Source organism: Rhipicephalus microplus, chromosome 3 (assembly GCF_043290135.1).
Source record: "Rhipicephalus microplus isolate Deutch F79 chromosome 3, USDA_Rmic, whole genome shotgun sequence".
NCBI lineage: Eukaryota > Metazoa > Arthropoda > Arachnida > Ixodida > Ixodidae > Rhipicephalus > Rhipicephalus microplus.
In genome coordinates, this window is record NC_134702.1 from 145809614 (window position 1) to 145953792 (window position 144179).

The following is a 144179-nucleotide window of genomic DNA, read 5'->3' on the forward strand; positions in this document are numbered from 1 at the left end:
TGGCCCACAGCTAAGGCATCCTGGGTTAGTGCCTTTAGCCAAGTGACTAAATATACTACGTGACGGGAATGAACCTGACCGCAGCATCCGAAACACAGACGTCTGCGGTCTAGTGAGCTAGGAATGCGAGAGTGGGTGCCTCTGCCTTAATGTTCTTTATTAGGAAGTAACAAAAAAAACAAATCCTCGGCCCACACCATAAACAGATAGCAGGCACCTATGCCTTGACAGTTGGCAGTGAGAAGTAACTTCGTTGAAAGTTCCATGTGGATCCCCGAAGCTCCCTGTGAACCAACTTCCGAATTCACCCGCACCACCACGGCTCGTGATTTCTCGCGGATGGTTATGGCCGAGCTCCGAACATTTGCGCGAACCCCTTAGCCCATGTGCGCCAGGATCCATGTATTCGTTTGAAAGCCTCCTACACTACTCGGCCTGAGAATTACCGCAGCCCGACTTGTATAGTCACTCCAGAGGCAAACGTGCAGGCTCTCAATTTTCTCGCATTTCATTTGCGTGTCTCCTTACTTCTAGCTCTTTCCTTACCTGTTCAATTTCTCCTCCACCTTTGGATCTCTTTTCTCTTTGATCAATGGCGGCCGCAATTTCGGTGGAGGCCCAAATGCGTGAGGGCCATGTGCTTAGATTTAGGTGCACGTTAAAAAAGCCGCATGTGACCGGAAATTCTGGAGGCCTCCACAAAGACTTATCTCTTAAAAGGACTCACCAGTGCGAGAGCTCATAGAGAATGCATGTGTACTTTTTGAAGTTCCAGCTCGTCCTCTTTTGGTCAGATGCACACTGGGTTTTTAGCGCTGTATTAATTTTGAGTGTATGGAGGAAATGTTGCGGACAGATTTTCTACTCAGGCTTTTATTTTTTTACAAACCAGAGAAAGATATCCAGAAAAATTGTACTTTTCTAGTCCCGCTTTTTGTTGTCTTCTAAAGACGATAACTCAATTATTAAAATTGTTCCGCATCATTTCTTTACTTTTTCTTTCCTAATTTTGGTGCTATAATTTTCATGCATTTCAGTCCAGTAGTTCGTATTTTACAGGCTCAAAAAGTGTTGTGTGTGCTTTCTGTGTGCATTCAAAAAACGCGACAAATTCAACAGGCCCGGCGTGACTCCACCTGGTGCCCTCTATGCTCAGCGATACTACACCCTACCACCAACCACTCATGTGGATGTATTCGTGCGCTGCGGAGAAAAGAAATAAACGTATGGTCACCATAATAAACGCGCGGACTGCGCTTGAAAGAGCCTTTTTTTGTGTATGGGACAAGAAAGGCGGGGTAGGATTATAATGGTTTATTTCTTCTCGTTTTTGTACTTTCATGCCATCTGTCGAGCGTGCGCCACGCGACAATGAAGAGGAATGCTGTGTGTGCGCCCCAAACACAAAGCAGAGTTTGTATGAACACTTTCTCAAAGCAGGGTCACACTAGCAGGTTGTCAAAAAATGCTCGGTGTTCAGAGATGATTTTTATCATCTAAATAAAAAATAGTCCGAGTATTTACAGGCTAGTGTGAATAGTATGCGCTTGGTTCAATTTGTCCCTGAAGTGCCTTTCATTTTCAAAATCTTGGCTCAAGTTGTGGGACAACCTATATGCAGGGTGTCCCACGTAACTTTAGCCAGAGTTTAAAAATATGCCGGAACACGTAAATACGACGCGACGAAATGCATGTTGCTCATTGTTGATTGGAGTGGACTATTTTTGTGTTCTGAAATATTGTCTGTTGGGTCTGTTTAATTAACTAACCTTTGAAGGAACCCACATGGATAAAGAATTTTATTGAGAAAGTTGTAGATCGGTTTGCAAAACGTCAGAATAGATAGTTTTGAACTTTATATCTGCTACGTATTAGTTTTTTTTTGCTAATTGCGAGTGTCTGCTGAATACAAAAAATAGCACGTGACAAACCAGCTCGCACGTCAGTGCGCACGAGTGGGTTTGTCACGTGGTATATTTTTGTATTTCGCGGGCATTTGTGATTAGCAGAAAAACACTAATACTTAACAGATATAAAGGTGAAAACTATCTATTTGGACGTTTTGCAAACTGATCTACAACTTTCTCAATGAAATTCTTTATCCACCCTCGTTTCTTCTAAAGTTAGTTGAACAGATCTAATTAAACGATATTTGAGAACACCAAAATAGTCTAACTCCAGTCAACAACGAGCAACATGTATTTGGTCACGTCGTAATTACGTGTTCCGGCATATTTTTAATCTCTGGGTAAAGTTACATGGGACACCTTGTATATGAAGTGTTACTATGAATCCGTTTTTGTTTGCATCGAATAAAGTTACGTTTTACGTGCACAAAGAGCAACGCACGTATCTCTCGTCTCTTCGAATTTCATTTGAAAGGTACTTTCTTGAAGTAGCCGTTTCATCTATTTGACGAATTTGTCTATATAGCAACGAAGCAGATCACGGGGTTTCAGAGATAAAACAATAGAAGCCGTGCCCGAAACGCACGTTATCTTTTTTTTAGAAAAGCTGCTTTTTACGGCACATTCAGTTGTTAATCACGGCGAGATGATTCCGCCTACAAACAATAACTCTAGTAAGTTGTAAATACGATTGTAGGATGCCGTTTCAATTGAAGGACGCCTTTAAACATAAAACATAACTGTTTATTAGCCTAGTAGCAGAGGCGTGGCTAGCGTGCCAACGCTGTGCTCGTACAGTTAGAATAACGATGATAACTTCCGAGCTTGGCAGCTTGGTTGTATAGCGACCAGTGGGGACGTAAGCCTCCAGTGGCGCTGTCCCTTATCGGAGGCGTGTTGCAGCAAGTGGCACATCTTCGGCACATCCTGGATACAGGAGTCAGGGAGCTTCATATACCTTACCTTCTTTCAGACTCACAGTTCATATCCGCCAAAGTGCATTGGAAAGGAACATGGAGGGCGACCTTTTGCAGGCTGCTCAAGAGGTGCTGAATTTCAACAATACGGCCTCCTTCAATGTCAGCGTCCCCTCTGGTATTCGGGTCCGTAGAGTACTCCTCGCGGGGTCTTGCTGCACTCATCGGTGAAGATGACAAGTAACATACTGACACTTCCGAGTCAATACTAGGGGCTTCGCCGTCTGCGCAACACTGGGCCATCTTAGGGCTTTGCTGGTTCTCCGTTGGCGACAATGAATCATCGTATGACTGGACGAGATCATCGTCACAGGGAGGAGATGAATCATCCAGAGTTTGCCTATTCTTGGCGTTCTCAATCGTGGTCGCTGGCCCATTACATTTCCCGTACTTGAAGTGTTTGGCTGGTATTTTCCGCTAGTTGTTCCACAGGGAACAACGTCGGTAACACGTGCTGCTGCCACACAGCACCATACGCACGAACAGGTCGCAAGATGACCACGATGAGGGACCTACGCCAACAGATGCCCTGCAGTGCTGGGCGCTGTCAGTTAATGTGGGGAGAAAGCTTGTTTTTCGACTGTTCACACCTCAGCTGTCCTATTCAAGCTGCCTTGAAAACCAGTTGGTTTGGTCGGGCGCTGCACCTGTTCTTGCGGGTGTCATGTCACGCGAGGCGTTCTAAGGAGATCCGCCTGATTGAGGGCTCCTTTCTTTCCTGTGAAGGGGCAGCGCATACTCAGCCTTGTGGGAGATGGGGAACAGGTGATAGTAGACGGGGTGACATTCGAAACGCCGAAAAACAAGAGGCCGAATTATTACCAGGCCGAATGTCAGAAAATGACGAAAAATATAAATGTAAAAAATTTTAAATGCTGAAAAATCGAAACGCTAAAACATCAAAACGCTGAAAATATCAGCCCCTCGCCATAGTAGAAGATAGTGTCTAGCCGTGATTGAGCATCTGCTGGCCTGCGCGTTTTGGCCCTTTTTTCTAATAGCCATGATTTCCCTTCCTATACGAGTCAAGCCTTCTTAACAAGAAAAATATATTCCCTTGTTCGTTCAATTTCATACAAATAAACTTTGTACAATGTCTCACGCGAAACATAGAACGTCCACAATGTCCCGATTGGGCACCGCAGCTGCCAAACATTCTTGGACAAGTGATGTTTCGTCCCTTCTGCGAAGCTTAATCGCCAAGAGAATATGGTTATTGGAAAAGAGGGTGACGGAACCTTAATAATGCCAATATACGTTATCTTCCACCATAGCTAGCTGATGGCATCTTCATGTGTCGGCATTTTAACGTGTCGGTGTTTTGAATTTTCGGGTATTTTAAATTTTCAGCATTTTGATTTTCCCGCATTTAAATTCTTCGTCGACCTGACGTTCGGCCTTCTAATAATTCGGCAGCTTGATTGTTGGCATTTCGATAGGGACGTTGGCAGACTACATCGTCCTGTTCTTGGCGAAGTACTTTTGAATAACGAAATGTTTCTGGTGGAACTGAGAACGAGGAAGAAAAGCGACAGAACACAGGACAGGGAATTAGACTCGCTACATTTATCCTAAGAGACAGGCTGGTCTAGTGGCTAAGGTACTCGGCTGCTGACCCGCATGGCGCGGGTTCAAATCCCGGCTGCGGCGGCTGCATTTCCGATGGAGGCGAAAATGTTGTAGGCCCGTGTGCTCAGATTTGGGTGCACGTTAAAGAACCCCAGGTGGTCAAAATTTCCGGAGCCCTCCACTACAGCGTCTCTCATAATCATGAAGTGGTTTTGGGACGTTAAACCCCACATATCAATCAATCAATCAATCCTAAGAGACAGGGTTAAGCTGTTTCCCATGAAATATATTTGCTATAAATCCTTGTCGCCTCTGCTGGCTGCCGTGCATTTCCATCAGCACTGCCCAAATAGAAAAAATAAATCACCGTACAACACATACTCGACATCTGCGTACACGCTTTTTGATAGCGCAACCTCTGTGATACAGAATAACGACAGCAGCCTAAATACGGGAGGGTAAGTACGAAGCCAACTAACATATATCAGATTTGCTTAGTTCATACAACAATAATGAAAACCAACGAATAATGAGCCACGGAAGATACAGAGGACGTAAATCGTACTGTTTTAACTGCGTTGTAGTGTGATACATACGTGAAAAAAAGGTATAATGTACGACAACCATGTCAAAAAGTTTTCCTTTCGTAGAAAACATCCAGACAAATGTTAAAATAAGTTTATGCATTTCTTCGGTCATCCAGTTTACTTTTTTAACATTTGAATCACGATGACTACAATACAGGGAAAGCTGTAAAATTCAACCCCATTCTACATTTCTTGGCTTCACCTGTTCGTTTTCAATGTAGTAACATTTTAAATAGGCATATATTATATACGGAAGTGGGGGAAAATTTGGTGCTTAATAATAAGACCAATTGTCACATTTAACATCACCATCAGGGATTATACCAACAAGTTAAATTGTGCAAGTTGGCTCCGCACCATACTGTAAATAGCCTATTTTTAGTAAAAAAAATGGAAGTCGAGTGCACTGTAGTAATTTCTCGGGCGTATCACCCAGTAGCTCGATTGATCAGCACAGTTGCAAACAAGAATGAACTGTGGTTATGTTCAGTGCCTCGTACAGATACCCATTTTCGCTGCACACTGAACTCTAAGGCACAGAGCTGAGCGTACTTCAGAAAGCCGTGCGAATCGCCAGCCATCTATTCGAGAGTAAACAAAACTTTACCGGTGGAATCAATCGCTTCATGTTTACAATACTGCAATGGCAGTTCAACAACAAGTACCACTCTCCCGTCAGGGTGATTTCGCAGAACGAAGGGTGTTCCGAGCACTAACCTCGTCCACCATGCATTCTGCATACCACAACTGAAGGCTCTGATCTTTGTCCGCATAGCCCGAAGCAGCAAATAGCACCTTCTTGCATCTTGTGTAAAGGGCTGCTGAAAATGTGCGACCTCCTCTCACAATAAGCAGCAGGCAGCTGTCAATGCACATAATTAGCATTATTGAAGCTACAGGTGTGATGTGAAAAAAAAAACGAGAGAAGCTGCGAAATCACTAGACCGTAAATAGTTTTGACCCAGCGGTAATATTTGCTACGGTTCAGGCATAAAAAACTTGGTCAGTGGTCACCGCGTTATCAAGTAGACCGGGAAAGTTTTCAGCAGCGCTACTTTCACACGTGTAGTGAAATTTCAGTGTCCTGGTGAGATTTAGACACCTAGAGCGTGCTCGAACTTTCCACTTTTTTATGGTATGTAAGTGCTCCCATCTATGAACACAAAAAAGTTCCAATCTGAGTTGCCTCTTAATTATATATGGTAGTCTTGAGACGTTGAACCCCAACAATTATTAGGGGGTGAAGCTCCTTAGCCCTGGGTCGTGTGTCCCCACGTGTGTATGTATGTAGTATTAGTAGTAGTAGCAGTCGTAGTAGTAGGTAGTCACCTCTCTTTCAGTCCTAGAAATGTCGGCTGAATGGCGGTGCCTGTATATGATGAGTATATGATGAAAAGATACGAGATGGCGGTGCTTGGAGTGTTCACTAGATTGACGGACGGACGCATGGACGGGTAGACAGATGAGCAGACGGACGGACGTGTGGACAGACAGACAGACGCATGGACGGACGCATGAACAGATGGACACACGGACGGACAGAACGATGGACGGACGCATGACAGATGCACGGACGGACGGGCGAGCAGACGGAATGACGGACGCTTCACACCACTGATCATCATTCACTCCGTGGATATGCTTCGATTTTTCTCATTATCCTTTCCTCCCTTTATTTTTCATTCTCCCTGTCTGTGTGCTCTCTTTTGCCCATTCGCGCTACTGCATCTCTCACCGCAGAAAATCGGCTCCGTGGTAGAGCGCGCCCCAGGTGCATGCGTTTTCAGAGCGTAGAAGACGAAGAACAGGACGAAAAGAGCGCGCCCGCACCAGACGAGATAATGCGTAGAACGCGTGCTCATGATGATGATGCATGTCGAGTTGAATCGAGGCTTTGCCAAACTGAAAGAGCATCGCCGCTGAAATTGCCTTTGGTGACTAAGAAAGCCGCCACCACGCAGAAACTGAAGAACGACGCAGGGTTAATTGACGCACCGGAAACGTGTACGGGCCTGGTGAATTGCTGTAAAACATGTGCCGGTGGCGTTTAGGGGAAAAGCTCGAGAACTTTTTTCCTCTCCCGTAGTGACAGCACGAGATCACTGCATGTGCTCACAGTGGTAGCATCGTCCGCCATTATTTTGCATTATATCTTCGCTTGATGACAGAGCTTAGAAGTAAGTTTCAGTACGAAGATTGTTTATGTATAGATAACGTTTTAAATCAGGCGTCTCTGTTCCTGCCTTAGATGCATCAAATTCAGGAATACGGCATCAATTTGATCTCGCGCAGGCCTAATTCGGTGAGTTGACAAGAATTTGCAGCAGAGATTCTTGTATGTATAGATAACGTTTTAAATTAGACGACTCTGTTCCTGCCTTATATGCGTCAAACTCAGGGACTTGGCATCTCGCGCAGGCCTAATTAGGCGAGATGGCAAGAATTCGCTGTAAAAGATTCTTGTATATATAGATAACGTTTTATACCAGGCGCCTCTGCTCCTGCCTTGGATGCATCAAATTCAGGGACTTGGCGTTAACTTGATCTCGCGCAGGCTTAACTAAGCGAGTCGGCAAAAATCAGTTATACTCCATGACCGTGTTATCAAATAGAATAAAGTTAATAAACCCGTAAAGATACACAGCATCTGTCTCTCTCGATTCTTAGGTTGTCTGTACACAGTGCAATGATCTCTGAGAACTCCAAAACGCGATGAAATCTCTACTGCAATGTCGCGAATGTAAACGAAGCACAACAATCGCAAGGGCTGTGCAAGAGACATGGCCAAGTCATAACGAAAATCGGCAGAGTGGTGTTCTAGAGCCGTTGCAAACCTTTTGGCGCAATTGTTACAAAATAGACATGCAGGGCATCTAATACGCCATAAATCATGGTAACTTGTAAGACGTATGATAGCACCCTCTTCGCCATTATTAGTCTCTGCGGAGAAGTGTGGTGGCCGTTACACATCTCTAAGGCATTGTCTCCACTTTTTTTCGCATGTGGCTGATGAGGATGAAGAATAGTGGCTGGGCGAATTTTAACGGTTTGGAAGCATTCATTAACCCACTCGTTTTGCAATTCAGTTTGTGTCACGCCCGGTTGTTATCCTACTTTTTTACCGCACCATATTATATATGTTGACATGATTCATTGTCCTGCATGAAGACTGTATATAGGGTCTTTAAAGCTTACACTATCTCAGCAACCACGCGATGCTGTCGGGGAGCCGTAGAGAAGTATGCTATATGAAGAGTGGCCGCTGGAGCTTTTTCGTGGCCCAGCAAGAAAGGAACTGACCAACCGCTAGATGGCGTACCTACGCTCGCTTTTACTCCTTTGTTAATATATATAATAGCCGCCTCGGAAGAACAATGAATAACCAAGTTTGGCATCAATTTTTCGCAAAGAAGTTTTATTCATTTATGCATTTTCCCGTACCCACTCTACATCATGTCCCACTGAAGACGTTTAGTTCCTCACAACAAAAATCAATAAAGTCTGACTAGAACGTACTGTCTTTCTGCATTCGTTTGTAATAAAGAGACACATTCTTGTGGTTTAGATGTACTGTACATGTATTTCCTTCAGGAAAGCATGGGTGTGTAACGTACTGGTAAACACCCTTGCTTTTGGAACATGAGGGTGCAGGTTCAAATCCCAGTGTCGGAAAGGAAACATTTCGTTGTTTTATTTATGCTGAAGACGTTATCGAGTCTGACCAGCCACTCGCGGCGCTGAAAGAAGCGCAGTAGCTTGACCACAGGGCCTACGGGGGTTAGCCTCTCTTTATTAATTAATTAATTAATTTATTTATTACAATACTGCCGCTCTGATCTTCAGACCTTAAGCGAGAGTGGGTACAAGTGAATACAAAAAAAGTTACAATAAACACATATGAAGCATTGCGGCGACAATAACAACAAAAGATGAAGAGTACAGCAAATTCATACAAGCAAAGCAACAAGATATGTAAATAACCAGTGAAAACATGAATACGTGACCATATGGAAGAAAAAGAGCGTCAGGGTTCATGGGAAACTATGTCAGAGCTATGTCCCATGGACTGAAGGGCATGTAGATAGGATGATAGCAACGGGCATTCTACCACAGCTGAGGGGAGGGAATTTCAATGTTTCTCTATGGGTGAACAATATTCTGCGGACGCACAATGAACGCACATACTTTCGCATAGTGTGGCGATGAACCTACGTGGCGTGCTACAACTAGAGCTCGGAACGAGTAGCTGCTACATAATCTACAGTGAATTCATGGTGTGCTTCACCTACAAGGACGCATGAACATCGGACAGAAAGTGCCCGTGATAAACGGAACCTTACGTTGACTCATGCGCTGCTTTAAATGCTATTATGACTTCTTTTAGTGGAAATTGGTGTAAGTTTTTAGGGGTGAAGTTCATTACGGTCAGAATCTCTCCCTCCGGCGCACCCAGTAGCGTCTCCCTTATCACACATTAGATAGCGCTGTCCCATAGAGATACATGTAGACTGCAGTTGGGCAACGATATACTAGACGGCGCTGTACGCATTATGACTCGTCATCGCCATTTCTCGCCTAGGTTCCTAGAAGGCTTTGTCCCTTAGAAATTTGCGCGATATGATGCTTGGGCGAATGGGCACTAGATGACGTTAGAGGTGCCGCTGCTCACTGATTGGCTGCTGCGAGGTGCTTCGCCAGAGCACCCGTTACCTCTCATTTTCGTTGATCGTCGCGTACGTGTGGGATCGCGAGCACTGCGGTGGGTGGACACCGCTGCGAAACGTAGGCACCGAGAAGTGGAGCCTGATGTGACGCGAGTTAAGGAAGCTACTGCGATACGGCTTCAGTGAAAAGCAAATCCGGGTTCGAGCCCCACTGTATCATTGGTACTAGGTTTTTTTTTGCTGATTTCACAAGATGTGGTTACCGACACCGGTAGTGGAAGCGGCAGCGGAAAGCTATGGTGCTGCGCGAGACCCGAGTCGTGATATAATAAGAGCTTTCGCTGTAAAAATTCCAGCATCTCCACAGAGTGGATGACGGTGAGGTAGGTGAAGTTCCGGATATTTCAGGTGATAACTTGAATACCACTGAGCTACACTGGTGCGTGGGACTTGTTCGCAAACTTGCCCTAGGCGGGCTTGATGTCGGGAAATGAATCGCACTATTATGAGCAAGAAAGCGCTTTAGAACAGGAGACGAACAATCAAGCGTCACACAATGCGAAAAGTGCAACGAGTTGATCGTCCGATGCTCCAACCCTCTACAAAAGCTTCTTCTCGAACATCTGTTATCTGTGGCCTATACCTCCTTCAGGCATAATTGCTCATCGTCGTCAGCCACTGCATGAACAATTGGCACAAAAATTCTCGAGGTAGTTTAGCGGATACTACGCTTCTCCGAAAAATGACGAAGGATAGCATAGCAAATTCCAGCCTACTACCCTAAAATTTGTATTATTAATGCCGTAGTGGGTACCCACTCAGCAAGTGTGCTTGCAGAAGTTACCCAATGAGTGTTTACAAAAATCTCGCAAAGGCCACTCTTCTAGGTTTCTCTGTGACTGTGCTGCACTCTCCACGCATGTCTGGCGTTTTTAGGGGCGAAGCTCCTTAGGGTGTGGGTCTGTCCTTCCTCCGTTGTTGCCGTACGTAGCCGCCGGAGGCACATATCCGCTCTAGAGCGGGTATGTACCACAGGGGACGCGAGATGGGAGATCGAAGTACTTGGAGTGTTCATTAGATCGACACACGGACGGGCACATGGATGGACGGACGGACAGACAGACTAGCAGAAAGACGGACAGATGGACAGAGCGCGGAGCGGGTATGTGCCACAGGGGATGCGAGAAGTAGGTACTTAGTGTGTTCTCTAAATGGACGTACGGATGGACGGACAGATGGACTCATGGACGGACGCATGAATGGACGCATGGATGGTCGCGCAGACGGACGGAAGTGTTCCGTCGCTCTGTTTTCTTTTTTTGTTAGAGAAGGTAAAATACTCGACTGCCATTCAGAAGTCCCGGATAAAAATCATATTCGATCCTGAATATCTCTTGTAATTCTACTTCTCGTATTTCGATGAATGGCGGGTACGGACAGCATCAGCAACGGCAGACAACTACGACACCTAAATTCGCTGTTGTGATCTCGTAATAGCTGTCGCTGGAAACGTGATGGCAATGCAAAAAGCCCCGTGGGACTCCCGATTGTGGGCGCTGACGCAGACAATTTTGTATTCACCAAAGCATGCATTGTGTATGTTTGGCAGTTTTGTATTCACCAAAGCATGCATTGTGTATGTTTGGAAGTTTACGTTTATTGCACAGAAATTAATGCATTACCATGTCCAATGCTTTAAGAAAATCTAAGAAAATACAGCTAGTTTGTTGCCCTTAAGGAAAGTCAGATACCACACCAAGATAAATTTCAACGAGTTGCATGGTGAATTTAGGCGCTTCTCTGAACCAATCTTGAACACTTGTTAAATTGTCGTTTTTAATTGTGTGCTTTGTTATTCTCGAAAAGTGAATGTATTACGTTACCTTGGACACTAAAGAGAATAGAAAAATTAATCTGTGATTTCCAATATCTTACTTTATCCCCCTTTGTGAAGTGGAACCACATGTGCTTAGATTTTCATTCAATAGGTGAAGACATAACAAAAAGAACTGTTTATATTCTATCTGCAGCCTCAGTGAAATCGTACAACACAACGTCTCAATATAAGCGCATGAACTCTGTTCATGTGAACTGCTTTTGTTTTAATAATTTGCTTTACTAGCTTTTTGATGCCTATAAGCTTAATAAAATGGAGGTAAGAGGAACAATTTTAAGGGCTCGTTTTCATTGTTAGACACACTATTGATGAGAACTGACAATGATGCTAAGGGAGAAGGGGGTGTTATCAGAAATAATTGTAATATAAATTTGAAGAAAAGTGGTTGAAAAGATAACTTGCCACCAGCGGGAACTGAACCTTGGAATAACGAGTCCGATATTGCATCACTGAGCTACGAAGTCGGCCATCCCCTGGCGGCTTTATAGGGCGTATACATGCATTTAAGCGTGGGAGTGTCCGTCAGCGCCGCCTGTTGCCATTACGGCGAATGTGGGACACTCTTTTTTAACCTGTTGAAGTCACGTAGCACGTGATCTTACTACACGCTGGCAGTTAACCAATAATTCCTCGCATACTACCTTAAAATATCTTGTCTGCCAGAACGACACGCTCGCCATGAATGAAGGAAAAAATGTAAATTCATTGCCTTTGTTCAACAAAGCAATTGTCAGCAGCTTCTATTTGGGCGTGTCGGAATATTTTTAAACTCCGACTAGAGATAGCTGGGAAACCTGTACATGAGAAGCATATGAGCAGCAGGTGGCCCATAGTTGGCACTAAACACTAGCTGTAGGGTTGTTGTTATCACCTGAGCTTGTACGCCTCAAGCAATGTTTAACTTGTAAGCAATCCTACATGCTCCAAAAGTTCTGAGAGAACTTCCAAAAGGCATTTCGGGCCAATGTAGTCTCTCGCTGTTGCGTTGCACCGTGAAACTCCAAACGAAGTCGCCAAATGCCGACTTCGTTCTTCACACAGGTACACAGTCACGACTCCACGCAAGGAAATAAACATACGAGCATGGGCCCAACAACCACGTCACGTTGAAGTAATGCTTGCGTACCTCTACTTCAACGCGCCGCCGCTATTGTTTCTTTAATGCCAGCACTCTAAAAGAAATTGAGGCGGTACTCTCAGTCCTTTTTTTTATTACTTTAATGCCCGGAAGTACAGAATGCACCGGTGTATACGTGGATATTTCCTAAATGGGCGAAAAAGAGAGTTCTTATAAATACGCAGAGCCCAGTATTTTTCGATCATCATCACAGTTATTCCTAGGTAAATATAATGTGGGAAAAAGTATCGAAAAAAATCTCGTAATTCTTGAAGCACGCCTAACGTGAAGCATAGTTATTTACACCGTAGGAAAAAAAGTATTAGCAGATCGATGAACGTTGGGGTCTCAGTAAAGCTTTGGCTTCGAGCTTCGGTGAGGGCCGACTACGATGGTCCTGGTCCATTGGCGCACCAAGGGCCTCGGCTAAAAATGGCCCACCTGGTCATTTGAAGATCCTGCGTCAAAGATAAGAAGAAAAGAAAGATCTCAGTTCTTTGTTGATGCTTCCGGAGAGAACACAGCATATCGCCACCTGTTTCACAGCATCTTTAAAGAACATACACAAGAAAGGCAAAATCATTACGATTGGTACTAAGTTGACGCAACTTGATTGAGAAGCCCTGTAATCTACGCACCCCGGGTTACAAGTCTAATTCAGTCCTCAGAATACATTTATTTTGGAACTGTTGCCTGTGCGGTATCTCTTGTTGCAGGTTATATATTATAAAGAATGTTACAACTATGCGCATGTCGGAAAGAAAATGACAACGATTTCACGTTGTTGCGATTGTTTTTTTTTTTGTCCGTGCAGTTGTAAAGAATTAGTCATTCAAACAATGAGTCAGGCATTGAATTAATGGCGTTGTAAAGTCATCTAGGCGAAAGTCAATCCAGTTGGTGAGCCCCAGCACGCGTACGGTTCCGCGCGCGAATGTGTCGGCTCTATACACAAAGGGAAGAACATTCCCGAAAGCTTAGAAGTTCACAGTGCTCAGAAATGTAAATATTTATAAGTACTCAAGCACAAGGGCATAATTTCAAATTACCGAAGTCACATCTCTCATCTTGTCTTCATTACGCACTGTGAATTCAACTCACACCCAATGCACAGGAGAGAAAAACGAGATGCTGAGACATAGAGAGAGAGAGAGAGAGGTTAATGATAGAGGAAGAGATAAAAAGGACGCTATTTTCTGCCTCCCGTCGCGGGGGCACGGCTCAGCGCCTTTAGGGATCGGGGAAGGGGAAGTAAAGATGATAGGAAGAAGAGAGGAGGGAAAGAAAAAGTGAATGGCATGGCAAGAGAACGTCTTGTCAGTACAGTCAGTAGTGCGAATGAAAAGAGTTCGTCTATAAGGCGGCGAGGTCCGCGCAAGCACAGAACTCGAGGAAGGCTCGAAGGGCTTTCGTCTTCGAGCGCGCGGGAAAAAGTATGTCTTCCATTGTTTCGGCAGGTAGTCCAAGCAGACGATAGCGGCTTACCAGTGTGCAACGCTCAGTGGCCAGGTCAGGGCAGGAGCAAACAATATGCTGCAGCGTTTCGTCATCACCGCACCTTCGGCACGCTGGCGATGAAGAGCGACCCGCGGAATACATGCGTGCCGCAGGCCAGACGCTGCCAGTACGCAGGCGAAGCAACAACCGCCGCTCGCATCTGTCCAGGTAGACAGTGCCGGCATTTCCTGCCCAGAGTGAAACCCCACTCAGAGGAAACGGTCTCTCCCCCCCCCCCCCCCCGCGCACTGCAGTCCTTTGACAAGAGGCTCAACCGCAAACGCGTGGCTTCTATTACCGCTACCTTACCCTTGCTATTGCTAGAAAAGGAAGTCGGCTAGCTAGGTGCAGGCGCAGATGTCGGTGTGCACGTGGGAACGTGCGCCAACAATAGCGCATCAGTTGTGTGAGTGCAATGAGAAGCAACTACTGTAGACGTACTACTTGTACACTTTGTAAATGAATGAGCAAAAGACAACATACGGGACACCATTCTTGTGAAGCGATAAAGACACTAAACTGTCACAGCATTCTGGGTGGTATTGTTTGCATGACACACGCTACGTACACTAATCCCATCTGATTCACTGTTATCGCGTCGGCTTCCGTTTCGCGCCAATCAAGCGACTAGGGCGATAATATACGGGGTTCAGCGTCCGCAAAGCGCGACATGATTGTGACAGACACGGTTGTGAAGAGCTACGGAAATTTTCTTCTTAACTAAGTAGACGCTCCTCTAGCACCACACCTCCCTCGAAATGCAACCGCCATAGCCGGGATACAAACCGCGACATCTTTCTCGGTGGCAGAGCACTGTATTCACTACACTACCGCGGCGGACCACGTGACTACGAGATCCACTTGGTTGGCCGATGCCCCCGGGCGTGCCATTGTTTTAAACGAGAAGTTCAGGACTCGACGACCACTTGGGTTGCTAGCAAGAATACAAAAGAATGGCGGTCATTTGCACCGGGCGTCGTCCAGCTTTGGAAACATGCGAAACGCGAGAAAAGCGGGAAAGAAAGAAAAGAAAGGGGAAGACTGCAAGGCGTGCGCTTATCTTCTCGCGTGAACTCTGCAAGGCCATCGCGGTACGCAAGCAGAGGGAATTCGAGTGTCTGGACTTCAAGGGCAGTCGCTTATGCCAAGAAGTGGGAGACTTCCAAATATAGTCGCGACCCAGACCATCGCGCGAAACGCGGTTGGGCAGCGCACACACGCTTTTTCTTGCAAAGTTACGCCTCCGTTTTGTGAACATCAACAGGGTGACCTTATTATCATCTGATTATTAACCAAAATCCCATCTGTTTATGTAGCTGCTGTTACTAACGTTGCCAAATGCAAACACATGCATGAACGCCATGCTATGCATCCCGTAAAAATCTTTCCGTCATACTTTCTTAGGGCCCTGCGAGTACAAATTATAAATTAAGAGTTTGGTCCATGAGTATTCACATAAATAAAAATATAAATCATAATATAGTTGAGAGAAGGACTGAAGACAACGTGCTTTGGAGACACTTACTAATGAAGAATGTTCAATTTCACAAAAGCGTGTCTATATTTACGATAGACACTTGCGAACCAACCACGCCCTCAGACACGTAATTATAGAAAATATGCCTCAGGCTCCGTTTCACTGCTAATAATCAACCTATTACTTCAAATTGTACGATAATATGGTTTGGAACAGCTCAATAATGCATATATTCTGGTATTGCTATTTATGGTGTTCATATCCATGGGCAGGGTTGGCAGTTTCCGTATTTCTTCCCCAGTTTTTGTGCCAATGCCTCCGAAGTCCCGTGAGCTTAAACTGCAAGTAGAAGGGACACTAAGCTGGAAAAAAAATGAATCGCTTTATTTGACGAAGTTTACTCAAAAAACTCCAACATCGTTATTTGGGCACACCTCAAACAACGACAAAGAGAATCAAGGTCGAAGTCTCGATTTCCAATTTCGCGCCAACATCTCCGCTTGATAGACATCTGCAATTTCAAAATGATTTTTGTTTTCATATTTCGGCAACAATTCGAAATAACTTTCCCAAACCTTGCTATGTTAAGCCTCTTGTCGTTTCAGATTTCAACGTAGTTAATATTCTTTTCCGATTATGAACGATGTAAGTTCATTGGACACCGTCAAATTCTACGATGGGATCACGGTTGGTGCTGGAATATTCAAGAAAGGCATTACCCCAGAACTTTCGCTTTAATCTTATCTAGCTTACCAAGCACTTTAGCGCCATAAGCGTGGTGGTTTTGGTAACTTACTAATACGAGAAAACTCAGTTTTCTTATAGTGGCACTATAAGTCTCGTTTTCACTGTTTCTGGGATTGGAATCACTGAGCATTTGATCAGACGAACTCAGCAGTGAAAAAAACCAGCTGATAGTTTGCGCTCTTTTCCTTCCCTCCTGTGTTCTTCCCATTACATGCGTAAGGAACGAAGGTAGGAAATGAAATGCAGGGGTGTTAACCAATGTATATAGGAGAACTATTACGCCACGCTACACAGGGGAAAGGAGTAGGAGTGTTTTAAAGATTAAGAAAGTGAGAAGAGAGAGCACGCAATGTCGGATTTTACAGTCACCATAGCACAGTAAGTTAAAAACTTCCCGTGCAATTCTGCTGCATTGAAAAAGTTGAAGCAAATGCGTAAAGGTTCTTATCACACATATTCACGAACTCATCCAGCAAGAAGTTCTTCCAAAATACTTGTGGGCTCTTTGTTCACTCCTTGTTCTGACAACGCAATGGTGGCCGCATGGATTACACTACAAATCAATACGTGCTGTTGTAGAAGTAGGGCGAAGAACGCCATGAAAACGCCCTTAAATGTGAAAGGTGACTGCTTCTGACCTTCTCACTTTACCTAACTGAGGCCACATAGACGAAGTGAATATCGATCGACGAGAGTCAGGCCGACGGGTCCGCGCAGCCCCGCAACGTGTAGAAGTCCACGCCATCGCGCGTAGCAGATCACGTTCGGAGGCGTCGCGCTCGAACACGCACCGCGGTGGTCCGATTTGAGCTGGGCGTTGTATGAACCAGGAGCAACGGCGCGGCTCTGTATTCGGTTTGTCACTCGGAGATACGTTTCGATGAACGGGCAGCTTTACAACTTGCACATATTGCCAGAAGTTAGCGAATTTATTTATAAATGAGAGTAGATATAAGATTTACGTACGCCGCCTTTGATATACTTCAAGGAGTACTGTCACAATTTTGAGGCGCTTCAGAAGGAACGTTTCTCGTTTGCATGGTATGCACTATCAACGCCCTCCATCCACGTACCGAAGTCATGATTTTAAGGTATTTCACTTCGATTTAATTGATTGATTTGTGGGGTTTAACGTCATAAAACCACCATATGATTGTCAGAGACGCCGTAGTGGAGGGCTACAGAAATTTCGGCCACCTGCGGTTCTTTAACGTGCACCCAAATCTGAGCACACGGGACTACAACACTTTCGCCTTCATCGGAAATGCAGTCGCCGCAGCCGAGATTCCATCCCGTGACCTGCGGGTCAGCAGCCGAGTACCTTACCCACTAGACCACCGCGGCGGGGCTATTTCACTTCCATAGTAAGGTTGTCGTCGACCAGCATCTGGAGGCACCACCGCAATAGACATTATCACAGCAAGTCAACGAAGTAAGCTGGATTTGCGAACTCAGCGTCTCGCACCCAGGCCAAATCGTAGAAAGAGTTGTCGGAGTAGCTGGTCGACTAATCACTCGCCATTGTTCACGTGAAGTACGTGCGACTGACAGCAAACGACAGGCGGAGTGGCGCCATGACGAAGCGGCAATGAAACGTAGGTGGCAATAAAATAAGAGAAATATAAAATTTGACCACACAAATCTTTTTTTCTGAACAAATCTACAAAGTTAAGACGCGTGCGAAAAGTATTCATGAATGGATGGATGGATGAACTTTATTTGGTCCTTCAAAACATGCTTTAGCACGTAAAGGGCCACTCCCACGTCGGAACAAAAAGGCCAAGTCTCTCTGTTGCGTCGCAGGCCCGGTGGATTGCCCATAGCTGTTGTTGAAGTCCGGAGCTTGCAATCGCACCCTCCCATTTGGACGGCGTGATGACTTCCCCACAGCGTAACGCGGGGCCCCGCTAGAGCATATGTTCCAAGTTAGCTATATCGTTGCAAAGGAACGTGTATTAGTTGGCTATATTTCGGGATAAATAACAAAAAAATGCTCGAAAACGACGAAGAGGCAGAAGAAACAGACAAAAGTCAGCGCTTTGTCCTGCATCTCTTCCTTGCTATTTTCGTGCTGTTGTTTATTGTGCAAATCGACGAAGGTCACATGAACGGCAGTAGATATTTTTAAAAGCAGATTGTTAGTCCAAATATGTTTCTCGAATCGTTCTATGGTGCCGCTTTTTAATAACTGATATCTCCTCCCTATTTCATCTGTTCAGTTTATGGAACTGTTTTTATGCTAGCAAGACACAGATACCGAAGTTTCGACGCTAACTGTACAAACTGCAGTGAGCTGGCTGCAACGTCTTCCCTATAACCTTCGACCACGGTAATGTTCACCGTCCATACCGATCAATCTGCTCTCATAATCAGGAACACATGCGGACTTACGACGTTAGTCTATAACGTAGTGTAAAGTACTTTCCCTCCTCGAGTTGAAGACGAACAGCGCGAAGCATAGACGACGGTAAGATGACGTGCGCTTATCAGTGCAGGTTCAAAGTGCACTTCAGGTTAGCTTGTCACGTAACTCGACGTCACTTGCTCGCTCACGAGTGGCAATTCACACGGCGATAAGATAAGGAGTAAGAAACACTCAAGCTCACGCACTTCAGCGTTGCACGGACTGCCCACTCCACATCTTATCGCTGCACATCCGTAAGCATATATGGAGCCTACATTTGCGAGAAAAAAAAACAGAAACAGCCAATATTCCAAGATCGTGTTGCTGTAACTCTATTACAGGAACTGACTTGCATACTCAGCAGCGGCAAGTAACTCGGATGCATTCCCTATAAAAGACACCGCTATTTGTACTTCTCTTGAACGACTGAACAATGGGCCACTTGAGTCGATGTACTTGACGTCGCGTATATCAATCCCCGCGGCAGCTCGTACAACATACCGGCAATACACTCAGCGCAATGATAGGCCCCTCGCTATCGCTATAGCTAAGCGGAAGCTCCTTCCCAAGTATGCGACTACCATGCGGGAGCCGCAGTTCGCCAACGTTCAGATCCACTGGCTTGAAAGTATAATGCAAGCCTGCAGCTGAAGCCGAATGATAGCTACACGCGCAATGATCGGTTATAGGAACTCCGTAAACTCTTACTCTCTGCGCTAGTCATCATTATCTTGGTGCAGGGCACCACTAAAGTATGGCAATACCACCGAATACCTGTAGAAGCACATAATATGTAAGGCGCACTTCATCTGCTGCACAATTCACCCTTCATATGCTGCACAATTCGCAGTGAGCGTTTACCTCACGACTTCATGTAAGCACCGCAAATAAGATGCTCGCGGTACACACGACACTGCGAGTGTTGCATACACGGCTGCAAGCTTAACTACGTCTTGTAGGGGAGGCCTACGCCGAGGGAGGCGCTGCAGAGCCTGGCGCTGTCAGTCAATGCGAAGAGAAAACTGGTTACTCGAGTGTTGACCCTTCCGCTATCCCCTTCAACCTGCTTTGAAAACGCGTCGCTTTGCTCGCACGCTGCACGCGTCCTGCACGTGTTTTTAAAGCTTTCGCGTCGCGCGCGGTTATGATGTATACGCTTCTCTCCGCGTTCAATAGGATCGCCGCAATTGAGGATTTTTTCGTGGCAGCAATTTGGTAAAAGGGCAGCGTCTGCCCAGCCATGTATCCGATGCGAAGGAAGTTTTAGCAGACGACGCCGTCCTCGTCAGAGCGAAGTGCGTTTCGCAAGTGAAAGACGACGCTGTTTACGACGTGAAGTTAGAGGTGGATACAAATTTCAGTACGTTCATAATTATATACCTGTTTTATTTGGTTTGCTGTGTGTACTATGCACTATGTTTGATACTGTATGCATGGGTCAGGCCGCTTCTCGTGCTTTAGGTTAAGCGGTTCTTGCGCTGACACTGCTATTAGTTGGGATACCTTAATTGACTAGCACCCACCCAAGTTATCGTGGGGTATATACACAGCACTTCAAAAATAAATCGTCGATTTGGGGCTTCTTTCTGACTCACAACGAAAATTTGCATCTATCTCGCGTGTCCTTCCTTGCATTATCACCGTTCTCATCACGTTTACTTCGAGTTCACGAACAGCGTGCGTACCATCACGATGAGCACCCAGCTTTCAGATAAAAAAAAACTATTATTATCTGCCGCACTACAGATATGCTCAATGATGATCATCGTACAATATCTGCATAAAAAAACTCCAACGTATGAACGTTGTTGTGAACGGCACGATCTGATTTCTACCACAACTTTATTTTGCTTAGGTGGAAGCGTCATTCTGTGAGGGCAGCCGGATCAGCACACAATTCTGTGGAGCAGGCTGTGCCACAAGGTATTGCTCAAGACGACCCAGCAATGCAAGATGAAGAGAACTCTGTTTTTCTCGATGTCTATGACTCGCTTTCAAGCGATTTAGAATCGCTAGAGACGCCAGCAATGCAATTACATTTGTCGCTGACGCGACGCTCCCGCTTGAGTGGACACGACCACGACAACTGTGAAAAAAAAAGAAAAAAAAATGCATTAGCTGTTGTTGCACGTCCCTTGGCAGATACAGTGAACTAGTTGTTACCGAGTGTGCAGGGGCAGCCCGAACAACACGGTGCATTTTTGATACGTGACCAAGATAAAATGCCTTTATAGCAATGCGCTCTTCCCCTGCAGATTAGACGCACAAAAAAGTTTCTCTGAAGGCTGGGTGCTCGTCATGATGGTACGCACGCTGTTCGTGAACTCAAAGTACCCGCGATGAGAACGGTGATAATGCCAGGAAGGACACGCGTGATAGATGTCAATTTTCGTTGTGGGTCAGAAAGAAGCCCCAAATAGACCATTTATTTTTGAAGTGCTGTGTATATACCACACGATAACTTGAGTGGGTGCTATTAAATTAAGGTATCCCAACTAATAGCAATCACAGCGCAAGAACCGCTTAACCTAAAGCACGAGAAGCGGCCTTACAAATACATCCAGTAACAAACATAGTGCATACTACACACAGTAAACCAAATAAAACAGGTATATAATTATGAACGTACAGAAAGTTTTATTCACATCTAACGTCGCAAACAGCGTCATCTTTCACTTGCGAAACGCACTTCGCTCTGACGAGGACGGCGTCGTCTGCTACAACTTGCTTCGCTGCCCTTTTACCAAATTGCTGCCACGAAAAAAAAATCCTCAATTGCGGCATCCTATTAAATGCGGACAGAGCGTATACATCATAACCGCGCGCCACGCGAGACTCTCAAAAACACGTGCAGAACACGTGCACCGTGCGAGCAAAGCAACGCATTTTCAAGCAAGTTGAATGGGACAGCGGTTAGGCCAACACTCGAGTAACCACGCATTTTTCTCCCCACATTGACTGACAGTGCCACGCTCTGCAGTGCCTCCCTCGGCGTGGGTCTCCCCTATACCTCCCTATTCCAGGAAAAGTATTCACGAGTAAAAAAAAGCACATATTCTGACAATAAAACCCTTCTTCCAAAAACTGAGGGCCAAGAGTATATATCGACTTTTCAAACAGCAAGTAAGCGTTCTTGTGACACTTTCAAGAAGTTGAAGAAAGCCGTCACCCAAGAAGCCAGCGTTGCATGCCTGCTGATGTATCTCGATAAAACCTGGAGACATACACATCGAAGTTCGAGTTCATTCGCCACTACGAGGGACATGCCTTGGCAAAAAAGAAGATTGACCATTTAGGTGATCGCCTCGACGAAATTGGCTAATTATTGTAGTTGGATAGTGAAGCCGCGTGTATTGATTTTCATGTCTAAAATGTTTGACTCAGAGTGGAATTCACATTTTTAATGAAAATACTTCTATACACATTTCGGAGAACCTAAAATAATTGTTTATAAGAAATGTTTATGCCTTACGAAAGCGTGCAACAGTAACATTCTCCTGCACATATCTAGGGCGTATATATAAGCGAGCCTGGGAAAATGTTGACACAGCCGGAACCATAGAGAAAGGAGGTAGTTGAACAGAGCCCGCTTTCGAATTATCCTGCAGTTCGCCTTGAGCTTTTCACATCAGTACTCAAGAGAGCAAACTAATAATACTGTCACCAAACGTGGGAGACCAAAGGCCCGGTCGGCGAAAGCTATGGAGAACTACCAATAAAGTTGTTACCAACCAAAACCGTCAATTCACTGCCAAGCGCGCAAATTGCGTACCAGCGATCCCGTTTTTTACACGTTGCACGCCGACTGCATAGCTCTCACGGCTGCATGAAGCCCAGCATACGAGCATTCGACAGCGTGAGCCCTCAGGACAGCTGTCGTTTATTTATAGGTTTCTACAGTTGGCCGTGTACGTCATGTCAAAGCCAACGCAACGGATTTCTGTGTTACTTGTCAGGCGCAGCTGCAGACAGATCCGACTTCAAATACTTCGAAGTACTTTTTCGCGGAAAGAATTCTGCGGCCTGGAAGCTATGGTGTTTATAAGCATAATACTTACGTTGAATCGAGAAAATATTTTTTCAAAGAATTAGGACCTGGTAAGTGTAGGCAGCTGTAACTCCGGCGCTCCTGGACACAGGACATCATTGTTCAGTCTCGAACCACCATTGCGAATAACCAAACAAGCAATTACGAAATCGGTTCATCACAATACATCGTACAACAAGCACAACAACAACAAAAAAACTCGTACAAGCTTGCCTCACTCGAAATTGAACGCGGAGATCGCTGACAAGTAGCGAAACTCCTTGAACAGCGACTGCCCAGCGAGCACAAGGCATAACAGAGAAGCGGGAACAACCTGGGAAGTGTATAGGGAGTAGTTGTCGAGTAGGAGCCTGGCTAATTCATAAAGCTAAGCTGAAGCTGAGGTGTTAATTTGTACGCATTGCATTGTTCCATCGCGTATATCTCACCGCAGGATCGGTTACAAAAGCTAGCGCGAATGCACGGCGACAAGAATAGAGATCATTGAAACACAAGCGCGCACTTCGATTATTTATTGCGTTTGCGTGTGATAATTCTGGCAAGGCACCTGCAGCAGTTGTGTGCAACTTCATCTCCCAAATTAGCATTCTGCTCAGCGGAGAACTGCGGAATATAATTGAACATTTGGGTATAAAATGATCACGTGCTGTCATGGCTTTGTCATTTTCAAGCGGTCCAATACGTTCTGAACAGTGATCGGGTTCAGGAAAGTGCAAAGACGTACGACAAGTCTAACAATGGAAAAAGCTAGAAAGGTGCCATAATGGCTGTAGTTCTCTTCCCCACACATATTTGGAGCAAACGTTTGCTTCGCAATTAAATTAACAAGTCTTGTGCCGCTAGCACAAGTTTTGTTTTTTGAGCGACACGATTGATTGACATGTGTGATTTAACATCCCAAAACTACAATATGGTTATGAAAGACGCCGTAGTGGAGGCCTCCGGAAATTTCTATCGCTTGGGGAAAGTTTGTTTTTCCAAGAATCAGCACGCAAAAGAGGAGAGTTCAGTCGATAATCGTAAGTATTCCCGGTTACAACGCTGGCGAAATGAGAATCGTCTGCATCTGGTGAAAAACGCTTCGCGATGGTGCTTGAATCCCCGTTCCAGAAATGCTATTAGATAGCATGACCTAAAGCATCAGACGCTAGTAAAAAAAAAAGAAACAGCACGCCGAACTTTGATTTGTCCACGCATGCACATAATATTCTGGAAAGTTGAAGCTTGCCTTCCAGCTTTCGCCAGGAACGGGTAGACACTCGCCTACATTGAAACACAGGACTGTTGCGAGCAGCTAAGGATATGCGACAACGAAGACAGACTTCTCCTCACAGAACGCCTCTCATGCTCCTGTCCCAAATGAGCATATCATGGAATATAATTCTTTACCTGTTCATGTTTCAGCACAAAGAACGTACTGACAACAGCACAACAGCATTAGTCAGAGAAAAGACTGAAGGAAAATTGTTGCAAGAGCACAAATAAAAAAACGGAAGAAAAAAAAAGTCTCCTCAATGACGAATTTTAAGGCTCAAGATGATGTTATTGACTACGGTGACAATGTATGACAATGTACGACCGAGTGTGAGAACAAGTTGCATGTATCACGCCCCTATGAACTGTTCCTTGAGACATAGCAAAAAACATTACTGAAAATATATAGGCGTACTCTCATTCATTATTCAGAAATACAACTGCGAACAGAATATAACAAGAAATATTTGTATTCTCCGCGATGGCTTAGCGGTTATGGTGTTAAATCGGCGACCCGCAGGTCACCAGATATTATCCCGACCACAGCGGCCGCATTTTTGTTGAAGGTGAAAATGCTTGAGGCCCGTATACTTATAGATGTAGGCGCATGTTAAAGATCTCATGGTGGTCGCAGTTTTAAAAGCAACCCTCCCCATATGGCGTCTCATGTTGTTTTGAGACGCCAACTCCAGATATTACGATTTAGAAAAATTTGTGGTTCCGTTGGTAGAACCATAGAAATATAGGGCTTGAATGGCCGAAATGTTCAATTTTAAACCGTATTTGATAGTTTCTTTTTTTGCTAGTGACTGCTTGTCTTCACCAATATAACGCGCAGAATCGGGACAGAAAGATACGCTTTCTGAGCAACTCCAGCGTACTGCCTGTCTGCGAAGATGAGTTCAGATATTCTGAAATACGATTTATTGAGTAATTAGTAAGTTGCTATTACCTTGGAAACGGCATAGACGCTAACGAGTGTTCATCTGCGACACGTAGTGATTGCGTGATTTTCATCTAAGAACACCTCTGGAGTCGCGACGTCAGCAAATGTACGTAACCGGCAAAAGAGAGATGTTAAACGTTTATTAGTATGCTTCCTATTATGCAAAGTTTGTGGCACCCTTCTCCAGAGCTTTACTTAACATAGCGGCTCGCCGGGCATGGTCAGGGTTGACATTTCGCATTCCAAGGCCAGATCCGAGAGTCGCGCCTCCCACGACCAATATGGCAACGGTCAAGTTTGCCAAACCTGGACGTCAGCGGTAGTTGTATGTGAGGTGTGTATAAGTGTTGGCGTTCCTCCGCACTATCCTGGAGCAGTCATCGGAATAAAACGTGGTGCACGAATAGCGTCTGTACACTGACGCTTGTGTATAATACTGCTGCACTAATTTTTTTCTTTTTGGAGTGAAACTTTTTAAATGCTTATGATGTCTATCCGGCTTCAATGATCAATTTGTCCGGTCGCCGTGCACAGTCGGAGCGCAGATGCAAAATGCAAGTGCGCAAAAGTGTCTGCCGATGTACACATCGCTCACATTCCTTCAAAATATCAAGCTACAGCACCATAAAAACACCCAAATTTAATCAACCATTAATCAAAGAATGTGACAAAGCAAAGGGTTTACAACAACGAAATAAATTGCTTTTTATCTGAACAAAATAGAAGGCCATGATTCATGATGCGATGTACGCTATACTTCGCCCCATCGTCAGCATTAATTTCATGAATCTGCCTTGGTCTTTTTTTTTTCTGTCGTTGAGTGTTGGCTCACACCAGCACGGACGGAGGTATTCCATTCTTTCGCAACTGCACACCTCGTGACAGAGTACACCTCCCATGCAACGCGTGTGCTGACGTCGGTACCACCAACCTCCGGGTACCGAGATCATTGCACGTACTGTTTCGATAGAGGACGGAATTCTCCATTTCTATTTCAGTAGTGTAGGATGCTATCCCTCTGCACAGATATCACGCATCGCATGACAATAGAAAAGCGCCTGAAGCTCAGGTATCGCACGCAACGAGAGAGTAACTGAGGCATTCCACTGGTCTGATTCGTTGGAAGAATCGGAAGACGCCGGCTCTTGTTCACTCACGATAGATCAGTAGCTTAAATAAAAAGAAAAGCTCAACTTATTCTCACGTGTTTTACTTTGGAATCCTATATGAACACCTCCTATGATATATATACACAATGCTATCGGCGGCTTTGACAGTAGAAAACATTGTCAAAAAGATTATATTACCTACAGTTTTCTATCTTTTGCAAAAGGTGTGAACGTATAGAATGAACTATAGCGGATGCTACACAAGTGATTCTTGTGTACTGATATTTTGAGATTTTTTAAACAGTCTTATTCCATACATTTGCATTACGCCTAGTTTTAATGTTTTACCTTCCAGTCCTATTTCATCATGATACATTATCTTTACATAAGTCGGCGAACTCTTCCATGAGTCTGCTCATTCGGACTCACTCAGAATCAAATCGAGCCGTGAGTCTGAATGATTCCAGGTGAGTAATATTTTCTAGAGTCTGAGTTCGAGTGAGTCCGGTTGAAGAAAATTTTCATTAGTGCGAGTCTGTGTGAGTCGGGCTCAGGGAAATTTTGGAGTGTCTGAGTCCTTGTGAGCCCAAAGCGCAAAGTATGTTTTTTGAGTGAATCTGAGTTCCACTTTCTTTTGCCGACCTATCGTCCTATACAGTTATTTTCAGTATCACTGTCCACCTCACCTATAGATTCACATTTATATTCACGTCTACTCACTGGTACTTCAAACCAATGTCGTTCAAAGACCATTTCAATATTTATTGGCTAGAGGAGTGAATTACGTTAAGGAAACTCTTAACTTCCCCCACCAACTATTCCAGAGAATTTCATGATTATTGTACCTCATACGTTAATCTCTTCCAAGAAAAATGGTCTTACTAACTTGGAAGCACTCAGAACTGGTTTTCGAAGGTGCGATGTCGAACAACAAGAAGAACATCGATTACGTAAAATATCGACGTTAAAGAGCACTGGAAGCACCATTTATTAGGCTCATTTTAGGCTGATAGATTCAAGAGTCCACTTACCAGGACTCACTCAAACACAGATCAAGCCGTGAGCCTGAGTTAGTCCAGGTGAGTAATGTTTTGGTGAGTTTGAGTGCGAGTGAGCTATAGTGGGGTTTAACATCCCAAAACCACCATATGACTATGAGAGACGCCGTAGTGGAGGGCTCCGGAAATTTCGACCACCTGGGGTTCTTTAACGTGCACCCTAATCTGAGAACACGGGCCTACAACATTTCCGCCTCCATCGGAAATGCAGCCGCCGCAGCCGGTATTCAATCCCGCGACCTGCGGGTCAGCAGCCGAGTACCCTAGCCGCTAGACCACCGCGGCGGGGCAGTCCGAGTGAGTCTGGTTGAAAAAAAAATCTTTCGTGAGTGTGAGTTCGAGTGAATCTGGCTCAGGAAAATTTTCTTGAGTCTGAGTTCGGCCAAATAGAACAGACGCTACAGCGAGCCATCGATACGGTTCAAAGATTCCTAGAGGGCACGGGCCTCACCTGCTCGGCTGAGAAATCGGAGCTACTGGTTTACAGACCTACGCGCAGAGGTCGAAAGCCCAAATACAGCGAACAAAGCGCAAATCACGCAGAGGAAGCGATACAGCTAACGACCTCGGAAGGCCACGTCATTCCCAAAGTAGACGTTATACGCGTGTTAGGCTTGTATATTGCAGCCAATGGCCACAATGGCGAAACTGTTCGCAGGTTGGAACACGCGGTAAATCAGACAATCCGACTTCTAAAACGAATTACGAACCGACATAGTGGTATGAAAGAAGGGAACACTATTAGACTTGTGCAAGCCTTTGTCCTCAGTAGAATCACGTACGTTGCCTCTTACTTGAATTGGCACGTCGCCGAGAAGATAAAATTAGATTGCTTAATCAGGAAAGTGTATAAGCAAGCTTTATGCTTACCCATGAACACAAGCACAGTGAAATTATTAGAACTAGGCTTGCACAACACGCTTGACGAATTAATAGAAGCGCACAACGTAGCACAGTATGAACGACTTTCTAAGACTAAAACGGGCAGGTACATCCTCGAAAAACTGGGAATCCACTATCACACGCAGCAAGGCGAAAAAGCCGACATAACCGTGATGGTGAGGGAAAAGATAGTGATTCCGCCGTTGCCCAAAAATATGCACCCGGAACATCACACCGGCCGAAGAAACCAGAGAGCGCAGGACTTGCAGAGAAAATTCGGAAATTGCAAGGAAGCGGTATTCGTGGACGCGGCCAGATACGCGCGAAGGTGTGGTTACGTGGCCGCGGTGGTCGACGGTAAAGGGACATGCATGACGAGCGTTACGGTGCAAACGCCACTGACCGAGACGGCCGAGGAGGTGGCCATAGCACTCGCGGTGGCGACCACTGAGGCCGAAGTGGTAATTAGTGACTCGCAAGCAGCGATACGCAACTATGCGAACGGTCGTGTCTCCCGAGAGGCGCTGCGAATCCTAATGACTAACGAAGACAAAATTCGGGAAAAAAATGACACTTTCGTCATATGGACCCCCGCACACACACAAACCCCGCTGGCCGGCAACGAGGCGGCGCACGCGGCGGCTCGAGCACTCACGAACCGAGCCGTTGCGAACGCCGACGCCACCTCGGGCGAAGTTCCACACGGGGGGGAGTGGGAGTGGGGGGACCGCATGACTAGTTACCACGAAATAACGCAGCACTATAAGCTAGAAAGGCGAAAGTACCCTCCGCCACACAACAGGTTAAATAAAAAACAGGCAGTTGCGTGGCGACAACTGCAAACATATACTTATCCGAATCCAGTTCTCTTTAGTCTCTGTTACCCTGATCTGTATTTAACAGAAAAATGCAAGGTTTGCGATGAAAGGGCAACACTTTCACATATACTATGGGAATGCTCGAGTTTAGATGAAAGCAACGATGAAAACCACGAAGAGGCAGTTTCGGACCGCAGGACACGCTGGGAGGGGGCTCTGCTCAGCTCCTCATTCGAACAACAACTGTGGGCCGTCCAGCGAGCCGAGGAAGCCGCCCGAGCCCAAGGGCTCGTGGCCGACGCCTAGGCCCGCCCCAAATCAACTTCGCTGGACTTCATAAATAAAGTTATTCTTCTTCTTCTTCTGAGTTCGAGTGAGTACAAAACTCAAAATATATTTCATGAGTTACTCTGTGTGAGCTCCGCAAGTTTGCCGACTTATGCATCATTATACATAGAATATCGTCAGTGATGAGTGCAACCTGTTGATTGTCTTACCTAAACTGCCAGCTCATGTGTGCAGTCCTGCTTAAATATGTTAGCAGGGCAACTTTACCTGGCAGGCATCTTTACTGGTCGTAACAGCTCTTTGTCTACCTAGTGCGTGCGTTCGATCAACCGGACACGAACTGTCCATTGCGAAAAAAAAATGAAAATAGGTCGCATGTCTGCGATTGTAAAAAAAAAATCCGAAGTAATAAAGTTTAGAAAAAAATTGACCCAGTGGGTGGAAATTATCGTCAATCGCTAAAAATTGCACTTAGTGCACAAGCAATTTCAGAAATATACGCACTCATTCGTCGACAGGACTCGAACTTACTCAAGATGCCTTATTATGTTCGAAATATGTTGTGGTTTTGTTTTTAAACGTGTTTATGGGCAGCGAGGTCACCTTTATGAAGAATTCTGTGTGGCTATACAGTGCATCGGTAAGCACAAATCCAGGGCACACGATTTTTTCTGTTTTGATACGTTCTCCACCACGCCTATTGCCGCATAATAGAATTGCACACTGTTTTTTTTTTTACATCGAAAGCGCCTAAAGATGTACTTTTTAGCAGACATCATAATATCAGAGCCAGAGTTGTGTGCCATGAAACTGAAACCTACCATTTCCGGCTTCGCTGCTGAAAGCTATGATATGTACCAGATGAAGTGTGTGTGAAAGGGGGGAGGGGCGTGCATGCGTACGTGCGCGAGCACGTGTTCAAATCCACTGCGTAAAATTGGATCACATGTGGGTGTTAATGCACATGCGACCACATGTGCGACAGAGAGGTCCGTAACCCCGCATGCAGGCGGCATTCAGATTAACGCGGCTGTGAGAAGGCCAATGACGAAAAAGAAAACTACAATATCTACATGCGAGCACCAACTGCAGCGAACTAGCACAACCTTACCACTCATAACAACTCGCACTTAACTGCTGCTCTGATTCTGTTCATCTCAGTGCATTAAATACACTGTACTTTTATAACAATTATATAAAGTACATCTGTGCGTTCAAAAACTAAAACAAGTACCGTGAAGCCACCCAGGAAGCAAGCATCCAGCTATGAATACGCCGTGCCGGTCGTTGACGCGGAGACCGCTGCGCCTCTGCAAACCGGTCGCGGTTGTTAATCATGCCAGATTACGCGTGCAAGACGGCGGTTCGAAGGGGGTGATAAAGCGTCCCAGCTTACGCCCTGCGACGACCGTCTCCAACCGCAGGTGGTTTCTAACTATTATGCGGTTCATGACCCCGCTGCTTAGGAGACTTTGCCTGACCTCGAAAGAACTCGCGTTTCCCTTCGAGGAGCGCTCTAGCGGAACGTCGCTTGAAAGGAGGAAAGAAATAAGCGGAAAGACAGGGAGGTTAGCAAGTTCCTATAGGCTGGCTGGCTACCCTGTGCTGGAAAAAGGGAGAAGGTGAATAAAAGATGATAGAAAAGAGATGCTACAAAGAGAAGGGGAGATGAAAAAGACAGAAGATAGCGAAAGAGGAGGAGCAAAATTAAAGAGAATACGGCACGAAAGTCTGTCTCTAAGACCAGTTGTCCACGAAAAACGTAATAAAGCTTTCGAAGCCTTTGGGGCTGAGGATGGACTTGGCCAATATCCCAGAACCCTTTGTTTCGACGAAGGCCAATCATCTAGAGTTTCGGTAAGTTCATTTCTTGGCGCGTTGAAATGGGCCCACTCACACAGAAGATGGGGGATTATTTCTTCGCAGCTGCAGTAATTGCATGTAGAGGAGCTGGTCATTCCAATAAGAAATTGATATGCGTTCGTGAATGCCACACCAAGCCACAGGCGGCTCAGGGGATCTCCTCAGCTCGAGATATTCTTGAGGAGAAGACGAAGCTTCAGAAAGAGATCCAAGTTATGCGGGTGAGCGTTTGCAAATCCCGTCGAGTTCCACTGTACTAGTGTTAGGTAACGTGCAAGCAAACGAAGTGATGTAGCTGCGTCGGGTCTTGAGAATGGGATGACTGTGTAACGCGTGCCTCTGGAACTACTTGGCTGGGGCCGTTGATGAAAGGCGATACCCAATGCAGATGAGCAGCGTATAAGTCGACGGTACGACTTATGCGTGTAGCGTGGTGACTATCTTTTATTTATTTATTGTGATTATATATATAGTGACTATATATTTATTCACATCGTTATGCTCAGTAAACGCATACTGAGCCTCCCCAGACGCCGAATAACCAACAAATGCTGAGCTCCGAGAGTTGCGTTAGCGAGATCTTGCCACGCTTTGGCCAAACTACAATGAATTATAAGCGCTCCCGGGCTACTGGGGCCGTTGATGAATGAACCAAAATTGCTCCTTTATATACTTCTGCCAACGTAAGTTTCCACAGATGGTGCTAGGTATTATTATTATTTGACTTCCATACACAGATACACAAAGACACAGAGGAAAGAGGGAGAGAGCAAGCTGGCAACTGCCACCTGGAGGGGCCCAAGGCCTGCTCACTCTTTCGGGAGGAGGGATAAAACAGAGGAAAACAAATATTAGAGGGGAGAAAGAGAAAAGAAGAAAAAGCGGAGAGAAAAAAATGACGAAGACTTAGACGAGTATGAATGAAAAAAAGTAGAGAGAGAGAGATAGATTGTCTATAAACGGATGGCCAGGTCCGTTTGGTAAGTAGCGTAAACAGGAATGAGTCATAGTATACAGCGGTTTCCAAGCATATGAAACAGAATTAAATATTAGCCTGTGATCGCCAACTAGCCCTTGTTTAGTTCCTAGGTGCGTAGTACCTACCCTCGATTGGTTGGAAGGTCCTGCCACGATTGCGTGCGTGCGCGCACGCACGCGTGTGTATGTGTGTTTTTGTGTGCAAGTTCAATAGATCTTGTGGGAAATACAGTCGAAAAAAAAAGTACGACAAACTCGCGAAACGCAAGCCTAGCTAATGCTTCGGCAGAAGCCCGTGCCTTCGTCAGAATAAAATGAGTCGAAGAAGTGGAAGACAAATGCGCGAAAGGTTAGTAAAGCCTGTGTTTCGCACGTTTGTCGCGCTTCTTTTTTTTCCCTACAATTCGCACAATCTTCTTTTACTCTGACGAAGGCAGGTCCTCCAGGCCGGAAACTTAGTAAATCTTGCGTTTCGTACGTTCATTATGATCTTTTTCGTCTGCATTTCCAACAAGCTCCATAGACCTTCCTCTTTATCTCTCTCTCTCTCTCTCACACACAGACACACACACACACACACACACACACACACACACACACACACACAGTCACGCAAACACACACACCAGACCACACACACACACATGCGCGCGCACGCGCACGTATTTTTCAAGCACTTTCATTGTTACCTTGCTATTATTTCGAATAGTATTAAATGATCCTGTTCATTTCAGTGCCGCAACCTCGCGAAATAAGGGTAAGGGTGAAACAAAGCATATGGCAGTGTGTTGTATAAGCCTCACGCTACGCAAGCTATAAGTGTCCGCATCGCACTTCGTCTTCACGTCGCGAGACATTTGAAAAGTGCGGTTTCTTCTTGAACGTTGTATACGTACGCATAGTGTCTTCGAAAGATTAGGTGAGCAACGAACGACGCTAGAGGGCTCCGTTTCGCGCCCGTGTAGCAACACGGGCCAACGCCATTTGCTATAGTCAAGACAAAGGCAAAAGCGGCTTCGAAGCGACAAGCGATTCGACCTTGGGATTAAGAGGATGGCTGGTTACGTACGGCCGTGTAATGCAATCACGCAGCCCGCTCAATACCGCAAAAAAAAAAAGAAACGTTTTGGCGGTGAAAACCCTCACTGTCAGTGTTGACATCCCTACAGAAAATACACATCGTCAGTTCTGTGAAATACACATGTTTATGAGAATTACTACACGTTTCGTTTCGTTGAACTGTACGCCATTATCTATGGGCGCCGCTTCGTGTATACCCAAGGTTGCGTCTGTGCTTAGCAAAGAAACAAAATTATTTTTTTTCAAGAAATAACGACGCATAAAAGATGAAGCTAGTTGGCGTACGCCTATACGTGAAAAGAACACTTTGCCTCGCTCTGTACGTCTCGCCTCTACGGCTACACCATTTAAGCCATCCGTCAACAAGTATTTTATTTTTTTCCTTTACAGCAAAGATGTGAGCATGTTTCGTAGCCAATCCCACAAGGAAGCACTAGTATTGTCAATCCAAGATAGTGGCCATGAGACAGAGCTTGCATGTCAACTAATTAAGTAGAACACCCTCAGAATATAATAATAATAATAATAATAATAATAATAATAATAATAATAATAATAATAATAATAATAATAATAATAATGAATAAACAAAAAAACCCTGAAAAAATAAAACAGAGCCACCGGAATCGTGATATGTTTTGCGTTTCATGTAACCTAAAGTTCCACCTTTCCAACATCACGGATGGCGTTAGTACAAGTAAAACCCAATCCTATCACATCAATTAAACGTTAATTTACTTTGCATAGTCCAATTGCAACGTCAGCCATATACTGACGAGGGCCGCAAGGTCAAGAGAATATGGCGGCACCACCACGGTTCTAATGTTTAGCGTAGTCGTAATGGCCCATGCAGGGACATTTCAGTGAAGGCCATAGAAGCGTTTAGAACTTGAGCCTTTCATGTGCTCGAGAATGAGCGAGCGCCCTTAACCGGCTGCGTGGTGTAAATAGGCGCCGGAAAGCCGGCATCCCGTAAATAGTAGGCGTCGCGAAATTTCCATCCGGGTGCGTCACGCCGACGGAAAACAATGAGGCTGATTTAGGAAACAAAGGAAAACAATTCTCCCGCTTCTTTTGTTAGCTTTTTTACGGAGCGGCAGGTGCGTGAAACGAGTGTGACCTTGCACCTACGCAAGCGTCGTCAGCCCACGGTTGGAGTGGTCGCCTTTGGAATGAAGGCGACGGGGCGAACAGCTGCGTCTGCGTACGGGGTCTTGCAAGACGATAAAGTGTGGTTGTGCGATACACATTCAACGGTGCCTCTGCGTTGTGGAAACGTGTGCTTACGTCGACTGTCTCTGATTACCGTCAACGTCAGGAAAATCTCTGAGGCACCATCTTAGGGTTTCCCATAGAATACTAAGGTAACTTTGCAAGAACGAAGAACGGTCGAGTCCGAAAAAATATATATTATATATATATATATATATATATATATATATATATATATATATATATATATATATATATATATATATATATATGCCCCGCCGCGGTGGTCTAGTGGCTAAGGTACTCGGCTTCTGACCCGCAGGTCGCGGGTTCAAATCCCGGCTGCGGCGGCTGCATTTCCGATGGAGGCGAAAATGCTGCAGGCCTGTGTGCTCAGAATTGGGTATATATATATATATATATATATATATATATATATATATATATATATAGGCAGGCACGGTGGTTGAGCGGCCGTAGCGTTGCATATAGTCCAGTAGATCCTCCGTGAGCGGTCACACCGTCGTAATAAACCACGTTGTGATTGCTCACGGAGGATCTACTTCACTATATATATATATATATATATATATATATATATATATATATATATATATATATATATATATATATATATATATATATATATATATATATAAGAATTTCAATGGTTGCGATGAATGGAGGCAGGCGTGCTTTCATCTGAGCACATTGTAAGCAAGAATAAGTCGAGATGGGTGTAAACGACTTGTCATCCAGTGCATTCCCCGACGGAGGTTCTATTAACACCGTCCGGAGGGAGCGAAAAGCATTACTCCCGAACAGGACGGAGCTTTTGGGTGGATTTAGGCGAGTTTTTATTTCACACATCAAAGAACTTTTTGAGGTCAATATGGACGTAAATTTTTACATCAACTGAAAGAAAAAAATCACGTTCGCAGCCTTCCCATGCGCAAGCGTAACTTCAATTTCGTTACCTTCGAAGCACACTTTATTGATCACAGTACAAAAGCATGCACACAACGTTCGCGTAATATTACAGTAGCATCTATGGATGGTTATACCACGAAGGACGCATATATGATTGGCAGGTTTCCATATCGCCAGAATGAGTGATCCTTCACTTCTTAACACGCGAGTGCAGATCAACAATTGCGAATCAATAAATACACAAGGCTGTACACAATACACGTGGCATTACGCAATAGTCAGACGGCACGTCTTTAAGACTCAAGAAAGCTTGTGAGCATTGAACCAAGTCTACCAGACAGCACCGCAAACTGCTCAAAACCAAACCGAGCTACTAAGTAGCGTCACCACAAAGAAAGCGGGGTAACTGCGCGACCGAAAAAAATAGATTGTAAAAATAAACAAAAACAAGACAAATAGCGAGAAAAGCCTGTACGCAGCACGTGAACCACATGGACCGGCGCCTCTAGTGCGTTCAGTTTTGGTTTCGCCGGATTCACGGTCTGAACGACTGTCACAAACGACTGCAATTTTCGTTTCACCCGCGCGCCCCATCGTCCAAGGAAGGGCGCTTCTGTGTGAGAAGACTCCATCCGGCGACTAACGACAGAGCAACGGCACCACCGCGTCTCACTTACACCTGTACCGAAAGGGGCACGCATATGTTCGAGGAAAAAGAACTGACCTTCAGGGCGGACGGGAGCACGCGCACGCCCCTGAAAAACTTTTGACTGCTTCGGAGTCAGCAGTTGACGTCCAGCAAGAAGCGCGGTCGTCGGTGTCGCGAGGCTCGCGTAGGCGACGAGCATGGAGTGACCCGCGCAGCGTATTGAGTCGTCGTCAACTAAGCTGGCGAGATCTTCAGCGACACCCCGTCAACTCCCCTACGTGTACCAAGAGCTGGCGTGGTCCGCTTGGGACTTTTTATAGCGACTTTTTAAACTGGTATTTTATTATAACCAGCTTTTCAATAATTGTAGTTGTTTGCGCTGCATCGCACGTAGCACTTACGGAGTGCCAGCATGACCCTTTTGCTCCGTAATTATTTTCCCGTATCTGTCGTTGATTTCCATCATTATGTTATTTTAATATTATTTCGCGTATTTGTGTTTTGTATGTACTGTTTTAGTGTCCTTTTGGTGCATAGTACGCTTTGTTGTTCTTTTCATCGCGTAGTTTTTTCCCTCTGTTATTTTTTCGTAATCTCCTGCCTATTGCCCTTGTTTTAAATAAATGCTTGCTTGTGTTTGAGTGCATCGGTCAGGGTCATACATCACCACACGTGCAACCCCACACGGGTCCACCGACCTGCAAATAAACTTGAGATGTGTCACTTCGAGGCCTTTCAGGCATCGCAGGCCCAAGCGTAAAGTAGAAGCCTGCGAGTCTGCCGCACGTCGATGTGAGATAGGCGGGGCCTCACTCGCAGTGTGTGACAACGACAATACATCTGTGGCACTGCGTACAATATTTTCGATTTTGAAAAACTAGGTTCGCAATAAATTACGACGTTGAAGAATTTAGCGTCCTAAACAATCAACCTAACATTGATAATAAATAAGGTAATTAATATGACTTGTTAAAACCATTACAGAAAGATATAAATAGTGCCAAAAACTTTTCGCTTCTGCCAGGAGGTCGTATATATATATATATATATATATATATATATATATATATATATATATATATATATATATATATATATATATATATATCTGTGTGTGTGTGTGTGTGTGTGTGTGTGTGTGTGTGTGTGTGTGTGTGTACTGGTGGGGTTACGGCTCCGAAGGGCTTCGGGGTTGCGCTTGTCGCTAATACCATCGATGCATAATTTTGACGAAGGGGAAATGAAACCATTGAATAAAACTCCCGATCTCGCCACACAGGAGCTAACTAAGTTCACCATTGAACACTGTAGAAAGACCCCGAACGCATTGACAGAGGAGGAGCAGGGTATAAGAAATAACTTTCCTTTTTCGGAGTGGGAAGCGAAAGAGCTCGCCATATTTGAGCACATAAAAAACGGAGGAAATAGAAAAACTTAAGAGAATGAAATTTGTGCGGGACAATGTCTCACCACAAGCTACGCCCACTGCTACCTACAAAAGACCAGGCCACCTCACGTTCAGAAAGATTTGCCGCCACATTCCAAAGAACCAAACGTCTTTAACCTTTCAGATAAAGAACTTAACAACGAAGAACTGAGTGTACTTTCACGCGTACTTACATTATGCCCTGGCAATGGAAAGTACGATGAATTCACGCTTCTAAAAGACCTAGACGACTTCGCACGTAATTTACGATTGGAGGAATATTTTTTCAATAAACACCAAAAGGACAACCCACTATTTCGTGGGGTAATCGGACGGTAATGGACCCCAGACGCCAAGAGATCGACATCTGGATCTATATATAGACGCGGTTCACAGAGATGTCATACGTGCGTACAAGATGCACAAACCAGGTATAAATAACCTATCAAGAAAGAAAAACAGAGGCACTACAAGCGTTGAGCAACCGCGAAGATCTCGCCATTAAACCAGCAGACAAAGGAGGCGCGATTGTGGTTCTGAATAAATCAGACTGCATCAAGGAAGGCAGGCGACAACTAAATGACAAACAATTCTGTAAACACCTCGACTCAGACCCTACCACCGAGCACAAAAAGATCATTGTAACAGCCCTAGAGGATTTATTTAAACTACAAAAGGCACTTACTACGGTACATTCGGCGCTTGGTCATTTTTACATGCTGCCGAAGATCCAAAGGGAGCGAAACCCTGGCAGACCCATTATATCAGGTACGGGAACGTCAACGGAACCCATTTCCAGTTATATTGACTCTTTAATGAAAAACATACCACCCACACATGAGTCCTTCTTGCGTGACACAGACCATTTCCTTCGGGAAATATCAGACGTGAAAATTCCAGAAGGTGCATTCCCCGTAACATTGGATGTTAATTCACTCTACACAAATATCCCACATGACGATGGAGTAAGGGCACTTGTTGAATTGTATGGCACCTGCAACCCTATCGCATATCCAAGCAAAAACGTAATTGAAATCTTAACGAGACTTGTACTCGAATTGAACAGCTTTGAGTTTAACAATGGATACTACCTTCAAATCAACGGCACGGCAACGGGTACAAGAATGGCCCCAAACTACGCTAACATATTCATGCACCATATAGAGTCCAATTTTCCTTCATCTTGTGTTATCAAACCTTTAATCTATAAACGGTACCTAGACGATATGTTCATGGTTTGGAAACATTCGGAAAACGAGCTGCTCAAATTCATACAGGCATTTAACCAAGTACACCCCAGTATTTATTTTACACACTCCTACTGCAACGCTGAATTAAGTTTTCTCGATGTACTTATTCGAATGAACGATGGTGCATTGGTAACTAGCGTATACAGAAAATCTAAGGACAGGCAACAATACCTGCACTTCAAAAGCTGCCACCCGCGACACTGCAAGACCAGCCTTCCCTATTCTCAAGCACACAGATTCCGACGAATCTGCTCCCGCACCGAGGACTTCCACAAAACAGCACACATATGCGCGAAGTACTCCTTCATCAAGAATAGCCGTCAGCTATCATTGATGACGCCATCAAAAAAGCGGAAAATATGGACCGCCAGACTCTTATACACAACCAAAAAGATGCCGACCAGTACCATAACAAAAATTTGCTATTAACTTTGACAAGCAACCCACCTAACATAAACAAGGTCCTAAGAAAAGTTTAACATATTGGAACAGAGCGTGCGACTATCCAAAACTTTCACTTCTCTTCCTTGTGTGGTATACAGGCGGCCGAAAAGTATAAGGGATCATTTGATAAATTCAAAAATAGGCGTGAAACCTCAAACAGGGTGTCGCCCTTGCGGAAGAAACAGATGCAAAGTATGCAAACACATGCAGACAACGACAGTGGCGGAAAGCACCCACTCGGATTTTAAGCGCAGGATTTGAGGTGCACTGGAATGTGACTCAGATGACGTCATAAACCTTCTGAAATGTGGGGTGTGTAACATGCAATACGTGGGCCAGACAGACACACCGTTTAGAATGAGATTCAACAACCATCGGGCACATGTACGTTCCCTGCCAGGCCTTCCACTTTCAAAACACAGTACAATAAAAGACCACAGCTTTGATGACATCAGAGTTACACAATAGAAAAGCAATTTTCCAATATTCAGAGAGCGGGAACAACGGGAATCTTACTTTATCTACAAATTCAACACGATGAAAAACGGAATAAATGAACACCCAGGCACTCTGTCTGCCGATAGTTATAGCACGATAACAAAACGACGACACAGAGACAAGAAGGACACGAAGGACACGAATTAGATTCGTGTCCTTCTTGTCTCTGTGTCATCGTTTTGTTCTCACGCTATAACTATCGTCATGCCATAGCAACTAGCCCAAGCTGCCACACTTCTAACTCTGTCTGCGTTACAATCACTAAAAGACACAAACGCCCCTCCTTAATCAGTACTCTGCCCCTAGCCTCTCATTACAACAATAATATTACCCCCTAACGAACCTTTTAGTGTATACATCTGACAATAGACAAACGGTTTGCCACTTCAAGCACAGCCAGAACGCACAGATAAACGGTCCCGGGTGTCGTACAAGTTCCACCGTTTTTCTTCTTTATTTTTTTTTCTCTTCTTTTTTCTTTCTTTTCTTTTTTCTTTTTCCTTGCCTTTTTTTTCCCTTCACCGACAGGAGCCATTGCATATAAAGAACATTATAGCGGAGCCACAATCACCGGCTCTTTCATATCTTCCAACGCCACCAACGTGCACTAGAAGCGCTTAAGCTTTCCCACCGATTTGTCGTAAACTACAGAAAAGGGCAAGTTGCCAGCGGATTGCACCGGAGGGTGAAATAGAGGACCGGTGGTCAAAATGTCTACTTGGGGGAAGGGTGGGCGCTCGGGAGGTACTGTTGACAAAGATGGCATAGCTCGTTTTTGTTCGCCTTTGTTGAGTTCCTGTTCCTTCCCGATCCCACCATGCCCCTCTTGCTTCTTTCTCCCCCTTTTTTTCTTTTTTTCTCTTCTTTTTGTTACTGTTAATATTTTTCTTCTGTCCCCTTCCCCCCTGTCTTGAGAAGCTATAAGAAGGCAGGAAAATGTGTAAATAGTATTATGCCTTGAAAAAGACGGGGTTCCCGTCGAAACGTCGGCTGCATAAACAAGTTGTTATGTGAATGCGCATCTACTTTTCTACTTGTAAACTTGCGGCAACCCAAGTTTTTCTTCTACACACACACAGACACACACACACAGACACACACACACACACACACACACACACACACACACACATATATATATATATATATATATATATATATATATATATATATATATATATATCCTCCGTGAGAAGTTACAACGTAGTTTATTTCTATAGACGTTTCTGCCAATAAATACTTAACCCCCTAATCACATATGCCGACGCCGACCTTGTTTAAAGTCACGATGTCTGGTATGTAAGCGATGCGCGAAACAGACAAGAAAACCAGCACACAATCCAAGTTTTCGATTAACATACGAGAAAACCTAACATGCAATTCCTCTAATGTGGTATACCTACTCGAATGAAACGTATGCAGTATGCAGTACATCGAACGAACAGAAACACTATTTAGCATTCGTTTCAATAATCACAGAACCCATGCGAAATCAGCCCCAAGTCTAGCTCTATCACAACATCTCAACCTTCCCGACCATGCATTACACAAACTATCAGTAACACTCTTAGAACCGGGATTTAAAACCGAGAACGTGAACAACAAGAGTCATACTTTATCCACCGATTTAACACCCTCTAAAGAGGAATAAATGGGAATCTGGGTACACCTGCAGCAATTAAAACATTACAGCTGTCGTCTGTTTCTGTTTCTACCTTACTAACCAATCAATTGTGCCAAGCATGAAATATCCAACAGCAACCCTGTGCCCATTCAGGAGGCCCCTACTGCGTAATCCAAGAGGGGGCCAGAATTGACATTGCACCCGCTTGCCAGCCTCTGTGTCAATGCGCAGCGCCCCTCTTTCAAGGACAAGACGTTCGCGTGGCAGTGAGTAGTAAAAGGCTTAAACTTTTTGAAAAAAAAGTATTTTTCTCCACTCCGAACCACCAGAGCTATGCGGCGTCATCTGGTCGGGAACAATGCATTCGTGGATGGATGGAAGGACATGCAGACCGCGGACATCTTAAAGTTATCGTCGGGGGAAAAAAGATAAAGGCGGATGAGGATGGTCGGGGGGGGGGGGGGGGGCTATCTCATGCTTTCGTTGATTTTTTTTTTCACATTTTCTCTTTTAAGATTGTACAAAGCTGAACACCAACAAACTGTACCCCATTTCTGATGAAGGCCAGATCCTGGTCGAAAAAAATAAACTACGTTGTAACTTTTAACGGAAAACATACTTGACTACTTGCAACGCTACGGCCACTACACCCCCATGCCTGCATTTATATATCAGTAAACGTATTGTGAATCCAGTGCGCAGTTGCTAACAGAGCTTCGCTCGAGGCTAGGTGAAATAGTCCTCGCTGTGGATTAGACGCCAGCAGTTGAACATCCAGCCGACCTTTGTGTACGCTCCCAGAGCAGGGGCAATCGTTCCTGCGAAGCAATAGCCCGCAATCTTGTCAACGGAACACGAGCAAGGTCAGTCCCGTGTTGAAGTGCGAAAACAGAGGTCACGTTTCTAAATACGGACGCAACGCGTGGTCTCGTTCGACTGCGTACGGCATCACGTGTCGCAGCACGCGCAAGCTGCACGTGACCCTGGGGAGCGCGCGTCAGCGGAAAACACCGCTAGTGATAAAAGCCCCAAAGATGGGCTGACCGGACAGAAGATTGCGAAACATACACGGCTTTCCAATATTCCTCGAGCATAGATAGCTTTGCTCCCTTATCAGTGGAATGTGCATACGATGCCGCGAGGGAGCCAGCAGGTCGTGCGGAAAACAGCGTGCCCCAAAGTAACGAGGATAAGCAGGATTTGGTTATTTTCGACAAAGCACAATTTTTGGCGAGCATCCCCGTATTACACGTTCTCACGGGGGTTAAATGCCTTTCTTTGTGTATAAGAAATGAGACAACAGATTTGAATAATAATAGGTAGGATTTAGCATCCCCAAACCACAAAATGATTATAAATGGTGTAACACGTCCTCAGGTACGTGCGAGACTCCAGAAAGCAGCGAATTCAATATCGGCGTACCTTAGAGAACAAGGCCTCGAGATTTCTCCTGAGAAATCGGCGCTGGTCGCGTTCACGCGGAAGGCAATGACGTCATATCCCATCGCCATCGATGGACACAGTGTCTGCTACGCCAGGACCCACAGGTTTTTGGGGGTCACGATCGATCGAAATCTCTGCTGGAGTCCCCATGTGGCCACTCTAAAGAAGCGCCTAACGGCCATCGCACAACTTTTCAAGTTCCTCGGAGGCAAAACGTGGGGCACATCAGTGCACGCGATGTTGCATTTGTACAAAACGCTGTTTCTGGGGTACCTGCGGTATAGCTTGCCGGTTCTGACGAACGCTTGCAAAAGCAGTATACGCACAATATAAAACGCCCAGGGCCAGGCACTCAGAGTTTGTCTTGGATTACCACGCTGTACATCAACAGCGGAAACCATCGCAATCGCCAAAGATCATCCGACCACAGTGCACATTACTTTGGAGGTGCTTAGAGCTCATATTAGACACCTTGCTCGCGCCCCTGCCCACCACCTAGCTTCGCTTCCAGAAGATCGACCGAGTGCCTCCTTCTGTAAGAGAGTATTGACTTTCCGTGAGTGCCTTCCAACAGTCTACACGCCTCCGGAACGGATACTAACACCTCCTTGGTGCTTGGACCGACCAAAACTGCGCTTGACAGTGCCGGGGATTCGCAAGAAGGCGGAGCTCTCGGCGCCAGCTTTAAAGCAGATGATTCTACTCATGCTACACGAAGAATACAAAGATCATGTCAAACTTTACACGGATGGCTCGACAACTGTTGGAGGATCTGCAGGAGCTGTGATCTTCCCAGCAAGAGCCGAAACCATCCAGTTCAGAACGTCACACAAGACGACATCGACAGCCGTGGAGCTCGCGGCACTCCGCAGCGCACTCCGCAGGATTGATCGAGAGACACCACAAAAATGGAGCATTTTGACTGATTCGAAACCAGCTCTCCAATGTCTACACAATGCTCTACGTCGTGGGCCTCAAGACCAATTGGCGCTCGAAATACGACAACTGTACCATCACCTAATAGACGAAGGACATGACATATCTTTTCAGTGGTTACCAGGCCATTGCGGCATCATCGGTAACGAGCATGCCGACGATGCAGCTAAGAATGCTCACGAAAATGGAGTGATGGAACCTATTCCACTATCAAGAAGCGACGCAGCAGCAAAGATTAATACGCTTGCGCAGGATGTCGCAAGGTCTATGCGGAATACGCCCGGTTTTCTCCACACCCGCCTTCACCGCCTGGACCCATGCCTACGACTTACTATTCCATCTGGCCTACCCCGATCCGAGACGACCCTTCTCTGCCGCATGTGGCTTGGGGTGTCTTTCACGAACGCCTTTGCCTGCCGCATCGGAATGAGAGACAGCGCTGCATGCGACCATTGCGACAATGACGAAACAATTGAACATATTTTATGTCAGTGCCCCCAGTACAGCTCTCAGCGACAGTCCCTCTCAGCAGTGTTTGCTCGCCTCGACGACCAGCCACTTTCTGAGCAGTCAATCTTGGAATGTCGGAAAGATCGAGCTTCACGCCAGAAAGCAACGAAGGCGCTGATGAAGTTTCTGCGAGCGACCCGCCTCGTTGAACGATTGTGACACTACTGTGTGTGTGTGTGTGTGTGTGTGTTTGTGCTTCTCTTCCTCCCTTTCCCATTTCTTTTTCTTACTTTTCTGTCTCCCCTTACCCCTTCCCCAGTGCAGGGTAGCAAACCGGATATGTTTTCTGGTTAACCTCCCTGCCTTTCCGCATTAAATTTTCTCTCTCTCTCTAAATGGCACCGCAGTGGAAGGATCCGCAAATTTTAACCACCTGTGGTTTAAATTTGTGCACATGGGCCTAAAGCGTTTTCACCTCGATCTAAAATGGGGCAGCCGTGTTCAGGTTTTGATCCCGCGCCCTGCGAATCAGCACTCAAGCACAATAGCTATACTAGACGACTGCTACGGGCGAGACAAAACATTTCCGTCGGGTATCCTCCTTTCGTACTATGATGATTCTGCGGGGCAATCAAGGCGCTTAGAAATGACCATCATATCATTTTAATCAACTTGTTTTGCATCGTATCACCATGCACAAACAAACAATCACTTCCGTGTCACAACGCTTCGAAAAAATGAGAAAGAAAACAGAAAACAAAAAGGTTCTGCAACTAATCATTCTGTTGCTAGACAGCACTTGTGTCGTACACTGCCTTTTGTTTTCGTATTCCTTTTAGATGCGGAGCATCTTATACTCGCGCCTTGTAGTGCGCCGTCCGCGTCGTCCGCGCCGTCCACACCGCTTCTCGAACATTCGACAGCTGACGCGCGCGCATGCGCCGTCGCGCCGTCGCCCACTCTTCCACCATCTGTGCATCCCTTCCTCCTCTACACACCGCGCGCACTTCACTCCTCCACCATCTGTGCACCCTTCCTCCTCCACACACCGCGTTCGACATCTACAATTCTCCTGATTCTCCAGTGGACGCGCATGTGGCGTCGCGCTTCGAGAACATTCAACAGCTGACAGTGCATGCGCCGTCGTGCTGTATATATACTCAAGGCCGGCGCTCGCTCGCTCAGTTGCCGCTCGTCGGTTGGTTTGTACGGCGCGTCGACGTCCAAGGTCGCGGTGAAATGAATTCAAACGAATCCACAAACACAATGATCGACGTCCCTTCGACCAGCGCCGCCCTTTCGCATACGTGTGTACGTGTTCACTCATTTAACACCCCCTCCTACAACCACGTTAACCAATTTAGCCATCGACCCAAGTAAGTCGCAATTTAACACCCCATTTCACAACTACGTTAACCAATTTAGCCATCGACCCAAGTAAGTCGCACTTTAACACCCCGTTAACCAATTATATGCTCCGCATCCTCCTCAGTGTTCCCCCGAGGGAAGCTGCGGGCAATTTTTTTTCTGCCTATCGTGATGTCATCTCGTTACTATAAGTGCATATATTCATTTCATACACTGCAAAACGCTGCAAACGATGCATCGGTTCATATGCTTCATTTTTCCGCACGAACCACAGTGTACTAGTTTTTTCTATGCGAAATGGTTTGCAGAAAACATTTATCGCTTGAAGCGCATGTGCAGCTCGAATATGTAAAGTTTCGTCGCCCATGCACGTGCTACTCGCAACCCTCTAAATTTCAAGGCTGCACCGCAACGCGATATTTTTTTTTAGAAAAGAGAAGACATCGTTGCAAAGACGTACCACACTGCTCATTAAATCAGGGGTAAGTAAATTAAATGCCTGTTGGCTTTCAGTGATTGAATAAATAAACTTCATTTAAAGTTCGGCAGTTTTCGCCGGGCGAGATGGGGGAAGAGGGCATTAACCCCAGTCCCTTCATACCCTCCATCGATTCTGATGGCGGTGCCTCAGGTGACCACTCGAAGATGTATGCCAATTCGAGTATCCTTCTTTCATACCTGCACAATAATTTTTTATATTGCGGGAACTATAGGAAGTCTCCATACCAATCCTGCGCAGCTGCCAGTGTATGCACAAAACGATGTAATAAGGAGAGAAAATATCAGAAGTGTGTCTTGAAAGGCCAGTTCGAAGGGCCGAGAGGAGACATCCTCTCCAGTAACTTTAGAGAGGCTCGCGCAATAATACGCATCCGCAAAAGCAGACAACGTCCACAACGTCCGTGACATATGTGTGTGACGACGGCATTCAGCTTTGTGAAACAGATACAAGGCGCCCCAGTAAGCACTCCATCACTGTCGGAGACCTCATTAGAGCCTTGGAACATAGAGGCCTGTTTATGAGACCGACTCAATGATCTCGGTATGCTGCTTCAAATATGTTCGAGAAAGACGTTCTTTCATTCAGTGAGCACATTTGTATTTTCTGTGTGCCATAACTCGGCAAAAAAAATGCGTTCCAAGTTTAATCACTTGTAGAAATTGCCACGCGCGTGGCAAGCAGCACGTGTGAGCTTGTGGTGGGTGCAGCGTGACTGTACCACCAATTATTGCTACAAGTAGAAGAAAGTGTGGCACACGCGTCGAGCGTACAGTAAACAGAGTATTCTAGGAAAAGCATGAACAACCAAGCAGACACAACAACGGAAAACTAGCTGCACAACGAATTCGTCACTGGCTGCGTCGGCAGTTTGGCTTTCTCTCCGTGCAAACACGTCCCGGAGAGTGGGGAAGAGAGGGCGCAATTGACATTTCCGGGGATAGAAGCGTGGGACGGGACCCGTGAAGGCTGCTGTCAAAAACGCAACACATGCCACACGATGCGTGAAGGCTCTTTTCACTACCGCTTCTTCCCGCCGTCAAACGCCCAACGGAGATCCGCGGACGCGTGCCAAGGAGAGAGCGCGCGCAGTGCATACAGGGGTCAAGACAAGCCAATCCAGTATGAGAGCACGAACGAGAATGGGCCAAAAAAAACGCGAAATCCCGCCCGATTGGTGTATTCAAAGAAAGGCTATCGTCATTTAAGAAGCTTCGCCATGTATGCAATAAAGAAACATTAGGTGATGGCGTGCGTCTCACAGCGGCCTGAAATAAGCCGCGCCTTTCCAGGGCTATATGTAGGACGTAAACTGTTCTTTGTGTGGTTTATTACAGTTATTTTTACATACTGCAACCTGAGTTAGGCTAGGGAATGGGTTTTCTTTACAAGGACAGTCAACAGAAAATCAACGCAGTACCACAAGGTAGAAATAATGAAAATAAGAAAACCAGAATATAGTTCTGCATATCCGCAGAGTGAATGATGGCGAGCGGCCGAACCACTGGGGATCATCGGGCGAACGTGAATCCCCGTACAGTGACCACTCTACATCACATAAAGAGTGAGAATGTTTGCGATCTTGGGGATCCTGTTATGAAATTACCAACCATCGCACACTTACAAACTGTGTCCGAAGCTGCGTTCGAAGAATTCACGCCTGAAGCAGGCATCAGTGCCATTCACGTCGGGTAGCGTAGGCTTCTTGCGTTTCATTTCAGCTTCCCGAGCTCATAACTCTGGGTTCGCTTGCCTTCGTTGCCGTGTCGCTTTGTGAGCTCTCAACTGCGGGTACGCTTGCGGACACTCTCGCGCCGCTTCGGTTTTGCGAGCCCTCAGTGTTGCAGTCAAGCTTCCTGACGTCATCTTCAAGCGTGAATTCGCCAAACGCAGCTTCGAACGGGTTCATGGCGAGGGACACCTACGTACCCATAGTCGGAGTGCGAGAGGAGACGAGCGGTAAAACCCCTTGATTTTAAAGAGCGGGCGCCGCAAGCACTTCTGGCGGTCGCCATTCATGGATGGATGAAGGGATGTATCCAGCTGTGCCCTTCAGATCGGGCGGCGGCTCACGCCACCTAGCCATAAAGTACAATCACTATAGTGTGGAAATATTGAATTTCACTCACGCCTTGATTTTAGCCACCAATCAGTTAGGCCCCTCCTGGTTATTTCGACCCATTTAAGATCTATTTTGCCTTCACTGTCCCTAAGTCCCAATGCTTTGAAATATTACGCGCCATTATGTTGAACTATAGGGTGGGGCCATTTACAGAACATTATCAAATGTTCAGCCGTTTCCTCTTACTCTCCACGCGCACTACATAACGTGTTCTTCTTTGGCTCGGTGCGTCTTCATCCGTAAACACCCGCTCTGGCCTCCAACAGCAGAGAACTACCCCGAGAATTATCGTAGACTATTCTTTTGCAATTTACTGCTTGAAAAATCAGTAGGTCTCCAATTATACTTTCGTAAGCATTTTAATCTTCCACATGTTCCTCTCTGTTTTCTTCACCTTCTTCTTAAGCAATGTTTCCTTTTGACTTGGTATTTTGCTGTTGTTTAGATACTTGCTTGACAATTTCCAAGTTCACTTACTCCTTTTAGTATCAACATTCTTCATGTACAAGTAGCTGAAAATATTCCTAGCCCAACGCTCCTCTTCCATTTTTATCAATCGCTCCTCAAGTTTTATCTTGCTGCTACCTTTCCTGCACTTGAACGATACTCACCATGTACCCCTTGATTTGGGTTATTCCCGTGTGCTCCCAAAGTAAGTCTATGTATGCCACGTTGCTGAATTCCCCATTTTGCTTGAACCTCTGGTCTCCTGCACAAGACCGCATTGCCGAACGTCGAACCCGAGGCAATGACACTTTCCTAATTCCTCTAACAAGGTTACACTTAGTGTATTTCTACAGTGCCCTATTTTTCATTACAGCTGCGTTCCTGTTACCCTTAGTCATAACGTCATAACGTATTTTCGTGCTTCTTTAGGTACTCAGCCCCATTGTTTATTCATACGCCCAAGTAATCGTATTTATCTACTATTTCCATAGCGTGACTTTTTGTATCTTATGCTCACTGCCTTCATTATAATATAACTTCAAATCTAACCTATTTCTCTCATTACAATAGATGTCGAATAATCTCTGAAGATCTTCCTTGTTGTCGGCTATTAATACTATATATTCTGCATACATAAATGCTCGCAATGACTGTTCAACATCTTTTCTTTGCTTCACAAAACAGAGGCTGAGTCCGAGTGGATTCCCCTCTAACTCGGCTTCCAGTCCCTGTAGATACAGCATGAATAACAAACGTTACAAGGAATATCCCTGTCGAAGCCCGCGTTACCTCTCTATAGGTTCTGATACCTGTTCTTCTCATTTTATGACTACGTTGTTACCTTTAGAGATATCCTTTAGAAGATTAGTTATTCCATTTCCACATCTAGCGTCTGCAGTATTGCCCACAAGTCTTTTTGAATCACACTAGCATAGCGTCCTCGATATCTAGAAATGCCAGCCACCGAGGCCTGTTTTCTTTTTAGGGGCGAAGCTCCTTATGGCGTGGCTTGTGCATCCTTCGTAGTACGTAACCACCAGTGGCACATACCCGAAATAGGTATAACATTTGACCTTCAAGGTGGTGCCGGGAAGAGATTTCTTCTGCGCGTTGTTTAACAATAAAAAATAGTGCTCAATGTACATGCCAATGGCTGCTATTGGGGAATGAGAAACAGGAGCATTTGGCTTTTAGTCAACGCGCACGCTGCGATCCTTATTAGCAGCCATTGGCTTGTACATTGAGCACTATCGGACAAGAAAGGGTTGCTACATTATACTCGCTGGGTGTAACCCCCTTAGTTTTAGAAAGGTTTTGCGAGCGTTGAGCCGCAGGGCCATGAATACAATGAACTAGTATATACCATGAATGAATTCGAGGTGGTTAAAGGGGGGAAGCAGATACGAAGCGCAAGCCGTAAGAAATTAAAAGCTGAATACGCCTGTCTCTCATTTCACATTAGCAGCCACTGGCATCTACGTTATACTCGCTGGGCGTAACCTCCTTGGTTTTCGAAAGGTTTAGCGAGCGTTTGGTCGCAGTGCCATGAATACAGTGAACTAGAATATACCATGAACTCGAGGTGGTTAAAGGTGGGAAATGGACCCAAAGCGCAAGCCGTAAGAAAGTGTACGTGTGCCACCTCTCGTTTAGTCCTTGGAATGTCCACTGAATGGCGGTGCTTCTATATGGGGAATGTATGATAAAAAGATGCGAGATGGTGGGACTTGGAGTGTTGAATAGATGGACGAACGGACACACAGACAGATGCATGGATAGACGCATGAACGGACGCAGGGGCGGATGCATGAACGAACGCAGGGACGGGCGCACGAACAGACGCATGAACGGTCACACAGACGGACGCATGGACGGACGAATGCTTCGCCCCACTCTCCATCATTCACTCCGTGGATATGCTGCCATTTTTTTTTTCACTTTCGCAAAAACAGGCTGCCCTCCAACGTCCTAAAGGCAACCCATCTTGTAGTTCTGATTCCAGCTGATCCCAGCCGCGCCCCCGACGGGCGCAACTGTAACTAGATGGCTGCGCCGACTGTACGCCGCAAGCAGGGCCCTACTTTGCATCGCCCCTTAAAATAGCGTAAAAGATCCGCCTGAGTGATGGCAAGAGGAAGAATTGGCACCCCCTATAAGGTTATTAGGGTGGGTGGAGCAGTTGAAGGTGACTTTCTTGTGCGCACACCAACTTGTTTTCGCCACTACAATGTCATCGCATTAACGTACGCACCGACCACCCCACGCAGCTCAAAAGTTTTCGGACCGTGGTACACACACGCAGCGTGTGTACCACGGTCCAAAAACCACATAGCGTGAACGGTAACATATTACCGACACTGCTAAAAGACTTTTCGAATCGATCACAAGAAGAGGCTCAACACCTAGTTTTCTCTCCGTGCATTATAGCCTCACTGCCAGCTCATTTAGACTACTCGCGAGCCCATGAAAATTCAACTCGACAGCATCCGCAGTCCCACACCCGTCCGTGTCAGGATAGAAATAAATTATAAGTACCACGTATGAACCCGCCTTTTTCGCTATTGCTCTTTCATACGCACCCCAGCAAAACGATCGAGCGTGATGAACAAGCAGCGCGTCACGAGTGACTCGAAGAGCACGCGCTGCCGTCGCCGTTTACTATCGGCATAGCGTGACCGAACTGGAGCACGACAGCTGTGGCGGGTGAGAAGTCCCGAGGCGCGCCGTTTCCGGGTTATACCATTTGGGCGTTGCAGGCGACGCGCCCGCCAATGATTGCAGTGAGCCCCGTATTCTGAGATGATCGCTTTTGCAGTTATCGTGTTTCAGCCCGCTGATTGGCTGGTTGAAAGTAGGCGCGCGAGTACAGTCGCTTCAGTCATTGGACACGCCACATCTCACGTCACGCGAAGTGGTCGATCGTCGGACATCTGCAATTATATGCAGGATGTCCCACATAACTTGAACCAGAAATTTGAAAATGAAAGACGATTCGGTGGCGGATTGAACCAAACGCGTACTACTCGCACTAGCCTGTAGGTACTCAGGCTATGTTTTATTTCTCCCCATACTAATTAATTAATTACCCATTTTTAGTTATGGGCTGGAAACCCAGAATATGAACACTGAGAGGTAGAGCGCATTCAGAAACCGCCAACTAAATTGTTTTCTGCATGATACTTAGAGCGCTGTTATTTTTTCCGCGTTGTAAAGAAAGCCTATTGCAGCACTATAACAGTGCGCTCGCGGTCCGTTACACAGCTTCTTTCCACGTTTCGCGGGCTTTCTTTAAAACGAGGAAAAAATAACAGTACGAGACGTATCTTATCGAAAACAATTTAGTTGGTGGTTTCTGGAAGTGCTCTACATCTAAGTGTTCATATTTTAAATTTCCAGCTCATAATTAAAATATAGGTAGCTAGGAATTCTTAAATAATTAGTATGGGGATGAATAACACATAGCCTGAGTACCTACAGACTAGTGCGAGCAGTACGCGTTTGGTTCGATTCACCTCCTAAGTGCCTTTCACTTTCAAATTCTTGGCTCAAGTTATGTGAGACACCCTGTATACGTCACGCAAAGCACCACTGTCGCCGAAAAGCACCGCCTCAGAAAACAGCCCTTTGAGACCTTATTTTTCTTTCAGAAGCGAGGGCACAGCGGAGCCTTCTGGAGATTTGCGAAGCAGCCATGATGGCTGGCACCTTTGTCTATTACTTTGATTGGCATACCATAAAGGGGCACTAAGGTGAAACAGTGAATCAGCTTCAACCGATATATTATAGCGTGAAAACTCTACAGTCGTCAAGTAACAATTAGTTTAATAATATATATTGGAAATTGATTTCAATATTTTTCCTGTTAACTTTCACTCTAAAATCTTCGATGGTGACACGACGGATATTAAACCGTTGTTTGTTTTGTGGTACTTTAGGCACATTCGCTCCACAGAATTTCACGTATCTTGGTACGTCGCGTCTGTGGATCCCTGAAATTGCGTTGTCCATAAAAATTACCTCACGACAACTGTTGCGGCGATTTAGAAATTGGCGTCACCACCTCCATCTTTTTTTTCGCGTTTTTTTTTTTTCATTTCGAAGCGTCTTCACGCAGCAAGCATGGCGTACTAGGTACCGCGATGGAGCTTACGAAACAAAAATACCGTTTTTGTCGCAGCTGTTCATTAAAGCCTATGAACACCTATTTCCTGGTCTTTTTTTTCTCGTTTAATTGATGTTTAACGAAAACGTCGGCCTGATTAGACAAATTTATTATTCATTCTGGGTAAATCAAGACACCACGTTTGCTGTTTTTACCATGTAAAATGTTTTCCGCGCCGTGTTATCACTAAACAAACATTTGCAACAGCGAATACCTCCTTAAACAATGTAAGAAGAACCACAAAAGTTTGCGGAACACGTGAGCGCCTGCCATACTGCCTGTCCCCAGCGATGTGCCATCTATTGTCGACCGCAGTGCTAGGCCGCAAACGGCTCTTGTGTTTATTCACTGACCTTTCCATTTTCTACTGCCGCGTAGCGCATTTTTTAGTTCGCAGCTTTCACGCAAAGCCCTTATCTGCTGTAGGAACGTGACATTTCTATTTTTATAGCAGGATAAACGCTATCGCAGCGTGCCTAGAATGGAGTTTTGTTGGCTAAGTATCACTTCGTGATAAAATTTGTGACTGATAACAGTTATACTCATAAACTTCTCTCGAGGCCGAAGCACGTATAGAAGCAGATGCCAAAAAGCGCCTCACGGTAACAAAAAGCGAAAGGTGAAAATTATTTGTACCAAGTCAGAAAGTAGACATTGTTTTAAGGGAATGAAACGTCTCGGGCACCGCGGTGCTTTCGATTGGCGCTTACAGAACGTAAATGTCGCGAAGACTTTTTGGGCCACGTGTTCGCGTGGTACATAAAACTTTAGTGCTCGACTGTGCCTACGTCACTCACTGTCCGTGCAGTGGTCATGTTTTCATCATTGCAGCAAATACAACATTGAACTATGATACCTGATGCAATTCAAAAATATATATTTCATAGACACACGAGTCCGAAAATGCGATGAAGAAAGTGACAGCGAAATTGATAATTACTGGCTCCAGCTGTCACTCAATTAGCTCCTAGTTCACAGGAACGTACACAGCCTTTAATGTGTGCCTGATTGACTACTTTATTTACTCAACGATTACAGCGGTGTATGGCGTATATAGGTTCACGGCTCCGCACAAAACTTTTATCGCTTAGTTATATTAATACAGGACCCTAATTGCCTCCGCCGCTTTCATAATGCGGCCGCCAGGACATAAAACGCACAACGCTGCGACCCCATGACTATCCAAAGCTTAAGGGCAATGAATTTCTCACATGCGGCTCGTTTTTTTTTTGTTCTTTTTTTTTGCGGATGACGTCCGAATGCAGCTTGTCTTCGGCGTATGACGTCTGTGCCTCGGACGACAAGAGAGGAACGGCGGATTGTTAAGTGACTGTTAAGAATTTGTGTCATAGCATGCAGCTTAGTTTCCTAGGGTCAGGTTTAGGGGCACATGAAACAGAGAAACAATGAGCGAAATGGCTCACGGTCCATGCAGACGATGTTGTAATATGCATTTTCTTTTTTTTTTCCTCAGGTTTTTTGCTGAAGCAGTGTTAATACAAAAAGGCCATTTTGCGACAAGACACTGAACCTGCTGATCACGCAGCCACTATGAAACTAGAAATTCAATCACCTTTCAGCATATTCTTTCCGTTTGAAGGGACGGCAACCGACCTTCATGATGAACAATGCACCAACTACTTCCAACGTAATAACACATTTTTCCCATCACGAAATGCTCCATTGCTAAAGAACTTGACCCCTTCCTGGTGCTCTGTGTTGTAGGGATGACCGAAATCTGACATAAGGAGCAGATTGTGCTAATGCAGGATTTTTAGGCGTAGTTTCAGCTGCATTATGGGGTATATTCAAATATGGAGGCCCCATTTTGATGCGGAGGCTCTAGCTGTTGCGTAGAGAGCAAAAAGCAAAAAAAAAAATCAGTGCATATATACAGAAGAGGGTCACCATTCTCGCGTATGCAACAAGCATACGCACTCCTACGGAATGCATGTGATATCATCGCTTATCCCTGAATCAAGGAAATGCCCAGTCCTGGCCTGTGGAGTTGCATAATGGGTTATACGGTCGAAGACCGGCGGCACGCACAATACACGCAGACGAGGAAACACTGCGAAATAGGTCCAGGCCGTAAACGTGCTTGAGAAGTGTAGCGATCGGGCTATGCCTTGACCCAGCGAGTCATTTGCCACGCCGGATTAGTGCAAAAAGGACAGTCTCGCCATGTCTGGACGGAGGAAGCAACAGAGGCCGGCCCCACGAGACGTCGCCTGCTGATTGACAGCGGCGCCAACGGGATGGAATGTCGCCAAAGAGGGTTTTGGAGCCGCCACTCTATCTCCCGCCTGGGCCAGTCACGCATCGTTGGCGCGTTAACCGGCAGACGACGACGGCGCTGGCCAAAGGGCTCTCCCCAGAGGAATCCACGAACCGGGCACCCCTCGAAAGAGCGGCGCTTCTTTAATCCATTGTCAAGTAGCCGATCGGCTGACTGCCTAAGCCCGCCAGGCATTGTCCCGGAGTACGAGACGTAGTGTCGCCAAGACGCCACCAAGAGGACAACAGGGACGGCGTCTTCCTGGGGGAGACCGTGGCGGCTGCCGCGGATCGCCCCGCTAATTGAGCGAACATAATCGGCGGACCCTCTGAAGTATGCGGCCAGGATCGTGGGCACTCTCGACTAAAGACTCACACACGACGAGGGAGAGCCTTGCTGGCGCCACCAAAGTGCAGTGTTCACGTGGACCTTGCATGCTCGCCCCCCCTCACCTGTGTGTGCGTGATTGGTGGTCGACTCGTAGAGGAGGAGCCCGACAGGGCATAAAACGACGCGGCAGAGTGCTGGACGTCGCTCTGAACTAAGTAAAGTTCAACCACCACGCTCGTGGTTTGTGAAACCACTAGTTCTTCTCTTCTCTTCTGTCATCTCGACAACTCCCTGTCAAGATGTAAATAAACCCGTTAAGTTTGCTCAAAGCTCTCCCCTAGTCCTTGGCTCGACGGAGCGACGGCGATCGGCCCCGCTACCCGCAGACTGCGGTCGCCGCGACTCGCAACAACTGGTTGGCAGCGGTGGAATGCCATCAGCAACCTTCCTTCCCATCCATAACAACTGGATGGCAAGCGGTTGGATGTGAGCCTGGAGGACGGAGAATGAACAACACGCCGAGATCATGGAGACTGGCAGCTGTGGACTGGTGAGTGCTGGCTTTGGTTTTTTGGTTGCCAGGCTGATAAGATAGAAGTGCAATCTTTTCGCTGGTAGAGGCTACCACAGAAGCAGTTGTTTACGGAACTTCTGGGTAGAGAGTGAGCTGCACCACACTAGTTCTCTGTCATGGATTGGAAGCGTTTGTTGAAGAGTCAGCTCCTGATTCTTGGGGAGGAGCTGGGAGCAGAAGTAGATGCGGGGATGAAGAAACACGCAATTGTTGGCGCTATCGAGGGCTTGAATCTGACCAGTGAAGAAATTAAAGAAACGTGGAACGAGATTCAACAACAGGAACAGGAGCGTCAGGAAAGGCGAGAGCAAGAGAGAGAGCAGTGGAAGGAAACCCTAAAGGTAAAACTGGAAGAGACAAGAAGATCAATACAGTGCCTTAGATGGTCTCAAGTAAATTCGAGGATCCATGTATTCGAAGAGGGCGAGGATATAGAGAGTTACCTAACCTCTTACGAGAATGTTTGCAGAGACCTAAGGCTCGACGAAGACTATTGGTCTATCGCCTTATTGAGTGTCTTTCCGTGCGACTCAATTGGTAGAATAGGGTACCTTTCCGAGGAGGAGTTCAATAATTACAATGTAGCTAAGGCAGCCTTACTGCGGTGCTTCGGCATTAGAGCTGACAGAAAGCAAATGGAGTACAAGCTCCCGAACGCTCCGTTGAAGAACGCGCGACGGTGTGCTGGTATTAAAACCAAGCCTGAGAGAGGTCCGCGTGTCTCTCATAGCACCAAGGTGAATAGTGAGAGCAAATGGGAGATAGAAAAACGGGAGCGAGGTGAAGAGTTCGAGCGAGCACTCAGCCTAGAGATTGAACTGTCAGAACAAAAAGTCGAGGCAACGCAGTGGAAGATTCAGCCATCCGCAAGTGTAGCGCACGAGAAGTGCGAGGTGCAGCCCAGAGCTTTAGAGAAGGCTAGCACGTGTGAACATAGCGGCGGATTCGAAGGCAAATCGAGTTTGAGTGCTGCGAATGAGGCTGCGCTGAGTAGAGAGGCCGACGAAGGCCAGAGCGAGTGCGACGAGGTGCTTTGCCAGTTAACTGTTAGCGAAACAGCTAGAATAGCTGTAGACAATCTGGCACAGACCTCAACTGTGTTTGTCGCGACGGTGGATCTTGCAAATGAGGTCGAAGTAGGCAAGAACACCGGAGAAAGCTCAGAAGCAGCGAGCGTAGAGAAGGGTATCAGTGCAGTTGCAGACAGCTCTCAGGAATGCGAGCAAGATTTTTCGAAGGGAAACAGCTGCATTGTTCGTAAGTGTGTTAACAAGTCCGCCGGTCTAGAGGGTGAGAATAAAGATGACCAGGTCAAAAATCATTTAGACCGCGCGACTGAGACAGCTGACGAAAGCTGTGAGAGGGTTCACGAGTGTGAGATGCGATCGGGAGGCTCGGAAGTGACACGCAAAAAGCAGCGCAGACGAAAGAGACGTCGCAAATCCGCGAGAAAGACGAACAGTACTACGCGTGTAAAAGAAGGCGCAAAACCTGTCAGCGTAGCAAATAAGAGCTTGGCAGCAGCGTCAAAATTACATTGCATGCGTCCGAGCGACCGGACGAAAAGCAAGAGGAAAGCGGCTTCGCGAATGGAATTGCGTGGAGAGCGCCGTTCTTTCCGTTCTATCCACAGAACGTTTCAGGGCGCACCTGAGTACAGCGTTAGCACAGGTGAATCGGCCAGACAGGGCGACAGAGCCAAGAAATCAAAGTGCCGAAACACTGTGGCAGGTGGTGCAGAGGCACCCTTGAGCGGTAAAACCATTGATAACTCAACCGGCAACGAATTCACCAGCGGTGCAGGACAGGTCGGTCGCAGACGTCGCCGGAAACGAGAGAGGCGTACGCGAGCGACAAAGCGAAGCGGTGAAAGAGGGGGCAATCAGCCGGGCGAGCGGCCCAAGAGTAGGTTACCAGCCAGTTCAAAGAAAGGTCCTTTGTGGCGTAAAGTAAGGTTCCAACGGCGGAAGGGTAGGCCCCAGCGCGCATCCCCGCGACGGAATGTACGCAGGAGATTTAAAGCTTTGCGGGAACGGGATTGTAGAAGGGGTCCTAGAGGAAAAGGAAAAGCCACAATAGCTAAGCACCACACGCGAGCTAGCCCAAAGAAAGCATGGCCACTCTGTCCCACGCATCGCTCCGGTCTCCTACGCCGAACTGATAGAAGACCGCCAAAATCGCAAATGAGGCGGAACGCTGCAGTTAAGCTTGTTGCTCGTGCACGTTGTCGTCTCGCGCGTTTTCAGAGTCGAAGACTACGACCGCCGCGTGTACGGCTGAAGGGGAAGCGACAGCTGTAGGAGGGAGAGTCGGACACAGGAGTTTATTTTGAAACATACTTGTTTGGTTATATTTGGTTTTAAAGTGGTGTTCCTGTGTCATCTCCACAGCTAGTTTGCTTGGACACTTTTTTCTTCCCTCTAGATTTTGTTTGCGTGTAACTTTGTCAAAATTTCGAGTTGAATTGTTCAGCGTTATGAGAAAGCAGTGGCCCGCATCAGTCAACTGACTGCGTGAAAGGAGTTTTCTTTAAGATACGAGCACGCAAGTCGCAAATGAAGATTTGGTACGCCCGCTAGTTTTGAAAGCGCGGTAGCGTAGTCGAGCGGCGCCGGAGTTTCTATGCTTCGTGCCCTTTAGTTAAGCGCGGCATCGCATGCCGTCTTCAATAGAGTAAATGAGCAATGTTTGGGAAGGTTTTAGAATAAAACCAAACAAAGCAATTTTCGAAATGCTCATGGGGAGAAACATTCGGTACAGGGGTTTTGGCGCAAAATTAACGCCTGTTTTGTTACGCACTCCTGACGTGTACCTCAAGTGTGATTGTTCCTTGCGTTTGTTTCTCGAGAATATTCACGTTCAGAGGAGGGTTTAAGGACACCTAGGTGAGAGAGATATCGCCTATGTTAGGTGCGTGTAGGTATGCTAGCGCTCTTTGGATGAGAGTAAGATGTCATGCTAGAGCGCACAGCAAAGTCTTGTGCGTTCTTTAAAACCATGGGCTGACATGAAACTACATTCAGCAAATAAGCGTGTTAGTATACGAAATTGCATTACCCTTTGTATTTTAGTATGTGCTGAGGGATCAGTTGAATTCTTTAGCTGAGCGTCGTGTTATACGGAACGTTGAGGGACGTTTTCCGTAATGATTTTAAGGGGTATTTGGAGTAATCGAAATTTTTAGCTATGGGCAAGCGTATTAGTGTGGTTGCCATTTAAAAGAGCAAAAAAAGCGTAGGTGCATTGTGGCACATTTGAAAGACCAGCCTGGTTGCCGAAAACTCATTGCCGGCGCTTGCTGGTTCTAGCGGTGGGTCTTTGTGGTTTAAATGGTGTTGGGAGACTGCGGTTACTGTGATCTCTCCCGTCGAGCAGCTGGTGCTACCCGACGTCCGAGATCTTCCCGTCGGCGGAGGAGCTGTAGCGATCGGGCTATGCCTTGACCCAGCGAGTCATTTGCCACGCCGGATTAGTGCAAAAAGGACAGTCTCGCCATGTCTGGACGGAGGAAGCAACAGAGGCCGGCCCCACGAGACGTCGCCTGCTGATTGACAGCGGCGCCAACGGGATGGAATGTCGCCAAAGAGGGTTTTGGAGCCGCCACTCTATCTCCCGCCTGGGCCAGTCACGCATCGTTGGCGCGTTAACCGGCAGACGACGACGGCGCTGGCCAAAGGGCTCTCCCCAGAGGAATCCACGAACCGGGCACCCCTCGAAAGAGCGGCGCTTCTTTAATCCATTGTCAAGTAGCCGATCGGCTGACTGCCTAAGCCCGCCAGGCATTGTCCCGGAGTACGAGACGTAGTGTCGCCAAGACGCCACCAAGAGGACAACAGGGACGGCGTCTTCCTGGGGGAGACCGTGGCGGCTGCCGCGGATCGCCCCGCTAATTGAGCGAACATAATCGGCGGACCCTCTGAAGTATGCGGCCAGGATCGTGGGCACTCTCGACTAAAGACTCACACACGACGAGGGAGAGCCTTGCTGGCGCCACCAAAGTGCAGTGTTCACGTGGACCTTGCATGCTCGCCCCCCCTCACCTGTGTGTGCGTGATTGGTGGTCGACTCGTAGAGGAGGAGCCCGACAGGGCATAAAACGACGCGGCAGAGTGCTGGACGTCGCTCTGAACTAAGTAAAGTTCAACCACCACGCTCGTGGTTTGTGAAACCACTAGTTCTTCTCTTCTCTTCTGTCATCTCGACAACTCCCTGTCAAGATGTAAATAAACCCGTTAAGTTTGCTCAAAGCTCTCCCCTAGTCCTTGGCTCGACGGAGCGACGGCGATCGGCCCCGCTACCCGCAGACTGCGGTCGCCGCGACTCGCAACAGAAGACACACGGGGAAAGATGCGTGTGGAACGTTGGAATACGTCGCTCTAATTTGCAATGCTGAAGCACCAAAACACAATTTCGTGTGACCCGAGTGATGGCCACTGATGCCAGTTAAACTCAAAACCAACTTCCCAAGCGTTCCTTTTTTTTTTTCGAAGGGCTCCCTCGCGGAAGAGTTGGCCAAAAAAATTCGTCTTTATTGCCCTTCAGCTGCCCATGGCTACGGTGCAAGAGCGTCAATGTTTTCGTGCGTGGTCTGTGCAAAACATGGTAGTATTTCACCGTCTGTACAATCACTTCAGTCGGGGCCATCAATGCGCGTGTTATAAACGCTTCCAAACACGGCGGCTAAAGCACACTTCGTTTTCGACCATGGACGTGCATAGCTCAGAAATCACCCGAATGGTGCTTATGTCAGAAACATATTTTACCTAATGCACACCGCGATGAATCACGTTCGTCCATCAAGCCTTTCACAACGATGCTCGCTCTTCAGTAGATTTGCTAGAGTGCAACGAAAACATGGCACTCTTTAATTTTTCTTTTTTTCTTGTTCCGTCATTCTTATTGTTTTCTCATTTTCGTCTTGTAATTTGCAATCTGGCGTCATCTTTTTCAAGTAAAAGTGACGTTTCTCCACTTGAGAGCTCCCTCTTGAAAGGCCGATGACCCGATACGCGGCATATCTGCATGATGATGTTTGCCGTGACTGTTTAAATCTAGTACTCAGAGTCAACGCTAAGTATCATGGTTACCATAATCTCAACCATCTGATTATATCGGAAGGACCTTGGTAAAAGCGAAAAGAAAAAAAGCTATTCGACGTTCGCTACGCCAAAAACAGGTAGTTCCAGAGAAGAAAAAGCTTTTGGAGAAGAATAGCGCAATTGTTTCAACACAGCCATGACCACGTAGCAACTATTGTTCTCGTCACTGTAAAAAATAGAAAAAACCATTGTTTTTAAAAGCAAAGACTACTGCATGCATAGCAGTTCCTGGTGGCCAAGTTGCAAGCACCGCAGACACGACACATGAAAAAGGGAAATTAGGCCGTGATCGCCTTGAAGAAAACTTATCGCTGTTACTTCTAAAAGCAACAAAGAATTACATGCAGGTTGAAAGTTGTGTGAAAATATCAGCGCGTTATACAGAAGTATTTTAACCCGGGCATTCAAAAAACTAATCCGCACAACTAAATTTGTTGTTTCTTGTACACTGTCTGATGTGTTGCTGTTTTCGCTGAGTCCTAAGCTGACAAGTATATGGCCCTCTTAAGAGACACACGCTGATTGTTTTTTTGGGTGCTATGGCTCCCCGACGAATGTGTAATGATTTTCAAAGAGAGTTCACCTGTCCAGTGAAAGAGTTTAATTTGTGGCCATTGTAGGAACTCACAAAAAAGACTCAAAAGTAATTTCTTTTGCTTGGATTCAATGCCTAACAGCCTCAATTGGTTCGATCAGTGGTTGGGTAAAATATTTACTTGAATTTGCCACTTTTATTTTGTCATCTTCAAAGAACCGATCATGAGAGTGGTTCTATGTGTCAATAAATAAATAAAACACTTTTCATAGTGCCTCAACGGCACCAGCAGTCGTACATTTGAGTCTTGCTTCTGCAAATTTTAATCAATCGACAGAAATATTTTGTTGCAAATATCCAGAACGGGAGACTGCATGAATGTGTGGCATCAAATGAAAAGTTTAAAAAGGCGAAGAAATCCTATACCTTGCACATTCCCCTGAATAGATATGAAGGGAGCCTGACCTTTACGAAATGATGTAAAGCAATGTGTTTTTTTTTCGCCCGTGTTTGATAGCTAGACTAACAGCACAGAGAAAAGAAAGCAATTACACCGATCGCCTAACGCCTCCAACGTGATAACATACCATCTGGAATCACTTTTAACGAATCGGTTCAAACAATCAATAGAGGGTGCAGCTGTAGATATTCAGCGGATATACGTAGAATCTACTTTCTTCGCACTAGTATGTCATTTGTTATTGCCTCCTCTTACGATGACAGTACAATGGCTGTTTGTACTAGTAGGGAAGTGCTATTTCTGCAACCATCTATACGGCAGAAGGTGACTTGTAGATAAGGAAAAAATCGCACGCGAGAATTCACAGTGAGAACGTATTACAGACTATTGTGACAGTGCAGGTATCATTAGTGGGGACCGCTGGGCGACGAAAAAAATCATGTATAGACGAGTTGGTTTCATGAATCTGGCCCTCAAACTGCAACCAAGAAGCTTAGTAAGCCTCGACATATATCATTTGAAGAGTGATGGTGAATTCGAATGAAGCATGCCCGTCAAAAACAGTACATGAGTAATAACATTGCCATTATTAAACGTGGTGATCGGCTTTTTGAAATTCGCAAAGATTTCAAAGAGCCTACCTATCCCTGTTTGTCTATCCATCACGTAAGATGAATGACTGTAGATGAAAACTTCGGTGAAAATGAAATCTCTCTTTAGCGCCAAGTTTCCAACCCAGTAGCTTCTGCTTCGTAGGAGATAGTTTTGGTAAAGTGTTGACACGATTTTCATGCATCGCGAAAGGGTCATTTTTTTCGACATGCATTCGCATCGCTCTCCAAACGCCTGTACCAGAAAACACGCATTAGACATCTTAATTTATCTTAGGACTTTCTTCACCCCGACCGCACAAGCCCACCCCTCCACAATGCACATCATCATGAAGAGTCGACACACTTTGCAGGACTTGCAAATTCTGCTGCTTTTGTGCAGCGCAAATAACCGAAATCACCCTCTTTCACGTGCACCACGTGCAACTGACAGCAGCCGAGAAGCTTCCGGCGGTAAGTCGTGAACGGCTGTCACCACGTGACTCATACCTGCGTCCGACTGAGTTGAATAGTTTTTAAGTAATAACAAAGCGTATAGCAAAACCGAACGTGGTTTTTCGAAATTACGGTATTAAAGTCGTTTAGAGGCCTGCCGCTTCGCTTTCTAGGATTCTCGACGCCACATTTACAGCAACAATTGAAAAAATTCTGAAATGCGAGCCAGTAAACTATTAACCAGTGAGCAGAACATCCGGAGGAGAAGAAAAAGGAAGACTGGAGTAAATACAGCGAGATTACAGGAACTGATTATTATCCGAACAATATTAATACGTTGTATCGTTGGTACAAACAATGAAGTCAAGCATTTTGTATGAAGAATTCATTGAAACATTCAGCTGGTGGAAAAATGACACTTGTGTGCACAACATATCTGAAGCCGGAATGTAAACACTATGCACATGAGAAAAGTTCGGCATTGAAAAATTGTATGCCAAATGTTTGCTTCGGAAGTCACGTGATACGCTTCCAGTGGGGTCGTTCTAAAGTCACTGACAAGCTCTATAAATTATTTAGATGGCGTGCCGATGAAACGCAAGAGCAATGTTTTAGCAAAGACTGCATTAAAAGAGTTCCACGCAATAAGCATGCGCATCAGATCGACAACTCCCAACGAATAAGCTACGCGCTTTTTTGTCCTAACAAGTGCTATGAAACGCGACGTCATGCATAATGAGAATGTCGAGCCATTACAGGTTCACCAACCTCCGTTCGCGTCTTCCACCGACGAGAAGGCAGCGAGCGACCGTCCGTGCCGTTTGCTCCCGCGTCGGTGTCATTTTCACCGGGCCGGAGAACGCGGCAGCAGCGGAGGCGGCCCCACAGGCTCATCAGAGCCGGTACTTTCGGTCGAAGAAGGGGGACTCCCAGCGGAACGTGGTCTGGGGGCCGACCTTGTAGTTTTCGATGACGGCCCTGTACTTCCAGCGGCGCGGTATGCACAGCGGCGGGAGCACGATGAGCACGAACATCACGGACACGGTGCCGGGCAGCAGCAGGAGCCATGTGAGTATGCGGAGCGCCCATGCCGAGCAGTTGGAGTTGATGAGCGTGTAAGTGTTGGGCACGTAGGCACGTGTGTACGGCAGCGCAGCTACCGGCGTCAGGAAGAAAGCGACCACGGCCAGCACGGCGAGCACGTCGCGCGCCACGGTTTTGAGCAGCGCAAGCACGGATCGTGCCACGGATGATGCCGATGCGGAGGCGGCGGCGGCCATGCTTGCCGCTACTGTAACGACCGGCGAGCAGAGGCACGGGGACAGGCACTGCAGCTCCTTGACTCGTGTGCGGTGACAGAGTACTGTCGGCGGCAGCGGATGACAGGGAGCCGGCGTGCGAAGCGGCCTAGGAGCCGGCGGCGCGGGTGACAGCGAGCAGGAGCAGACGACACCAGAGTGTAGGGATACACCGCAGCCGGTTTCAGCGGCCGCCGGCGATGAATAGCAGCGGGGAGCCGCCGCTTCTACTACAACGCCGTCGGGTGAGGAAGAGGAGCAGGGGCATGCGGCAGAGGAAGAGGAGGAAGGAGTGCGGCGGCGGCTTCCCGACGAGCTGTGACTCACCGTGCCCTCGACGAGGGGAGACGGCAGCGGCTGATCAGATCGTCGTCGCCAGGGCTGCGCTCGCTGCGCCACCGATGCGTAGGGCACACAGTGCAGTGTCGGCTGGCGCGGTGGCAGCAGAGACGGGAGGTGAACGAGCTGGGGAAACGACGTCGTGACTATACCGCATTTTTGATGTCTTGGTCGTGCACATAACAGGAAGACGCGCGTTGGCTGCGTGTGTCGAAGCGGGAAAGAAGAAAACGTTCCGCGGAGCAGAAAGCGGCAGTCGCTTCGAGAGATGTTTCACATTACTGATGCGGTTCTCGAACGTCGCTCGGTGACGGCGTCGTTCTCCCGAACTGAGTTGTGCGGAACAATACAACAGGACGAGATCTCGAACAAATCGTGTGAAATCTCGTCGGGGTGTGGTCGTGGTATGGTTAGCAATTGTAATCTACTTGTTAATGAACGGTTGTGTAAAGTTCACTGTTGACTGCGGAATTGTAGTATGCTATTTTTGTAAGAAACGGGAACAGTTTCAGTGATTTCGCTCATTGCAAAAGCGCTGTTGCACTATGACCGTTAATGGTATCGTGAATGAGGCATTCATTCATTCAGTGATTCGTTCGTTCATTCGTTTTTTCGTTCGTTCGTTCATTCGTTCATTTATTCGTTCTTGCATTACACTTAGATATTACGAAAAAGCATCGAAATGTATTCAGACTAACGAAATTATCGACATTGCAACACGCATGAGTTTAAGGAAGTGAGCAAGACACAGCAGGAATTCAACGGCGGCGAAATATTTTGGGAACCATGTACTACCTAGATTTAGGTCCATGTTAACGAACTCCAGGTAGTCAAAATTTGCTGAGCCCTTCACTACGGCATTCCTCATAATCATATCGGGGTGTGTGCACGGTAAAACCAAAAAAAAGATAACGAACAAATTCTACTATACGTGCAATAGGCTATATAGATGCGAGGCGTGGCTCCCGTTAGGCATTTTAACCTATACAACATAGGGCGCAGAACAGTTCGCACGGGTTTCCGAGCTGAACAAACGCGTGGACATGCTGCCAGGTGTGGCTTCCAAAAGCCAGATAAACCAAGATACTGAAATCAAGCTAGAAAACCTTGGCGCTCCTTTTAGAGGTGAGAACGAGGGGCAGATGTTAGTAACCGGTGCTTCATGTCTCAAGCGTGATAACATTGGCGAGCGGGCCATGAAAGGATGATATCCAACGGCCCTGTACGACGCAGGGTATATACGAGAGACGTGGTGAATGGCTGCAGCGCATTATTATAGGATAATACATGTACACATTGCTTTCGTGTCATTTGCTCCCACAGAGATGTACCTGTCTATTAATCACAACTGTCCTATTGTATGCTACCTCCAAAGTTATCAGCACGCCACGGCCACGCATACTATTGAGAAATATGGGTGATCATCATAGCTGTACGGAATTGCCATAGTTAGAGCCCCCTCCCCCTTTGTTTTTTTTTTCATTTGTGGAGGACTGGCTCTCAAAGCTTGTCATGGGTGTTTAACAGTGCTCAAAATATTGACAATAATGAAGTTTAGATTGTCGACATGACACAGAAAGCATGTTGCGCGGCCATTATTAAATGATACCGTAATCACATAATGTGTATAGTCTGCAAATACATTTTAGAAAAGCCTAACATTCTCAGCTTGCCAAGGGATTGCCAATGCCGACATGGTGTTGAAGTAAGCTATTATGCGGAGTTTTCTTATTTTAATTCGCCATAACCTGAAAAACATCAAACATATAGAACCACACTTGCCAGCTCTTTGGAAATGGTGAATCGCTGTTCAAATAAAATATTACTTCATTATTTGGCATTTATCTTCCCTGACCATAGCCTTAAAAACACCCAACGTTAAATATTACAGCTTGCTAACACATTGCTGATACTGAAATCGTCTTCAAGTAAGGTATTATGAAGACACTTGGCTACTATTTTCATTGATGATATTCATGAAACTTACCCCAATGTAAATTAAAGCTTACCAGCCCTGTGCCGATGCTGAAAGACTGCTCAAGGAAAGTATAAAAACTTTTCACATTTATTCTCATTCACCAGGCTTCGCTGCGCGCGGTATAGTTACCATCACTTGTGCACTTTGTTTTGTGATCGTGCCACTGAACCGTTAGTTCCTCAGACATGTATTTTCTTTTTACACGCATTTATTTACATTGAAATACTTCTCAGTACGAGTTGAACGGAAAAAAACGGCGGGTTTTTTTATGTTTGAATAGAAATAACGATGTAGCATAACTGCTGTTTAAGGTAAGGCAGTGCTTCCTTTATAGGAATTTGAATAACGTATATCGCATGCGTCACTCTCTGTGGGCCAGCAGCAACCGATTAGCCTTATACGACACCCAAAAAGTCATTGGACCTCACGTACATGCCTGGTTCCCCGTGGCGGCCGCTCCTGGATTTCATGCTAGATTTCACTTATTTCACTCCTGGATTTCACTTATATCTTGTCTTGATTGATGGCATAAGGTGACGACTACTAAAAAAAGACAAAAGAAAGAGACACATTGGGTGTGAAGCAGAAACGACGGCAGCCTCATTTTAGTCGCAACATCCATAAAAACATGTCACAGGGGCACTTCATTTGTTTTATTGTTGAGTGATTACCAACAGGTGCACCAGTCATCGTAATATCGTTTCCTTCTGCCCTCTCGAAAGGCGTCCTGGAGTGTAAGAACTGCAATGGTTTCGAGCCTGCTGAGACTGTGGTTGGCGCACATCAGAGTGCTAGTCATTTCTGCGCCGTGCGGCAACGGTGCGATTCCTCCAGAGCTTGAGAAACTGTGATAGCGCATATCTGGCCAGAATGGAGATAGTATATTGCGAAACGCTGTAACGCGGCTGCCCGGGCCGGATTTCCTTACTGCTGCCTATTGCGTACGCGAACTGAATTAGGAAAGCCCTTTCTGAGCGGCATCTCGCTGCAACTGCTCGAGATTGTGTTTGCCACAGCGTTGTATATGGCTTCCGTCGACGTCGACGACACGTACATGGCAATATTTTTGGTCCTCGTCACGCCACCTTTTCGCTATAACGCACCTTAATAGATGGCCAGCGCGTGAAGAGAGGGAGCAGTTGAGGAAAGAAGATCCGTGAACAATATTTTACATGCATGCCTGTGAAGCCGATGCGATGTTTAATTGATTTCTTTGTATTGCAGTCCAACATTGTTGGTACATGCCCATTTGCTGAGAAAAAAGGAGACGCACACTAAGAGGACTGTGCACCTCGCAGTAACCGTGATTCAGAGCCAAACAATCAGTTGAAATCGGGGGCACCCTAAAAGGAACTGAACGCTGTTGACTGTCCATATCAAAGTGCACGCTGATTAGATAGAACTCCAGAACTGGCTGACAGCGTCAATCGTAACCACCCTCTACGCAGGCTTATCCAAACGAAGCGTGCTAAAATGTACAGTCCGCATTCTACGCAACTCCCTGCAGGCTATCAACGATGCCCCATTTTTTTTTGTTTTTATTTGCGTATGGCTGACATTCTTTTGATTGATGGGCCGGACAAGTGGTCGTCGATATTACAATGACCGTCGTATATCACAACTGATGGGCTTGTGAAGTGGTCATGAAATAGGACAATGACCGTCGTATGTTACACAGTTTGAATGAAGGCAGTACATCTAAAAAGTCGTGCGTTATCTTGACCTTCTGATACGTAGTGCAAGGCTGTCCACATCTATGATCTCTCACGGAGAGAAAACTAGGATATCCTTGTTTCACACTATCGAAACGATTAGTTGCCCTGTTTGTCTTGCCTCGACCCTCAGCTCATGTATGTCATTCAGATATGGACTAGCACGCGCGCAACAAAGTAAATATCAATTAAATTGTGTGCAACACAGTCCAGTCGCGCCTTGTCACTGTAGTCACCACATACTGGCCATTGAGGGAATTTACGCCAATATGGGAATTCGTGTACGCAACTTCAAGTAGTCGGGCCCAAACAATCATGCCCGTGCATATGCTTCAAAAGAAACGGCTGTGACTCTATATACTGGCATAATTCATCGCGTATTTTTCTTCTTCTGAATAATAAAATAAGTACATGGTTTAATATAGTAAAGTATAATTATCATTCCTATTATTATTACCATTATTATATAAAGACAGTAGGAGCCCGCGTATATCTGGTATTTCAAAATGTCAAAGCATCACTGCACGAGTTTCGCTGCAATGATTCCTCTCTTTCTCTTATCGTTGTCCCCGTCTTTTTTTTTTGTCTGCTGTGCACTGCAAACGGCTCGTATAACATTTTTTTTTTCTCTAAAATATCGTACTGTCTGTTTCATGGACCCGTGGTGGGTTGACCAGGCCTCTCGGGAATGACCAATCAACCCACTTGCGCGGAAGTTTTGACTCAACCGGGCATTTGTGAAACGTTTCTGGCCGGTATAGCTGAAACCAACTTGCACATTACACGCTAAAAGCTACACGGCTTTACGTGCCACACAGAGATCTTGTTCTCCGTAACCCAGAGAGAAAATGCATAATACCATATTTCGGGCAATTTATCCGAATGCACAGTTACTGCAGGTGCCAGAGAGAATTACGAGTCATTGCATGCTTCCCAGGTCAAAAAAGCAACCATGAAGGTACTTTGCTGGTAGAGCACTTCGGACATGTCATTAAAAAAAAAAACGAGGTATCAAGTTGCACGTCAATAACTGTCATGTTCATCAAGTTATTTATCTCGGTGACTATATGATGCCTGCATGCCGTGTTCTCACCTATCCATAATCTAGATTGCATCGCTTTGAAACGCGTCTGTTCTTCCTTTGCCGCGTGCAGTTTTATGTTTCTAGGAATTGCGGAGAAAAATGACTATGTGTTATTTCAGTGCTGTACGCCTGAGTTGAAGGCTGTTCCTATTTAGTTTGCGGTAAAAAGCGAAACCGAGTGCTTGATGTCGTTATTTATTGGATTGATAACACCAAAACACTAGACTGATAACAATTAAATCTTAAAACAGCATTCATTTAAAATTCGACTAGACCAACTTCTCAGAAAGATCTACCACTGACCTCTGGAAAATGCCATGTTGCTTAGACATTGATATGTGGGGTTTAACATCCCAAAACCACCATATGATTATGAGAGACGCCGTAGTGAAGAGCTCCGGAAATTTTGACCCCCTGGGGTTCTTTAACGTGCACCCAGATCTGAGTACATGGTCCTAAAATATTTCCGCCGCCATCTGAAATGCCGCCACCACAGCCGGGATTTGATCCCGCGACCTGCGGGTCAGCAGCCGAGTACCTTATAGCCACTAGACCACCGTGGCGGGGCTTGATTCGACATTGAAGGAAAAACTTGAAATACATAACAGCTCATATCAATACTACTATTGAGAGTTGATTCCCATGAGTGAAGCCTATGAAAGAAACATCGGCCAGATGAGAAGCAAGTCACTTAGGTGAATCAATCCTACCTAATTTATTGCATGACTAGTAAAACATTGAAGCCTTCCGAATGGCAATAACGAGACCTAAAATGTTGTGGCGATAAAACGATGATCACCTAACAACGGCAAAAATAGGAAATGGTATCAGTCAATCAACCTGACAGTATGGAATTCGCGATGACTACGAAAATTATTACGTTTGTCAAGGCCCGCTTTTCAGTTAACATCACCGTGTCAAAATGAAATTTCACAGAAAAAAAAAACTTGATGCGATGCATACAGTAAGCATTGTAACAGGACATGGCCAGTGAGTTAGTGCTCTAGTTCCAACTGGTGAGATTGATTCCGTTTCAAATGATGCAGTCCAACAGCTGCTACACCTAGAGATGGCGTTATAAAATTATAAGCATTGATAATGGCAACATCAAATTGCTTTAAACAGGGCCACGCATTATTTAGTAAGATATGCATCAACTTTTGCTATATGAAAAGGAGGTCATGGCGTTCGGAACGAAACCCTCAATATTTATTCGTCGGAACTAAAATACTCATGCCAGCAAGTAGCAGCCTTGGTGTTTGAAAATATTCGCCTCTCTCCAGTTTTTCTTTCGAACAAAAGTGGTACATTCACCGTCAAAGCGTGGTTTAGTCAGTGTCCTCAACCAAAGCGAGATAAGCTGTTATGGAAAGATAAAATTGGATATCACCTGCTAGTCATAAACTTATCTTTATAACAGTACGTCGACGTTTTTTATATAATTTACAAGTGTGATAACAGTGCCATTGTTATTCAGCGATGTGTCATGAATCACGAGAAACAGGCAGTGGCTTTCACGAAGAGTTAAAGCGTGACAACCGTTTGTGAATATACATACTCAGTTATCGATACTTTCGAAACAACAAAAACACAGCTGTCAGGCAGTGACCGCAAGTCATTCTAACTCTCATTTGAAACCAGGACGGCAGCGTACACATGAGTAACACTCCGTAAACATGATACGCGCGTGATGCGTATACACTGCTGCATTGCTCACGTGTGTCAGCGCACGCCTTCTATGGCATTAGAGCCATGCCTTCATACAACCAGAGTATCATGACGTGGAGGTTCATATATAGGTACTCTTGCAAAGTCCATTAGGTAGCTAGCTGTCGGCAAAACATACCCTGTAGACATTGCGGCAATTATGTATTGAAAGTATGATTCGAAACCGCATATTCCCAGATTACTTTTGCGATAATGACCAATGAGAAACAGTTTGCAAGTATGCAGTGCTGCTTTGCGAACATACTAGCTTCTGCTATGTGAGGGCTTTCACGTCAATGAAAATTAGTTACGTGTGATTACGCCCATTCTAGCAATATTTATACTGCATTACTCGAATTAGTTATGTCAAACTAGAGGCACTAGTTTGAAGAGTACTATCAGCAGAACATATAAAGTATCGTACACAGCACAAGACAACCTAAATACCCTTTAAAGTTGGTGCAACCACATTTTTCTCCGGTACGAATTTAAGGGTAACTATGAACCTTCTTTGCACGACATTTCCAGAGTTCACTACTTAACTGGCTATCTATACAGGGTGTTTCAAGAAATGTGTCCAATATTTTTTTTAAAAATTACGGAAAGAAAGTGTCTCCTTTCTGTGAAAAGAGATACTTCCTTTCTTGTAAAGAGAGATTTCACATCTTCATCACAGTCATTTGTCTTGTACAGATCACACTCTTAGACTATGATTTCTACAAAGAACTCATGAACAGATGATGCTCTATTATCACAGTGTCTATAATTTAGCAAGCTGCGCCATACCGTATGTAGATCTCACTAGAGCCCAAGGGGAAGCTGCGGCGCAAGGGACCGCGAAGGAGAAGACGATCGTGTCGAATAAGTTCACGGGCCGAGCAACTAGACTTACGTCGGCACGACCTCAACCGACCGACAGTGTAAAGGAGACGGAGTTGGCCAGCCGGGCAAAATGTAGAGGCATGATCAAGCGGGTAAATAAACAGACAGGACCCGTCGAATGTGATGACGCATTAACGGTGTCGGAAGGGACAACGATGGCTGAGACGACGCCTCAGATATCGTCGTTGGAAAGGGCTCGCCGAAAAAGAACGTGGAAGCACAAGAAGAGATCGAGCGAGCACCGCAAAAAGGGGCGCAAGCGCTGTTCGAAGTATTCAGGATAAGTGTTGAGGTCGAATCAGAATGTGTTTGGCAGTGTTGAGTCCCATATGTTGTGTTAACGTTGTGTTATCCTGTGTCACAAGTGTCAAAGTGTTGTGCTGTGATGTGATGTATAGTATTGGACCATTGTTGTAATGAGAGAACTTTGTACATTTGTATTATTGGGAATGTGTGGTGGAGTGTTGTACTCATGTGCCTGTGGTTATATTTCATGTGTTGTGGAATTGAACTACAATGTAAGATTGTATTGCGTGAATGTGACGTGTCACGAGCGACGGATTGTGTTACAGTCTGTGAGAGTGTGTGGTGACTGTTCGCGCTCGTTTGTGTGGGTTGAATATTATGAGATAATATTCTTAAAGTGGGGGGCATTGTCACAGAACGAGCGCTAAAAAAGAGCGCGCCGCCAAATCCTTGCGACAACGGGCGGCAGAAACGCCGCGAGGTAAAAAGAAAAAAAAAGAAAGCAAACATCCAAGGCTCCCGGGCGCGCGCTCTCACCGCAGAAGCATGGCTTCGCAGACGAACCTCCTCACCCCACATCGGCGGCCCAGCAAGGCCGCGATTTTTCTAGAACGAAGGAGGCGTGGTCAGACCGAGTGAATCATCCTCCGGGGAGGGCAGTCGAACCGTCTCGTGCCTCTCCCCAGCCTTCGCTGCGCGTCGCGCCGACGAAATGAGGAGAACGTTCTGGAAGGTGGCGCGGAACGTATTTAATAGAGCAGCCGAGACGAGAAAGCAGGAGGAGACGGAAGTGAGCGCCAGAGTGCGTAGAGATTCCGCCGTGTAGTCGGCGAAGTTTTGGTCCGTAGGGACGGCTCGAGCTACAGGCAAGAGCGTGGGTTTACCGCTATCGAGCGAAGACGCGGGCAACAGCTGCGTGTGTGAAGCCGACGGATTTCCGGCGAAGAAGCTTGAAGCTTGGAGAGTGGCCATTTGAGGACGCGAGGTTTCCTGGAAGAGAAACTTCGAGAGCTACGGAACGACAACAACGCTGGACTTTGAGTGAGTGATTCTCGGAAGAGTATCATTCAGACTTTTGTTCCAAGGACTTTGGACTGAATAGGTTTTCTATCGCTTTAGTCCTTAAGTGTCTTGGTTGTTCAATGCATGCGACTGCATTGTAGTGCGTATTGTTGTCCGTGTCCGTTGTTTCAAGTGTGGCTGATTGTATTGTGTAGTACGTTGATTGATTGGTTTGATTGGTGACATATTGTATGTAACTAGTGTGGAGTGTGCATTTTTGTGTATTATTTTTGATCTGCCATTATTGAGAATATAATTTGTTTGTTTATCAACTCTCGGCTCTGACTTGTTCTTTGGGCCACAGCCGGCGTCCGCTGGCGCACCAATAAGGACCACTTCTAAATTGTCCACGCTTTCGTGGTGCGGTTCGGGGGGCCGATACTTCGGCTCTTGGAATTAGCCCGGCGATCGCCTCCCTAATAAACGGGACATGTGTGACAATTAATCTGGCGTCCGAGACAGGACCTTTTGGTGCACAGTGTGTCCAAAGTAGTGAGAAAGAGCCTCGAGTTGTTGATAGTGCTATCGGAACGATTTTGTGTGTTGTTCAGTGTTCTCGTTAACGAGTGCAGGGGAGTGTTCCGATAGACCGATTTAGGCAGATACTTTTTGCACGCGGCAAGGTTTTAATTGCGAGTTGCGAGACACAATGGATCTCGAAAAGTTAGTTGCGCTTGGTGAGAAGATGGGTCTTTCCGGCGCCGAACTACGGAAGTGGGTCACCCAGAGGGAAAAAGAAGAAAAAGAGAGGGTCAAAGAGGAAAAGGCAGCTGAGCTGGAAAGGGACAAGCTGGCGGTCGAAAGAGCCAAAGCGGAAAAAGAAGCTGAGTTGGAGAGAGAGAGGTTGGCAGCTGAAAGGGCGAGAGAAGAAAGAGAAGCAAAAGAGCGACAGCTGAAAGAAGAAAGAGAGCTGCAATTGAAGTTGGAGCTGGAGAAAGAAAGACTGGCAGCTGAGAGGGCGAAAGAAGAAAGAGAGGAAAGGGAACGGCAGCGACAGCACGAGATAGAACTCGAGCGGCTCCGTTTGCAACAGCGAAGTGAAACTCCGGTCCAAGCTAGAGTTGAAAGCAGCGAACGGGAAGATCACGGCTTCCGCTTGAACCCAAGCAAGCTGCTCGTAGCGTTTGATGAAAGGAAGGACGACCTAGACGCGTACCTCCACCGATTTGAGACGATTGCGAAGAGCCAGAATTGGCCGGAACATCAATGGGCAACTGCTTTGAGTACTTGCTTGAGTGGTGAAGCGCTCAGTGTGTACGGTAGGCTGACGCCGACCGATGCAGCCAACTACGCAAAGGTGAAAGCAGCTTTGTTGAAGCGATTTAGATTCACTGTGGAAGGATTCCGGGACAGATTTCGGACAGGAAAGCCAGCTGATGGTGAGACGGCTACGCAGTATGCCGCCCGACTTTGCCATCATTTCGACAGATGGATTGAACTTTCAGGGACAGCGCAGGAGTACGATGAGCTTAGAGAGCTGCTAATTAGAGAACAATTTCTTACTAGTTGCCACCCAAGCCTGTCACTGTACTTGAAAGAGAGGAAGGCTGACTCACTTGAAGACATGCTTGAATTGGCTGATCAATTCTTGGAAGCGCAAGGTGGCACTAATTTGGCCAAGGTCAAGAAGGATTGTCCCGAAGATTCGAAGAAATTGGCTCCCGAAGAAAAGAAGCGTGCACCAGAGAGCATTCCGCGATGTTTTCTGTGCAACCGAGTGGGTCATCGCGCGAAAAACTGTCGAACGATCTTTACGAGCTCTACGGTAGTAAAATGTTTCAAGTGTGGTCAGACTTGGCACAAAGCAGATGCTTGTCGGAACGGAGTGAGTCAAACTCACCAGGTATCCTGTGTTCAAGCGGCACCGAAATCTGATAATAATGCCGTCACTGATGGATTCGTAGAGTTGAAAAACGGGGAGAAAATTCCTATTGTGGGTGCTGTAATGTCAAAACAGCCAAACGGTGTTACGAAAGGAATGCCAGCGCGGCCTGGAAAAGTTGCGGGCAAAAAAGTTACGGTGTTAAGAGATACCGGCAGTTCCACTGTTATCGTGCGGAGAAATTTGGTACGGGAAGGTGAGTTAACAGGCAAAACGAAACCGGTTTGCCTAATTGACCGTACAGTTCGAATACTTCCCGAAGCAGAGATTGATGTGGAAACCCCGTACTTCAGCGGGAAAGTAACCGCTCTGTGTATGACGACCCCCCTTTACGACCTTGTCATCGGAAACATCGATAGGGCGCGAGGGCCGAATGATCCCGAATGTTTGGGAGAAGACCCGAAGATAGAGCCCTCGCCAACACAGCGGCCGCGAGATACAGTGGAGGAGCATACCGTGACGGATCTCACTAGAGCCCAAGGGGAAGCTGCGGCGCAAGGGACCGCGAAGGAGAAGACGATCGTGTCGAATAAGTTCACGGGCCGAGCAACTAGACTTACGTCGGCACGACCTCAACCGACCGACAGTGTAAAGGAGACGGAGTTGGCCAGCCGGGCAAAATGTAGAGGCATGATCAAGCGGGTAAATAAACAGACAGGACCCGTCGAATGTGATGACGCATTAACGGTGTCGGAAGGGACAACGATGGCTGAGACGACGCCTCAGATATCGTCGTTGGAAAGGGCTCGCCGAAAAAGAACGTGGAAGCACAAGAAGAGATCGAGCGAGCACCGCAAAAAGGGGCGCAAGCGCTGTTCGAAGTATTCAGGATAAGTGTTGAGGTCGAATCAGAATGTGTTTGGCAGTGTTGAGTCCCATATGTTGTGTTAACGTTGTGTTATCCTGTGTCACAAGTGTCAAAGTGTTGTGCTGTGATGTGATGTATAGTATTGGACCATTGTTGTAATGAGAGAACTTTGTACATTTGTATTATTGGGAATGTGTGGTGGAGTGTTGTACTCATGTGCCTGTGGTTATATTTCATGTGTTGTGGAATTGAACTAGAATGTAAGATTGTATTGCGTGAATGTGACCTGTCACGAGCGACGGATTGTGTTACAGTCTGTGAGAGTGTGTGGTGACTGTTCGCGCTCGTTTGTGTGGGTTGAATATTATGAGATAATATTCTTAAAGTGGGGGGCATTGTCACAGAACGAGCGCTAAAAAAGAGCGCGCCGCCAAATCCTTGCGTCAACGGGCGGCAGAAACGCCGCGAGGTAAAAAAAAAAAGAAAGAAAACATCCAAGGCTCCCGGGCGCGCGCTCTCACCGCAGAAGCATGGCTTCGCAGACGAACCTCCTCACCCCACATCGGCGGCCCAGCAAGGCCGCGATTTTTCTAGAACGAAGGAGGCGTGGTCAGACCGAGTGAATCATCCTCCGGGGAGGGCAGTCGAACCGTCTCGTGCCTCTCCCCAGCCTTCGCTGCGCGTCGCGCCGACGAAATGAGGAGAACGTTCTGGAAGGTGGCGCGGAACGTATTTAATCGAGCAGCCGAGACGAGAAAGCAGGAGGAGACGGAAGTGAGCGCCAGAGTGCGTAGAGATTCCGCCGTGTAGTCGGCGAAGTTTTGGTCCGTAGGGACGGCTCGAGCTACAGGCAAGAGCGTGGGTTTACCGCTATCGTGCGAAGACGCGGGCAACAGCTGCGTGTGTGAAGCCGACGGATTTCCGGCGAAGAAGCTTGAAGCTTGGAGAGTGGCCATTTGAGGACGCGAGGTTTCCTGGAAGAGAAACTTCGAGAGCTACGGAACGACAACAACGCTGGACTTTGAGTGAGTGATTCTCGGAAGAGTATCATTCAGACTTTTGTTCCAAGGACTTTGGACTGAATAGGTTTTCTATCGCTTTAGTCCTTAAGTGTCTTGGTTGTTCAATGCATGCGACTGCATTGTAGTGCGTATTGTTGTCCGTGTCCGTTGTTTCAAGTGTGGCTGATTGTATTGTGTAGTACGTTGATTGATTGGTTTGATTGGTGACATATTGTATGTAACTAGTGTGGAGTGTGCATTTTTGTGTATTATTTTTGATCTGCCATTATTGAGAATATAATTTGTTTGTTTATCAACTCTCGGCTCTGACTTGTTCTTTGGGCCACAGCCGGCGTCCGCTGGCGCACCAATAAGGACCACTTCTAAATTGTCCACGCTTTCGTGGTGCGGTTCGGGGGGCCGATACTTCGGCTCTTGGAATTAGCCCGGCGATCGCCTCCCTAATAAACGGGACATGTGTGACAATTAATCTGGCGTCCGAGACAGGACCTTTTGGTGCACAGTGTGTCCAAAGTAGTGAGAAAGAGCCTCGAGTTGTTGATAGTGCTATCGGAACGATTTTGTGTGTTGTTCAGCGTTCTCGTTAACGAGTGCAGGGGAGTGTTCCGATAGACCGATTTAGGCAGATACTTTTTGCCCGCGGCAAGGTTTTAATTGCGAGTTGCGAGACACAATGGATCTCGAAAAGTTAGTTGCGCTTGGTGAGAAGATGGGTCTTTCCGGCGCCGAACTACGGAAGTGGGTCACCCAGAGGGAAAAAGAAGAAAAAGAGAGGGTCAAAGAGGAAAAGGCAGCTGAGCTGGAAAGGGAAAAGCTGGCGGTCGAAAGAGCCAAAGCGGAAAAAGAAGCTGAGTTGGAGAGAGAGAGGTTGGCAGCTGAAAGGGCGAGAGAAGAAAGAGAAGCAAAAGAGCAACAGCTGAAAGAAGAAAGAGAGCTGCAAGTGAAGTTGGAGCTGGAGAAAGAAAGACTGGCAGCTGAGAGGGCGAAAGAAGAAAGAGAGGAAAGGGAACGGCAGCGACAGCACGAGATAGAACTCGAGCGGCTCCGTTTGCAACAGCGAAGTGAAACTCCGGTCCAAGCTAGAGTTGAAAGCAGCGAACGGGAAGATCACGGCTTCCGCTTGAACCCAAGCAAGCTGCTCGTAGCGTTTGATGAAAGGAAGGACGACCTAGACGCGTACCTCCACCGATTTGAGACGATTGCGAAGAGCCAGAATTGGCCGGAACATCAATGGGCAACTGCTTTGAGTACTTGCTTGAGTGGTGAAGCGCTCAGTGTGTACGGTAGGCTGACGCCGACCGATGCAGCCAACTACGCAAAGGTGAAAGCAGCTTTGTTGAAGCGATTTAGATTCACTGTGGAAGGATTCCGGGACAGATTTCGGACAGGAAAGCCAGCTGATGGTGAGACGGCTACGCAGTATGCCGCCCGACTTTGCCATTATTTCGACAGATGGATTGAACTTTCAGGGACAGCGCAGGAGTACGATGAGCTTAGAGAGCTGCTAATTAGAGAACAATTTCTTACTAGTTGCCACCCAAGCCTGTCACTGTACTTGAAAGAGAGGAAGGCTGACTCACTTGAAGACATGCTTGAATTGGCTGATCAATTCTTGGAAGCGCAAGGTGGCACTAATTTGGCCAAGGTCAAGAAGGATTGTCCCGAAGATTCGAAGAAATTGGCTCCCGAAGAAAAGAAGCGTGCACCAGAGAGCATTCCGCGATGTTTTCTGTGCAACCGAGTGGGTCATCGCGCGAAAAACTGTCGAACGATCTTTACGAGCTCTACGGTAGTAAAATGTTTCAAGTGTGGTCAGACTGGGCACAAAGCAGATGCTTGTCGGAACGGAGTGAGTCAAACTCACCAGGTATCCTGTGTTCAAGCGGCACCGAAATCTGATAATAATGCCGTCACTGATGGATTCGTAGAGTTGAAAAACGGGGAGAAAATTCCTATTGTGGGTGCTGTAATGTCAAAACAGCCAAACGGTGTTACGAAAGGAATGCCAGCGCGGCCTGGAAAAGTTGCGGGCAAAAAAGTTACGGTGTTAAGAGATACCGGCAGTTCCACTGTTATCGTGCGGAGAAATTTGGTACGGGAAGGTGAGTTAACAGGCAAAACGAAACCGGTTTGCCTAATTGACCGTACAGTTCGAATACTTCCCGAAGCAGAGATTGATGTGGAAACCCCGTACTTCAGCGGGAAAGTAACCGCTCTGTGTATGACGACCCCCCTTTACGACCTTGTCATCGGAAACATCGATAGGGCGCGAGGGCCGAATGATCCCGAATGTTTGGGAGAAGACCCGAAGATAGAGCCCTCGCCAACACAGCGGCCGCGAGATACAGTGGAGGAGCATACCGTGACGGATCTCACTAGAGCCCAAGGGGAAGCTGCGGCGCAAGGGACCGCGAAGGAGAAGACGATCGTGTCGAATAAGTTCACGGGCCGAGCAACTAGACTTACGTCGGCACGACCTCAACCGACCGACAGTGTAAAGGAGACGGAGTTGGCCAGCCGGGCAAAATGTAGAGGCATGATCAAGCGGGTAAATAAACAGACAGGACCCGTCGAATGTGATGACGCATTAACGGTGTCGGAAGGGACAACGATGGCTGAGACGACGCCTCAGATATCGTCGTTGGAAAGGGCTCGCCGAAAAAGAACGTGGAAGCACAAGAAGAGATCGAGCGAGCACCGCAAAAAGGGGCGCAAGCGCTGTTCGAAGTATTCAGGATAAGTGTTGAGGTCGAATCAGAATGTGTTTGGCAGTGTTGAGTCCCATATGTTGTGTTAACGTTGTGTTATCCTGTGTCACAAGTGTCAAAGTGTTGTGCTGTGATGTGATGTATAGTATTGGACCATTGTTGTAATGAGAGAACTTTGTACATTTGTATTATTGGGAATGTGTGGTGGAGTGTTGTACTCATGTGCCTGTGGTTATATTTCATGTGTTGTGGAATTGAACTACAATGTAAGATTGTATTGCGTGAATGTGACGTGTCACGAGCGACGGATTGTGTTACAGTCTGTGAGAGTGTGTGGTGACTGTTCGCGCTCGTTTGTGTGGGTTGAATATTATGAGATAATATTCTTAAAGTGGGGGGCATTGTCACAGAACGAGCGCTAAAAAAGAGCGCGCCGCCAAATCCTTGCGACAACGGGCGGCAGAAACGCCGCGAGGTAAAAAGAAAAAAAAAGAAAGCAAACATCCAAGGCTCCCGGGCGCGCGCTCTCACCGCAGAAGCATGGCTTCGCAGACGAACCTCCTCACCCCACATCGGCGGCCCAGCAAGGCCGCGATTTTTCTAGAACGAAGGAGGCGTGGTCAGACCGAGTGAATCATCCTCCGGGGAGGGCAGTCGAACCGTCTCGTGCCTCTCCCCAGCCTTCGCTGCGCGTCGCGCCGACGAAATGAGGAGAACGTTCTGGAAGGTGGCGCGGAACGTATTTAATCGAGCAGCCGAGACGAGAAAGCAGGAGGAGACGGAAGTGAGCGCCAGAGTGCGTAGAGATTCCGCCGTGTAGTCGGCGAAGTTTTGGTCCGTAGGGACGGCTCGAGCTACAGGCAAGAGCGTGGGTTTACCGCTATCGAGCGAAGACGCGGGCAACAGCTGCGTGTGTGAAGCCGACGGATTTCCGGCGAAGAAGCTTGAAGCTTGGAGAGTGGCCATTTGAGGACGCGAGGTTTCCTGGAAGAGAAACTTCGAGAGCTACGGAACGACAACAACGCTGGACTTTGATTGAGTGATTCTCGGAAGAGTATCATTCAGAGTTTTGTTCCAAGGACTTTGGACTGAATAGGTTTTCTATCGCTTTAGTCCTTAAGTGTCTTGGTTGTTCAATGCATGCGACTGCATTGTAGTGCGTATTGTTGTCCGTGTCCGTTGTTTCAAGTGTGGCTGATTGTATTGTGTAGTACGTTGATTGGTTGGTTTGATTGGTGACATATTGTATGTAACTAGTGTGGAGTGTGCATTTTTGTGTATTATTTTCGATCTGCCATTATTGAGAATATAATTTGTTTGTTTATCAACTCTCGGCTCTGACTTGTTCTTTGGGCCACAGCCGGCGTCCGCTGGCGCACCAATAAGGACCACTTCTAAATTGTCCACGCTTTCGTGGTGCGGTTCGGGGGGCCGATACTTCGGCTCTTGGAATTAGCCCGGCGATCGCCTCCCTAATAAACGGGACATGTGTGACAAGTATACACTAAACAATTTAGTTTTTTGCACCCCCCCTGGACATACTTTTGATCATTCTTTTTAGCGTTTTTGTTCACGTTCTACGCCTAAAGCCGAAATGCTTCACTATGGCCGTACCGTACGATGGTCATAGCGAAAAACAGAATACAAATATAAGGAGACTGTCATGGTCGTTTGCACAGAGTATATTGATCTTCACCGGTTGAATAAGATAGTATTTACTTAATTCACTACACAGATTCGAAGTTGAAAACGCGTATCATAAGAGTTCATAGTTCCTTATAGTGCGCTGAAATTCACTGGCGTGTGGTACGTACGCTGTTCTTTTGGTTAATTGTCTCTACCACCTCAAAAAACAAATGGAGTACGCTTTACTGCGTATATGTGTGGTGATTAGCTAGCGTTTATCACTCGCGCTACCGACGCATTGAAATGTAATCAAGAGCAGATGTATAACGGCGTTTTACTCTCTCATGCCTGAAGAGTATATGGGTATTGCACTCTCTCCGAGTAGAAAGATGTTTCACTTTTTCGTTTCATACAGAGTGAAACCAAATTTCACTCTATCTGATGATTTGCTAGAGTAGAAGAACACTCCGAAGAGTAACTCGGCCTTGTCACTCCTGCGATGCCTTCCGCAGTTTTTAAAGTGAACCAGGGAACGCCGCGTTACATAAAGCAGGTGCATTGCTCGATGTGTTGCGGGACAATTTTTGATATTAATGGATGCTAATCGTCACACCAACGCTATGGGTACTGCCGAAACCTGGCAATGTTTTGAGGCGTACACATGATTGTACTTTGTGAACACATTGAATAATACGGACGCGTAGAAACGATACACAGAAGGAAATAATCCTGAATTTCATGGTCATGGTGCTATAATACACTTTACGACGAGTACTTTGAGAGGGCAATGGTAGACATGAAAAGCGTATTTTTAAAGCCTGAGCAGTGTGTGACATTGGCGAAGGGAATAGCGTGCCCGGAAGCTCTTTACGCCGGCTGGGAGGTCATATTTTTAACTCCCATAACAAAATGTTTTCGCCAGCTGGTGTGTTATTTTTTAGACGTAATTTCTGCGATGAAAGTAGGTCAGCAATGTTTTAGTAGACTCCAGCATAAAACGCTTTCGTGTCAAAAACTGAGGTTAAAGGCCAGTGGCTCATGATACCAATTCTCCGCGTTCGCTCCCCTTTCAGACCATTGATTGATATGTGGGGTTTAACGTCCCAAAACCACCATATGATTATATGAGAGACGCCGTAGGGGATTGATTGATTGATTTGTGGGGTTTAACGTCCCAAAACCACCATATGATTATGAGAGACACCGTAGTGGAGGGCTCCGGAAATTCAGACCACCTGGGGTTCTTTAACGTGCACCCGAATCTGAGTACACGGGCCTACAACATTTCCGCCTCCATTGGAAATGCAGCTGCCACAGCCGGGATTCGAACCCGCGACCTGCGGGTCAGCAGCCGAGTACCTTAGCCACTAGACCACCATGGCGGGGAGACGCCGTAGGGGAGGGCTCCGGAGATTTCGACCACCTGGGGTTCTTTAACGTGCACACAAATCTGAGCACACGGGCCTACAACATCTCCGCCTTCATCGGAAATGCAGCCGCCGCTGCCGGGATACGAACCCGCGACCTGCACGCCACCAGCCGAGTACCTTAGCCACTAGACCACCGCGGCGGGGCGCCCCTTTCAGAAGTGTGGCAGCTTGGGCTAGTTGGTATGGCATAACAATAGTTATAGCGCAAGAACAAAACGACGACACAGAGACAAGAAGGACACGAAAGACACGAGACACTCGCTTGTGTCTTTCGTGTCCTTCTTGTCTCTGTGTCGTCGTTTTGTTCTCGCGCTATAACAATCGTCATGCTCCTTTCAGACCATAAATTCGCTCTCTTTCGTCCTCGTTCACTCTACAGTTACGCCTGGGCCAATGGCGACGCTGCTCGACACAGAAATAGGTGCCTAAGAGCCACGCTTCGCAAAATACTGTGTAAAAAGGTACCTCAATGGCTGTATTCGTGCTAAACACGTCCTCAAATTCGAAAGTGAGAAACGTTGAAAAAAAAAGATTTTGACGGACATAATCTCTAAACGCTATTCTTAGTGTTAGGTGGAGTAGCAAAAAGTTTGAAACTTTATTTACCTTGGGTAGGGGAAGGGTGGTGTAGTGTACAAGTCTAGGACTCTACTGTTTTGTGAGTGTCACTGCTCAGAGTGCTTGAACACATCAGCACACATTGCGAAACACGTTAAATGGTGTACGTACTCATAATAAGGATGTAAAAACACCCTATGGGTACTTGCTTGGTGTCGGCTTCACGGAAATTTTGTTTCCGCTCCACGAACTATGAACATAGTTCTCTAATAGACCGAATGAAATATGCGGGCACCCTCACTGCATTTCGCAAGCCTCGTGCCGATAACTTTTAAAGAATCCTAAACATATGGCCACTTGCAAGTGAAATGGGCTAGCAGAATGATTCATTTTGAAAAGTGTTTGTGGTTTTGTACTTACTGTATACATGACCTTTGCAGAGACTTAAAAAACGTTGCACGCAAATATGGCGTAAAATTAGACTTTTTGTTAAAAATGAACATCGTCAGTTTTTGCTCTAGAGTAAAGAGTAAGTTTGAAAACAACACGACTGAAAAAGACTGTGCCACAAAAGCAAGTTTCATGTGAAATGCAACTATCAGAATTGGTGTAGGGCACCCATGACCTGTGAGAATATGCATGTACGTCACAATGGCAGTTGTTTGAACACAAGATAGGAAGAACACAAGACCAGTTTGAGAATACTTCATAACACACACCTCACTCTTTACTGCAATAAACGTGACTGCCCCTCTCCTCGTAGACAGCACTGACAGTATTTCTAGACGTTACAACCTAACACCTAGGCCAATTTTCGAAGCATTTTTTATGTCACAGCAAACAGATGATTGTCTAAGCCATTCTTCCTTTTATAGATCAGACGAAGAGGCATCATTATCATCTCTCTTTTTTTTTGGTAACTGTTGAGCCATTTCGTGAGTTTCACTCTGTGCGCTGATAGGTTCAAATACATTGAGCAATTGTTTTTGAAGAAGAAGTCTGAGGTTATCGTTAATGATGCGAAAATTTAGGAAGCGCCTGTTTTGTTTGATTTATTTTTCATTACTGTGTTTCTTTCGTTCATGTAAAATTTGTGCGTGGGTGAGAATGCCGCTCCGAACAACGGACACGTATTGGAGCGCATATTGCTAATATTTGATATACCGGAGCAAGTGTTTGTAGTTGGCACCAATGCCTATCCAGCCTTTGTGGACATACGAAGAACAGTTTCCATAAGGCCCCATACAAAAATATCTACTTGGATGCCGATCGCTAAATGAAATTATTGCAATGTAATTCCTTGCGATGTCCGTTTACATGGCAAGAAAAATGTATAACAGGCCACCACAACGCTGCGGCTCCTTATGATACAACAGCAGTTGCCTATTGGCAAAACTAGATATCGGGGCACATGCTAACGCTTTTGGACGTCCGATATAGCTAAAATTTGACATCTTTCCTTGTGGGGCAAGGCTTCGCGTTTATTTTTTTTTCCTTCCGTGCTGCTGCCTGTAGACACAAAGAGCGGTAAGCGCGCATGCGGGAAGGTGCGCGAATGCGAACCCCAGTTTTTCTTTCGCCTGCATGCTCGGCATGCCTTCCTAGAGGGTGCATCAGACGGCATGTCCAGATGTTCGCATGGCTTTCTACTTGGTACATTACTTCTTTCTTGCTTCCCATTCTAGCGTACGTACTGAGTGTCTTATTTGGTTCCGTTTTTTTAGTATTTGGTTTTACGTCTTCTTTTTCTGCACTGTTCGGCTCTCTCGCACCAAGCGGGCACACAAATACGGCGCTAATGGCAGCTCTAGCGGCGAGGTTGGAGCTGAGATGCAGGGGATGTTCCTCCAAGAATGCTGCCTGGACGGCACAACAGAGACCTTGCTTTTGAAGGAGCCACCCTCGAATCCGCTTCAGCCTTTGTTGTCCGGAAGCCAGAATGCGACAAAGAGAAGGGCAGTGTGAGCGGCCGGAAAAGTGTGGCAGCTTGGGCTAGTTGGTATGGCATGACGATAGTTATTGCGCGAGAACAAGACGACACAGAGACAAGAAGGACACGAAAGACACGAGCGCGTGAAGAATGACTATACAGACTTTCTTTTTTTTTCTTTTTTTTCTCTATTGAGAAGGTGGGGTTGTGTGTGCGCGCATGCGCGTGTTTTTGCCGTTGGCTGCAAGCTCTGCGTATTGCACTCTACTCCTATGATCAGCAGTTGCGACAGTTAATTCGTCTCTTGTCGTCTTCCCTGGTCCTAGCGGAGAAAACTCGTGCACCAGCAGTACTCGACTACTCACTAATGATACAACGCGCTGCAGTCACGAATAGTAATACATGCGGTCCACCTCAAGGAGCGCACTTGCAGGTAGGTAGACGCTGGAGTTTTGTTGTTGACGCATTGCTTGCCCTCTTATGTCAAAAGACAAAAAAAAATCTGGCGACTCGCAGTCTCCTGAGTCAGCATGTCTGTCTACAGCGAAGCTGCATGTGGCTATGTTTTCTCGGACAACGTTGGCGCACACACAAATTAAGCGTGTGAAACAGCCATCTTCGGGGAACCGATCAAGTCGACAGATTCAGCGTTTTTAGCGATGAAAAACATTGGCATAGCACACAAGTAAACATAAACGTGAATGGTTTCGCCGATATAGAAGAATGACGTCACCGATTCTGCCTAAAACACCAGACCACTTACGAAAGAAACATAGTTCTTTTTTTTACTTTCGGAACAACGAGGTTCTTTATGAAATAGTCTTTTATTCGGAGCAAACGGTAGGTTGCCGTTGATTAGATAAAATGTGTCACAAGCAACAGAAACACCGGGATAATTCAGTCTGTGTCTTCATTCTTCTTACTTTTTCCTCTTTATAATCAATATTGATACTATATGAATTCGCTATAACAATATCCACTGCACCAGATCCACAATAGTCACACTTTCTCTGGCTTCCATTGAACCAGTAAATGTTCCGTTAAATGCAGGAAAAGTAAAGCTACAAATATTACGATACTACCTACTAAATTTCGTCTGACGCTGCTAGATTTAAGACTAGTTCTTTTCGGTGAAGCAACATAAGATTGGCACTTCTCACTGGAGACTGCGACCATCTTCCAGACCTTCTCTTGAGAAAGGTACTTTCGGCGTTGGACGTTTGCTGAGAAATCACAACTTTATATGGAAAACTATTTACGATGCGTAAATAGAGTGGCAAGCAGGGGGGCCTGCAGCAGCAGTGCTGGTGTCTCGCTAGCAAGCATTTCTGGTAGCTAAAGACGTCGTGGCTCTCTTAGAAGTGCCTTTCCTCCTTGGTCTTGGTGGGTCACTCCGAGTAGCCCACGGTCATTGGACTGTTATAGCATACCGGGATTACCGCGATACACGGCGTACCATGAAAGCAGGATTGAAATGCGCATGCGCAGATCCGTACGTTACCCGTACCGCTTACCGTACGTGCGCTATTTTTCAGATTTAACGTCAACGTATTAGGCTAGGTGTACGTAGTGTAAGTAAAACACGGCGGCGCTCTCGGACACCCGCTTCGATGTGACTTTGGCGTAGCTGTTGAAAGATTCACTTTGTTCGAAGCAAACGACTGTTTAAATCGGCTTCACTTGCGTTCAGATAGCTTCGACGAACAAGTATTACGGGTAAGTTGTAGTTTTTGAGATAACTTCCCATTTCGAACGTGTCTAAACCTAACTTAAAAATGAAGTAAACAACTTGGCAACATAATTGTTTTCGCGTTTGGTGCGTGGGTCATATTCGTTTAATTTCATCAATACTAAAATAAAATCGTAACAATGCTTCGAGTAGTTTCACGGACAGAGATTTTCGTTTTCTTTTCTTTTCACTGTTTTCACTTCTCAACTCTTCGATAGGTGGTGCCACCACCCCCACTGCAGCACGTAAACCACGAAAACGTTACCCGCTAAACTATAAGACGCTGTTTGCAACGATCGTTTGTTGTACGGTGACACCATTCCCTTAACCTCCATTATCACACTAACGGTAAACTATAACTGTATATTGACACCGAACAAGACCACGCAGGTGGGTCTGTGAAAGAGGAAAGGGGTGATTGATTGATTGATATGTGGGGTTTAACGTCCCGAAATCACCATATGATTATGAGAGACGCCGTAGTGGAGGGCTCCGGAAATCTCGACCATCTGGTGTTCTTTAGCGTGCTCCCCAATCTGAGCACACGGGCCTAGAACATTTCCGCCTCTATCGGAAACGCAGCCGCCGCAGCCGGGATTTGAACCCGCGACCTGCCGGTCAGCAGCTGAGTACCTTAGCCATTATATTACCGTGGCGGGGCAAGAGAAAGGTGAGTTCAGCCGTCCAATACGCTCTGCCGCTCAGGAATGTCGACGTGCAGACAGGCCAAGAGAGGAACAGGCGGAGTGCGACCTCACAATACATAAAGAAAATTCCGAGCGCAGCATTGTGCTGAGGCGAGGACAACTGGTTTTGATGCTTTGGCTTCCCGCAACATATCGTTTACTTTACAAAGCATACATTTTTGTAGAGTACAATATGACCCATGGACGATCCCAATATTCATATTTCTCTGGATAAGTGAGGTAATTGTTACACGCCTGTACTCGCTACACGTGCACTTGGTTGATGCTGCATGTTGCTGCAAACGACGAAAAAAAATGGCCGAGGACTTTGCGGCGGGTGGAAAGCATTAAACGACGAACTGGTTTCTCAATTATCATTGTGTGACAAGTGGTCGGTATATTACTCATCTGTCTTGCTAAAGATTAGATATAGCTTGATACGATTACTTGCCCTACACGACGTCTGCATAGGCTCTTTTTCGCGAATGAGTTTCAAACAGCAGCCTGTCTCTGTGTTAGAAACTTGGCTGCCACGCAGAAGGCCACGGATAAAATAGTATTCTACTCTGCGTATTATTTTATCATTTTGTTTTTCATGTCCACCCGTTACGCGTACGACGGCTACTTAACGCAAGAAGGGGATTTAAAGTAGTGCACTCCAAAAGCAAGTGATTACAAAGGGTCATTCGAAAATTGTGGGGAAGGCTGCCGTTGAAGCTTGATCACTTGTGTGCGTAGTCATATGAGGAAGCTTCTTTACTTTGCGTGGAATGTGAAAAGATAAAATAAATAAAATAAAGCTACAATGAACGACATCATTGCAAGAGGAGTGGAAGGAACGGCCCATCAATGTCTAATGGTTCATCAAGGTATACGATGGCTTCCTTCATAAAAAGCCGGCATGATGCCAAGGGTAGAGGAAAACACCGGCATCGTTACAGGAATACGCGAATGAGAGGTCAAACACGGGAATAATGGCTGGCGAGTACATGCAAATCACAAAATTCTGAAACCTCTGCATATGAAACATATAAAACATACTTTGTAAACGAAGGTGGGCAAGCTTGCTTTCTGCTTACGCACGCACAAAATATAGCTAGACGAAAAATAAAGAATATCAAAGAGAGAGGGATACATGTACCCGCATATACAAAAGCAGCTTTGCGGTAAAAGCTGGACGTTGCGTCACAAGAAGCACTCGCCTTTACTATCGTCTCCCGTCTTTATGCACCCTCCCTGATGAAGCTCGATTTTCAACGTAGTCTCTTCTGGACGTGGTAATACATTGTTTGCATATCTTGTTAGACCTGACGTCTTTCTGTAAAGGTCACCGCATCGTGGCCTCATCTACATGCTCTTACACTTCCTTATTAAATTGCAGGGAAGACAGCTCATCGATAAAAAATTAGTACCTCGTCGAACAAAGAGAAACGTGAATCGGTAGGTATTCATCGTAAAAGCAGGTTAGGTGCGCATATACGGATACAGAAAACCAGATCAAACAAACGCTGACTGTCAACAGAAAACACTCGCAGCGGTTAAAAATGAAGTAGGCACAAAAACTCATCTAGACACGTGTCGTTACTTATGATATAGTCAAGTGCGCTGTGACGGGAGTATCTGATTCAGTTTTTGTCCACTAGCTTACTTTCTTTTTTTTTTTAATCGGGCTACCTATTCAAACAACGCTTTTTCTTTCACATTGAATATGGACTCCGAGGAAAGGAATCGAACACGAGTCGTAAAGCTTACCGACAAAACAGCTCAGCCGCTATATGTGACCACGGTGGCTAAGTGACGGTTGCGTCGCCTCAGTTTGTGACTGTTTCTTGTGTATAAGGGCCGGTTCACGCTTGCAGCAAGCCTGCCGTAATGGTGCAGTGCCATATAGATCGACGGCCGGCGCCACCCGCAGGAGAGCTTTTCGAATTGCATGCCAACTTCCTCCGGCAAACATAGCAGGCCTTCAGAATGCAGTTGTCGACCGCCTCAAATCTATCAAGCGGCCGCCGTGCGGCCTGTAGCTAAAAACCTCCGAACTGATGCTTCCATTTGCTTTAGACTCATGTCCTTTAGCTTCGACAACACAGCATTCGAATCGACTCAGCACCGTTTTTGAGAACCATATCAAATATTTGATGTTCTCGGCAAGCATTCCTAAGAAAGCCATCCCAAATCTTGGAGGGCATAAAAAACACGTTTGCCTGTTGTTCCTAACGCTGGATAGCTGGCGCCACCTGTTCAAACGCCTGCTTTGGGACATCATTTTGAATTGATGTGTGCTTTTTGAAATAGTGGCAGTAAGAAATGATCTATTCACAGCTGGAACATAGTCTGGGAACAACACGTACGAGATATTGTGAAAACCACGGAGAAAGAAGCCAGCAGCTCGAAGTGTCCGCGGCGGATGCAGACAACTCGGAGAGCCGAAAGTAGACGACGCGGCTCCCCCATGTGGCTCCTGCGTCACTGATTGGCTACGTCGCTGTACGGCAAACGCCAAACAGTACGAAAATGGGTGTCGGACCTATTCTTCGAACGGCAAACAGCAGGCGTGCGCGAAGGAAACAGTCGCGCACGGCGGCCTGAGAACGTCAAACGTCAAACGGTGAGGCATGCTTGCAGCTAGCGTGAACTGGCCCTAACGGAGTATACAGTCTGCGACTTATCGCAAAGGAACGTAAAAATTGCCACCCGCATCTTCCCACAGAGGAACTCGAGTAACATGCGTCGCAGAGGGGGGGGGGGGGGGGGGGGGCGTATAGCGTCAATGTTGCGTTATTCGGCATGATTTGGAAATTCGATTTGTTATTTTGTCTTCACTATTCTTATTTATTGAATGAAGGATAACCGTTTCCTTCAACGTCAAGCGAAAGCCAATAATGACACACCCTTTACTAAATTTCTAGCCAGTGATCCAGTGTCCATATATACATATACGGGGTGGCCATTGAACGGTTGCGCAGTGCGAGCAGTCGTTTTTTTTTTCTTTTTTTTACACTGGGTCTTTCATGATGTGCTCGCGGTCGTTTTGCTAGCTCCACATATACCAAACTTGGTGTTGCGTGACGTCAACGATTGGCGAAATATATGACTGGAGCAAACGTGATAACCCTGCCACGCGTGCCATGTAAGAACATGACAAAAATACCACGCTCAAGCGTGCTCACGGCCGTTTCGCTAGCTTCACATATAATAAATTTTGTATCCCGTGACGTGAATAGATCGCGAAGGTAAACGACACATCTAAACATGATAATCATCATACGACTGTCATGTGGCGCATCATTTACCTTCACCTCGTATTCCTGTGCTGTTTTTAAAGTGACATATCAACATTTCTCATTCGTGCTTCGCATATCATCGATTCCCACTGTACGTGGGATCTGCCAATTTTTCCTGTCGCGAGAAACGCGCTGAGCGTTTCCAGCTAGCGCAGCTAGCGTGCACAGTAAAAAAAAAATACTATGAAGCATAGAGTATCATACAAAAATACCTAGAGTAGAATCTCGCGCTAGTGTCTACGCAGGCTCCTTCAGCAGCGCTTGTACCCGCATGTAGAGTGTACTAGAAGCTTTTGAGTGGCGCGAGCATCTGCCTGGGAGCGGCCGTTTCGGCGTGGAATGATGCGGTGGCGCTGGCGTCGACCAATCTACCCGGGCGGATGGCTGGCAGGCGTTCCGCGTACGTGTTGGTACCTCTCTGTCGCGCCAAGTGTGAAGATGATCTCCCTCTTTTTTTTTCTTATTCGCATACCTCCCCTTTTCCGCGCAAATAAACGTTATTTGACATTATTGTTATTGAAGTTGCTGTTGACCGCACTGTAGCCCGAAGCAGCATAGTACATTGTACAATATAACGAGCGCGTTTTTTTTTTAATTTTTAAAGTGTACGTATTTTATACGAGAAACCAGCTGGCCGGTACACACCAGAAGCACTCCCCCCTCCAAAAAAAAGAAGAAAAGGAATATGCTGCACACAAAACGAAGAACTCTTGGTCGATTCCACGTAAAACACCAAAGCTGGACTCAAATAAAAGGCTCGTTGCTTGTGGCTGCGTGCACACACGACAAAAAAGTAGGCTTTATTGATATTATTTGAAGAACAGCAGAGTTTTTCCAAACCTCTTTTTGGTTTTGAAATATGGGAATAGATTCATTGTTGTAGGACCCACGGAAATGCAAATACGTAATACTGCAGCAGAATGTCTTAGGTGAAACATAGTAGTCGAAGATTTTGAGAGTTTAAAAAACGCAACAATACTGCAAAGCAAAGTCGTAACTAATGATAATCTTAATTGATAATATAAAAATGCAAGGTTTACATATTTAAAAAACAATACATTTGGACTTAGGTAAATTGTAAAAAACGTAAACTATAGAGCCAGGATACAAAAGATAACATAAAACAAAGCAAACAAAACGACAGAGTTTAGGTTGTCTTTCCAAAATGCATTTAAATAAAAAAAAGATGTTATGGTCGAAACATCGGTGGAGATAACTCCACCAGATGCACAGTCTACAGAGCCCTCTGGAGAAGGCGTTCAGAGGCAAAGCGAGGGTGCACAGGAAACTTCTCAGGACACACAAGATATGGACATAGATCTCAAATGCCTAAAGCGTTCTAGATCCCCTGCATCGAAAATACCTAGCTCGCCGAAACATGTAAAAAGCAAGAAATACCAGAAAGACAACCTTTCAAAAACCGATTTTCTAAAAGAAAGTATTTTAGAAAAGGTGATTGCCGAAACCATTTTAACGAAATCATAGGGTCTCTTAAAATTATACATTGGAATTGCCGATCTGTTCACTCAGCCATAACAGATCTGGTATACCTGTCTTCCAAATTCGATCCGGCTATTATTGCATTACAAGAAACTTGGCTACCCACACATCATGTATTTCACCTACCCAACTTCCAAACCTTTCGTCTAGACCGTCCATTCAAAGATGGAGGTTTAGCTTTCTTTATAAACAATAAAATTAGTTTAAAAGTCAAAAACTCATACAAATGTATGTCTTCTGAATGCGAAATTTTCGCGTTAGATGTTACCTTGCCAGGATACTTGCCTTTCTCGCTAATAAACGTCTACTTTCCTGTAGGCGTTCAAGACACGAGACTGTTAGATATGGCTGCTAATTCAGGCTGTAAAGAAAAAATTATAGTTGGTGACTTCAACTCTCACCATACCTGCTGGGGTTTTAGAACTGATCAGTGTGGACAACGGTTGTGGGACTGGTCGGTAAACAACAACTTATTGTGCCTTAACGCTAGAACTCCCACATTTATTCGAGGTCATTCACGCTCCGCCTCAGATTTAAGCTTTGTAAGCTCGGCCATTGCTAGTACATCGTGGACGGCCCTTGATTGCGCCTCCAACAGTGACCACTTTCCAATAATGTTCGAGATCGCTTGCCCCGTCAAACCAACATGCTTCCATGCCCGAACCTATATAAATTATGCAAAATTTCAACACGACCGAAAAAACTGCTTTAGACGCTCCTTCTCAGGATGGAGATGACACTAAAGCTATGAAAATAAGCGCAGTAATTAAAAGGGCGTACAAAAACGCTGAATTTACTGTTAAATCGGCGAAGAGAATACCTTATAGCCCCTGGTGGAATTACAACTGTTCACGAGATCACAGACGAAGACAGGCAGCTTGGAAGAAGCTAATACATAATCAGTCCCCTAAGAACTGGGCATATTATAAATTTCTTGCCGCTGTATTTAAACACACGGTGGCCCAAGCTAAAGAACATTATGATAAAATACATTTCGATTTTCTCTCAAAATCCAAAAATAAGAAAGCTTTATTTCAATATATGCGATCTCGCGAAATCCTGCCGTCTACATTAAATACTAATTATGAAAAACTATCATTAGAAGAAACGAAGAACTCTTTAGAGTCAATTGGCAGAGGTCTAGAAATTAGATTTTCTTCGATTATGGCTTTCAACTGGCAAAAGTCTAGCATAAGCACTGACTTCGAAAACGTAACGCTGTCAGAAGCATCAAAAGTCATTCGAGATCTACCATCGTCAGCTCCTAGTCCAGATGGAATCACAGTTCCTATGATTAAAATTTTATTCAAGATATCCCCCGGCGACGTTATTAATCTCATATACTACTCTTTAAAGAATGCCTGCATACCGTATGACTGGAAAATATCTAAGGTAATTCCATTAATAAAAAAGCAAGGAGTAGGTTTTACCATAGAAAATATCAGACCCATCTCGCTAATTTCGAACATGGTGAAACTCATAGAGAGGGTTCTAAAGGGCCGAATAAACTCCTGGATGACGAATAAGGTCATATTAAAGCCAAATCAAATTGGTTTTCGTTGTGAATGCTCAATTTGGTGCGCCCATGCGGATTTAGAGAGTCGAATACAGCTTGCTCGTAAAAGGAAACAGTACGCCGCATTAGTAACTCTCGACATAGCTAAAGCGTACGACAGTGTCGAGCACTCAATTCTACTGACCACCTTGCAGAGTCTAAAGTTTCCTCAGTATATTACTGAGTGGATAGCAGAATTCCTAAAATCAAGGGAATTGTATTGCGTGAAGGATGGCTGTTGTTCGCATAAATTCAAACAGAAACGTGGTGTTCCACAAGGGTCCGTCCTATCTCCAGCAATATTCAATATACTGATGAGCTCTATTCCAATTGTTCAGGATGTCACTGTCTACATTTATGCAGATGATATCGCGTTCTTCGCTGCAGAGAGCGACATTTACTCACTACATCAAAAACTGCAAAGTTATAATAATACACTAGAAATTTGGTTGCAATCCATTTCATTGTCATTGAACATCAGTAAAAGTGCGCTCTTGGTGTTTCCTATAGCAGATACAGTTTCAATTTCTGTATTGTATAATCGGGAACCTATTCCACAAGTAGATTCAGTCAAGTACTTAGTAATGATTTATAATGAAAAACTAAATTGGAGCCCACACATTGAATATATAACAGCAAAGGCACAACGGGCGTTAGGTTTATTACGCAGGTTAAGCAACAGAAAATACGGGCTGCGCAGACACACGATGTTAATGATATATAAAATGTATGTGCGACCAATATTGGAATTTGGGTGTGTATTATTCTCGGGGGCCGCTGATTATAAAATTAAACCGCTAGTATTGTTAGAGCGAGAAGCCCTGCGAATATGCCTGGGACTTCCCAGGTTCGTGGCGAATAGTGTATTGTATCAAGAAGCGCGATTGCCAACACTCCTCCGTCGATTCCGCATTCTAACGGTTCAAACCTTCTTGAAGTTCTACAGTTTACCGGCGCGAAGATCAGAGTACGCATTTATCAGCGACCCTGACTCTTTCTTTCTTGCGCATTGGCCTCGATTTCATACCCCTCAGATAATTTTCGCTAAAAAGAAACTGGATTGCACAAATGTAGACATTAGCACAGTAATTGAATCTAATTTTTCTACCATCAACATTAGAGTAGAGTACGATGAAATCTTCCCCCCACAAGCCAAGTTGCAATCTCTGAGATTTTTGACCACTACATTAAACGATTACTTGGTACATGCAGAAACAAAAAATGTAATAGCTACAGATGCTTCTGTCAACAATGAAAAGGCAGGTGTAGGAATTGCGTCTGATTCCCTCGGCTGGTCTTTTTCAGTAAGGCTTCCAGATTTTACTCCTATATTTGAAGCTGAGCTAGTAGCTATTATTTTAGCCCTTCGTAAAATTCCTACGACAGAGACCAGTGCAACAGACTCACTTTCGGTGTGTGCAGCTCTGACAAACTCTGAACAATCTCGTGCCCTAGTAGCGTTCCACACATTAGCACCGCCGCATTTAAAACTCCTCAAATTAGTGTGGGTCCCAGGTCACTGCGGATTACAATTAAATGAATTGGCAGATGCTTTGGCACGAGCATCACTCGATGGACCAGTAATTTCAGTACTTCCCGAGTTAGAATACTTATCAGGGGTTAGATATAGGAAATTCGCTATTTTTACAGATAGTTTAGAAAATATCACACAATGGACAGATTATCAGCACCTCAAATTTCCATGGAAAGCCCAGTGGAGTCCGTCAAAAAAACTTGAAATTATAATTTCTAGATTCCGGTGCCGTGTCCCCCATATAAATTTTTATTTACACAGAGCTGGTCTGACACTTTCCCCCCTTTGTCCGTTCTGCGAAGAATCAGAAACTATTGAACATTATTTTGGCTCATGTCGTAACTATGCATTAATTAGGAAACGACTTTTAGATATTCCATTTGCCAAGCTAGGTTTAAATTTACCGCAGAAATTGTTCTAAGTTTTGGTGCCTCTGTTTTGGGAAATTGCCACAGAGATGCATTCGATGCGGTGTGTAATTTTATTCAAGACTCTAAACGTTTTTCAACATAAAGCCCTCGTTAACAAACACTAAAAAAACGGGTCAAAAAGTAATTTTCTATCCTGGATAAATTCGTGACATACCAAATTAATCGGGTTTGGCAAAACCAGCTGTCTGGTCGGCTCCCAAAATCAAGTTGTAGCTATTACTGTCTACTTTGTTATTGATTTTTTTCTCACTATCTAAATCTTTGGTTTATTTCTTTTTTTTCCAACATACTGTCTTAACTATACAACTCCCCCCCCCTTTTTTTTCGTTGTAAGCAATAATGCAGTTATCGTTCATATGAGACTATTTGTTCTCTTGGCCAATCCCCCAGAGTGGGTACAAGCCATGGATTAAAGGATACAAACAAACAAACAAACATCGTTTGAAGGGACACTGAAGTGTAACAATGAATTGGCTTAGATTGAATAATTATGCACCGAGAACCCTAATGCTGCTAAATTTACCATCACAGGTTTAATACAAAAAGATTCAAGATCAAAGATTTATTTTGAGATTTCGCGTCATTATTTGCATGTTCTCTCGCTTACAAGCCTCTTCTAGGAAAAATTGTTTTTCTTCTTGGTGTACCGTTCAAAAATTAAGTGTGTAAGAAAATATGCACAAAAAATGACATCCTTTTTACGCCACTGTAGCATTTTATAGCCTACTCAATTTTAGGTGCTGCTGTGCGCTTCTTCGTTTCTCATCCCGCGACTTGTTCAAACAGGTGAAGTATACGGCTCGTTGAATGCAAAGTTCACGAGTGCTAGGATTCAGTTAGCACGCTACGTACGACACGCCGTCAAATCCAGGAAACTCGTGCAGCGCCGATGACTTTGAAGGTAGGACAAGACCACGAAGGTCACCGAGAGTGACAACCACGTCAGACGAGGGACTTGAGCTTGTCTCGTCAGCTTCGTCGCCATCTGAAGAAGTTGCACCGTTGGTATCCACAAGGAGCTGTGCAGGAATGCTAATGCGTCGCCGTTTTTTGTTGTCATTCTCAGCCGGCACACACTGATGCCGTCGCTTTGTTTGGGTCCGCGGAGCCGGAGTTTCGAGCGTCAAATATGCAGGCACGTTGGGCAAGATCATCGGGACTGCATCAGGGGCAAGTGTCGGCGTTCCCCTAGGAATTCGGACTTGAACACCATTGATAACATGTAGGTAGTCTCTCACAATGAAATGCGGTTCGAAATGTAACTCGCACACAGCACAATCGGCGTCAAGTGGCTTGTCAAGCCGATGGAGGTTCAGCTCCCAAAGAAGTCGTCGTTCTTCGTCTTTCGGGGCCTTAAAAAGCGATAACTTCCGACTCTGTTGCACACGCGGATATCCAGTTGTGCAACCTGGCGCGTAACAATGGTTTAGACGCTGCTTCTTCGTCATTTCGCGAATAAAACCGAGATGCCGGCCATGCCGCCGAGCCAGCCGAGTAAACCAAGTAGGTAGATTGGGCGATGGCAGCGCCGCCGCTACTTGGAACTCGCTTGCTGGATTTCGGGCCGATCGGTCGTGCGCTCGCGCGCTCCGCGCGCTTGCGATCTCCCGCGTCAGCGTGGCTCTGGCCGACTGGACTCGCCCTACGTCATCTCCTGCCGCCGACGACCTTCCACCTCCGACGACTGTGCAGCTCTGACTTACTGGACTTGTTCTACGCCATCCACCGACGCCGAAAGGAGCCCTCGCAGGTGCGCCCCGTCCTCGGACTCCAGTGACCGTGCTCCATCTTTCCTATCTCTTCTATCCCCTCGGTTTGTCCTCGCTCGCTGTGGCTTACCACCACACGTCTCTTCTTCTCTTCTCCTTCTCTTCGGCTTTCCCACATCTTTACTCCTATCCTTTTTATCCCTCCTCACCCCCATCCCCTGTGAGCTACTGTGGCGGTGTCGCTCATGAAGCAGACAATAACGGGGCTCACTTTTCTCTTCTTTTCTCTTTCAAGAACCACTTCACCGCCGCTACTTTCGCCACAAGTTGGGGATGGAGAAAGCAAGGCGAAAGCGTTTCGGTCGCGCCACTCAAAAGTTCTAGAACACTCTACCGCATGGGAAGTACAGGCTTCGGATCTGCTTTGGATGGATAATGTTCTTGAGATTTACGACGCTTCTTTTTAGAGTGCAGAAGAAAATGATATGAAGTTATAATAAACAAAACATGCTTCATGTTTTCGTGCGTAAACTTTATTGCAAAAAGTTTTTGCGACCGTGGTGAAGAAGTGAAACATGAACAAATTTGACCAGCACGGTTTGAATCACCTTGCTATTGCGTTCCAGATTTGTCATCAAGATTTAATAAATTATTCTTTACAGCACTTCGAAAAAAACGACGTGCTGGTTTTTCTCTCTAAAGTACGCATTATCTATTTATGCAAATAAGAGTACAGTATTAACGGAGAAACCCTTATCGTTTCGTCTTCTGCGACGCTAGGTGTGTCTGTCCCAGTGGTCTGCCCCCAACGCACCTCTGCTTTTGTTGTGAAGTCGAGTCAGCGAAGCGTGACAGTTCGTCTACTTAGCTTCATCATCGCTTTGCAGTCAATTGAAAACAAGTTTAGGCAACACGCGCTCGTAAAAAACATGAACGTGAGGCAATACCCTGCACTACATATCCTGCACTGGCATCAGACGCTACATCTAGGCGCAGCGGTGAGTGGACGACGCTTCGTTTAGACTGTCAAACGCGACTCGCAAAGCTCCAACGTCTCAGGAAATCAGGAGATGTAGTGGTTGTCAGCCTCTTCGAGCAACAAAGGCACTGCTTCAGCCTGTTTTACCACACCCATTACCCGCGCTACGGGAAGAACAAAACTGAAGCTGTAGCAAAAGGTCTGTAAACATTTCACTGGCTACATATCTAAGCCGAAGCCTGTACTTCCCATAATTCCCATGGGGGTACACGATCACAGCGTCAGATTACTCTCTACGTATTATTGTATGAAACTTCATGATATGAAGTGAACAAAACAAACAGCGTTTTCGGCTCGGCGTTGACGTTTCACAGCGGCGCCTCGAGCACACTTTTCTGGATGCTCTTAAGAGGCGTCCAGCCCATGAACAGTCGAAAGTCAGGCGGGAGCGGATGAGAAAAAGGGGCGCAGAAAGGCATAGAGTTTCCTAATATACACTAGAGGGAACTCTGGTGCTAATGTCTATGGAAGCTGCAACGCACGGCACTTCAGCGAGCATGGGAATGATGGGTAGCCCACACATTTGTCTAATATTTGTACTTCTGGCCTGCTTCTGGCTCCGTGTGTGTTCATGTGGCTTGAAGCTGTTTTCTCACGAAACAAAAAATCAGCAAATGTTCAGTGGTTGTGTTTCACCACCTTAATTTTTGGAAAGCTTACCTTTTCAAGTCAGGTCACGAAGTTCAAAAGGGTTTTTTTTTTAAATCGAAACCGTATACCCAGCAATAAAAGAAGCCGCGAGTACGATTCGCCGCCCGCAAGTACGAAGACTAGGCATATGTGTGTATACTACCCGTCATTCCCATGGTCGTGAATGATCACAGCGCCAGAGTGCCCTCTAGTTAATTTTAAGAAACTCTATGCAGAAAGGAGAGAGAGCGAACAGCGAGAGAAGGATCGGTGATGCACTCAAGGAAGTTATAAAAAAATGCTGGAGTGGAAATACTTGTCCACGAGTGAAGCCACGGAGGAAGGAAAGGTAGCAGAGGGCATGCCCAGCCAGCGCGATACGTGAAACGTGTGGAGGAAATGACATCATGGTGGCCATATTCACTGGGCACAATGGCAGCGTTGCTATGGTTACGTTTTGCGACGTGGAGATAGTCTAGCAGTGAGCGGCCGTGGCTGGCGGTGGCATATGTGTCTCCGCAGGTCTTGTGCTGAGCCGTGTCGGACAATATCAGTGCTCTGCGCCGCGTTATTGGTTACGCAGTGTTCTCCTGGCAGCTGCTGTACTCTTAGCAACGTTTACAAAATTTTTGTTCATTACGGGGTTTCGACAGTGCGTAGAAGGAGTGCATATTCATGTGTTAGCAGCGGATGACAGGGATGAAGCAATTAGTGTTCAGCGAAATTGCGTTGGACACCATGACGAAGCGGAACGACGACGAACGCTTTGCAGGTCAGTAACGGTTGGGCAGTGCTCCTGCTTGTGTCAACGGACGACGGTGTTGAGCTGTTGAGCTCAGCAAGACGCAATGAGGACCATGTGTACATACGTAGTTTCGTGTTGTGTGTGTACAGTACCAACTTACATGTGCGTAATAAAACACCTTTTCTGTTCGCTTCGTATACTCTCCCCCAGCATTGCATGTAATCTCAACGTAACAGCAACCGCGTTCAAGTGTCACTTGCGCCGTGCTCAAAGTCACCACGGTCGCAGAATGCTGACGTCAATTGCACAAAATGCATGTAATTCAATTGCACAAAATGCAATTCAATTGCACAAAATGCACAATTCAATTGCACAAAATGCATGTGATATCAATTGCACAAAATGCATGTAATTAGTGAACTGATGTACCAAAAGTAGCTTTTTGTTATGCGAGATAGTAAGTGCTGTCAATAAATATACTTGCTATTGTACCATGCCTTTCTATGTTCTCCGGACAGATATACTACGCCAGTAAGGAATCTCTTCACGCTTTATGAACTTTTGCAAAAATATTCAATAGCTCTTCAATCACGCCATTTTTAATATCCAAATAAAACCCTACGCTCTACCTAGATGTGAAGACGCTGCATGAATTTCGACCATTTGTTTTATTTCTCTAATCATGAGCTTAATTTGCTTCTTTGAGCAATATATGGCGCAAATGTCAGTGCTTCTGACGTTACTGAAGATTTCGAACGAGCGGTAACAAGAATCAGAAACAGAAAGAAAAAAAGGAGGTTCGTTTTGCACGGCAATGTTTCCGGAGCCGAAAGCTCCCGTTGTTCGCCCTTCTAAGAGTTCTTTCATCGATGACAATCGTCAAGCGGCTGCGCAAGAACCGAGGCGTTGTCAGGGCCAGCGTCGCGCGAATTAGAATTATTACGCTCCTGATCGATTAGCTGCAGGCCTCCATTACCGATGCCGCACAAGTGGACGGTCGCGTTGCCTACCTGTTGCAGAAGAATGTAGAGTTCGTCCACCTGAATAAGAAAATCTTCGACGCAACGCAACTGACGACTACGCTTACAAAGTAGAGCCCGAGGACACGAAAAAGTACAACCGAAAGGTCTACGCCATGTCTCTAGCGAGGTTCTTCCTCCGAGAGATTGCAAGCAAAGCGACGGGGCTGAGTGCTGCGCGAAACGAGCGCTGACGCTTGCGGGGCCAGAACCTCAACACACAAGGTTAGTAACCCCTCACTTCGAGTAGCAGGTATCACAAAAGTCAAGAAACCCTGCCACATGATCGTTAAGTGGTCCTGGTGAACCTGCAGGTCTTTACGCTTTTCGGTGCAATGCGCGATTGGCAGTCCTTCTGGGATCACATCAGAGCTTATCATATGATATCACTGGACGAGGCAGAGAAATCCTTCAGCGACATCCGTCCCAAGTGCCCTGAGCTGAGTAAAAGCAGTCCTGCAAAGAGGACGAGAGTGGGTTGAGTGCTGGACATGAAGGCGTCTCGTACGCGCTTGGTTTTTGAAAGCGAAGAACTTTCGTTAGTTATGTTCGGCCACTCGAACCAGCGCTCATAAGTAGGGCACAGCATACGGGTAGCTTCGACCCCGTAAGGGCCAATGGAGGGACACAGCGGTAATTGTGGAGACCTTAGAGCTACCTGATTCGTGTACGGTCACGAGCTCACTGGTTAACAGTAATAGCTTGGGGCTCCTAAGCGAGAAAAACCATGACGTCGCAGACAAATATCATTCCGACATATGGCGATCACAAGCAATAAGTGTGCTACTTGGGTCTGACATCTACAGTAGCATATGGAATGATAAATCGCTTGTCCAGTTCTTTGACAGTCGTGAAAACGAACTTTGGATGGGCCGTTAGGAGAACAATGAAAACAGAAGAAAGTTCACGGACTAGCGTTTCATATTTGCGCTGCAGTAAACCTTTCCTTCCTGACTGCGATGCTTGTGCGATGCGGCGGCGTTCGAACGTCATCGGAGTCGAGCTATCTACTGAAGAACAAGACTAGGTTGAACAGGGCATCATCAAGTTAGACGGGTGCTGCTGGGTCAAGCTAAAAAGGAAAGTTTCAGGAATACCTTCAGGCAGTGACAACCACAAATTAGCCATGCGCTGCCTGCAAGTGCAATACAACCGGTCGAAGAGGTCAAACTCTTGAGGCAGAGTGGCACTGGAATCACTGTTTGATGTTAAGGAAGAACATGCAGTGCAAGTTGAAGCACCAAGTTCACACGGTAATGTCTATTGCACGCCTCTATATGCAGTCATCCTCCAAGATGCTAGTATGAGAAATCTTCGTGATTTGTCGCAGGCCTCGTCACATGGGCAAGGTCATCCCTGCCACAATGATGCCCTGCTGAGTGGTCGAAATGCCAACGCCGAGTTTAAGCAGGTGCTCCTCGTCGTCTATATTCCGTCCACCAGGCGTGCAGGGGAAGCTCGTGTAATGTTTTTGGTGGGGAGATTTGTCAGAACGCGTCATAATATCGGCAGAAAACACATCGAGACAGTGTCTTGTGCAATGGTCTAAAGGCCGAAGGCCTAGCTGCTGTGAGCCTGTGTATGACTACAGAGCACGTACAGTGTTTTTATAGCCAGACAGAGTTGTCAGTACACTCAAGGAAGAACAATACTGCGTGAATCTTTTAGGGGTGACGGTCTTCTCGAAAGACAGGCAAAGCGACTCGTCTGTTAGTGTATATTCTGAAAGCAAGTCAGTGAGACTTGACTGCTTAGTGATCACCTTGGCCCCTTCGAAATATGCTGCTGATAATTGCGGGCGGGCGGCAAAATGGAGACATGGAAGAGGAGAAAGAAGACCTCTGAGGCACGAGCTGTAAATAGAGCATACAGGTCTTGCTCTAGTGTTCTGGTTCTTTACCACACACAAAAAGGAAAAAGGATGACCCTAATTTTCAGTCCGGTGGTGTCATGCCACAAATTTGCCGCGAGGTGGGTCTTCATACAACTGACTATAACCGAGCACCAGGCCAGAAGTGCGCTTGCACCTATTTAACTTGTAGGTGCTTGGCGGTCAGAATTCTCTGCCTTCCACGGCAGCGGCGAATGCTCAACAATTTCATTGTGACTGTGGTAGATTAAGGGACGCCCAAAGGCCTTCGCAGAACCTTATGGGTCTACCTTTCGAGACGAGTACCCAGACACACTCGAGCGCCAGGTCGATGTACTCCTCTACCCATTCGAAAAAGCTGGTGTGTTTCTGGTCAGCACTGGGAATCGAATCCGGCACCTTCGATATTGGAAGTGGATGGTCTATCCATATATCCACCACTGCGGTTGTAACCATGTAGGTTTTGATTTGACTGATATGTGTGGTTTACCATCTCAAAACCACCACATGAGGGACGCCGTAGCGGAGGGCTCCGGAAGTTTCGACCACCTAGGGTTCTTTAACGTGCACCCAAACCTGAGCACACGGGCCTACGATATTTCCGCCTCCATCGGAAATGCAGCCGCCGCAGCCTGGGTTCGATCCCGCAACCTGCGGGTTAGCAGCCTAGTACATTAGCCACTAGACCACCATGGCGGGGCTATCAATGTAGGTACCAGTGCGGCTATGGTAAGGTACAAAAAAGCAGTGACACCAAAATCAATGCTTTCCTTTGCCTCACCATCGCCATACGTGATTCCGAGACCACTGAGGCTACAGTCTGGCACTAAATTGCTGCAAATTTCTAGCTTTACTTCATGTGAGCCATGCTTTATTTTGTACCAGAGAGGTGTTTAATTTAATGAGCCCGAGACAAAACGTGCATATGAAGCGCTATTATTTTAAACTGGTTTGCTTCCCGGGTCAGACGCTTTGATATGGTTCCGATACTTTCACATTTTCTAAGCTTGTGTGTTTAGCCAGCAAGAAGGAAAAAAATTACACAATCTCCCACAAAAGGGAATTATCGGTAGACGCGAAGCTGCGGGCACCAAAGCTCATACTGGCTGCGGCGCTGACGTTCACCACGGCGCTGCACACGATGCAAGCCTGAAAAGGCGAAAACCACGCAGTGACTGACCATTGTTTCCTACTGAAACATGCCAAGCACTGCTAATTGGCAATGAGAGACAGAGGACGGCGATTGGATGCAGATACCCGCAGTTCACTTTTAATTAACACGCATGCTGCAAATGTTTGTTGTTCAACAAGAGAAAAAGATGAAAAAGCTTTATTGTATCTACATACTGGGAGTATGTGGCAGGTGACGCGATGTAACGCACAGAATAAATGTGCCACCGGCACCACCTTGGAGGTCGATATTCAGAGTGAACGGTGGTGCAGCGCGAGAAGCCATTGCTTTTTCAATAAAGAAACTCGCTAGCAGGCGGTGCCAGCGTCAACGTTGCCAGGTGATCGAGGGGGAGTAAGAGAAGAGCGGACACGCATACGCAATGGAGATGCAAACGCCGCGGGAGGGATGCGTAGAGGCGAGAGAAGGGAACATAGAAGAAAAGGGGAGCAGGCGCGCATGCGCAATGAGTGTATAAACGGCGCGGAGAGGGATTCTTAGAGGTGAGATAGGAAGGAGGAAGCGTAGGCTGGCAGGCGTTGTCGGCATTATGAGGCAAGGTAGGGGAGAGCCAACAAGGAGAAGAGAGATGGGGGAGGGGGTGCGCATGCGCAGTAAGGATGGTGACGCCGCATACTGGATTGAGCTCGATCCTAATATTTTTCACATCTAAAACAATTCAAGCATCTCCACGAAATGAATCTTGACAAGTGGCTGAAGCCCTGTATATCAAATAGGTGAGCAGGTTTGCTACCTGAGCGTTGGACCGTATAATGTAAATTGAGTGGCATAAAGTGTATATGGTATTGTAAACATATAGTCGTCTTAGGCAGTTCAAGGAGGATTCACAAGTGACTGCAGAGGGGAGAGAATGCCTCAAAAGTGAATGCGAGAATCCGTCATTGTTCTGGAGGCAATATACAATTTTGTTCTGCGTAATTTATTGAGATATATATTGCGCGTGTGCCTTTGTGTTTTCCTCAAGAAGTCTCATCAAACAGGCATACTTAAGAAATAAGCAACTTATCAATTATCTTCTTGACAGGCTATTTTCACCGGAACGGTGATCTCTTACCTAATATTTAGCCTATATGTCTACGTTGAACTCTACAGTAAAAACTTTTCTTGTTTTTCGCATACGTTTCGAATTTTGCAACTGTTTGATGCCATGATCTCAACGTAAAACTAGGCTAGGTCTTAAAGTGATTCAGCCCTGTAAGAAAGTGGCCGTTTCCACGCAAGCGCTTGAATATTGCCGCGAAAGGAACCAATCGTAATGTTAGACAAAGGCAAGCAGCTCCCTCATTTCGTGACACCACATTTGCGGTGAGCAAACTGACCTTCGTGCTTTCTTTGCATATAATACAAGCTTTCACAGTATGAGCACAACGTACGCCGAAACGATGAGCCATCTGTTGAACTTCCCACCAGCGATAGTTGCTCGAGCACAGGTGACCATGTCCTATAAATAGGAGAACTGATGCCCTATGTCTCCTATTCCCCTACGGTGCCACGAAACCGACGGGGTGGTGCTACAGTGTGCTACAAATGATGTCGTTAAAGCACTTCCTTCGCACCTTCTGATGGGCTCTCCCACGCCGAAACGCCTCCGAAGTGTGCTCACCACCGCTGGAAAGTGTTGCGTTTAACGAGCTCCCGGTTAGCATGTTGTATGTAGTGGGAATGTGCGGCTCGGCCAGAAGACCCCGTTTGAAGACTCGGAACTGCAGAGGGCTTCGTTAGGAAGTGCAATACACTGATCACAAGCAAGAACCGGGAAATCAAGGACTCGGAAAGCCTGCCGATTGCTAGGCTGAAAACCCCACCCATAGTAGCCGTGAATTTACCGCCTTAACAGAGTATTTTTCCTCGTCTTCTCCCTGTAGGACGCTTACATGCATGCATGAATGACTAAACGCGTTGCACTTATGAGTGAAGGGCCACAGGTTCAAAATATCTATCCTGTTCTTCAGAACATCTTTTCTTGAAGTATTTTTTGTTGGTGGTATATTAAAGGGTACTGACAAAAAATTTCGGGGCCGAGATAGCCTGCGGAGTCGATTCTCGTGAACATTCTTATATCATCTGCAAGGTATCAACAGCGAATATAGCTTGAAAGGTACTTTAAAATAATTTTGAAGTTTGCGTGAGTGACCGACTCCATAGCGCTATAGACATTTTCGGAGGTGACCCCGAGGAGACCCCCTACTTCCCTGACATCACCACGCTGCTGTCAAAAAAACAAGTTATGATGACGTCATAGCCGCCATTTTTCTTTTGCCGCGTTGGTTGCCGAAGTCTATATTTCTCGGCGGCTGGTTGCGAGTGCATGGCCGTGGCGCACGCTTAGAAAGTATTGTGTTGGGGACATTCCAGTCCCGTTTCCTATTCTAAAGTAATTCTTGATGCGGACCGTGCGGAAGTGCGTCACAGCTCTTTGTGCTGACGTGGTCAAGAGCTGCACGCACTAGGTGGCAACAGTTGCACCCAGTTTTTGGAACTATCTCAAACCGAAACTGAGACTAATTGATAATGACGGGTCCATAATTAATAATCTGTCGCATGCTGCAGCAAACGATGTTTCGTGTCATGACTAACAGGCCCTCAGCAACGCATTGCAGCAGAAAAACGCGAGGCCAAAGTTTTTGTGTCAGTACCCCTTAAGATGCCACCAACTTTCTAAGACTCATTTGTAGTGTATGTATCCTTCTAAACTCTTGTTTGGCCACTATTGACGTGTCAACCACATAGCAAACCTGCCCCGCTGAGGGTGTGGTAGCATTAAATAAGACTGACAGGCTGCTTAGTGAACGACGGCAATCGAGTGCGATACGTGCATCTCCTCTCCTGCGCGAACGGGTGGACAGTGGACGAGCTAGAAGAGGAACTTGTGCGTGTGTCTGTTTTCTGCGTGCACCTAGAAGTTAATTATGGCGAACTTGATGCGGGTCACTGAAAGCGACGGAACTCTTTCCGGTGTCTATAGACAAACAAAGACCCCTGATTGTCAGACCATTACATAATTACCTACGCTGATCTGATACTTAGGTTCTACTTAAACTTAACAGCGAATACTTCGGGCAAATTAGTGGAACTGCTTTAAGGCCCAAGACGACACCAAACTAGGGCATTTTTTAAAGAGAAAGCTATATACAGCATAGTCTTCCTCACAAAACCACCGCAAAAGAGTGGCTACTTGGGCAGGTTGGTATTGCATTTTTGAAAGAAATATACTTGCTTAGTGCGCAGGGAACGTGTAGAAGAAACATAGAGCAGAAAGATAGAACAGAGCACACTTTGTAGTATCTCTCTGCTTTATCTTTCTTCTGAAACGTTCCCTGCGCATTGAGGAGGTATATTTCTTTCCGAAATGCAAAACCAACGCCCTAGAGAAGGTACGAACGTGACTTATTCCTTATGTGGGCTTGTAGCAAAAAGGAACTGCTCAAAACTTGTGGTGAGCAACAAATCTATACAACCACCATACGATTGACGCACAGATGCTTTCAGGCAACCCTAAGCTTGCTGCTCTTAATAGCGGCAGTGCACACTGACAAACTCTTTACATCAAGCCATGGAGTAGATCGACTATACTGTCATTATCAAAGTTATTTCAGACGTCTTTGCACAAGTAGCAACCTCTGAACCTAAGCTCATTGATTTGAAATAAAACTGTTGAACCGGGCATACGTTGGCATAACCTCACAAAGCACTCAGAGTCATGCTCGATTATAAAAAATACCAGCCACGTGTAATCGATCCCACTGTCCATAAAGCCAAAGACATTCAATGTTGGTGAGCTACTCTCGACTCAAAAAAACCAACCCCACAAGACACGTGTTTACTTCTAACATAAACCAAATATTTTTCCTTCGTCACGAAAATATTCGACGACACTAATACTTTTTATCAAGGTGAACGCGTTAAACTAGCATTTTTTCAGCTGCTGCCGTTTTCTAACGATCTTTTCTCGCTGCACGTTCATCTCTCTTGCTTCCAGATAAAGTGGTTTCTATTCTGTACTATGGTCACCAGAAAGCACGTCAAGTGGGGTGAACATAAAGCAAATGGCTTTAAGTTAGCATGTCGACCAGAAGGCCTGGTATCTACGGTTACCTTCATTTACAAATATGAAATGAAACAAAATAGTGTATACATCTAGTCATGTTGCTAAAGCGTAGCACACTGCCGTGTTTTCATGGCACACCATTTAATTGAAAGCTTGAACGACCACACCGTTTCTGCGTTAGTAGGCTGCACAATATCTTATGCAAAGTCCTTATCTTCTAGTTACTACTGAATGTTTCATTTCAAGACAAATTTATTTCTTGTTCGCAATGCAGCTGCTGTGCACCGGACTGGCCTCTCAGATGTTGGACATTTTCGGCCGCGTGAAGCCCTTGGCGGTGCCGGTGATCATTTGCGCGGGCAGCATGACGGCGCTGGGAAGCATGTACTTGGCCTTCGAAAATGCCCACGGGGACGTAGACAGCGAGTTGGGACATCTGCTCACCCAGGCGTGCAAAGTACGCAACATTTGGAACTGCAACGTTTGAAGCTGTTCAAAAAGACTCGCCTGCATGCTCATTGCTTAGTCTATACTATGCGGGTGGCAACTGCTCATAATAACCATACTGTAAAAATGCCTATTGATTGAGCTTGTCGTTCGAGAAAAAGAAAAAAATCCCAGATGATATGATACTGCCTCATCTGAAGGCTGAGCGCTGCGTCGTCTTGGGGAGAGGGCAACAGTGTTTTAAGCCTTGTCTTCCTGCAAAATATCGACTACGTCATAAATCCTAATTTTTGTGAAAAAGAACATCACAAATTCATCTTTCTGTGGGAAAACGAGGTACCCGCTACACATGTATGCGCACTTTCTTGGTACTCCATGTGGCTGATGACTACCAACAACTGTGCCCGAGTGTTTTGCAGTGGGCGGGAAGAATGAAGCTACATACTCGTTGCCCAATTCTCAATGCATGTTGTATGGTTGTTGTTTTACTTTAATTCCACGTAATATACCATAGGTTAGATCGATTCCTTGCCGGACATGATACACACATATATAGTGTCTTCTCGCGAGTAAGTTTGAAGCACCAGCGTCACTCTGAGGTAGAATACTCGACTGCCACACATACGGTCAGGCTCAAATCTCCTTCAATGCTCGGTACTTTTTTGACATTTCATTTATTTTTATGTCTCTTGGTTTCGCGCTCTAGGAGAGTGATCGAGTAATCATCGAGTCACCATAGAATAATTGGTGAGAAAAGGGCTTCTGTTCTCGCTTTGTTTGTTTGTATGAGTGTGTGTGCTCATGCGTTTGCTGACGACAACATACGATTGCGTGAAATGGTATGGCGAGAATAACTCTCCTGCCGCTTCTTCAAGCCTCAGTGGGATATTCAATGCACACGTGCATGCTGATTGCAGCGTGATGACAGTAGTTGAGCACCCATGGAGGGCTACGAATCGCACCACACAATGAACTGCGTTCAGTGCGAGATGTCCTGGGTGCTGAGTGGTCTTCTTTGTCTCTCTTTACTTTTCTATTATTTTTTGTCCTGATTACGTATTTTCTTTTTCTCGGTGTAAATTCTTTGTCGTTCTTGTCTTTCCTTTCCCCCTCTTTATTTCTATCTTAAGTGCTTGCATCATCTTTCTGTTTCTCGTTATAATTATCTGTCTGGCATCTCTGTACATCCCTTTCGATATCACGCTTTACTCTTTCCCCACCCCAACATCTCTCCTGTTCACCCCCAATTTTTGTTCACACCACTTTGATACGCTGCACTAGACAAGGCTGCGCTATACTCTACTCACATCGCTGCATAGCCAAGTGGTCAAGGTGCTCACGTTCAGGTCGCGGCAATGTGCGTTTTAATGCCGTTTGACCCATAACACTTTAGTACCAAGAATTTCTTTTTCGCTTTCGTTCTGCCTTTCTCTTTACCTCTCACTTTTTCCTGTTTTTTCTTCCTTTTTACTTCATATGTCGCCCATCCGAGTTATTGCATCTTACTCCACACAAGTGGGCACAAGTGTTTTGAAAGCAAATCAGCAGATGAAGAGGAGGTGCACGAAGAGAAAACGAGTTTGTTTATGATGATGATATTTTTCGGCTCTTCCCACACGGAACAACTGCTGTAAGACAGCCGAACAGATAAGTTCTGGAACCGAGCTACGAGATCTTTTGACTAAAAGCTCATTCACACCGAGGGCGGGCGGCCAAAGCGATAAGGTGGCAAACTCGAAGGTAGGTAGCTAGTAAACTTTATTCACTCAGTTGACAGGACAGAGTTGGGGACGGATTTAAGGGCCGGCCCCTTACAAAATCTAGGAGGAGTCCCTAGTCCGGGACCCCTGTGGCTTCTGCTGCAGCACGCGCTCGGGCCACTAGGGCACGCTGGTCCTCTAGGGTCGAGCAACCGAGCAGGGCAGCCTCCCAGCTCTCTAGGGTAGGGAGGGAAGGGAAAGGAAGTGGCGGGACCACCGGATTTGAGGGGCATGCCCACACCATATGGAAAGGATCTGCGAACGGATGGTCACAGTGCGGGCATTCCCCAGAGAATGCCGGATTGAAATGCTTGAGTATCGCCGGGCACAATACTGTATTGGTATAGAGACGGAGGAGCCAGCGCTCGTCCTTCTTGGGCAGGCCCGATGCTGGGGGTGGGAAGCGGAGCCTGTTCGATTTGTACATAGCGGTGATTTCTCTGAAAGAGGTAGCCGGATTGGGTTCTGGAACATTAGGCGATGGAGGGCGAGGCGGGTCCCGGTAATTAGGCGCGCGGGCCAAGGCATCTGCAGCCTCGTTTCCAACTAGCCCCGTATGAGCAGGAGTCCAGATGACGGTGCGTGGATTTGGGCGATCTAGATAATAGCATCGCTTAAGGATTTCGGCGGCGCGATCATTGATGCAACCCCGTGTGAGATGTTGGCACGCCCTCCGCGAATCGGTAATAATTATGCGAGATGCGGGGTCCGCTGCGGCGAGGGCTATGGCGACCTCCTCCGCGTGTGTGATGTCCGGTGCTCGAAAAGTGAGCCCTTGAATAAGTACGTTTTAGTGAACCACAGCGGCCGTGTACCACCCGCCGTGGTGGGGGCCGGATGCGTCCGTGTAGAAGACTCCCGGGCGTGAGCCATACCGTTGCTGTAGGGCTGTAGCCCGCGCTGTACGCCGCCCATCGTGAGTCCCATTTGTCGTGTTTTGGGGCAGAGGTGGAATGATCAGTGCACCACGCCAATCCTCGGGGATCGTGGTACGCTCTTCCACCTTGTGGGTGTTGGAAATGTGGAGGCGGTGTAGGAGGTTGTTCCCATCCTGAGACCTACTAAGGCGTTGGTACTGGTTATTGAGATGAGCCTCTTTAAGTTCCCCGTACGTGTTAGTCATGCCCAGGTCTGCGAGACGTTGGTTCGACGTTGAGATGGGGAGGTCTAGGGCACGTTTGTAAATTTTGCGGAGTATACAGTCTAGTGTATTTTCGTCGCATTTACGCAGACGCAGGTAAGGTGTCGAATAAAGGATCCGGCTGGTCACGAAAGCGTTGGCGAGGCGCAGAGCAGCACGGCTCTTGAGACCTCCTCGCTCGAAAGCGGGGAAAACCTCAACTCCAGGCAGCCAAGCAGGCAGAGAACGACGCGGCAAGCGCAATCGCTCGCGAAGCAACTTTTTGCCGTCGTCGAGGCTCGCCGCTTTTCCAGAGGCGCGAAGGTGGTGCCAGTCAACCTTTGAGAAAAGCGTTGCCACGTGATAGCGACACGTGTGCAAAAGCGTGACATGTCCGCTTCCTCATCTTTGCGGCCAGCCCAGCGAGGCCTGTGTTCTGAACAGGTGCACGCACGCACCGCGTTGCCGCATCGAAAACCCGGCTTACCCGCTTTTCCGCACCGCCTTCGGTGTGAACGAGCCTTGAGGTCGGCGGAGATCAGTTCACGAAAGTTTTTTTTCCCGTGTGTTATCTACTTGGTCAGCTGGCTACACTTCTGGTTTGTCATACGTCGTTACTGGCTGAGATAAGGTCTTGCAAAAAGCAAACTGGGAAAGAAAAAAAAATACAAACGACATCCTTACTATTTAGCACCAATGCGTTACACCAGAAACTTCACTTAGGTCAAGTTGTTTATAGGAAGTACTAGGGCCTCTCGTTTGAATCATTCCGCACGATTAGCCATATGGGCCGTTCTCAACCACATAGAGCATAAAATCGGTGTTTCATGTTATGTCATCGCAGATACCAGACACAGTAGTGTAATGTTTACGATATCAATGATCTAAAATGACCTAGCTTATTCAATGATTACTGCAGTGGCTTCATTTCTATGAAGTTAGGCGGCGACAACTTCCGTTCTATTGAAGGCAAATTGATCGGTACAGATGCTCAATTGTAGTCATAATTTCTTCGCCTTAGTGCTGCGTGAATTCCAGCTGGTTAGACTTCATTACGTTCCCATGAACGTGGCGTGCTTCAAACGCAAGGTACGTTCGAGTGTGTAAAACATCTGCGTATTTTCAGATGATCGAAGGTGTACCGTCGAATGGGTGATAGGAAGTGCACGTTTTTTCTATTCAGCTCTTTGCTGACTGGGCTCTCTGTTTATACGCAGTACTGTTTATGAAAAAATATTTATGGCAACCATGATTTGCCAACTGACTGCAACGTGTGGCCAGGCCAAGCATCCTATTTTGAAGCAATGATATTGTCACGGGGTCATGACGTGGCCAAAGACAGGAGACTTCGTGTTGAGATTTAACTGCTTATTTGGGCGAACCTGTGCCCGGTAAACGGAAAGTCCAATTACAACAGTAGTCTTGCACAGATAGCAGTCTCAGACTTATAGCGGCGAACGGAGCGTCAGCCTTCGATCAACAACTGACAAGCGGCGAAGCGCGTCGGCATTTATACTCTTGCTGTCTAATGTTCTAGCGTTATCGCTGGCGGTGGCATAGGTTCCAGAACAATCTGTACCGTTCGCACAGTGGGCGTGATCTTATCGAAATGATCTACTACAGTCTGAAACCTTCTCGAAAACTGCAGGTGCGGTTCGCGCTGAGAATCGTGTGGTGTTTTCGGACGATAACAAAAACTTGGGAAATGGAACGTGGCATTGCCCCCCTCTGAAAAAAGGCATCGTACCGATGCTTTAACTGAAGATTGATTGATTGATTGATATGTGGGGTTTAACGTCCCAAAACCACTATATGATTATGAGAGACGCCGTAGTGGAGGGCTCCGGAGATTCAGATCACCTGGGGTTCTTTAACGTGCACCCAAATCTGAGCACACGGGCCTACAACATTTCCGCCTTTAACTAAAGATGAAGATACAATAATAATGCAAGAAAGTACAATGAATAAACTACGATACAACTATAATACAAAAAAACACTGTTTCAGTTTGTTAACGCGCATGAAACGGCTTGAGGCGCGCGACATGTACGACTTCAGGTCGCGATCGGCGTCGTTGAGAGTTCGTGATGCCGTCGGGGACAACCTCGTAATCAAGTGGGCCGAGACGTCGAACCACCTTGTACGGTCCGAAGTACCGTCGCAGAAGCTTTTCACTTAGTCCACGTCGGCGTATCGGCGTCCAAACCCAAACACGTTCACCGGGCTGGTATTCCACGAAGCGTCGTCGAAGGTTGTAACGGTGGCTGTCGGTCGTCTGTTGATTCTTGATACGGAGACGCGCAAGTTGCCGGGCTTCTTCGGCGCGTTGAAGGTACTCGCTCACATCAAGGTTTTCTTCGTCGGTGACGTTGGGTAACATGGCATCGAGCGTCGTTGCCGGGCTCCTTCCGTAAACCAATTTGTATGGAGATATCTGCGTCGTCTCCTGCACCGCCGTGTTGTATGCGAAGGTCACATACGAAAGAATGGCGTCCCACGTCTTGTGTTCGACATCGACGTACATTGACGGCATGTCGGCGATTGTCTTGTTAAGCCGCTCGGTGAGGCCGTCGGTCTGTGGGTGGTACGCTGTCGTCCGGCGGTGGTTTGTTTGGCTGTATGCCAAAATCGCTTGAGTTAAGTCGGCAGTGAAGGCCGTTCCTCTGTCGGTGATAAGGACCTCCGGGGCGCCGTGACGTAGGACGATATTTTCGACGAAGAACTTTGCTACCTCAGATGCACTGCCTTTTGGCAGGGCTTTTGTCTCGGCGTAGCGGGTGAGGTAGTCGGTAGCTACCACGATCCACTTGTTTCCGAAAGCCGACGTCGGGAACGGCCCCAGTAGGTCCATACCAATCTGCTGGAAAGGTCGGCAAGGTGGATCAATTGGCTGCAGAAGTCCCGCTGGCCTTGTCGGCGGTGTCTTGCGTCGCTGACAGTCCCGGCATGTCCTCACATAACGAGTGACGTCGGTGGTAAGACGTGGCCAGTAGTACCTTTCTTGTATCCTCGCGAGTGTGTAAGAAACACCGAGGTGTCCTGCCGTCGGATCGTCGTGCAGGGCCTGCAGGAGTTCTGGTCGCAGAGCTGAAGGCACCAGAAGGAGGTACTTAGCTCGAAGCGGTGAAAAGTTTTTCTTTTGTAGAAGACCGTTTTGTAGAAAGAATGACGCAAGTGCGCACTTGAATACCTTCGGGACTTCGGCGGTCCTGCATTCGAGGTATTCTATTAGGGCCTTAAGTTCCGGGTCGGCCCGCGGTCGTTCAGCGAAGTCGTCGGTAATTATCGTTCCCAAGAAGTACTCGTTATCCGGGTCGTCGGGTAGCGGTTGGTCGACAGGCGCACGAGAGAGACAGTCGGCGTCGGAGTGTTTTTTGCCGGACTTGTAAATGACAGTAATGTCATACTCTTGAAGTCTCAGGCTCCATCGTGCGAGGCGACCTGAAGGGTCCTTCAAGGTGGCTAGCCAACACAAGGCGTGGTGGTCGCTCACAACTTTGAAGGGCCTGCCGTAGAGGTAGGGGCGAAATTTCGACGTAGCCCAGATGATGGCGAGGCACTCCTTTTTTGTTGCGGAATAATTTGCTTCTGCTTTGGATAGCGATCGGCTGGCGTAACTAATAACCCTTTCAAGTCCGTCAGCCCTCTGCACAAGAACGGCGCCAAGACCTACGCTGCTTGCGTCAGTATGCATTTCTGTCTCGGCGAATTCGTCGAAATGGGCAAGGCGATGTTTAAGCTCCTGAAAAGCGTGTTCCTGTGGCGTTTCCCACTTGAACTCCACGTCGGCTTAGGTAAGAATAGTGAGACGATCGGCGATGCGGGCGAAGTTTTTCACGAACCGCCTATAATATGCGCACAGGCCCAGAAATCGGCGCACGGCCTTCTTGTCAGTGGGTGGCGGGAAGTCGGCGATGGCGGCTGTTTTCCGTGGATCGGGATGAACTCCAGACTCGCTGATAACGTGTCCCAGAAACAAGAGCTCCTCATACGCAAATCTGCACTTTTCTGGCTTCAGTGTGAGTCCGGACGTCTTGATGGCTTGAAGTACAGCTTCAAGGCGCCGAAGATGCTCGTCCAAACTCGAGGAAAACACGACGACGTCATCCAAGTACACAAGGGAAGTCTGCCACTTCAATCCTGCCAGTACTGTATCCATAACGCGTTGAAAAGTTGCAGGCGCTGAGCAAAGGCCGAAAGACATCACCTTAAACTCGAAGAGGCCGTCCGGTGTTATAAACGCCGTTTTCTCTCTGTCTCTTTCGTCGACTTCGATTTGCCAATAGCCAGTCTTGAGGTCCATTGATGAAAAGTACTTGGCGTTGTGGAGCCGATCAAGTGCGTCGTCTATTCGTGGGAGAGGATACACGTCCTTTCTTGTGATTTTGTTCAGGCGGCGATAATCGACGCAGAAACGTAGGGTTCCATCCTTTTTCTTCACTAACACCACGGATGATGCCCATGGACTCTTGGACGGCTGGATAATGTCATTCCGCAGCATTTAATCAACTTGTCTCTTCATGGCCTCACGTTCTCGCGTCAAAACCCTGTACGGACTCTGACGGAGTGGTCTGGCATTTTCTTCAGTTATGATGCGATGTTTCGTGATTGGGGTCTGCTGAATTTTCGATGACGACGAAAAGCAATCTTCGTATTGCAGGAGCAGGGCCTTGAGCTGTTCTTGCTTATCGTTCGGAAGTCTGGGATTGACGTCGAAAGCTATGGGAGGGGCTTGGTTCCTCTGAGCAGGTTCCGCAGAATCGGCGAGGGCGAAAGCACTGGTGGCTTCGACAATTTCTTCGATGTATGCGACCGTTGTTCCTTTGTTCACATGTTTGTACTCATTGCTGAAATTCGTGAGCATAACCATTGCTTTGCCTCCCCGCAGCTCTGCAATTCCTCTTGCGACGCAAGTATTTCGGGTGACCAACAGATGCTGACCGCCTTCAACGACGCCTTTCAAGTCAGGTGATTTAGAAGCGCCGACTGAAATAATGACGCTTGAGCGAGGCAGAATGGTGACTTGTTCTTCCAGCACATTCAAGTCATAGTGTTCTGACGGCGTGCGCGGTGGTAGTGCTTCTTCTGTGGATAATGTTATCGACTTTGTTTTTAGGTTGATGACAGCACCATGGAGGCATAAGAAGTCCATGCCAAGAATTACATCTCTCGAGCAACGCTGTAGGACTACGAAGTCTGTAGGATGAATACGGCCGTTAATGGTGACTCTCGCTGTGCAGACTCCTGCAGGCGTTACGAGATGACCTCCGGCTGTGCGGATTTCAGGGCCTTTCCAAGCTGTCCTAACTTTCTTTGACTTCGCGGCGAACGACCCACTGATGACAGAATAGTCGGCTCCAGTATCGACGAGAGTGGTCACACTGTGGCCGTCGATAAAAACGTCGATGTCGCTAGTTCGCCGTCTCGCATTACAATTAGGGCGTGGCGTCGGGTCACGGCTGTGTCGGCTTGATCCGCTGCTTCCATGTTGCGTCGTCAGGCCACCTCCGGTAAGTGAGCTTTCGCCGTCAGGGCTTTGCCTGGTTGGCATTGTGTTCGGAAAGCTCCGTCGCGGCGTCATCGTCGTCGGAGGATCTTCGGTAGTTCGTCGCACAGCAACCGCACCTCCACCGGTTGCTGCCCTTTGTTTCCCGGATACGGGCTAGGAGACCGGCCCGCGTTGGGCCGGAGTAGTGCCGGGGGTGCGGTGACATGCGGCGGCTGGGCGACGGCGAACGGGAAGGACTTCGGGGTGTCCATTGAGTTCCTGTCAGGTAGTCGGCGATGTCACGTGGCCGTTCCCCTGGCTGCGGACGTGGTGCATCGACGGCGAAGCCACGCAGTCCCATCTGTCGGTACTGGCAACGGCGGTAAGTGTGCCCGGCCTCGCCGCAGTGGTAGCACAGTGGGCGGTGGTCAGGGGTGCGCCAAACGTCGGTTTTCCTCGGCGCACTGCGCTGGCCCGCGAGTGAACGGTAGGTAGTCGGTGGGGGTGGTGGCAGCGGCGGTGTCTGGTGACGGAAGTGTGACGGGGCGGCGCTTTGGCGTGGACGGGGAGTAGCGTTGTGGCGCACTGCAGCGGCGTAGCTCATAGTTTGTGGCTCGGGCAGCGGTGTTTGGGGAATTCGAAGTGATTGCTGAACTTCTCGCACAATGTCGGCGATTGAATCCACTTGAGGGTGCGCCGAAGGCAACAGTTTGCGCAGCTCTTCACGCACGATCGCTCTAATCGTTTCACGCAGGTTTTCGGATTCGCTGGTTTGAGCAGCAGCGCATTCTGGAGTCAGGCGACGATTATACTGTCTGGTGCGCATGTCAAGGTTTTTTTCGATGGTGGTCGCCTCGGATACAAGTTTTTGGACGGTTTTCGGTGGATTCCTCACTAGTCTCGCGAAGAGCTCCTGTTTGACCCCTCGCATAAGGAAACGAACTTTCTTCTCCTCAGGCATGTCTGGGTCAGCGTGACGAAATAGGCGGGTCATCTCCTCTGTGAAAAATTCAACCTTCTCATTTGGTAGCTGAACCCGGGTCTCTAGTAGAGCAGCGGCCCTCTCTTTGCGAGCGACGCTCGCGAACGTTTGCAGAAATGCGCCGCGGAAGACATCCCACGTTCGGAGCGTGGACTCACGATTCTCTAGCCAGGTCCTTGCGGTGTCTTCCAGGTAGAAGTACACACGACGGAGCTTTTCTTCGTTGTCCCAGTGGTTGAGGGCGGCCACACGGTCGTATGTTTCTAGCCAGGTTTCCAGGTCTTCAAACAATGACCCATAAAACGTTGGTGGTTCTCTGGGTTGATGAATGACGATCGCAGGTTGGGACCCTCCGGTTGTCATTGTCGCTGCAGTAGAGGTCTTGGCCTTGGCCTTCCGCGCCTTGTCTTGTAGAAGCCCGTACTCCGGTGGTAGCCCTTGCTGTCGGCGGCTTGTTCGCTGCTCTTGGTTGGCGTCGGTGTCTTCTCTGCGACGTGGGCTGGGTTCACGGCTTGACGGGGGCGTCCGGTACATGAACGAAGCAGCACCTCCACCAGATGTCACGGGGTCGTGACGTGGCCGAAGACGGGAGACTTCGTGTTGGGATTGAACTGTTTATTTGGGCGAACCTGTGCCCGGTAAACGGAAAGTCCAATTACAACAGTAGTCTTGCACAGATAGCAGTCTCAGACTGATAGCGGCGAACGGAGGGTCGGCCTTCGATCAACAACTGACAAGCGGCGAAGCGCGTCGGCATTTATACTCTTGCTGTCGAATGTTCTAGCGTTATCGCTGGTGGTGGCGTAGGTTCCAGAACAATCTATACCGTTCGCACAGTGGGCATGATCTTATCGAAATGATCTACTACACTCCGGAACCTTCTCGAAAACTGCAGGCGCGGTTCGCGCTGAGAATCGTGTGGTGATTTGGGACGATAACAAAAACTTGGGAAATGGAACGTGGCAATATGATGGATGTACGGCCATTAACATCTACTTGTGTCCATCGCCTAGCTGTGGGCTTGCTGTACGCTCGGTGCGCACTAACTTCCTTTTCATATAAATCACCATGTAAACTTCTGGTCGTCAGAGTTTCTGAAACTGCGGAAAACCGCTAGGAAGAAGAAATAAAACACTGTTGCGAATCCGAGTGCCACCCCGTAACAGTCTCCAGTGCCGTGCCGTAATATGAGCCCAGTATCACACTACATACTTGGACGCTGAAGCGACATGTTTCTGGGAAGCGCTGGTTACACAGCGCAAATGGATCTGCAGCGTGAGCACGCGAAAGCCTGTTCGCCATAAATAGATATATTAGTAGAACAAGAGATACCAAGCGCATTTACGCTTTAAAAAAGAAGATAAAGCTATATGAAAAAAAAACCACAGGACTCGAACTCGCCACCTTCTAATCACCAACCGAGTACTCTATCCACTATACCACCCCCTTTCTTACTTGTGGATAAAGTTCACAATGAAGGGAGAAAATATTTATATTATAGTACACAACAAACGTGATGTGGTGTAGCAGTGCTTGACGGATGCGGTAGTTTTTCCATTTCTGTTTTGCGGTAATTTTTCTGTTTGTTGCCCTCTACGCCACAGCAGATGGGTTTAGATGCTTGTAAGATGACGATTTATCCAAGGAACATTCCATCCGGCTTCATGCTTATAAGTCGCACTGTCAAGATAGACGCGATATTCCTTTCCCAATAGCATGCGGCTTTATTCAACACTAAAGAATGGCAGCAGCTCACCGAATGACATTGGAATAATGACATAGAGCCCAAAGATTTTCGAGGAATTCACATATTAATTCCGAAAAATATCAAATGGACTCGGTAGAAGCAGGTACAGATTGCCGGCTTACTGCCAATTTTCTTTCTTTGACAGCCGTTTCTCGTTCTTGGTACTTGTCAACGTAACAGAGTTTTTGTGACAACTTGTTCGATACATATGTGCGTACACAATCGAATAATAAAGAGTATTCTCGCCCAAGCGACGACACGGAAGTATGCAGTACGCGTGCCAGATAAAGAATTAGAGTGAAGACAAACCACCCTTTGAAATACTAATACAATCCGCTTATAGCGTATTCCACTGTGTCAGATCAATGCGTAACAAAGTATTAACTGGAAGTTGCGTGTTGTTACATACGAGTTCGAGAAGTACAGGCTAGTACGGCCAGCAGCTTTCGGTGACAGCCTGCATGCTTTGCTGAAAGCGCGGCGCATCGATCGTCATCGCTCATTGTACGGGCCGCGTACAGAAAGAAAAATGGTTGAAGTTGACGGATGTGTGAACTATATTTTACAGTCATTTTTAAACTTTAGAAATGTGTGTACCTAAAGCAAGAAGCGCCGGTAAGATGTACACTGAGGCGTCCGGCACGATAAGCTTAATGATCGGCGTCCGGCACAATAAGCTTAATGATTGCTGGGACGGGGCACTGGTAAGAATGCTCTCGAAGCAGCTGAGTAGCGGTGCTCGAAGTTTCTGCATATGAGCTTCGTAATATATTAAACCATTACCTAAACTGTACCTGAAGCAAGTAGAAGGACAAGCATTGCCACACATGCATTTGCGGTGTGGCGATATTGAACGACCACTGTTTTGCTCGCCTCTGCTGGGAAAGTTATTGAAGCGGTCGAGAGAGCTCATTTATGTCATGTCAAGCTTGCGGCGTAAACGATTTGCTGTTTCTGTTATGAGTGGCGCCTGTAGCTCAAAGCTTTAAACACTGCAACACAGATTTGTTAAAACAATACATCACTGATGGGAATTTAGTATACTCGGGTCACACGATAAAAAAGTGTATTATTTACTGCAACACGCACAACCACCGCAATAATTAACGCTGTTAATGACACTGCGTGCATTATAAAAATGCAGCGTGCTATAAAAAGAAATACTCCGCGTTGGTTGCTTTATGTTATTACCATAATGTTCTCCTCATTCCGATGAAAACTATTAAAAATGACAGTAGTTTAGCAAATAATACATCAAGAACGTCTTGCGCTTATTGTCTATCTCTGCTAAGCGACAGATTGTGAGGCATGCTCGAGACCTGGTAGGGTAGCATTTGTTCGCACCATCGAATCAAGACTTTCATATTGGACGATAGCAAAACAAACTGCTGAACACGCTAGATAAACGTGCAAGCGGCACTGGCAGAAACAGTGCATTCTCCAGTCTGCAGCAGCGCACTCCAGTGAAAATGCCAGTGTTTTAAGCGCTTCCCAGCTAGTGCGCACTAATGTCTCAGCGGTCAAGCCAGCGCCCTTCCTGTGCGACCTAGCTACTCGCGAGTGCGCTCACCGAAGTGCCAGTAAATACCAGCGTGTGCTAGTGTTAACAGCGTGTAGCTGTGCCAAAAGACACGTACTGATATCACGCTGAGGACGCTATTTTTTGCAGTGGGGAAGGAAGAAAAGAATGCAAAGACGGGATGTCAGTTGATTCTTGACCAGGCTAGCTACCCACAGCTTAAAAAAACAGATGAACAGAATAGAGGGTAACCAATAGAAAGCACGCAGTACGAAAAATAAAAAAGAGGAAGCTTCTTGGAATATATACGGACACGAAAGCTATCATCGTCATCATTTGACACGATTAGTGCTGAGCTAAAAATGCATAAATGTATGTGAAATTTGTCGTATTTACGGCTCTTGAGCAGCCAGCATGTGTATGAAGTAGTCCTGAAACAGTTACACTCGTGAAAACTGAGCCAAGCACAATTAACCTTTGAAACAAGTGCCACTTACGTGAATTCTGCATGGATTCGTTGCAGCGTTCAAACTCCAGAAGTTGCCATTTCGCGGACTTCGTTTGCAGGTCGCCTTCTGCGTCGGATACTCGATCGGTGTTGGTCCCGCCACTTGGGTGCTCGCCATCGAACTGTCTCCTTTGCGAGGTGGGGGCTGCGACTTTGGCACCGCCTGCGTCTTCTACTGGGCGTCGGCGCTCGCCGTCAAGAGCCTGGTGTGGACGTTCAGCTATTCGGCCCCCTCGCTGGCGCTTATGGCATTCTTCGCGGCCAGCTCCACTCTCGTGAACGGCATCGGTGCCTTTTTCCTTCTTCCTGATACTGACTCTGTCTCCCTCGAGGTGATCTTACTTGAAGGACAGAAGGATAGACCCCAGAAACTCCGGGTGGCCCACGAACCTACCCAATCCTCAGCCACGCAGCAGGGAGAAGAGGAGGGGCAAAAGAAGAAACAGGAGAAGCCTAAGCCTCCTGCCTCGAAACAAGTAGCTTCCGCACATGGATCACCCGTACATTCGAAACTGTCGGTGCCGTCGCCGGGAAAACAACCATCACGTGCGTTGTCCCCAGTGTCATCTCACTTCTCTCACGATCACCATTCCCGCGCCGACGATCTCCAAGAAGACAACGTGAAAGGCGTGTCTTCGCCTGAAGTCGCAGGCCAGAAAATGTCGTCGGCCGGGAAAGTGGTGGCCGCTGACAGCGCCCGTAGCGGGCGCTTAGAACTGCCGAGTGGACAAACTTAACACCGATTTTTGCGTTTTTTTTGCAGTAGCGCGCAGTGTGCGCTGGATTGTAGTGAGTAACTAAGCAGATTCGTATATTAAAATGCAATTACTTTCAGCGTATTTGCCGGGTGCCACTTTTTGTACTTTTTTCTCGCAATTCATGTCTTTTTTTTGTTTACTCCACCAATACGGCAAACGTACGCTTTTACACATGTTTACTATAAAATAACAAACGCCAACCAAAATTTTGTGTGCTATAGTTACGAAGTCTCCTGCTAGGACACTGTTTTTGATGTGCCAAAACAAAGCACGGTATAGGTGATTAAGAATGTTCATTGAAAAAAAAACGTTGCTGATCCTCTCACAAAATTCGGTGCAACAACAATGTAAAATGTGTTCAAGAAGTAATTGCGTGTTTACTCTATAATGATGAAGAGAGCTCGCACAATCGGTAGCGAGGTCGATCGCTGGAAAAACTAGCGCCCCCATTGGCGTGCGTGCTGGACAGGATCAGTGGCGGTTTCCTTTTTTTTCCGGAGCACCGACATGTGCTGAAAACAATTTGAGAAGGCCACCTCCACATTCCATTCTATTTCATGGATTTTAGGTAGGCGAATGTTCCCGCTGACATAACAGCGCCAAAGAACAGGAAGAAAAGCGAAACAAAGAACGGCTATCAACACGATACATGATGTTAAAAGATCTAGTTTCGAAAAAGTTAGTTGCCTGTGTCAATATCAGCGTCTGTGGTTTTGAGCGACAAATTTGCTCCTTCAACAACGTGCATCAAAAAATGGGAACACTCCAATAGTAAAGAAATTACGAACCGACAATAGCTCCACAAGGGTGCGTGTCGTCTAAGGGTGCGTAGCGGGCCCTATAGGCTGGTTCGTAAAAGATAAAAGCGATTTTATTGCGTAGTTGTCACTTTGCAACCTGCAGTAGGCATTCTAGGAATACTCTGAGACGGTCAATGTTACGCGCAGTCACTCATTAGCTTACGGCGCTGTCGAGGCATGCACTGAGAAGCAGAGTCTGAAATCTGTGGCACACACCCACGCTCAAGGTCTGCCAAAGAACCATGTAGAAGGCGATTCGCATGACACCCAATTACATTTTGGCGACTGACTCGTGAAGGCTCAGCTCAAGCATCCTTCAAGTTTCTGTCTTATTTCAATATCCTGTTCAGTGTAACTGCCATTTCATTTCGCCTTGTGTGAAAACCTATAAATGGTAACTTTATCGTGTAGTTGTGTGATGTTGACATTCCAGTCTTCTAGGTATTGATAGTCTGCGGGATCGGCGTGCGTGAGAAACTGCAAATAAAACAATACTGTGAATATGCCTTCTGTTTGGCCATATGTTTTTTCGCCCCTTTTGCTAATTGTGCAAGCATTGAAGACAAGAAAGGTTCCACAAAAAAAAGGGTTATATGAAGTTTATAATGGGTTCCACCAATGGCCCTTTAAAAGGAAACGCAAGCGTCACATCTGGTGGCTATGCTTAAAAAAACAAGCCTCTGCGGCGCTGAGACACTCGCAAAGCACTAAGAATGGGATTTAATTAGGGCGTGAGGGTAACGCATTAGTTCAGGGCTCACGGCGAGAGTCTCAAACACCTGGCCCAGGACCCGCATGCAGCAGCGTTTACGGCCCATGGCCCACACTAGACTGAGCTCGCTCCAAATTCTTTTTTTTATTTTCTTCAGAAGTATGTTCGTGATTTGACAAGCAAGAGTTATATAAAACATCGTCTCCGTGAAGCACACCATGCGGGTCTATCATGTACTGAACCATCAGCGCGAAGAGAGAGAAAAACATTTATTGAATGGAGTTTGTGAGTAAAGGTGTGAGGGTCCCTTATTTCAGGAACCTTCTGGCTTGGGCAGCTCGCCGGGCTCGAGCGACGAGTTGACGCTGCTCAACTAGGTCCAGCTGGGAGATCGCAGGATGCCACGCTTCAATGAGGAGATCTTGGTCCGCATCTGGTGCTGCTGCTTGTAGTCTTGGGACGCTTACATATCACTGCAGTAGGGGGTGCGCCAGAGTGCCTGCCACATTGCAGTGAGGGCAGATGTAGCTGTGCAACGTTGCAATAGTACGTCGTGGGTGAACATGTTGCTTTGAAGACGCCTGTAGTAAGTGCCTTCGTCTCTTGTGAGTTTTGGATGTGGCGGAGGGTATGACCTGCGTTCGAGCCGATAATGTTGCAGCAAAAATCCTTCAAAAATTACCGGTATATGATATGGAAAAGTCATTCTTTCAATTATATGACCTGTATGTGATATCAAAAAGAAATTCTTTCAAGTGGCAATGTTTACTGAAAATTTGTACGATTTAGCCCCCCCCCCCCCCCGCTTTTACCTTCTTCACTGGGCTCCATCTTTGCGGGACTAGACTGTGCTGTTGCATCCCGTTCGCTTAGGCGAGTCTGAGACCCATGTCTTATGATGTCCCTGTGCGCTGAACCAAAAAGCGCGCTTTCGACGCCCCGTGCAGTGGTCACATTTAGATGAAGGCAAAATGCTGGAGAAGCCGGGAACTGTACGGCGTCAGTGTTTGCTAGAAATAATAGCTGATCGAAATGAGCCGAAGCCTTTTATTGAACCGTCTCTCATAACCTGAGTGTATTTGGGATGTGCTGCACTATAAACCAACCACCATCGTGTCACGATGCTGTGCTTGATGGCATTTGGTTTTTGACTGTGGCATCAGCCCTATATATTTGGACAGTCTTGCAGAATGGCTGCCTCCATTCCATTTCAATTCCTTTCCAGGGATTTAGAACTTGCCGGAATTAATTTAAGTTCTGCAGAGTAAAAAAAAAGTTTGCTCATTCCCACTCCGGAACTGGTCCGGCAGTGCAACTCCATACCTGTAATTCCTCAACTTAGGTAAGGTAGCCCGACACTTTTATAAAGTTAAGAATAAACGCCAAGTGCGCCATACACGCTACCATGGTCACAGGATTGCAACTTCATGGCGTATATTATGCAGCTCAGCCACCCAGCTATTCTTATAAGTGTAGTTCTACAGCTATCTGCAGTATTTCTACGGTCAGAATGTTTTGGTGAAGTTCTATTACTATTTGGGCTGAATTGTGTTCGTGATAAAATAACGACAAAGCATGATTTTAGGCTGACCAAAGCAGTGCTGAAGAAAAATGAAGAGTTTTGTCAAGCTTCTGAAGGGGTCGCAAAAAAGAGGAAAACTAGGATTTGGTTTATGGTGAGCAACATCATCAAGATCTGCTGGTATTATTTGGAACAGTGCAACAATGGGGAAGTTTGTGCTTTTACAAAATACGCAACACCAAGTTACACTATTTGTCCGCACTCACACTTGTCAAGGGTGCCTCGAAAGCGTGAATGGGGTGAGGAGAAATTTCTATGGTTGCCTGTGCACAGATCTGCAATGTCCTTCTTGTCGCAATTGTTATTTACCTGTGCCAAACACTACACTGTTCGTGAGATAAAGATCAGGTGGTGCATCGAATATTTCCCACTTTCTTGTGGAGGTATCACTGGGAAATAATGGGCAAAGGCGCCCTTTTGTATAGACAGGAGTACAGTATTGCAAGAGGAGGGGGGACTGTGAGGTGAGATGGCACACAAGCTTGTATACGAAAGCTTACTGTGGGCACAAGCATGGCTTCAGCGTCAAATTCAATACGCAGCACAACTTAGGGAGGCGCTTTATCGAATATGCGTCCGAGTCACCGATGGCGGCAGCAGCAAAAAGAAATTGAGGAATGGGCAGAATAACGTTAGGGAAGATGCTAGGCGCCTGCCACATCACCGAGGGAAAACAACATCACTTCGCGTAGTGAATGAAATGAGTGGGGAGAAGCGTCCGTGCGTCCATCTGTCCATCCGTACGCACGGCCGCTCGTGTGTCCGTCACTGCATCCATCCGTCCATTCGTCTGGCCACCCATCGGTGCGTCCGTTCGTCCGTCTGTCTCTCCACCCGTGCTTCCGTCCGTGTGTCCATCCGTCCGTTGATCTATCTAGTGAAGACTCCAAGTACCACTATCTCACAACTTTTGATCATATATTCGGATGGATGGATGGATGGATGCTATGAGCGTCCCCTTTATAACGGGGTGGTGACAAGTATGCCACCAGGCTCGACAAAAAAAAAATTTTTTTCTTTTTTGATGTTGGCCTAATGCCTCTACTTCGATAAATTCTATCTTAATGGAAAAAAAGGTAAATTTTCAGCTTGAGTTCTCTGCCATTTACGGCACACTGTCCATATTTTATTTTTCCAATATTTATTTTTGTCCTTTCTCTCTAATTTTCTGCCACCAATACTCTAACCGTCTCTTACTTATTTCAATCGCGGGTGTGTTCAGCTTTCCATTGTTGTCCCTAAAACCCAAGGCTTCCTGTAGGCTCGTGCCCAAACTTACACCTGGGTGGATATCTCCACATTCAATCAGAACATGCTCCGCCGTTTCCTTATCTTTCCCGCAGCATGTGCATTGTTCTTCTTCTTTACTGAATCTTGCTTTATAACTACGCGTTCTAAGGCAACCCGATCTCGCTTCAAACAGTAAAGCGCTTCCCCTTGAATTATCGTAAAATGCCTCCCTCCTTATTTCATTTTTGCCCTTTCGGTAGTTACTCAAAGCCGGTTTTTTCTCCATAGCTGCCATCCAGTAAATCCTCTCCGCCTCCCTGACTTTTCCCTTAACGCTCTTTGTTGACATATGGCTTACAATACCAGCCGTATATTTACTAGTGAGTCTTCTAGTTCTTTTTCTCCACTGTGTGTCCACGCTCTTCCTATACAAATAACGGAACACCTTCTCTGCCCATCTACTCTCCTTCATATTTCTTAGCCTTTCTTCGAACCTTATTTTGCTCTGCGCTTCCCTCGCCTCAAAACCTGCCCACCCCATATCGCCCTTTACCGCCTCGTTTGTCGTCTTCCCGTGAGCACCCAACGCGAGGCGTCCCACAGTCCTTTGATTTACATCCATTCCCGATTGCACCTCTGCCCTCATGCACACCACTGAGTTCCCAAAAGTAAGCCCTGGAACCATTACACCCTTCCACAGACCTCGAAGCACCTCATACCTATTGTATCCCCACAACGCTCTGTGCTTCATTATTGCCGCATTCCTCTTTCCTTTTGCTGCCGAGGCTTTTTCCTGTACCTCCATGTATCTATCACTCTCATTTACCCATACTCCAAGGTACTTGTATTCGCTTACCCTCGGTATTTCTTGGCCTTGTATGGACACCGTCTGATCACAGGGATCATTGAATACCATCAATCCACACTTCGTTACACTGAATCCTAGTCCAAGAACTTCACCTTCCCTTCCGCATATATTCGCCAGCTGCTGTATATCATCTCGACTGTCCGCAAATAAGACGATATCGTCCGCATAAAATAAACCTGGAAGCTTCTGCTCAATCATCATGCCGCCCTGTTTGTGTGACAGATTAAAACCAATGTTGCTACCTTCTAGCGCTTTTTCCATACTCACCATGTACAGCATGAATAACAGCGGGGACAAAGGACATCCCTGTCTTAGACCCTTGCTAACCTCAACGTTCTCTTTGCTACGCATTCCTTCCCACTCTATGCAAACTGTATTTTCTCGGTATATCTCCCTCAAAAGCTGTATACAAATTCTTCATATACAAATACCGCCACCCAGCGGACATTCTAAGAACTAAACGAGAGGTGGCTACTGCTACAAACACGGGATGTACGACCGACGGCGTAAGCAGCTTTTCCTCTAAAAGATCACACTACCTCCCGCTAACGGGAAGTATGCGTAGATGTGAAAGAGCGGGCGATAGCGCTTATGCTCGTGGTAGCGTTCACACTGGCACTCATCGCGGCGTTGCGCAGGAGCGAAACATTTGGAGGCACAAAGCACGCTGAGATGGTCCACTGTTTCTTACTGAAATGTGCCAATCGTTGCTAATGGGGGATGAGAGAAAGAAGAGTTCGATTGGACACAGAGGCCAGATAAGCCTTTCGTTAACGTACACGGTGCCAATTTCTTATTGTTCAACAGCGCACAGGAGAAATCTCTCACCGGCAATACCTTGGAGGTGAACATCTGTTGCCTATATAAGAGTGGCCAGTGGACGGTTGTGCACAATGCGCAGTTGGTTTCTTCAGTAAAGAAAATCGCGAGCAGACGCTACCTGCGTCAGCGTTCCGAGGCGAGATAGCGGGTGGGGACGCGCATGCACAATAAGGGTGTGCCTAGAGGAGAGAGAGTGGGAGCGAGCGTACGTACGCCGTTGTGAGGCGAGAGAGCAGGGAACCAAAGGACAAGAGAGTGAGAGGAATGGGACGCGCATGCGCAGTGGAGCGCGGACGCCACCGGATCAAGCTTGCTCATAACACGTTATAAAGAATTACAAAAATATCCTCGTAAAGGGAGCCTTGGGTAACATGCGAAGCAGCTCATGGGGCAATTTAAAGTTCCGTGAGGAGTGGTTGTTATAGTTGTTGTGTATTTACTCATAATCACTGTAGATGACTTTAAGTTGAGGATTTCGTTTCCTCTTAAGTATGACAGCCTTGTGGTCCCTAAAGTGTACAGTAAAGGGAGGGTTGTCTTGCCGATCTTGATGCAGGGTTTTGTAGCTTGAAGTGGGAGAAGACGATGCCTATGCGCGTTTCTCTGATTGTAGTAGAAAGTTTGTAATCGTACGAAATCTACCGGAGAGCGTAACGGGATACCATGTGCTGTAGAAAAATCTTCGTTCATGATGCGTTAAAGCCTCCGGTGAGTAAACAAAGGGGTGGTCCTTGAACTTGGTCTCGTAGTGCATCATTGGCTTCTTGATGTACTTTTACACGTTTCCTCGTGAGAGGCTTGCAGCAAGGTACGCTGTCATCATGACGATGTTGCTAGTTTCGGTTGGTGAGAATGTTACGGCGTCATGGTCTTCTTTGGGACTTTGCTTAGTCATGGGCAAGTGGGCATCTATTGTGGTTTGCGGTTGTTTTACGTAGATAACGAGACCACCACTGGAGAGTTCCGCGTCCTCTGTGCAGACGATTAGATCGTATTTGTGGGTGGTGGGCCTTGCAGTGTAAAATGTTTCGGTAAGGCAGAGCACATCGACTTAGGTGAGTACGGATGACGCTACGATGTCACCTTGGGGGTCTTGAAGTAGCGCTTCGGCTGCGCGAGCCCTCGTTGTTTCTGCGGATTCTTGCAGGCGGCTTTTACAGCGCGCTTCCCTTCGGGGTCGGCTCACCCCTCTTCTGCGCAGCAGCAGCAGAAGCATGGCTGCCGATGGCACTCATTGTGGTGCTGAGGGTGCCGGTGGTAGCGTTGCCCGGAGTAGTATGAGCGGAGCTCACGTTGTTTTATTCTAGTGGAGCGACGATATCACCTGTAGTGCTGTCCTCTGGAAGCTAGGGCCAGTTTTTGCACGTGCGTAGTGGAGATGTGGACGGTGCAGGGAGAGAACAGGCTGGACCACAAAGTTTCTTCGTATCTAAACAATCAGAAGGCGTAACGAGATTATGCGGCTGTCGTAGTTCCGCACGACGGACACCAAACACGCAGAGCCATGGTTGCGCCAAGAGAAGAGACAGACTTCAGAGCAACACAGTCATACAAAGACAGAATTGTAGCACGTGCGTTGCTTATGAATGTAATGTTATTGTAATCAATGAAGCTAATTAAATATACTGGTTCCATAATGAATTCAATGCTCTGGCTCAGTTGGTTTCAAATTTGACAAACAGTGCATCGAAGGAAACGTGCTTGTTTTTTAGAAAAATTCGCAACTCCATTCCCATTTTGTTATTCCAAGCTTCGTTACTATTTCAATCCAGGGTCACGAAAATGTGGAATAAATCCGGAGTCATTCCAATTCCTGTGGGGCAACTCCGCAACAGTGTTTGGCATATCCTACAACTTCTCGGAATAGGTTTCATCCAAGGCAGTGAGCAAGTAGTTGAGCATGCTAAATTTTTTTTTGCTGTGAGGCAAATGTTTTGAGGTAAATGAACGTGTTTTTGTATTTTTGTAAGTGTGGTACTTGAGCGTGCAGCCACCCATTTCGTTAACGTAAATGCGTAAGCGTCGATCATTCAGTACTTAAGTGAAATATAACTTGAGTAAATGCTATTCCCATACAAAACACCGGAACGCTTTTCCCTCCAATATGCTGTCTTTCATGCTCCTTAATATTTATTCAAAACTGCTTTACAAACAGCAAAAATAACTGCCGGCTAAAACATATCCTTACGTCTGTGCGTCCTATAGTAAGGTCTGTACGTTAACACTGTTACACGGAGCTGTTTTTAGGTTTAGGGTGAAACGTGGGGTGATAAAAAAGTTGTGTAAAGTAGTGTATTTATGACCTTGGCATGTGGTGTTTCTGGAAATCGGTTAACAACATTGATTTAAACACATTTCGGGCACGAATTTTGCATAAAAGAAACATTTTGTCAATGTGTACCCACGTCAAGTTTAAACGTTACTCTGCAAAAGGTTTTGATCCTTGCAAGCAGTATGAACCAGGACAGGCACGCTGCTGTGGTCAATGAATAGGCTGCAGCGCCCAGAGTTACTTTTTATTTTTTGTGTATGCACGCCACACTCCGGTTCAAAATAGTATATAAGAGCTCTTCTGTAAAAAAAATGAAGCATAATTTTTGGTGGACCATAAACTTATAATCCCAATGTCAGCTTCACTCTAGTCAGGTTCGTTATTGGACGCGTCTTTGAAATTGAAGAAGAAGACGAAGAAGAACGTGCCCAGCCAGGCTGCAATTCTGCGTGACACCAGCTTGTCTTTGGCTGCTCTTTATTGTTACAGACGATGCCAGCGAACGCTCCTACGCAAACGAGCGTTGCGAGCATCAAAAGCGGGCCACCAGGAACGTCGTCCAAGGCGCTTTTGTCTGGTGCCGACGCTCAACAAAGGGCCAAGGCCAGAGCACGTGAATCCCGCCTGGCCTCTGTTCAAGACTACAGGAGCACCACATTTGAGAAGATGGCAGACACCACTGAGCTTACGCCTCACGAACGGCCGAGACAGCAATACCGGACATGGCCTAGACCTCTGATGTCTCTGGTGCCCTGCTGGGTGGGCTCGCTGTGCGTGGGGACGGCGCTGGGCTACTCGCTGCCAGCCGGCCGAAGCTTGCATCACGCCAAGGACAGCGGATCCTTCGACATCACCCATGAGCAGATATTCTGGTATGCATATATAGGAGCTGTTTTCGTGAACTTATGTTTTATTAGCCATAAATTTTTGTGGGAACATGTACAATCATAGAAGCGAACCAGCGGGAGAAGCATGTTCCTGATAGCGCATACCAGGAAATATATATGCAGTTGAAGTAGCACGTTGGCTACTTTTATATTTGTGCATGCAGCTACACATCATCGCAACTATTGTTTTTATTTATTTATTTATTTATTTATTTATTTATTTATTTATTACCCTCAGAACTTACAAGAAGCGTTACAGAGGGGAGGGGCTACATCAATAGTGGATTATAGTGCACGTAGAAAAACGGGTAACTCAAAGAAATAAACCGACCCAACAGCAAAAAGGCATGAGCCAAGACACGCATGTTACTGTAGAATAAAAAGTATAAGATGAATGTGATGAAACTGAAAAACACACTGCTAACGACAATACCAAGTATAAGGTGAAAACAACTGAAAACCACACTGCTAGGAAGCAATACGAATAAACAATACAAATATAAAGTGAACATAGACAAGAAATCAAAAGTAGATCGCAGTGAAAAAATTCCGAGTTGACTTTAGCACACGCACCTTCATATCACCAGCATGAAGGAAAGAAGATAAGCAGGTAAGGCGTAGATGTGTACGTTCTAAGTAAGGTTTGTAAGTGCACCGCGGAAAAGATGAGTGTCTGCGATAGTCCCCAATGAGGCAGGCAGGTAATTGCATTCAGCGCAGCTCTTCGGAAGAAATGAGTTATTGTATGTTGTGGTACGCTATAATGGAATGCAAACTTTACGACGATGGTCAACACGAGCAGAAGCATAGGAAGGGGATGCGATGAAACGGGATCGAAGCAGATGATTGTGATAATACATTTTATGAAAGAGGCATAGTCGAGAAAGCTTTCTGCGAAAGGCAAGAGAGGGAATGTCAAGTGTGGCCTTCATGTTAGTAACGCTTGCTGTGCGGCTGTACATGTGTACCGCCGCACAGCACGCACACAAGTGTTGTCGAAAGTTGTGGAACAGTATAGTGTCAACAAATTGAACTAGCTGAGTTATTCGTGAGCTTCGATCACTCGAATGACGTGAACATAACGTACATAATCACTGAAGTGTTAGAAACGTTGGACTGCATGGTTATAGGAGATTTCTAGATACGTTAGTGATCAGAACAACTCTGAACTAGTTAAGTCACTTTTCGAAATATAGGTATATCTCAGCCAAAATGCATGTGAGCCTGGTTGAATGCGAATATGCCGGCCTGTTTAGCACATGGACAGTGATAATAGCTCTCAGTCAGAACGGAAATGAGCAAAGATTTAACCTGCAAACTTTATACATGAAGGGGATAACGTCGAACGTTTTCCTAATATTTGTCGACCTTTAAATATTACCGTAACTGGAACACAGCTAGACGTTATGTGTGCATGCTCTCTGATGGCACTGACTTACGCTCCCACGTTTAAATATACATAAAAACTCCATTAGATATACGAAGGGATGGCCGCCATCGTTTAGAAGTTGGTAAAGCATCCGACGGGCCCTTTGAAGGTCGCATAGACGGTTTTTGCTGGTGACAAGTTTTTACTGCCCGTTTTCTCTCCCCAGAATTACATTACAAATTCTTTTAATACTGCGATCATTGTCTGCTAGCTCTCATTATTTCTTTTGTTTATTACGTTTCTAAGACATAAATGTTCCCCAGTCATTATCTGCTGCTTCAATGAACGAAAAATTCACCTCCGAAGCACTCCGACCAGAGGGTTCACTAGTGAACGTGAAACCTGTTGCTACAGGTGATTGCAGACATCACACTTGAAACCGAAGCCAAAGTGACCCTCAAGAAAATGCCGCCAAAAGTAGGCGTCATCCCCCGGGAATGCGCTTTTCCAATTGCCATGTTGACGCTCCTCTGCTTTCAACGCCCCTTCCTCAGTTCGCCGTTGGTGCTACTTTTGGTTTGGTAGGCTGCCGTATGCATGGCACGCAGTTGTTGCTCGCGCCTCGCCACCATGGTCTGTTTTTGTACCCAGATTGCTGCATAGGCCTGATGAACATGAATTCTCTCACTGATCAGATTTCGGCGCCATTCTTGGAAATTATTTGGCTGTTCGGGCGTCCATGCTTTTCGTGCCCACCCCACGTGGAGGCTATAAGTTGAAACTGCTGCGAAAGGGCTCGGCGGCATCGCTATGAAAGGTGAACGACGTCACTGATAGTGCAGCCAATCGACACCGTTACCCCTTCTTGAAGCAAGCGGTTTTTATTTTCACCTAGCAATATGCACCATATGCAACTTCTATGGTAAAAAATTGCCTTGAGCCAACCACGAAAATCCAGCAACTCGTGAAACAAAGTCAAGCATAGGGTGCATTATTTGCAGTATTGACTTGAAGTATATAATTACAGTAATTACAGTAAGTCAAATAAAGTGCAATCAAAAATTGTTCGCATTCCAAGTGGACTAAAAGTTGGCAGATCACACGTACTGTGGAAATCGGTGATATGCGAAGCAGGAATTAGGAAGGTTGATATGCCACTTCAAAATAAACACAACGTTACGAGGCGAACGTAAAGTCTGCCGAACCCAACTTCCATATCATGACTAGCATGTTTGGACGTGTTATTTACCTTCGTCGTCTATTCCCGTCACCCGATACAAAATTTAGTATCACATGTCTTGTTAAGTGGAGCTAGCGAAAGGGTCGCGAGCATGCTATGATCGTAGCATGCAGTCATGTTTTGCATGACAAGCATAACGTGTTTATCATGTTTGGATGTGTCATTTATCTTCGTCGTCTATTTACGCAACGTTATACCTAAATTGAAATATGCGGAGCTAGAGAAATGGCCATGAGCGTGCTATAAGCGTAAATATAAAAAAGGCTGTCGATGACTACATATACGCTCACAGCGTGTACACATATAATCAGTATCAGGACGCACATATGATGAATATTATCTTTGAACGTGTCATTTTACTTCGTCGTCTATTCACGTCACGTGATACCAATTTGGTATATGTGGAGCTGGCAAACCGTCTGCGAGTGCTCTATGAGCGTAGCATGTATTCATGTTTTACATGACACGTATATCAAGATTTATCATGTTTAGACGTGTCATTTACCTTTGCCGTTCATTCACGCCACGAAATATCAAATTTGCTATATCTTAACCCAGCGAAACGGCCACGAGCGCATCATGAGCGTGGTATGTGGTCGTTTTCTTACATGACACGCATGTCATGATTATTATGTTCGGACATGTCGATTAGCATCACTGTCAATTCACGTGACGAAATACCAAATTATGTATATCGGCACCTGTAGCGACACGGCCGTGAGCGCATGAGCATGGCATGTTGTCATGTTCTTGCATGACACGCATCACGTGATTACCATGTTTGCATCAATCATACGCCTTCGTCATATATTGATGTTGCGTAACACCACATTTGGTACATGTGATGCTAGCCAAACGGCCACGAGCGCATCGTGAGCGTCACATGTAGTCATATTCTTACCTGACACGCCTCTCATCGTAATCATGCTTGCACTAATCATGTACCTTCGACATCCATTGTCGTTCCGTAATACCAAGTTTGGTGTATGTGAAGCTAGCAAAACGACCGCGAGCGCACAATGATCGTGGCATGTAGTCACTTATGACTTACGTGACATGCGTGTCATAATTTCCACGTTAGAGCCTGTCAAATTCGTTGTACATTCAGTCATGTCATACCATACCAGTTTTGAAATGCGTCATGTGAACGAAACCACCTCAAGACCATGACATAAAAATTGTGACATTTATAGCATACATGTCATCTTTTCATACTATGACTGCTCAACTATGCTCGTTATGAAGTTATGTAATGTTATACCTATTTTTGTATCGATACCAATATTGAAACGGCCAGGAAAGCTAAATAGATAGATAGATAGACAGACAGACAGACAGACAGACAGACAGACAGACAGACAGACAGACAGACAGACAGACAGACAGACAGGCAGACAGACAGACAGACAGACAGACAGACAGACAGACAGACAGATAGATAGACAGACAGATAGATAGATAGATAGATAGATAGATAGATAGATAGATAGATAGATAGATAGATAGATAGATAGATAGATAGATAGATAGATAGATACGCCTAAAGTCACAGAAGTGCGCTAAGAAATGCTTCGCATTTAAAACTCACAACTTTCGACCCGTAATTACGACATTCCCTGAGTGACCCTGTTCCCTCTCATTTTACTTCCGTTGGAATCAGTAAGAGTTCTTGTACTGTTTGCAGGTTCGGCTCGCTGATGGCCCTTGGAGCGGTGTTCGGCTCGCTAGGAGGGGCCCTTCTGACGCAGCGCTGTGGGCACCGCTGGAGTTTCGCGACCTCGGCCCTCGGCCTGCTCGCCACTTGGCTCTGCATCGGCTTGGGGCACGACGTGTACCTCTTCTACGTAGCGCGCTTCGTCAACGGCTTCTTTACCGGCTTTGTCTCGCTCGTCGTGCCTGCGCACATAGCCGAAATGTCGCTCGCCACGCACCGCGGCACGGACGTAAGTTGACAGCCCTCAGCATGCAGTACACACTTTTAAATCGCGTGGCGAGGAAAGAGCGTAAGATGTGAGCCACATGACAGAATGAAGCTGCCAGAACAAAGACCATTTACTTCTAGCAAGTACTGCTTTTAGAGCCACATCCCAATATTTTGATCAAAATAAATTAGGTTGAAATGAGTGCAGCTTTTGTGTATGCCATGCGCGCACACTTTGGAATATTATACTTCCAAACCACCAGGCAATTTAAAAATCGGAGTTTCTTATAATGTCTCTACGTGAAAGCCATCACCATCTTTTTTTTCCCTCAGTATATGTTGTGGTCTTCGTACTCCTTTTCCCCCAGTAGTTTTCAGCACAGAACACAGTAGTTCACTTCCTCCAAGACTGGAGGCATTGCAAGCTTTCTGCATTTTACCTTGTTTTGCACTGCCTTTGTGATCTGCCCACGGTTGACCATGCACCGACGTCAAGCGATGTGGTAATTACGTTACCTTACGTTTTGAGACGTCATCGTGACGTCACAAATTTTTGCTATCTGTGAACTCACGTTGACACCGTTGACGCTAACGGCGATTTGTCCAATCTGATGCGATGAGGCATGTCGACCTCCCTGTTTCGGAAAAACTTGTGCATGAAAAATCGGAAAACTTGTGCATGAAAATGAACGGGCCAGGTGGGCATTTAATATGTTTAGAATCCTATTTACATTAACCACGAATACATTAAAGCAATGAGTGGAAAATATTTGCTGTCAAGGAACGACACAGAGACAGATATAACGCCTGTTCGCCAGGCGGGCTGTTCTCTTCTGTGACTTCCATTTCTTTCTCTTTTCACTAGCCAAGCTCGCGCCAGTGCACCAGAGCCGACCTTGCTTCCCTACACTCGGCCACGTAGCGACATTGCAAGGCTATAGCTGTGAAATCACCTCTAGGGGCTGGCGTTGGTCGTTGCGGGTTGGTTCATCTTGGCCATACAGTGACATGGTTTGGTGTGGTGGATGGTCTTTGCTGTGCATAAGTGTTCTCTTTTCTGCGCCTCGTGACACCTCAAGTGTCGAAATCACAGGTGGCCGACACTGACTCTCTCGTTGCAGCCGCAGGTCTCTGCCAAGTTCTGCATCAACGTACTATGCAGAAGGTGCATCTAGCAGGGAGCAGTGAACATATGGCCCGGGAAGGTGCCTTCGATGATTTTTCCGTTGCTCTTCTGAATATACTATCTGCGTTTTTTCACACCGTAACGTGGATGGCCGTGAAATGCCAAGTTTGAAGGAGTTGAGCGCCGCAGCCACTATGAGCTTATTGGCCAACATGAGCTGCAAGGTCGGGTTTACGTCTGCCCTAACGTATTGCGTAGCAGAGCTGCCTAGGTCTGAGGAGCTTAGGTCATCGTTGGTAATTGATGATCTACGGCTCTAGTGACAGGTATTTGATAACAACAATGACAGTTCTGTCGGCTTCACTTAGAGACAGTGACTTTAGAACTGGTGAGCGTACGCCAGCTCTGGAGGCGGTTCGGGGGGTGTGTGGGGGAGGGCGAATGAAGAGTCATGACAGGTTGTTTGGGTGCAGACTTCATCAGGATACATGACGCAACGTAAGAGGCTCCGAAATCGCTAATGGCTCCGGTGAATTTTGAATACTGTGATGGATCCCACGGGCTCTCCCTGACCTTACAAAAATCGCATGTGTCAGAAAAAGACTTGCCAACAGTGTGTTTGCACGCACTGCTGGTCTTGAATTGTGCGTCACTGACTGTTCTTGCTTGAAGTGGGTCGTGTTGATAAAAGTTGTGTAGATGGCCACTTTGTGGAATTGTAGGTCTCTGGCAAGGAATATTGCTCGCCGACAGTGTTGCTGTCTACCGCGCAGCCTTCTGCGATGCCGTCTTCGCAGGGGCTGCAGGGCACAACTGTGTCGTCGAAATGGCTAGCATCGCAGCTACAACCCATGGGAGAGAGCCACTATTTGATCTTGCGACCTGCGGGTCAGCAGCCGAATACCTTAGCGACTAGGCCACCGCAGTGGGGCTGCCTAAAGCCCACGTAGGCATGCCATGCCCTGGCGGCATCGCGAAGGTGGTCGATGGCAATCACTCACTTGCAAAACATCCACTTGCGGTCTCCTTCATCCAAGGAGGGTGCGGAGAGGTCTCTGCCCACAGCAATACGTCGTCCTGGATGCCGCGAAACACCGGCACTGCCGTGGCCTTGACATAAAAGCAACAAGACTACCGACCACTCACAAGCAGCTTACAGACATCTCGCACCATGTCGCTTCCTGTGACGAGTGTTAGTTGAAAGCGTGACCAAGTGCTTTGTGTTGAAGTGGCAACAGAAAAAAAACGCAGGAAGTGTTCTTAGGGCCAACTTGAAAAATTATTTTTAGTAAAGCAAAAAATAGTTTTTTAGGAAGCATTGATTAGATAGATATGTGGGGTTTAACATCCCAAAACCACCATATGATTATAAGAGACGCCGTAGTGGAGGGCTCCGGAAATTTAGACCACCTGGGGTTCTTTAACGTGCACCCAAATCTGAGCACACGGGCCTACGACATTTCCGCCTCCATCGGAAATGCAGCCGCCACAGCCGGGATTTGATCCCGCGATCTGCGGGTCAGCAGCCGAGTACCTTAGCCACTAGACCACCGCGGCGGGGCGAAGCATTGATTATCAAACGCATATATCAAACGCGCATCGCGAGATTTGTTTCTTGAAACACATAAGTACGAAAAATATGTTCAAATATAGGACAAATTGCATATTTCTGCCATTTTCAAACTTCTAGTCCGGGAATATTTAAAGTCCATTTCACCCCTAAATATTTTCGAACGTAAGAAAGCTGGACGAAAAAGCACTATATTGCTAGGATTACATAGAGAAAATTGCAATTAGTATAGAAAAAATGGCGAGCCTTGAAAAGCGTTGTGGTTTAAGGAAAGGCCTAACTGCTACGTAAACGCACATATTTCTGAACGCTTCAGTATTATAGCTAAATAAAACCTCTTCACTACTCAGTACTTCAAGCATGATTAAGCACCATTTCTAAGTTCCACAAACAAATATAGGTTATATATCTATCTATATATATATATATATATATTTTAGGAATGAAGATCGATGGTCCGGTGTAATAGATGATTGAAGAGAAGGACGCACGTACGAAATGTGGATTTATTAACGTTTCGGCTGGTGGACCAGCCTTCGTCAGAATGAATGCAGTATGTTACAGGCACTTAATATATAGGTAGGCGGATGTATACACAGGAACAGTGCACCACTGCCAGATGCTATGCGCAATGAAAGCAAGGTACATGCGCATGGTGGACACAACAACGCACTGTGACTCACAATCACAAAAACAAAGATATCGCGTAAAAAAATAATAATAATCGCGTCACTGGCCAGTGAGATACCACGAGGCACAGAACATATAAGAAATATTGGCAATGCGCCGAGCGTACATAGCACAAGATTGACTCTACAAAATAATAATAATAACGATACATAATGCACTTTTACGAAGGATTAAACATCCATTCACACACACACGAACGAGATAAGTCTGTCTCCGCATGAGGCCGAGCACGCACTGTATGCTACGCAATTATGCTATAGCCAGTTTGCCCGCGTTTTCGTTTAAACCCCTAGAAGCCGTTCCGAACTTATGAATTAGAAATGATTCGCGTATCTCACGCTTATAATGCGACGTGAATCCCGCCTCCAATACAGTTGCCCTAAATGATTCGAAACTATGTCCGGTAGTGGCGACGTGCCTTGAAATCGGCAGATGAGGCATGGAGTGCACATGGGCCTTGTGATTGTTGAAACGGTAGCGAAATGAATTTTCAGTATGACCGATATACTGCAAGTGACAAAAGGAGCACTCAAGCAGATAAACCGCATTATCTGTGTCACAGGTGAAATCGCCACGAATTTTTAAAGTGAAATTGTTTGCGGAGCTTTTAGCCACAGCGGTGGTTGTCATCTGTTTGCATAACTTGCATCGAGGTTTGCGGCATGGATGGCAACCAGCGTGTGAAATGTAATTGTTAGTCCGTACTTTGGAGGACGTGAGGATGTCCTGCAAGTTCCTACAGCGACGATACACGGCGCGGGGTGGCTCTGAAAAAACTTCTTTTAGGTGGTCGCTTTGCGTCAATATGTTGTGATGTTTCCTAAGAATGGCTGCTACATTGGGTGCGGAAGCGCTATGCGTGAGTACTAGGTTAGCATTATTGAGGCTATGGGAATGTTTCTCTGCATTGATCAGTGTTTTTCGGTCAAGCATATCAGCACGTGCCACTGCGTCATCAATCATCTGTGCCGGGTATTTCTGCTTTAGAAGAGAAACACGCAGTTTATCACAACTAGCGATGAAGTCTGCTTGCTCGGAGCAAAGGCGTTTAAAACGAACAGCTTGGCTATATGGTATGCTGGATTTACAATGTTTAGCGTGACTGCTGTTGAAATGTAGGTATTGTTGTCGGTCAGTAGGCTTTTGATAAAGCTTGGTGATTAGGTTGCCGTTTATTAGGCTAATAGATACGTCTAAGAAGTTTATGGTTTCAGTCGAGTAGACGTGCGTAAAAGAGATGGATGGGTGAACGTTATTGAAATCTGATATGAATGAGAGAAGGTGCGATTCACCATGAGGCCAAATAAAGAAAATATCGTCAATGAATCTTTTATAGCATAGCGGTTTTAATTGGCGACTGCGTAAAAACTCCTCTTCAAGCTTCCCCATAAAAATGTTGGCATAATTTGGCCCAATCTTAGTCCCCATCGAAGTGCCGCTGACCTGTACATAATGCACTTCATTGAATATAAAATTGTTCATGTGGAGAATCATTTCAAGTAACACCGCAATGGTAGTGCTGTTTACTGGCTTATCATCGGAACATTTCTCATACGCTTCTACAACCGCGAAGATGCCATCCGAGTGAGGGATGTTTGTGTAGAGTGACGATACGTCCAGCGTTACCAGAAAGGAACCATTAGGCACGGTAATGTCGTTAACTACCGACAAAAAGTGGTTCGTGTCCCTCAAGAAAGACTGATACGTGGCGGGAAGGTGACGAATCAACGAGTCCACATAACAAGACAAGTCTTCTGTCACCGTTCCGTTTGCAGAGACTATGGGGCGGCCTGGGTTGTTCGGCTTATGAATTTTTGGCAGCATATATATTATATATATTATATATATATTATATATATTATATATATTATATATATTATATATATAGAGTGCGCATAGAGTGTTTTATGTCACCCTGTAAACGCGAGATTGCCAGCCATCTATACACTCTCGAAGAAGTATCACTGTCTGTAGGGTAAACCATGGCGGCGTCACAGGTAGAAGTATTGTCACATTTCGTGCTTCAAATCTCTGTCCTACCGTCCGCTCAAACAACATGCAACTCACCGTGATTGTAAACGGTATTAAGGAAAGCAACATTCGTGAACAGGGAATGACGCTGGAGGCACGGTTTTGACAGTAGTCTTGTTCGCATACAAGATCACTTCAAAGACAAGTTGTTTTAGATGCGGAGCATCTAATACTCGAGGCTTGTAGTGCGGCGCCGTCCGCAAGCTTCCTCCTCCTTCTTCCACCATCTGTGCATCCCTTCCTCCTCTATACACCGCGCGCGCTTCACTCCTCCACCATCTGTGCACCCTTCCTCCTCTACACACCGCGTGCGCTTCTCCTCTTCACGAACATTCGCTAGCTGTATAATGTAGCGCGCATGTGCCGTCACGCTTCGAGAACATCGGCAGCTGACGAGCGCGCATGCGCCGTCGCGCTTCGAGAACATCGGCAGCTGACGCGCGCGCATGCGCCGTTGCGCTTCTCCCCCTTCTCGAACATTCGACAGCTGACGCGCGCATGCACCGTCACCCACCATCTGTGCCGCGCGCGCTTCTCCCCTTCGAGAACATTCTACAATTCTCCTGATTCTCCAGTGGACGCGCATGCGCCGTCGCGCTTCGAGAACATTCAACAGCTGACAGTGCATGCGCCGTCGCGCTGTATATATACTCAAGGTCGGCGCTCGCTCGCTCAGTTGCCGCTCGTCGGTTGGTTTGTACGGCGCGTCGACGTCCAAGGTCGCGGTGAAATGAATTCCAACGAATCCACAAACACAATGATCGACGTCCCTTCGACCAGCGCCGCCCTTTCGCATACGTGTGTACGTGTTCACTCATTTAACACCCCCTCCTACAACCACGTTAACCAATTTAGCCATCGACCCAAGTAAGTCGCAATTTAACACCCCATTTCCAACCACGTTAACCAATTTAGCCATCGACCCAAGTAAGTCGCACTTTAACACCCCGTTAACTAATTATATGCTCCGCATCCTCCTCAGTGTTCCCCCGAGGGAAGCTGCGGGCAATTTTTTTTAGACAGGACCACCCATCCAAACATTGTCGGAAGCTACATCCTGCTTTTAGAAATAATCATCTCCTTTGCAGTTCCCTGAAATTCTGTTTGGTATTTCTAGCGGCATGGAAAGATGTCGTAGACTGCGCCGCAGGTGCGTCTTTTTTTAAAAAGCGGAGCATTTCATAGTCGCACGATATCGCGCTTCAGCGTCAGTGGTGGCGCCGTCAACACCCCCACTCCAAACGCTCACGTTTCGCGTCTCGTGCAGGCGCAGAAAGACAACCACAAAACTGTCGCTCTCCTCCCCCTCTCGCCTCGCAACGCCCGACCAGCACCTCCTCTATTTCTTCAGTGCCCTGGCGAACGCTCTCTTCAGGCCGCCGACCGCGTGCCGCATGGTGGAGCTGTGCGAGTAGACTGCTATATAAGAACAAGGGTGACAGAAAATTTTCAACAAAGAATTGCTTTATGAACCACAATAGACAAGGATGAACTAAGTGGCGCAATGGCTCCATTTTCACAGCGAGAGTGAGGAAGGGCAAAAATGAGAGTTCCTAGTAGTACATCAACAGGTCCAGATGGCATTTCAATTATGCTGATAAAGACATCAGGTTCGAAGTCTAAGCAGGCTTTGAGAGAGGCTGTGAGCAAAATAATAATCGATGGTGAAGTCCCCGAAGGATGGAAACTTAGCAGGATGAGCATGATATAAATAAATGGGGGACAAAGCTCACATAAACAGTTACCGTCCTATAACAGTGACATCAGTGGGCTACAGGCTGGCGATGCAAATTATGAAGGAAAGACTGCAGGCATGAATAGAGGATGAGGGGGTGTGGGGGGTACTGCAGAATGTGTTTCAGAAACACAGGAGGTTGGAAAACAATCTGTTCTCACTGACGCAGTGCAGCGCAATAGCAAAAAAGGAACACAGGCTCTGTTGCTGGCATTTTCGGATATCAAGGAAGCGTAGGATAGCGTAGTTCAAAAGGACTTGTGGGGAATACTGGACACACTAGGTGTTGAAAATGGAGTCACTAATCTTTTAAAGAATTCTGATGGAGGCAGAAAAGTTGTAGGCCCATGTACTCAAATTTGGGTGCACGTTAAAGAACCCCAGGTGGTCGAAATTTCCGGAGCCCTCTACTGCGGCGTCTCTCATTATCATATGGTGGTTTTGGGACGTTAAACCGCACAAATCAATCAATATTTTAAAGAATATCTATAAAGGTAACAAGGCAGTTATAAAGTGGGAAAAACAGGTATCCAAGCCCGCAGAGGTAAAATGGGGCTTAGGCAAGGGTGTCCTCTGTTACCCTTGTTATTCATGATGTACCTACAAGCACTATAGGCCAAATTAGAGGGAAGTTGATTGGGCTTTAACCTCTCTTTCGTCAAACAAGGAAAACTCATTGAACAGGCACTACCAGCATTGATATAGGCAGATGATATACTTCTAATGGACGACAACATGGAAGATTTGCAGATATAGATAGACATCTGCTGTAATGAGGGAGATAGGTTATATTTCAGATTCAG

At 46.4% G+C, this 144179-nt stretch overlaps 2 protein-coding genes across 2 annotated transcripts; one reads left to right on the forward strand and one right to left on the reverse strand.

Annotated features, from left to right (window-relative positions):
* Window positions 1-13031: 13031 nt before the first annotated feature.
* LOC142802992 (uncharacterized) lies at window positions 13032-71217 on the reverse strand. The gene is made up of 3 exons (XM_075888085.1): window positions 71207-71217; window positions 63718-64845; window positions 13032-13176 (listed from the first exon to the last, which is right to left on the reverse strand). The coding sequence occupies exons 1-2, from the start codon at window positions 71215-71217 to the stop codon at window positions 63843-63845; spliced, it is 1014 nt and encodes a 337-aa protein (XP_075744200.1). The 3' UTR covers window positions 13032-13176; window positions 63718-63842.
* Window positions 71218-108460: 37243 nt separating this feature from the next.
* Window positions 108461-124410, forward strand: LOC142802993 (uncharacterized). Its single transcript, XM_075888086.1, has 3 exons — window positions 108461-108649; window positions 121823-122239; window positions 124351-124410. The coding sequence occupies exons 1-3, from the start codon at window positions 108461-108463 to the stop codon at window positions 124408-124410; spliced, it is 666 nt and encodes a 221-aa protein (XP_075744201.1).
* Window positions 124411-144179: the final 19769 nt, after the last annotated feature.

Excerpts from the sequence above, each read along its gene's own strand:
- LOC142802993 (XM_075888086.1), top strand. The coding sequence starts at position 108,461 with ATGCAGCTGCTGTGCACCGGACTGGCCTCTCAGATGTTGGACATTTTC. Across the intron at positions 108,650-121,822 it reads TGCTCACCCAGGCGTGCAAA|GTCGCCTTCTGCGTCGGATA; the intron begins GTACGCAACATT and ends CTTCGTTTGCAG. Across the intron at positions 122,240-124,350 it reads AGCCTCCTGCCTCGAAACAA|GAACCTTCTGGCTTGGGCAG; the intron begins GTAGCTTCCGCA and ends CCCTTATTTCAG.